The 144,179-nt window shown below is 37.7% G+C and overlaps 1 long non-coding RNA gene and 1 pseudogene across 1 annotated transcript; one reads left to right on the top strand and one right to left on the bottom strand.

Annotated features, from left to right (window-relative positions):
- The first annotated feature begins 65,321 nt into the window (after positions 1-65,321).
- On the top strand, positions 65,322-134,436 carry LOC149263707 (putative methylesterase 11, chloroplastic; annotated as a pseudogene).
- A 7,953-nt stretch (positions 134,437-142,389) lies between these two features.
- LOC149263706 (uncharacterized) lies at positions 142,390-142,989 on the bottom strand. Its single transcript, XR_016249714.1, has 3 exons — positions 142,876-142,989; positions 142,692-142,768; positions 142,390-142,592 (listed from the first exon to the last, which is right to left on the bottom strand). It is a non-coding gene; the product is annotated as an uncharacterized LOC149263706 (long non-coding RNA).
- Between the last annotated feature and the right edge of the window lie 1,190 nt (positions 142,990-144,179).

Raw genomic sequence — 144,179 nt, 5'->3', positions numbered from 1 at the left:
TGTACTTGTAAGTGTGTTATGTGAATCATTTCCTTTCTTTCCTTCTGCACATTAAGCAAATGAAGTGTTAAAGTAGAACTCATGACTGTCATGCTCTGCTTTTAAGTTTGTTTAATTTCAATGTTTTCTACTGTTTAAGGAGAATTCAAAGTTATTGTTTGCTCTCCTTAACTCCTCACCTGTCTTTCTCATCCATTCACCTCAATCTAAGGCATCAATAGTGTCTCCTATCTCGCCCCAAAGAACCCCCTGTAGAAACTGTGTCCAATCCCCGCACCCAAAATTGCCATCTCCTCAATTTGCCACCAAAAACCCTAAAAACCCCAAATCAACCCTTTTGATCAGTTTACTAGCCTAAAATCAGTGTTACCCTATTGTTCATCTCACCAATTGAAGATCTTTACCGAGATAGACCGGAGAGAGCCCTCTCCTGCCCCGTAGGGATAGCTACGAGGCTAAGTGGTTTGATGTTGCCTTGAGGTTTACCTTTCTCAGCCTGAGGTGAAATTTCAAGCGCTAACAGCTGCTTCGGTAATGGCTTGCTTAATATGGGCGAATGCATGATTTTATTTCTTGCCCCAAGTGTACACTGCATCTTTCGTAAGCATGCCCTACATGGGCTTGACTATTTGTGCATAATCTGAGATGAATTTCCAAAGGCAGTTTATCTTGCCCAAGAAGGACTGCGTGGATTTCTTGTTGACTGGGTGAGGAATATGCATGATAGCTTAGACCCGGTCTGGATCCACCTTGATCCGGCTCTTGGAAACAATGTGTCCAAGGAGGTTCCCCTCTAACACAGTGAATACGCTCTTCTTAGGATTCAAGGAAATCCCATATCTTCAGCATCACTCAAAAATTTTCTTAAGATGGCATATGTGGTCTTCTCGTCTTCTTGAGAACAAAGTCACATCATTGAGGTATACCACCACACTTGGCCCAATGAGTCTACAAAATTCTATGTCCATAATCCACTGAAATGTTGTGCCTGCATTTACAAGCCCAAATGACATTCGTCTATATGCCAACGTACCCCACTTCGTATGAAAAGTAGTTTTGAGTCTGTCAAGTTTTGCTACCAGAACTTGAATGTATCGTGAAAAGCAGTCAAGGAGAGAGAACATCTATGCGCTAAATATTGTTTGCAAAATATGGTCCATAGATGGCACGGGGTAGTTGTCTTTGTTCAAGGTGTTGTTAACGTTTTGGAAATCGACACACAAGCGGATTTCCTCGGACTTCCTTCATACAGGCACAAGGTTGGAGACCCACTTGGAATGACGAACTTTATATATGATCCGTGCATCCAACAATTTAGTAAGCTCTTTCTATATGAGGGGTTCAAGTGACGGATGTACTTTTCTCAACTTTTTTTTATATGGCTTGACCCCTTCCTTGATTGGGATGATATGTTGGATGATCCGCGTGTCATAAGTTTTCAGGTCATCATATGTCCACGTGAACATGTCTTAGTAATGTTTGAACAAGCGGATGAAGGTTTTCCATTCTTGTTGTGTACAATATGTACTAAGATTAACAAACTTCAGATCCTTTTCTGTTCCCAGGTTTATCAGTTCGTGCCTCATGGTGAAACTATGGGTCTTGTTGTTCCTTGGCCCATGGAACCACTCTTGCAAGTCATATAGAGTTTCCAGTGATACCACACCTTTTATGATAATGTGACCTTTCATGCCATCAGCTCCTACTTGCAGAGAGTTCTCATGCTCATCATCGTCTATTGTTGCATCCTTGAAAACGTCAGTGTTGGCCATAAAATGTAGTATTTGTTGATCATCATTAAACATGCGTAAGTTATTTAGGTTGTCACGGGATATATGGTTTGTACAAAATTTCAATAGTAAATCTATCCCTAACTTGTGACATTCTTGAAGTTGCGTTTGCTAGTGCATTGGCAGATGCATTACGTGTACATGGCACAACAATGATATTAAATGATTGGAAGTTTGAGATTAGTCACCATACCTCTTCTTGGTAGTTTTTTAGATGTGGTGATAAACAGTGAATGGTGTCACATACCTACCGTACCACTATCTCTGAATCACCTACCACTTTAAGCATGACCACTTTAAGGTTGATGGACTTTTGTAAGACCAACATGAGTGCTTCATATTCTGCTATATTGTTCATGCACTCAAACTCCAAGAAGCTTGACACCAGATGCTTCCTATTGCAAGGGTCAATTAGAACACACCCAGCTCCTGAGTCGTCCTGTGTCTTTGATCCATCGCAGTACAAATTCCACAACTCATATATACATGGACCGCTTCATGTGCTAGTATTGTTGCTACTACTGTCGCTACTACTACTGCTACTATTGGTACAATGTACTGTACAAGTTTCATTACCATCAATTGGGCAAGGAAGGAGTCCCAACTATGTGTCTGGTGGGGTTAGAGTTGGCCATGCAGGCTAACACCCTAGCGTTGTCTTGAGGCAGTTTCCGAACATGAGTTCTACAAGAGCTAATGGTTCATTCTCGCCATTGATTGGAGTGACATTATGCTTCATGTACCACTTAGATTCTATCCGGATTTGGTTGCACTTTCCCTTGTACTGAAGCAACATGTGAGACAAGTCTGTAGTGAAATATCCATGTAGCTTGTTGGACGAGTTTCTTCTGTGTAATATACCATATGCTTCTGCTATGTCCACGAGAACTATGTTTATGCATTGGTGGACTCGAATGTCATGGGATAGTCAGATGTTCACGTCCCGCAGTTCACCAATTACTAGTACCGATGTTCAATCAAGTTAGATGATTTGCGTGGATGTCTCACTCCATTTTACATTGATCTTCTTAGCAATGGAGAGTAGCATGATGTTGGCTGTCATGCTAGAATCAACCAAGAAGTTGTGAACATTGTAGTTAAAAACTTGAAATGAATGTAGGAATGGAGGGCAACCTAAGTTTGCTTCTTCCATCCAGAGCATATTGAGCACTGTGGAAAGTGATCTAGGAGGTTTTCTTGCTCCTTGGGTGGTAAAGGCTACACTGTCTATTGCTGTCTATCCCAAATCGCTCAATAGGATATCTCACCAACTCTAGATCTTAGCCAACTCGAACAAAATGATGTTCGCTCGAGTTTTCTTCATGTCATCAACAATGTTGTGGTCTAGAGGTGGTTGACTCACCGAGGTGTCCGGGGTGGAATGGATGTTCGTGTTGTTTGATGGATTGTTTCACCACTTACTACTCATGGATGTACTCTTATCCGCCGTTGTCTTCCTGGACTTTTTTTGTGTTTTCTGCTTCGGGGCGGCTGGTGGATGGGCCTTCCTTACCAGTAGTCTAATCTTTTCTTGCATCTCCACAAGTTTAGGGGGAGCCCCTTTACTTCTAAGGTTGTGATGGTTAGTTTGCTTCTAGAGATGCTTCTCAGTGTTCATTTGTGAGCACTAATACGCATTCACCTCATACCCAGAGCTTGATGGCTCATCAAGTGCAACCTCTTGATCGTTGTCAATGTCCTCCGACTACTCCTACATATTGCTTTGTGCATTGAGTGTATGACTATAGAAAGCACTTGTGACTCACTTCCAGTCTGAACAAGAGTTCTCGGGTTGATGTTATTCGTGGAAAGAGTAGAACTTAGGATCTGCACATTGTTTGAGCTAGAACACAGGCTTTTGCACACTTTTTAAAATGAATTGGTCGATGCTTGATGAGTTGCTTACCTGTCTCTACCTGGGTGGAGGACTGCTTGCAAAAGTGTCTGTTATACGTTTTTTGATTTTGGACACTTCAGTGGTGAAGCTCTTGACAAGGAAAGTGACAATCTCAATATCGGTTGCTTCCTTATCTCTACCCTTGCTCATCGTTTCTTAGGACTTCCTACTTGCATCCTTGGAGTCCTTCGTCAGTTCATCATCCTTGAAGACTCCAACTACACGCAGGTCTTTCTCAACAATGATAGCCTCTTCACAATTTTCCAATAGTGTTGGTCTCGCATCTTGCTTGACAAACTGCGCAATGCTAGTTGGCAGTGCGGATGTGTAGTAATCAGTGGTGATGGAGTCATGAGGCTTAGTGTCTATTGGGAACTTGTTCAATATACATGTAAAACTCTTATTGAAATATTTCACTTTCTTTTTTCCCTCCATCTCAAGGCTTCCCAACTCTTTAAGTAGCATGGCTGGGGTCTTGTCATCAGTGAACTTCTCAAGGAACATGCATTTGAATATGACCCAGTTGTGTATAGAGTTTAGTGGAAGGCTGTGATACCAAGTAATTGTGCAACTAACCAAGGTACATGGGAACAATCTACATGCGACATCATCATAAAGCACCTCGAGGGTCTGTAGCTATAGGTAGAAGTTTTCTAGGTGGTCTTCCACCTTTACCATGTTGTCAGGATCAAACTTGACGTTCATTCTCTCCACCTGCCTCGTCATCTTGTGTAAGACGACGGGGAGAGCCAATGGTCCCTGAGTCATCCATTCAAGATTTGGGTCATACATCTGTTCGTCTTCTTTGTACTCTTCCTCTCCTTTGGAGTCTAATGTTTCTGACTCTGAGTCTATTGGTTTGCCTCCGCCGCTGCCTCCTCTGCTGCCTTCCCCTCCACCTCCTACACCAAAGTCTGATCCCGAGATCACAAGAGTGCCTTGTTCACTTTACTGGAGGATTGGAGATTTCTTTTTGTCTTTGATAGCTTCTCATAGACCTTCAAGTGTGGAAAGGGTTTCTTCTTCCACTGATGATACAACAACACTTGTGGGAGTGGCCTTTGGCTTCCTCACTATGCGTGGAAGATGTTGTCTGTCTAGGATTAGTTCGACTACTTTCGCGAACTAGTGAGTGATGGTACGAATGGAGCGAAGGTGTTGATCTAAAGTCTCGTGCTCAACATTGGGAGGTGAGGAGTAACCAATCGCTGAGTTGCGTGTAGGTGAGAGAGAGTGCAAGTTACTACCTTGACCAGATGTTTGTTGAATGAGTGTGAGGGGAATTTCAGCCATGTACAATTGGTTGCCCTCCTTCTAGTGCTAGAAATGTTGACGGTGTTGAACCTGCCAACATTTAGGGGATCACCCTGGTATGAAGTCCCAACTAGACCTCGCACCATTTGGTGTGGGAGTCCCATCCTGTATGATGGCCTAGTTGCCGTTGTCTTAAGGATTTGCCTCAACTCTTGCTTGTCAGCACAAGAGAGTGCTTCGCTTTGTCTTTGAAAAGTGAGGTTCGCGTGCCTGGCGAGAGTAAGTGTACTTGTATCAATGGTTCTTTCACGGTGAGGGGAAGAAGGTGAAGGTGTGTTCCAGGTTGAAAGGGATCATTCCCAACTCAGCTAGGACCACACAACACAAAAGGACATACATAGTGTCCAGCGTAGCAGTCCACTCGGATGCGACAATCACAACATAGAAGGTAAGATAACACGTACAACACTCACGAATCAGTCTGAACGAGTGCAATGGTTATTACAGCAAGGTTCATGTGAATGGTTTGCCTGATGTTTGGCAGATCAGTCGACACAAACGAGGTAGCATTAACAACATATATAACACATTGCCATTAATAGACTATGCATTACAACAAATGAATCAATTCAGATGCAGAACACAGGTTAAAGAAACATGAATTACAAGTGTTAAATATCAGTCTTACAACAAATACAATACATGTGTGAAAACGTGATGGCCTATTAACAAGCTTCTGAATTAAGTGAAAGTTCCAAGACACATCTTTACATCGTACATCACTAAACCCATCAGCGGGGCACTGGAGCCACTACTTACTCCTCAAATAAAATATTACAGACTCTCTTGGCTATATGCGAGGAGCTATGGTGAAATGTCCTTTCATGTAGAAATGAGGGGGGTATTTATAGCCAAGGGTGAAACTAACCCTTGTGGCTATTTGACTACCCTCACGAACATTCGACTTCCATGAATTTTTGACATATATGACTCTATGTTCAGCAAGTTGGTCTCATGGACTTCCACGTTACATCACATTGATTGACAGTAAGTCCATAGGGGAGATGTGGGCAACATAACTCATGAATTAACTCGATATGATTTGACATGACAATACTGGTACATCCGTGCTACTGTTGGAGTGCATATCGAGCTACAGTGTTGCTGAGTGATGGATGTCTTCATGGTGTATCATAGCTTCACTCCCGCATGGTGAAGTGCACAAAGTCTATGATGGTCCTTGGTTCGCTTGATGAACCTTTAGCATGTTGTTCCTTGCTTTCATGCTGGAAGACTTGATAGGCTCACTTGTTCGTGAAGGTGCATGTTCATCACATTCATCTAGATCACATGCTTCGTTCATTCATCCATTGGTGAACCTATCCATCTGCATGTGCTCCCTTCGTTCATCCCATTCATTTTCTTGACATGTTTGTCGGCATACATGTACCTACAGTCACTCATGATGAGATGACATCAAATCCAAAAACTCCTAGTCTACAACAACACATGATCATTCGGATGTTGGTGACCAGGAGAGGGAGCAGGGCTGTGATGCAGGATGATGATTCCAAGCAACTACTAATGAAAATTGTGCAAGATTCACTGAGGGATGGAGACAGACAATCTGAGTTGACAGTGACTGCCTGCAAGGTCTGGCTCGGTTGGGAGCAAAAATTACGCAAATTTTGGGAGGTATAGTCCAAGCTGCAGGAGGGCAAGGTAGGCATGCTCTGTGCATTTTCTGGAAGGAATAGTCAGTAGGTGCTAGATAGCCAGATTTGTGCAATTTTCAAGAGAAACGGGTCTGGCTGCATGAAGGGTCAACAGCCAGGGATTGCGCAGTTTTTCTGGGGAACTTCCCGGGAGACTGGCAGCTAGAACTGTTCAATTCCCAGAGGGGACTACCAGTTGGCTACTGGGCCATTGGTAGCCAAAGCTATGCAATTCCCCGAGGGAATTGCCAGTTGGCTGCTGGGGTCACTGGCAACCAAAACTCCGCATTTCCCAAAGGGAACTAGCAGTTGCTCGCTGGGGTCACTAGTAGCGAAAACTGTGCAATTCCCATCGGGAACTAGCAGTTGGTTGCTCAGTGACTGGAAGAAGAAACTACGTAATTCCTAGGGGGAATAGGCAGTCTATTGATCATCTTTGTGCAATTTTTGAGCTGAGCTGACTGATGGGAAGTGGAAGGCCTGCTCATGAGCACTGTGCAATTTTTGAGATGAACATTCGTTCGAATGTCCAGATGAGCGACTAGGAAAAATGCACAATTTTCTAAAGGAGACAGGGATGGGAACTTGGTGTTTGTTCGACCTATTTGTGCAATTTCCTTAGTCATTTGAATGGAGAGATCAATGGCCTCTACGTAATTTTTGAGGGGAGTCAGTCTCGGGGTGACTACTAGGTCTGACTATCTGGGTGGCCAGCATGAGAGTTGATTGAGTTGCTTGTGGGCAACGCATTTTCAAAGGATTAGCTTGTTGCTTCTGCATTGTTCTAGTTCACAATAAATCAAGTTGAAAGTAGGGTGATGGTGCGACTATAAGTGAGGAGTTTGGTCATCAAAACTTTGGCAAAAAAATGACTAAGTGTGTGAACTATCGAAAGATGCATAGGTGATCATACGAACACACAGTCGCATGAATTGATGATGAAACGACCAAACCATCCAGATACGCATGTTCAACATGACTGACCGATAGTGAAAGCGACAAGCGTGAAACTCATGGTTGATCATTCATGATCGAGACGATGCTTGCGCGACAATGAATGTGACTCTATGTGTGAGTGCAACATATGCTTTCATGGTGAACACAACAAACACATACGAAGAAAAGAGTTTGAGCATACCGAGAACACAGTTGCAAGCCTGACTTAGACATCAACATGCAGGGACTTGAATTCAATAAATAAGCAAGGCGAATGTAATGACTCACTCGAGATTACGGAGTGAACTCAAGTGTGTGCAGTCATCAAGTTAAACTCTTCAAGGGAGGCTCCGAAATTGGTGCAGGCCAAAATTTTGGAGGGTGGTTGTAGCTGCTACAACACGATGTTATATTAAGAAGTGAAATTTCTAATCATACAGTACAACCATGACCAACCACTACTCCCGATTATGGAACGTTATAGTCATTTCCGCCTACTCCTCCAAAGAGATGTACTAGCTCTGCACTGTGGAGAAGCCAATGCTCATTACAATACTCTCCAAGCTTTCTCTAAGATACTCCTATTTGAAGCTTAGCTACCCAAAAGCCCTTACAATGAGTTATGAGGTTCTATAAATAGCAACTATTCAACATCCTCGCCATGATCGACGGTGGTGAACTGATGCCAAGCTTTGTCATCTTTGATGGTGACTTCACGTTCAATGGTGTCTGCGCTCTTAACGATTTCTTTGACTGTACTCTCCTAGAATCCATTATACATGTGCTGCTGAGAGGTAGACAAACACCTACGATACGTGGATACATAGAAACACTTATGGCAAGAAATATGTTAATTGAAAACCAAAACAAACTGGAGGACTAACATGCAACATTCCTGTGTGACTGTCTATGAAGATTGCACAATTTTCACCGGGAGGCTGGGAAGCTAACTGCCAAAACTGCACAAGGTATAACCTGGGTTGTTGAGAGGCTAGATGACTAACTATTGTAACTATGCAATGCATAGTCTAGCTTGGGCTGCTGAGGACTGAGATTGTGCAATGCTTAATTTCAGTCAGCAATGACATGTAAACCAGCAAACTGCGTTGCGCGGTTTCTGGGGCGAGCAAGGCATTGCCTCTAAGAATTGTGCAATGCAAGCCTGGACGTCAGTGTTGGGCCAGACTTGCACAATTTTTGGAGGGAGGTAGAGCCTTCGCTTCTAGAAATGCACAATTCTAGCCGGGCAAGGCAAGGTTTGGATCAAGGCAGCCTAGCTTGCCAACGGGCGACTGAAAATATGAGAAGTCTGAATGCATGGTGAAATTGACTGTAGAAAAGTGTGCATGGTCATGCATGCAAACAACAAGTGCAGGGTTCAGAAAACGGGAAAGCATGCATGTTGTGAAGTGGGTTTCCACAACGACAACCATTGGTGCAAAAACAGTGTCATGCATGCGACAACAGAGAGATGAAAATGAAAACTAAAATGGTGCTTCTACACGCTAACATACATTAAAATTATAGCAAGTGCTCATTGAAACCAATCAAACAACACTTAAACAACGCAAAACACAAAAAGCGACAGAAACGCAGTGCAAGACATGAGAAGCAGACTTACCCTAAAATACCTAAGCTAGAAGTGTCGAAGACTCCTCGATGTGATGTGGGATGTCAGAGTTGCAAGATCAATGTGAACAATGAGCTCTACAACATCTGTTTAATAAGTTTTGATAAGATCGAGGTTATGATGCGCATGCCACAAATCTAGGAAAAAGAGACACTTAGCGAGAGGTTTCTAAAATGATCTTTACTTGTAACCTCCAATTGCTAAAAATAGATCCCTCAAATCTAGGGATGCCTTTGCATGCTTCCTTTTGCTATTTTTCTGTAAAAACAACCCATGCATGCAAATCAAGATTGCTCGGTCCCGGAGGGAACCGGTCAACGTGAAGGCCCAAGCATCGGTTTGTGAGCATGGGTTGAAAATTTGCACAATTTCTGGGTTGAGCAGAGCTGGCTATCTCTCAGGAATTACGCAATTTCTATGTTGAATAGGTCACTTCCTCCCAAAATTGCGCAATTTATGGGCTGTGGCCCAGTGTCAGGTTAGATTGTGCATTTTTCTGAAGGAGGACTGCCTAACTATTCTGCGCAATTCTGGAGCCCAGCAAGTTGCCCAACTGATTTGTGCAATTTCTAGAGAGAAGTTTAGTTCCCTCCAGAATTGCACAATTTTCTGGGGGAGTGTCTTTGCCAGCAAATGTTTTAAGTCCAGAATGTCGCCTTGTGGGAGGGAGACAAACAAGATGATATGCACAGGTCGGTAGGCCACTAAAATTCAATTGAAGCCTATGTACTTGACAGTGCAAGACATGCTAGTAAGGGTGGTTGGTAGGGAGGCTCAAAAACGAAGCTAAGGTAAAATTTTGGAGGGTGTTTGTAGCCACTTCAACAAAACCACATTAATATTTTTAATGTGGTTATACTAATTTATTAAATGTTTTATTTTTACAAAATATTTATAGAAAATTACTAAACAAATTTAAAATTATAAAAGTGAAAATAAATCTATGTTATAACAATAATAATGATATGATTTTAATATGTCTTTGTGTAACCATTTAAAAATAATAAACAATTTTGAAATTATTATAAAAGTGAAAAAAACTATATTATAACAATAATAATCACCCAATTTTTGTTTTTGTGTAACAAATTAATAGTCAAAAGTTTAGGTAGAGTGTACATATTCTACTACCATGTGCATTTCAACCTACAACTTTTTAGAAAGTAAAACTTGTTCTCTGCATATGTTTATTATGTAAAACACACGAGACTAGAAACTAAATCAAATATATATTAATCAATCTCAATCAATGATGTACAATGTGTACATATTAATACATACAGGAAACAGTTGAATTAGTTTCCGGGAGTTCTTGGGCTCCAATAACTACCCAAATTAACCCAAGGTTAATCCCGAGGATTAGCTATCTAACATTCCCCCCTTAATCCAAAGGGGTATACCAAAATCCAAGGACGAGAGCTCAAAATGAAAAAATGCATCTCAGCCAAGAGTTGAATATCTCTCAAAAATGGTTTTCAAGGATGACCACAAACCAAGATGGGAGAACTCAAAATCTCAACCAAAACCAACATTGGAACCTTAATAGTGATTCTCATAACAAAAACAAAAGTGTGGTTTTAAGGTGACCACAAACTCAAGAACTATCACAACAGTTCCTCGAACAATTCCGAACATGGAAGTGCTCAATCAATTCAATCAACTCAAATATGACTCAGGCTCACTTGACATCTCGAACTCGAACCTGTAGCAAACCATCAACAATTCCCCCCTTGTTGGATATAGGTTGAGAAGTACTCTTTGTTGGAAATAATACTGAGAGGGGGGGTGAATCAGTATTATTAAGCAATTTACCAAATCTTCCTTATTTGATCTTTTGAATTATTCTTGCATATCAGTACCATAAAATAATGAGCTTGAATAAAGAAAATAGACAGTCACACCAAAGAACACAAGATGTAAGGTGGAAACCCAATGCGGGAGAAAACCACCTGCTGCAATATGTCTCTATCTTCTTTCAAGAAATTCTTTTACAATGATTTTGTACTGGTGCAGTCCTTTACCAGCACGCAGGCTGCAACCTGCAGAGAGCTACAACTCTCTCTCGTTTTCCAGTTTCTCCTGGAAGGGAGCTACAACCCCCTACTTCTTTTCATGAAGAATCAAATGATCAACAAGTATATAACAGATACAGTCCACTACAGATATCAGATCAGTAATTACAGAAATAACCCAGAACACCTTATGAACAGAAATATACAGTCAACAGATCATCTTAAGACAGGGACGCATATTTTCTTTCTGTGGCTTGCGACTGGATGCAGTCTACCCTCCGTTGTTCTGCGTGCAGACGCACTGTTCCTCTATGCTTTGCTGCGACCGGCGCACCCCGAAACACTATCGCGCCGCGTCTTTTGCTTCAGAGACGCACCCAATAACACAGTCGCGCCGCGTCCTTTGCCTCAGAGACGCACCTGAGCCTTTACTGTACTGCGTCCCGGCGCACTTGCCCTTCACTGAACCTGCGTCCCTTCAGATATAAAAGATATGAGGACTTCAGAACCAACCCAAACACTCAGATCCACAGATCTGATCATGCGCCATAGAGATCACAGTCCATTAGAAGATTCGCCCTCATAGATCTGGACTAGATCTCACCAAAAGATATTCAACCAAGATGATGCTTAATCCAAATGAACTCCTTTGCTTTATATAGGCAAGCTTCTCCCCAAAACATGGAACAATACCACGAGCCGACACCATAGAAACACAAAACCGTCGGCTAGATACCACGCAAGAAACCCCCACGTGCTTTTCTCTGCCTTGAAATGTGTGCACTGGGCGGACGCACCTCCTGAACGGCTGGCCGGCGTCCCTGGACGCGGGTTCTGTATGGTATACCTGCGGGGACGCACTTGCTGAACATATTTCCTGCGTCCTTCTTGATTTATCACCTGAATGGGTTTGCCATCAAGGACAACACCTGAATCATAATGCCAACAATCTCCCCCTTTGGACTTGATGGCAACCACATAATCTTCAGCTTCATTCTCCCCCTTTGACATCAAGAGCAAAGGGTATGCTCCCCCTATGCTCATGCATCTCCAGATCTGTAACCAGAAATCCATCATGAAGGAGATAGAGACATATTGCAGCTATTTCCAAGATCTCCTTCTCCATAATGCCAACAATGCATTATGTGCTCCCCCTGAGCCTATACCACCAATAGGAAGATGATCAACAGTAAGATGATGCATCAACAACCCCCAGCTTTTTCCTGAGGTATTCAAAAGTGTCCCTGGGCAATGGTTTGGTGAAAATATCAGCAACTTGTTCCTTAGAAGGAACATACTCCAACTTGACCTTCTGTTCAAGTACTTGTTCCCGGAGAAAATGGTACTTGATTGGTATGTGCTTGGTTTTTGAATGCATAACCGGATTCTTTGAGATGCTGATTGCACTTGTGTTGTCACATAAGATAGAGATTGGAGGTGTACAAGTGATTTGATAATCCTGCAAAGTCTGCATCATCCAAAGGAGTTGGGTGCAACAAGATGCAGCAGCAACATATTCTGCTTCAGCTGTAGACAAGGCAATTGAACTCTGTTTCTTGCTGAACCAAGAGACCAGTCTGGGACCCATAAAGAACGCACCACCACTTGTGCTTTTCCTGTCATCCACGCTTCCGGCCCAATCTGCATCTGTATAGGCATGAAGAGTAAGATCTGTATCTCTAGGATACCATAAGCCATAATTTTGAGTCCCTTGAAGATATTTGAAAATTCTCTTCACTGCTTGAAGATGAGTCTCCTTCGGATTTGCCTGAAATCTTCCAACTATTCCAACTGCATGCATGATGTCTGGTCGGGTACCTGTTAAATATAGTAAACTTCCAATCATAGATCTGTAGGTTGGTTGATGTACTGCTGCAGATTCATCATTTGCACTGAGACTGCATCCTGTGACCATGGGTGTACATACTGGTTTTGCATCTTCCATGCCATATTTCTTCAAAATCTGCTTGAGATACTTGGTTTGAGATAAAAGGATTCCTCCTTCCTTTTGTTGGATTTGCAAACCAAGAAAGTATGTCAGTTCTCCTAGCAAGGACATTTCAAATTCTTTCTGCATGACTGAGGCAAAGCTTTGACTCATAGCTTCTTCATTGCTGCCAAAAATAATGTCATCTACATACACAACAAGTATTAGCAATTTGTCATTTTCAATTTTTATATATAGATTGCTATCTGCTGAACCTTTTGAAAAACCTTGTTGATGAAGATATTTGTCCAACCGGTAGTACCAAGCCCTTGGGGCTTGTTTGAGACCATAGAGAGCCTTTTTCAATCGGCATACAAGATTTGGATCATTTCCAAGAATGAAACCATCTGGCTGTTCAATGTACACTTCTTCTTCCAAGTCTCCATTCAGAAAGGCTGATTTTACGTCCATTTGAAATACTTTGAAATTCTGAGAACTTGAGAGAGCAAGGAACATTCGGATGGCCTCAAGTCTTGCAACAGGAGCAAAAGTTTCTTCAAAGTCTATTCCTTCTTGCTGTGCATATCCTTTACAAACAAGTCTGGCTTTGTTTCTAATTACTTCTCCATTTTCATTCAATTTATTTTTGAAGACCCATTTTGTTCCGATAACATTCTTATCCTTTGGTCTAGGAACCAGCTCCCAAGTGTTGTTCTTTTCGATTTGCTCAAGTTCTTCATCCATTGCTTTCACCCAACATTCATCTTTGCATGCCTCTTTCACATTTTGTGGTTCAGTAGAGGAGAGTAATGCCAAATAATTTGAAGCTTCTGCAACTGTTCTTCTAGTTTGTATACCTGCTTCTTTCTGTCCCATGATCTGAGATTCTGGATGGTTCTTTTGAACATATCTGGATGGAGTCTTTTCTTCTATTCTTGTTCGTTCTTCTGCTTCTTCGTGAGGTTCTTCTTGAGATTCTTCTTGCGGTTCTTCTTCTTCATCATTCTGTCTTTGAGGGTGGCTTTCATCTTCTTCGATGTCTTCACGATGTATTTGCCTAGGAATGTATCCCTTCTCATCAACCACTACATCAATGCTGTCAACAATTTTGCCAAGTCTTTTATTGTAGCATTTGTATGCTTTGCTATGTGGAGAGTAGCCAAGAAGAATACCTTCATCTGCTCTAGGATCAAGTTTACCAAGCTGCTCCTCAGTATTCTTGATATAGCATTTGCTCCCAAAGATTTTGAAGTGCTTTACCGAAGGAGTTTTACCACTCCAGAGCTCATGAGGAGTTTGAGTGCTGTTCACTCGGACATTTGTCTTGTTGAGAATAATAACCGCCGCATGTGCAGCTTCACCCCAGAAGGTTGTAGGGGTTCCTGATTCATCAAGCATAGCACGAGCCATTTGCTGGATTGTTCTGTTCATTCTTTCAACTACTCCATTTTGCTGAGGAGTTCTAGCTGTAGAAAATTCTCTCCTTATCCCATGTTCATCACAGAAATCGAAAAATTCATTTGAAGTAAATTCCCCACCTCTGTCAGATCTGAGGCACTTAATTTTGTGACCTGATTCATTTTCAACCAAGGCTTTGAAGGATTTGAATTTTTCGAATGCTTCATCTTTGTGCTTCATAAGTCCTAACCAAACAAACCTGGAGAAATCATCAATAAATAATATCAAGTATTCCTCTCCTCTAGGTGTTCTTTTTCTGAATGGTCCACATACATCTGTATGTACTAGCTCAAGAGGCATGCTGGCTGATCCTTCTTTCTCTGGAAAGTTAGTTCTGGTTTGTTTTCCAAACTGACATGATCTGCATATGGTGTTGTCAGGAATTTTGATATCTGGAAGATCGCGAACTGCCTGATATTTGCAAGCTTTCCTTATTTGTGAGAAGCTTAGATGTCCCAACCTTCGATGCCATAGCCAGTGCTCTTCATCCTTGCTTAGATAGCATTGTTGTTGTCCTTCATCAAATATGTATAGATTATTTGGAGTTCTTTTTCCTTTGAGAACTGTTTTACCTGTATCAAGATCACGAACAAGGCATCCATTTGATCTGAATATAACCTCGGTTCTTTGATCACACATCTGGCTGACACTTAGTAGATTATGCTTCAATCCATCAACAAACAAAACATTTCCAGCCTTAACATCTTCTTTTAAAGGAGCAATACCTTTTCCTTTTATAGTTGCAGGAGTATCATTTCCAAAAGAGACTTTCTTTCCCTTTTCTAAATTAGAATAAGACTCAAGTTTTTCTTTATCACCTGTCATATGCTTCGAACATCCACTGTCAATGTACCATAGATTTTCTTGTCCTTCTGCATAAAATGCTATCCCACATCTTTCTGTTTGAGGTTCCTTTATTCTCCATGTTTTGGTGCCTGAGGCTTGTTCCTTTTTCTGCTCTTGTACCTTTCTTTCCGGAAACCTGCTTCTGCATTCAAAGTCTTTATGTCCAAAATTATTGCAAATAGAACATTCAACTTCATTTTCAAGAGCTGAAAAGTTGTTATAGGTCCTTTTTGTAATCCCTGTCATACTTCTTTGTTTTTGAGCTTCCCTAGTCATGATTGTTTTATACGCAACACATTGAGCTGCTTTGTGACCAAAGTTATGGCAAGAAAAGCATTGTCCATTGAAGAAGCTTCTGCGATTATTGGATCTACCAGCCAACTGATTGTAATTTCTATTTTCATCTATTCTTGAACCAAATTGAGAAGATTTTACCTGTGGCTGGTTGTGGCTTTTGTTCACCCTTAAGCTGGATTGCCCCTGATAGTTTCTGTTTGACATTTGTCCCTGCTTTACCTGATGATCTTCCTTGTGCTCTTGCTCATTTCTTCTTGCTGCATCAAGATAACTTTTTGAAGTGGATGCTTGAGAAGTTTCTCCATTATAGCCCAAACCTGTCTTATTTAGTGGAGACCGCTGCACACTGATAATCTCATCCAAAGTTTCAGATCCTTTGACAAACTTGAGATTAATAGTTTTTGTTTTCTCAATTTCTTTTCTAAGACCAACAATTTGACCTTCTAATTTTTCAAGATGTTTTTCCTTTTCATCAATTTGGAATTGTAGAGTATCAATAATCATGTTCTTTTCTTCTATGCATCTCTTGAGTCTAGTAATTTCATCATAAAGGTTATCCACATTTACAGCATCCTCATAATCATCATCTTCAAATGCCATTAACAACCTATATTTATTACCTTGTTCATCTTCATCACTGTTTGATAAGCCATCACTATCTTCATGGGTGTAGTAGCTTTTCTTATTTGCGCTTTGTTTCTTGTTCCATCTAACTGGTTCCTTTCCTTTATCCTTATAAGAGCATTTTGCAGCATAATGACCTACTCTTCCACAAGCAAAGCATTTGAAAGGTAGCTTACCTCTGAACCTTCCAGAACTTCTTTGAAGATTTCTGACAAAATTTGATTCTTCTTCCTCTTCTTCTGGATCATGGCTTGCTTCATAGTAATCTTCTTTGCCTGATGCTTTAAAAGCAGACTCCCTTCTGTCTGATGGTCCTCCCTTTCTCATTTCATAAGCAGTTAGAATTCCATGTAGCTGAGACATAGTAAGAACACGGAGATTTTCTTTTTCTTCTATTGCAGATACTTTGGATTCAAACTTGGGGGATAATGATCTTAGAATCTTTTGAACTACTATGGACTCCTTTACTTCTTCACCCAAATTTTTCATACAATTAACAATCTCATCTACCCGAAGAAAATAATTAGCCACACTTTCATCATTATACATCTTGAGAGTCTCATATTGAATCCTGAGAGTTTGAAGTTTAGCTTGTTTTACCTGTTCATCTCCTTCATAGCTTGTGATCATTTTGTCCCATATTTCTTTTGCTGATTTGAAGTGCATTACCTTCATGAATTCTGTTTGGGATATACTTCCTAATAGAGTACTGACTGCTTTTGCATTTGTTTCATACTTCTTTTTCTCAGCTGGATCTGTAGGAGTAGCTGAAGGAAAAGCATAGCCTGTTTCTACAATGTCCCAAACTTCAGTACCAAGAGATTGAAGATATGCAGTAACTCTTACCTTCCAATAATTGAAGTTTGTCCCATCAAAAACTGGTGGCCTCATTGATGCTTCTCTCTCGTAGTTGCTCATGATGAACGATCTACCTTCAAGCGATCAAGCTTTTCTGAAGGACCTGCTCTGATACCAATTGTTGGAAATAATACTGAGAGGGGGGGTGAATCAGTATTATTAAGCAATTTACCAAATCTTCCTTATTTGATCTTTTGAATTATTCTTGCATATCAGTACCATAAAATAATGAGCTTGAATAAAGAAAATAGACAGTCACACCAAAGAACACAAGATGTAAGGTGGAAACCCAATGCGGGAGAAAACCACCTGCTGCAATATGTCTCTATCTTCTTTCAAGAAATTCTTTTACAATGATTTTGTACTGGTGCAGTCCTTTACCAGCACGCAGGCTGCAACCTGCAGAGAGCTACAACTCTCTCTCGTTTTCCAGTTTCTCCTGGAAGGGAGATACAACCCCCTACTTCTTTTCATGAAGAATCAAATGATCAACAAGTATATAACAGATACAGTCCACTACAGATATCAGATCAGTAATTACAGAAATAACCCAGAACACCTTATGAACAGAAATATACAGTCAACAGATCATCTTAAGACAGGGACGCATATTTTCTTTCTGTGGCCTGCGACTGGACGCAGTCTACCCTCCGCTGTTCTGCGTGCAGACGCACTGTTCCTCTATGCTTTGCTGCGACCGGCGCACCCCGAAACACTATCGCGCCGCGTCTTTTGCTTCAGAGACGCACCCAATAACACAGTCGCGCCGCGTCCTTTGCCTCAGAGACGCACCTGAGCCTTTACTGTACTGCGTCCCGGCGCACTTGCCCTTCACTGAACCTGCGTCCCTTCAGATATAAAAGATATGAGGACTTCAGAACCAACCCAAACACTCAGATCCACAGATCTGATCATGCGCCATAGAGATCACAGTCCATTAGAAGATTCGCCCTCATAGATCTGGACTAGATCTCACCAAAAGATATTCAACCAAGATGATGCTTAATCCAAATGAACTCCTTTGCTTTATATAGGCAAGCTTCTCCCCAAAACATGGAACAATACCACGAGCCGACACCATAGAAACACAAAACCGTCGGCTAGATACCACGCAAGAAACCCCCACGTGCTTTTCTCTGCCTTGAAATGTGTGCACTGGGCGGACGCACCTCCTGAACGGCTGGCCGGCGTCCCTGGACGCGGGTTCTGTATGGTATACCTGCGGGGACGCACTTGCTGAACATATTTCCTGCGTCCTTCTTGATTTATCACCTGAATGGGTTTGCCATCAAGGACAACACCTGAATCATAATGCCAACACTCTTCATCAGTGCAATTCTGGTCATCCCTCTAGAAAATGTTCTTTGATATGACCTGTAAATCTTCTTGGTTGTTTTCGTCCAATCCCAAGAAGAAATCCATCTGAAATTTACCTTCTCTCTTGCAGTAGTCTTATTTTTGGAACATCTATTTGTATGATGATTTCGCTTTCCACAACTCTCACACCGCTGAAAATCAAAACATGGATCCTTCACATGTCCAACTCTATTACACTATTGGCATCTATCAAATTCTCTGGAACAACATCGTCCAGAAATCCAACACTTTGAAATTGTATAGGTTTAGCAAAATATGGAAAGTGAAAAGATACATCCATAATATCCTCTTTTTAACCCAAACCAGTTCTATGTTTATTGTGTCTAATCTCTTCCCATGGCCTTATGGAAGTTTTGCGAATAACAGGCTTATCATAAGAACATTCAGTTGCATTTTCTTTTGAAACCACTGCATTACTCTGATCATTTTCTAACTAGCGATCAGGCTCAAACAAACTATTATTCTGAACAAGAACAAGCTCAAAAATCTTGTTTTGCAGTTCTTCTAGCTAAAACTCGCACTGTAGCTCCAAGAATTCAAATTTTCTTTTAGCATTTTACAAACATGACTAAATGTTAGAGTGTGTCCTTGCTGACTTGGACACTATTATGAATACTAGATGACACTAAACTACATAATAACTGCAACAAATCATCGACTTTGACATTTTCTTGAGCAATCAATTTTGAAAAAGTGTGCTACCACCGAAAATGCAACCAATACAAATAAATTGACGATGATTTAACTAGGTGTCGAGTTCAACTGAGAATGCACCCATTTACAATGTAAGATCAACAAGGAAGCTATTGCAAAAATTATTTGCTCTTAACAACTTCAAAAATTATATCCAGAAAGATTTGAACTAATGACCTCTAATACATCATGTAGCTAGATGAGTTGGGATAACCACAATGCCATTTTTCCTTCTTGATTTCATATTCATTAACTCTATAATTTAAACTTAATAAAATTCAAATCAAAGGTTTGGTTTCGTAACTTGTGAGAGACCATGATCATCTTAATAAACTGCGCCCCTCATAAATAATACCATGGAGAGGGAAAAACTACCACTGAACAATCAGCCAACCTTTGCTGGGCATAAATACTCTTGCTACCAGAGTTCAAGAACACCACAACATTATAAGCAAACATAGCCAAAACAACCAAATAACTACTCATTGGTCAAACGAGGAAGAAATCAACTTTTCGGAAGCTGTTTAAGGCACGAACAGTTTTGTTCAGATTTTGCTAAAAGCTGAGTGCAATTTCACTAGAGGCAGTGCTCGATATTCCCTTTGGCATATTGTGCTAACAAATCTGGCACCTGTATGTCGGGATCCACTTCAAACATGGATTCAACAAAAATCCACTTCAAACATGGATTCAAAAAAAATGAAAGTCGAATCAACAGGATATTGAAGGATATTGTAAATAATCCCAAACAATATTCAAGAATTGAAAAAAAAAAAAAAACAAAACAAAAAAACCAGAATAAAACGAAAGAAAAAAAAAAAAACAAAAACAAAAAACACTCATGTAGTTCCTTCGACTCCAACTTCCAGTTACCATTCATTCATCAGTGATAAATACAGTTAATACAGTTACCATCGTGAATTTTCTTTTACTTTTTTCACTCTTTAAATAATCATCACTAATTCCAACACACTAAACATTTTAAAACATGCTTTTAAACTCCAACGTCATATTTCATAGATTTTTTCTTAATTAAATAACTGTGTACCTGTTCTTTCCTCAACAGTGATCTCAGGGTTTTTTTTAAGTTAGCACTGAGCTCTATCACACCAAGCGGGAAAGAGCATAATCGCATCCCATGGAGCCGCTCTCTGGAGTTTGGGTGTTTTACTGTACCGGAATTAAACAGATCATTATTTCATGTCTAGGTCGAAAACCCCAACTCAAAAAAATTTACAGCGGTCATGATGATCCAATTCAGTAAGCCCAACACATCGTCCTTGGTTAAAACACAAAACCCCTGATTCCTTTTAACTTCAACAACGATTCCTAGATGTCACCAATCTGCGCCTTTAAATTCCAATGCTCAATGTCAAAAACAGTCGCATGATACGCATCACTTTAAATTTCAATGCTCAGTGTAAAATGTAGTCGCATGATACGCATCACGTAATCATTACAGCGCTTATACCATTTAATTTCTCCAATCGATTCACAATTAAATTCCAATGCTCGGTGTAAAAAGAAGCCAACCACAGGTAGAGATAACTAACAGAGTGCCGGATACGACCACAGGTAGAGACAACTAACAGAGTGCCGGATACGAATCTTTGTAATATCTTTAGACATGCCACAATAAAATTTATTCCAACAATTGCTCCTAGACTCCAGATTTAAGGTTATGATCACAATAGAAACTAAGACCGTCAAAAAATTTAGGCACAATATACGAATCCATTACTCTACTCACCCGCTCGTCACCTATTCAAGGATCCATGAACACATACAATATTTATTGTTGGAAAATAAAAATACCTGTTAACGCACCTTTTTATAACTGTACCAACCACCGTACACCAAGATTCAATGCTATGGACAGATTTCAAGCAGACGAAGTTCTGGTTTCTTAATGTTCTGCGTCGAGACTTAAAATCGTTTGATGCCTCCACACATTCTTCATTCCCAATTTCTCACTTCTTCATACGTTTACCCGAATTATTTCCCTGGCCCAATGCTTTAAATGACCACAAAACTAGTGGCCCATTCAATTAGCAAAGCGAAATATCCAGCTCTAATACCACTGTAAAACACTTGCTCTAATACCACTGTAAAACACTTGCTCTAATACCACTCTAAAACACTTTAGACTACTAAATCAAATATATATTCATCCAATTCATCCATTTTAGTCAATAACGTACAATGTATACAATGTATACATATTAATACATATAGTTGATTTAGTTTGTGAGAGTGCCTGGACTCATAACTACCCAAACTGACCCAAAATTAATCCCGAGAATTAGCTGTCTAACATATAATATTTACATTTTTCCTTATTTATTTTTTAAATTTTAAAGATATGTTTATAATATTTACATTTTTTCTTCATTATTTTTTAAATTAAAAACATATATTTACATCTTTTCATCTATTTTTTAAATTTAATTAGAAGTTGTTGTTCTTATTTCTTAAATTTGAATTATGCATTTATTTTTTTAGTTTCGTTGAATTGGTGAGAAAAATAGATATTTGAAACCACTTTACAAACGAAAATCTTAATCTATCTAAATATTATTATGTTAATAAAATATTTTATCAACATTTTCTGATGGGCCTAGAATACAAGGTAATAGGGTGTTTTGGTAAGGTATTCCATGATGAAAAGATCACGAGTTCAAAATTTAGTCGGCAAAAATTTAGCTATGCTAAGGGCTAATGTAGCCCAAGTGCACTAGCTGATTTTGACTCGTTGGACATTCATAGATAGTCATTACTCAAACCACCTGTTAGAAGTGGCAGTGATTTCAAGACTCACATTACCTAACAAACAAAAAAAATATTTATTAACATTTATTTCAACATGCTAGAATAAAACACTTGGATATGATTAACTTTTGATTATCAAAATTATTGTTACACTTGGATATAATTAACTCTTAAAAGTTTCATATTTTAATTTCATTTATTAATTTTCCAAATTATATATATATAGAGTGAACCTAATAATACATACTGAGTGGGCTTAATGGGCTTAATGATTATGAGCATGTGCTTCCTCTTAAGAAGTCAAAGGAATAGAGTACGCATACCTTACCTTTAAAAAATGAGTCCTTTATAATATATATATATATATATATATATAATTTAAAATTTATTTTTATAATTATTTTATGTGTGTGTGAGCCTAATACTGAGTAGGCCTAATGATTAAGAGCATGTGTTTCATCTTAAAAGGTCATAGGTTCAAAACCAAAAAAATAGATTATATATATTTTACCCTTAAAAATGAATCTCTTATAATAAAATATATATAATTTAAAAAATAATATTATAATTTTTATTTTTTTTAATGTTTTATTGATTTTATAATTATATTTAATTTATTATTCTTTTAAAATGTAGAAAATTCCATCTTTTCAAAAGTGTCTTGGATTTTCTAAATTTCATTATAGGACACATGATAATTTATTATGGTTGTTATTTTTTTTGTTGATCAAATTAAAAAACGTATGTTTAATTTTATAATATTTTATTATATGGTAATAAAAAATTATTATTATTTTTATAATTTTTTTTCTTTATATTTATTATAAAAATATTCATAATTTTAATGGAAATTTATTAAATTTTTAATAACGAACTTTCTTTTATCTTGTTAATTTTTTAATAATCAATCCTCTTTTATCTTATTAATTTTTTATTCATAAATAAACATTATTTATTCTTAATCTTATTACCAAACTATAATTTTAGTTATTAATTATTATAATGAAAATAGTTATGGTTTATAGCCCACAGGGCTTTCGATTCATGATGAATGCGTGCACTGTTAAAGCACTCCTGGTGATAGGTCACTGGTTCAAATCCCCTGTGGATGCTTACCTACAAAAAAAATAGTTAAGGTTTATTAAAATCACTTTCACTATAATTTGAATTATTAATTATTATAATGAAAATGGTTGAAGTTTATTAAAATCACTTTCATTATATTAATTTAAAAAGAACAAATTGATTTATTTAAACTTTTATTTTTATATTTAAAAAGAATGAAAAAAAGATCCTATTACAAATAACAATAAAAATTAATAATGTAATAATATTTTGAAATTGAGATTTAATATAGACTTCCTCACTACATTATAAAAGAGAATATTTTTAATATTTCATTTTCTTGGTCTCATAAAAATACAAATTAATTTATTTCATAATTTTTTACAAGTTATATAACTCTTTACTTCATTATAAAATCTTATTTATTTATTTTAAAGAGATCATAGAAGCTAAGTAAATTATAATTTTATTTTAATACAACTATTTCACAAATGTCACTAATGGGCTATATCTCCAAAAGCTAACGAAACAACTAGGGAAATAAACTATTCACCATACTGTTGGAGATAAGATCCTTTGACAATTTTATTTTAAATTATTATTATTATTAATTATAAAAATAATTAATATATTAGTTAAGCATATATATATGTGTGTGTGTGTGTGTGTGTGTAGTCTAACTTATAGACGAAATGACATTTTTCGCGACATTTTTTCTGGTTAATTTTAATCAAAATCCAATAGAGATTTTTAAAAACTTGAGTTTAAATTGTTTAATCTGCATAATTTGAGTGTCGAGGTTTTTCAGGGTGTTGAATCCATTTATGCATTCAAAAATGTATTTTAAATACAAAAAAAACTTGAAATTGTATTGTCGGATTTTAGTGAATTCTAGTGAAAAATGTTATTTCGTATATAAGTTAGACTACACACACACACACATATCCCCTTCAAAATCAGCATACATTAGTATTGAGCTCATCATCAAAATTACCAACCCCACTCTGCCATTTCGGAAACCAAAGTTATAGGTCAGTATCAAAGTCACAAAATGTCTACATAGATGACCAGAAACAACGACTAAATAAGAAACCAAAGTACTATAACCTAATGAAACATAACCAAGCCTTAAAGCCAAATCAGACATTAAATGATGATAGAGGATATGAATCCTTCTACTCGAACAAGGTTGCATAGAGGGTTTAAACTCACATTGGATGTGCCTCTCAATGTTCAAGTTAAGCGCACTTCTAATATATACAAATTGTCATGTTTCTTCCACTAATTACGTTGAATTTCATTGAGAAAGGAGATAATGTTGTTCTTGTCTTCATGTTTCTCCTTTAATACTCTCCCAAGTAAGGTCTTTAACTGGCAATGAAGCATGATCGTCTGAAAATATTGATTCCTATGTCCCTTGGTATTGCCACTGCTTGTAAGCCATCGAGACACTTCCTCTAGAAACTCTGAATTTGACTAAGCATGCCACTCGCATGCATCCTAAGACTTCAATCTGTGAATCTATGTTTGGGTGCAATAGGAGGTTGATGAGCAATAATTGGCCATAGTCTCCTATGTTTGTGAATGGGCATGAGATTGAATGGGTTGACCCCTTCCACCTGCCCCGCAGCAACCTCATGTATTATGTCGAGGAATAATTCTTCCCCCAAAATGAATAACCACCTAGAAACCTAACAAGGGACACCTTCAGTTATCAAAAGGACACCTCATCAACCCCTTTCCCATAGCTAATGCAAAATCCAAATCCACACCTGGAACTTTCCCCGTCACCACAGATATCCCCAACCTAACCAACCCAAAATAGTCTAAAAACACCCAATTTTGACAAAACCAGAACCCACCATGAAATCTAGAACTGGAACCAAGAAAAGAATCCCATGAAGCCCTCTATAGAGAACCAAAAGATCCAGAATTACAAATCCTTTGTCCCAATTCCCAACCCTTCCAACTCACATAACTTGGAACAATAGTAGAATGCTAGCCAAACCTTATAGAACTAGAAAACCAAACAGATGACCAACTACACCATCATGGTTATAAATACATGGAAGAAGGAAAATTATTAGCCATTTAAGGCCACCAAGACACACCAATACAATGCCACTATGATAAGTCGAGTCAAACTTATAAATGATCCAACTCTGCTTCCAATCCGGAATACCAATAGGAGAAACCATTGTCAAGTTTAGGCTTGCATGTTTGCATTTTTTGCAACCTTTACCATAACTAAAAGCTCTGAGACTTGTGCATAAAATCAAGTATGGAAAACCACTATGTTCCTTAGCCTTCTCATCATGTTCAATCTTCCAATTAAGGAACAGAAACTCCAAATACCCTGCTCAAATTCTTGGTTGACAAGCACTACAAATATCTCCTAACCAACTATTGCAAGGGACATATAATCCCATCCACACCATTTATTTACCACTCTCAGATTTCATATACCAAGTACCCAACTCATGCTAAATATATTGTGTATCCATGGTGCATCACGCCTAAACACGATGAAATAGTTTCACACACTTCATACTTTGGGGGGCTGGAGCAGGCCATGCCAACCCCCACTTGAATGGCATGCAAAGTCAGTGGGGTGGAGAGCACCCCCCTCCCTCAAACTCTTTTGAAATTGGGCCACTCTCCCACCAAGTAAAACACACACACACACACACATGCACATGTGCGTGCGCACACACACACACACACACACACACACACACACACATGCGCACGCGCACACACACACGCACATATAGCCATTGAGATTCACCTCCACTTTACCACGGAAGTTCTTAATTTTTGAATAGATCTTATTACAATACCATGGGACAATGTTATGACCTATCAAAACCACATGCCTAATATTATGTGTTGATATGACATTTTTTAATTAATTTGAGATAAATTAATTATAAGAGCATAACTAACTTGGAGATAAATCTTAACCCTTGATTTGTGAATACTACTATGAATATTTTAGCTTATTCGATGAAGCTTAAACATATATTGTCCACAAAATAATTATTGAAAATTAAATTAAAATTATGAAATCCATATTCTAAAATAGACACATGTAATAATAGAAATATACACCAATTTTAAGTAGAATATTTATAACTTTTTAAGAGCTTACTTCATTATAAATTTTTATTTGTTTATTCTAGTAAAATTAATATTTTTCTTTACACTAATTACAATAATAATATACTTTCAATCTCTTATATTAATATTAATGACCCCTTTTTGGAATATTTTATCTTTCCGTGACTTGCAAATAACATGATGTTTCTTTTAAGGAGCATTATTGATCCATGGAACTAAATTCTCAAAGCTAAATTATCACATTTTCTAATTAGCCACATGAGCAAGAGTTCAAGGAGGGGAGAAATCCCCTCCTACAAAAATTTGGTGATGGGTTCCAATAAACCCTTGACAGAAGGATCATGTTCAGTAGGAGAGAATGGAGGGAATAAATAAATCGAGTGTTGGGGGCCCAGTGGAAATCTAAGCTAAAAGGTCGTTGCCTCCCTAAGGCAATGTCAAATCCCAAACTGGTCATTCTAAATAACCGACTAGAAAAATAGAGACAATTCATGAAAGATCATGAGTTGATCAATAAATTTATGGGGATTTGGCCTAAGGAACATGATCTAGTAAATTGGATCCAATTGAAGTGGAAGTCGAATGGTTTGATTGAACTAAGATTAAGGGAGAAAGGTTATTTCACTATAATCTTTGTTGATCTAGAATATTGGAAGAAAATATTTGAAAACAATTCTTAATTCATGAACAACGCGAGGTTATTTATGAGATTCTAGGAAGCTTGTTACGATCGAGGGAAGGAGAAGTTTTTAGCAACCCCAATGTGGGTTCGGTTATTCTCACTACTTGAGGACTTTTGAGAACCTAATATCCTTGAAGACATTGGGAACTCCATTGGATAATTTGTGAAATTTTTAGAGATAATGAAGAGGAGGAGGAAAATGTATTACGCCAAAATTTGTATATATATTTATATCTCAAAACCCCTCTGGGAGTCCATTGATATTGAATACCAGAATGAGATCTCGACCCAATAGCTCAATTATGATCATGTTCCCTTGAAGTGTTAAAGATACCACGAGTACAGACACTTGATTAGGGAATTCCCATTGATTATGTAGGGGAACCAGGAAACCAACAATGGAAATAATCAGGAGGTATTTTAGGAGGTGAAAAATAGGAGAAATCGAAACACCCAAAACCAAGATGCAAATTCAATGTCAGAGAAATAGGAGGTTAAGTAAGGCCCAGAGACAAACAACAAGTTCTCAACTCTTTCACAGCTGGAGGATATGGCAGAGGGCGTGATCCCGTAGGTTCATCAGGTCTAATATATGGGGCAATCTCTGGAGGTTGATAGTCAGAGCTAATCCCAAAAGAGATACATATGCGAAAGCAAAAATATTTGGATGAATCATCTAATTTGCTAGATCTCAAGAAATTACTAGCCAATACCAGATCAATATTGGAGGGAAAAGATCAAAACAAAACCCTTAGCCTAGATGAGAAAATCATGGTTGAGTTTTTAAAAACCTTTTCTAGGGCAGAGGCTACCAACATCCCAGCGACACAAATCCAACACTTACAGATTGTACGTTCCATGGTGTCAAAAGCATATCAATCTAGAGGGAGAATCTAAGAATATCATGTTAGCTCGTGAAGGTCCACCACACCCAAGTAAAATAAGAAGTCAACAAATGGGAGAATGAGACCACAAGGGACGAAAAATAATGGGAGAATTAATCAGAGGATCTAGGGAATTTCTCATCAACTCTAGACAAATCAATGAAATCATGGAATACTTTCCCCTCATTGGTATAGATCCACATTCAAAGTGATCTCATGGAACATACGAGGCCTCAATAACAAAGTTAAAGTGAGGTTTTGTTGACAATTCTGGATTTCTCCAACATTGTAAGGGGATAGCCCCGATGTGAAGTTCCAACTATACCTCACACTATTTGGTATAGGAGTCCCATCTGGTCATACGACTCGTCCACCATTGAAAAGTTTTTCCAAGAAGTGCCTTGGTTACAATAGGACATAAGAAACTACAATGCCTCTTTGGGGCAGCAATAATGTGAGCTTTGTGAGATGCTTGATGTATGGTGTATGAGGGAAACATCCATGGCTGGAGAGAGAAATGAACCACTTGTTAGAAAAGTAATATTACTATCCTAAAAGGAGGGGCGAGGATAAAGATAAAGACTTGTTGAGTACCTGTAGATTAGTCCACATAGTAAACAAAAAAATTAAATAGGCCATTACCCTAGCATGTAAATAAATCAACGTACACCGTACACATAACCAAAATAGTCCAACTATATATATGATACATGTATGCAGGAATGTCGACTCTTTGAGCTTCTGATTATAAGTGAGAGAACCCAAGTACATTCTTATATGAGTGAATCACTGCATCCAATAGTGGAACACAAAGCCACAACATTCTTCTTCAAAGAATAATCTATCTCTTACGTAGTACAAGAGAATCCAAGGCTAAGACTCCCAAAAGGCCCCTTTGTTTGAGTTATGAGAAGCTATTTATAACAACAAAATGCATTTTGAGATTCTCGTGAATCTTTGACTTCTATGACTATTCATATTCTAATATGACTCATTACATTCTAATGTGTTTCCTTTCATATTCCACTTGTGTCCCTTGGACTTGATTACATAACATTTATTACATAAGACAATTTACACACGAGATGGTGGCTTAATAAGACAAACTGCTAAAAGACAAAACTCATCAAACGTATATATCATGTGCTTCTTCATGGAGTTCATTTGAGATATAAGTGTTTCATGCTCTAAACTCCTTTAAGATGTCTTTGATCCAATATCGCAAGTCTCGTTTGTAGCGCATCTTCACCTCCAATGCTTTTGATAATATGTTCTTGGAGCTTGACTTTACATTATTCCACAACCATGAAATATTCATGTGCGCTTTGACTGGTGCAAAGGCATACTGCTAAATAATGCCCTTGGTGACCTTCAAGCCTTTCTATTTAGTTGCTTGTTTGATTTTTTCAATGTAATCCATGATCTTCTGAAATATGATCTCCCTACCTCTGATTGCTTCAGGGGTTTCGATGGCAGGAATCCTATGCTTCTATGTTAGAGACTCAAACCCATTATGTATCTGGTTGTATTCAACCATAGTACTCCAAGATGAGAATAATTTTATAGGTGGAGTCTCAACTAAACTATCTCTATCTCGGTAGAGACCTTATCTTTCTCTCCCAAATGTTGTGGAGACCCTGGATATTTTGTAGCCCACTCCTACATCTGATCAACTGATCTATTTTCTACCTTCAGTATTTTCACCACTTCCTATGCATTCTTTTCAATACCAATGAGCGAAGCCATGACCTACTGTATAAGTATCATCTCATCATATATTCGTGCCATGGTATCCTCTATTGGTCAGGGACCATCTATCATGGTTGACTTCCATTCTACAGTATTAGAGTTCTAGTGATAACAGAAACTGATTCTCTATTGCAACATGATCTACCTATTACTTTGTCACAACAAATTCTCTTCTCAAATTGGAATTCTCATTTAGCAAATATTTTGAATTATCATCTGTCGGTGTAGAGAATGCAATATTCACTTTCATAACTACCCTTGTATTTCTTCTAGTGTTGGAGGTGATAAACTTTTATGTCACCACGAAGACTAGGTTCTAAGGATCATTGGGAAAGTACCTATGCCTTTGTTGCATGATCCTATTTTTTAGCTGATAAAATGTTACGTTCCAAACATCTATGAGTTTGTCTAATGGTGTAGGTGTAATCCTCATCTCTTTAAGTGGAAGATGTCCTCCTCTGAGTGGTTGTTCACCTAGAGTGCTAGTCTCATCATCCATGGGTTGGATGGTGTCTTCCTCCTCATATTTCTCCTCCTCCAGTTCATGAGTCAATTGTTCTTCTTCCAGGCTCTACACTGCTTCCTCCTCTTGATATTACCTCTGTTGTCTCCCTCTATCTGTCTCCTCTATTCTTCTTCTACCAATTTCTTCTCAATCAAATCATCCTACTTCCTTCTCTCCTCTTCTTCTTCTCCTTCTCTCCTCTCTGGTTTTCTTTGTGTAGCTTTTGTATTTAAAGGAACGACCTTCCATTTTCAATTTCTCTCGACTTATGAGTACCTAATCCTTTTCTTGGTAGCTAACTTCTTTGCTTGAGGCATTGTTTCCTCATCCTCTTCCTGCTCTTTCTCCTGCAAGTCCTGTGCTGGTGTACTATGAGGTGAATTGGTGTTCATCATTGGACATTGTGTCTTCATTGCAGAATTATACTAGTTCTTTATATTTTCATCCTCTCGTCGGTATATTGATGAATTCCTTCTATTATGCCCAATCCTTTCATAATGTTTTCAAAAAATTCGCGTAGGATCATGTGCATGGAAGTCTTTGGTGGTGAATTGTAGGTGGCTCATCTCTTCAGTTTTGGCTGCCAATGTCATGTGACTCTTTAATTCATATAATCTAATCCTTAATGGGAATATGGGCCTCTTGGTTTCTAATTTTGCCTATTTTTACCCACTTTTGTATCCCTTTCTTGAACTCATTTCATGCCCTTGTTGGTCGATTTGCATTCTAAATAGTGAAGTTACACCTATTGTCATGTCTTTGTGAATTGTTAATCATTTAAATGTAGTCATAGGGGATTATTTTCTAAAGCTATGTGATAACTTAAGTTTTCATGTAGATTTGGAGGAACGATGATCAAAGACATGATTCAGTGTATGGTGATTGTTGAGTTGGTAGCACTATCTGTGGATATCAGCTACAAGCATTGGATCAAACTCTCGCCCAACATAAGTGTTATCTTTGAATTGTGTTGTATCTCAAGAAACCATTGTGTATCTGTAGGAAGAAATTTGTTGTAATCTTATGCACTATCATTTGATTTATGAAATGTATAAATATTGATTACAAGGATGGGAAAGCCACCGCTAGGTGATATATGATATTTTTTATTTGTAACAGAGGACCTCTGTAATGATATATTTTGATTAATGGAATTGATGATCCTTTGAGTATTATATAGATCTTGACCTTGCAACAGGCTTGATCAGGGAATTGGGCACACTCTCCTAACTAGGTGTTGTTGGATTAGATGCACGTGTGTAGGTTTATTTTCCAGCTATATTATCTCTTTGTTGCGTAATGGTTTCATTGTGTTGGTGTGAGTCTTAACATGATGTTACTCTTAACTGTTGTTACACATTGTTATGTTGTGATTGAATGTTCAATGCTTGGTAGGGAACTTTTGTCCTACATATACCTTGCATGATAACCTTGAAATAACTAGTCAAGCCCTGAGTTGACAAGTAATGTGGAATTGGGAGAATTGTATGATTCATATTTGAACACTAAAATTTTGGCGCCACTGCCAAGGAAGCTATCGAAGGCATGAAAGTACAACCAATATTGACCATAGGACCATTCTTTCATCCTAGGGAGGGAAGTTGTTCACCCTACTCTAGGTCTTGAGAATTAGATTGTTGTTTCTTTCATAAGAAACATTCTTTCATCCTAGGAAGGGAAGTTTTCTTTTACCCTATTTCAGTTCCTAAACTTAGAATTTTTTGGTTGGCTTGCTTTCCCTCTTTTGTTTTATTTTTAGAGGCCATTCTCTTGTCCCGGGGAGGGAATTTTTCACCCTACTCCAGGTTCTAAGCTTTCAATTTATTTGAATGTTTTCCTTCTATTTTATGATTTCATGAATAGAGATACAAATAAAAGGGGCAGAGGAAGACCCCAAAAAGAGGAAGGAAAGATCTAGGCAGAAATATCTATATCCAAGAAATCATTTCAAGAGCTGAATCAAGAGCATCATCGCGAGTTTTTGTTAGGGTGAGATCTCATACGAGATCTGGAGGGCAATCAGTTTCACAACTAGAACCTCCCCCAATAACAGAAGCACAATTCAGGGAAGAAGAATTAGTAAGCATAGGATCGGGATAACTGAACACTGTGAGTTTAGAAGAAGAAGAAGACTTGAGGGAATTCACTTCACCATTTGGAGTGTTGTTAAACAGACTCAACCACGCATTATAGAAAAATGAGAACCTATTGAGATTCCAAGTGAATATTGGAAGATATTCATGGCTCCTTCAACTTCTTCGATCGAGTTTCCAATTGGTGATATCAGGGGAGATGCACCTATGAAGCCAATTCCTCTGACAGCATTACCTAACTTTCATGGTATTTCTTCTAAATATCCGGACACCTTTCTCTTTGAATTTTATGTTATCTGTCAAGGGTAAGACTATATTTCTAATGCACAAAAATTGAATATATTCCCTGCCACTTTGAAGGGAACATCTTTGAGATGGTTCATGGGTTTAGGAGGGAAATATATTACTACATGGGATGATATGGAAACGATTTTCCTTGAAAAGTATTAAGACTACTGCAAATATCGAGATGTTAAGGAAGAAATTTTTAAGATTCTGCAGAAAGAGGATGAGAACATGGAGGACTTTGTAGAACGTTTTCAATAAGGTTTGCAGAGATCGGGCCATAGCGAAATGGATAAGGACATCTAGAAAATATTTTTTCTCCGAGCACTAAGGGAGGAATCTTTGGAACTTTTGAATGTAGTAGGAAAGGGAGACATATCAAAGGAATATTTTGATACCATTTATGAATTCTGCATTAAGTGTTCACGTGGAGCTGCGAGACAGAGGTAGGGGATCCGAACCCTCAAGACATCCAGCAGTGGAGTTACAAAAGCAGAAATTTGAAACTTGTTGGACAACTTGAGGAATGATATCTTGAGCACATTATCCTCACAGCTAGATGTTTTACACTCGAAACAGAAGCAGATGGAAGCAGAGAAGGCCATGTCTATTTTCTTCATAGAAAATTTTAGGGGCGAATGTTCGCCCTTTGGCAAAATTAAGGGGTTTTAAATTTTTAGTGGGCGAATATTTTGTATCATAGTACATTTTTACAAATCACCTCAAATAGCCCACCTTATTTTAAGGGAGAGGGTAAAAAAGGTAAATTTAGCCCTTGAAATTAGGAGTTACAACCTTCCATTCACCCATTTTCATGAATAGGTTTTATTTAAGTGAATCCATTCGCCCATTTTCAAGAATAGGTTTTATTTAAGTGAATCCTATGGGCCAAAGGCCCAAATACCATATTTATAAAAGAGGTATGGTAAATTAATAAAAATATAAATAAATGAGAGGTATGGTAAATAAATAAAACATTTTTTATATTTACTCCATAAGTCACCTTATATACATGCAAGGGTGTAAACAAATAAAAATATAAGTGGAGGTATGGTAAATAAATAAAACGTCTTTTTATACTTACTAAAAAGGTATGGTAAATAAAAATATAAATAAACTAGATGCATGGTAAATAAATAAAACCTCTTTTTATATTTAGTCCATAACCCTCGTTCTATTTATGAAGGCTCAAGAAAGAGGTTTTATTTAAGTGAATCCTATGGGCCAAATACCATATTTGTAAAAGAGGTATGGTAAATTAATAAAAATATAAATAAACGAGAGGTATGGTAAACAAATAAAACATTTCTTTATATTTACTCCATAAGTCACCTTATACTTAGGAACACTCAAAAAATGCGTTATATTTAGGTGAAACCTATGGGCAAAATACTATGGGACAAATACCATGGACTAGATTGTTATTAATATCATGGAAAAAAACATTATTAACCCTAATATTAGTATTAATAAAAATAAAAATGGCACATGGTATTGACCCATGGTATTCAGCAAAATGGCACATGGTATTGATCCATGGTATTCACCTGGAATGTAGCCTATTTAAATGGGGGAATTAAACCAGCATAGATCCATCTTTACTCTGGATCTACTAACCCCCGAGAGATCCATCTTTACTCTGGGTCTACTAACCCCCGAGAGATCCATCTTTACTCTGGATCTACTAACCCCCGAGAGGTATCAAATATCGTGATATGCAAACAAGCATAGAGTGAAAAAATATTTGATCCGGTCAAGAGTAAAAATGGATGTTGTAATTTAATGCATGTCAAACATTTTAGCTTGGTTAAAATAAGAAATAAAATAAAAATCAACTATTAATTTTATTAATTTTTATAAATTACTAATAGTAATAATGCATGTTAAACATTTTAGCTTGGTTAAAATAAAAAATAAAATAAAAATCAACTATTAATTTTATTAATTTTTATAAATTACTAATAGTAATTTTTAAGCTCCAAGTTTATGATAACCCATGGTATTGACCCATGGTAATACCATGGTATTCATGTGAGCATAGACTATTTAAAGGGGAAATTCTATCATCTTAGATCCATCTTATTTCTAGGTCTACCAAGTGCTCAAAGGGATAAACAGATTTCATCCCCGTAACAGTGGTAGATGTGGAGTTAAGATGGATATAGGTTGCTTTTATGATAATGAAGATATTAAATAGACTTAGGAAATTATATTGTAAAAACATCTTAAGGTGAATGGTTAAAGCATAGTCATTGGACAAGTATATTTGTATACTTCTGTTTTAAACTGAAACAAATCCAGGGCTAAAAGGAATGGATTGATTGCACTAGTCATCCTTCTATAACTTTCCAACATATGCTGGAGTAAACAGATTGTAATTTGGATAATTTTTCTAATTGCAAACGGGAATTCTAATTGCAAATAGGAACATACTTGTGTATTGGCAGGGTGGTTACGAGGTCCCTAGAAGTGATGAATTTGTATTTTTCTTGGTTTTATATATAGTATTAGGTTTTTTCTCATGCTTTCTGTGAATGGCACGGGTGAATTTTATCCTACACCCACTAGGTTATTGATATGTAATTTTGGTAATTTTGATTTCAAAAGATATTTTAAAGAAATGCAATGATTTCATTTGTGTATTCAATAAACACAAGATTTTATAATTGAGTAAAATATTCGCCATGCCTGGTGAGAGATTCGCCAAAAAATTATATTTACATATCATATTATTGATAAAATCGCCTTCCATTTTTCCTATATACCATGGAGATTCGCCCATTTATTATACATGTAAATTTAGGGGGGGTTCTTAAAATTTTCCCTGATTTTCTTCCTTAGTGCAGAAAGAAGCACCCGCTGAAAGAATTTCCATTGAATACTGTCAAGACCTGTGTAATATGTGAACAGAGCCATTCCACTAACACTTGTCCATCTCTTCCTAGGCTGAAGGTGGTTTTCAGGGAGAAAATGAAGAAGTAGATCAGTTGTACTTCATGGGATCAAGGAAACCATGGCAACCATGGCCACAAAACATGAATCAAGATATGCCTCAAGACCCTTCTCAATATTTTAATAATTTGAATTTTGGGCCTCATTCTGTACCTTTTTCACCTTCATGGTCATAGTCCTATCAATATCCAATGCCATGGCAACCATGGTTCCCTTAGTCTGTTCCAACTCTTTCATGGTCCCAAAACTGACGTGGACCTCCTCCTCCTTTAGGATAATTCTCCTAGCCTATGCCACAACAATAGTTACAATTGTCCTCTAATGCCTCCACCAGTAATCATCCTCTTCATCCACAAATTCTTGTTCAATCCAACCCAAATCCAAACAATATGGTGGCTCAAAAGGTTGAGACACTCAACCTTCCTACATACATTATTGCCACCATGGAGTCTAATGAATTAAATATTCAGTTTGGTCGGGTAGTAAATACTCAGACTTCACCAATAATTGTTGAACATACTGATGATCAAGTCTCAGAACCAGAACCTAAGAATGATGTTGGAATAACTAGGGGTGAGTCAACACAAATTCCTATGGAATAACAACCCCCTTCTCAAACAATTATTACTAGAGGATGTCAGACTAGTCCACCTTATCCTAAGAGACTATCCTTGAGCAAACAGAGTCCTCATCCTGAATTTGACTTTTTAGGGGAATTGAAAAGCATATTTGTCAAAATCCCCTTACTTCAGGCTATGAAGGGTGTATCAATTTATTCCAAAACAATTAAATAATATTTCTCTAAGAAACCTAGAAGAAAACCAAAGGATCCACTCACTATTCATGTTATAGGAAAATTATCAAATATAATGTTGGGGAAATCTATACCTGTTAAGTACGAGGATCTAGGGAACCCGATTCTTACAGTACAGATTAATGGGTTGATATCCCAAATGTGCTGGTAGAATTGGGGGCACCAATTAATGTTATAACTTCTGTAACTAAGATTACATTGGGTCTGCGAAACCTTAAACCAAATCCCACCGTCCTAGAATTGGCACATCGGTCTACTATAAGACTGGTAGGGAAGTTGGAAGATATAACCATTTCACTAGACTCATGGTAGTACCATGTTCATCTTTTAGTGTTACATACCTAATCCCTAGCCGGTGGGCATCCTTTGATTTTAGGAAGACTTTGGCTTGTGACTGCAGACACTTACATTAGGTGTCGGTCGGGAAATATGGTAATATCCAATGTGGAAGTTACAAAGAATCTCATTCTTTATCCCCCTGCAGAACCGAGTTCATCAGATAAACCGGGATTTACCTTAACACAAAAACCTCTACCTGTGAGAGGGCTCGAACCTAAAAAAGAAGAAATTAGATGAATTCTTACTATTGTTGAAGCCCTCTGTTTTAACGATGAAACAGAGGATGATGCCATTAGTTCTTTTATTAGCAGTCCTAATTTCACTTCTGATTCAACCCACCAGCTATTAGAATATGTTATGAGTTGCAATTCTCAAGAAGCTATTGAATCAGAGACTAAAGTTGAAAACATTCCTATAATTGTACCCCGTAACAGTATTCCTATAGAAATTGAACCAGGGAAGACATTGAACATTAATCCTGACCTTTCACCTTCCCAGACTGAATGGTTACTAAACATCCTTCGGGAACAGAAAGAAGCCTTTGCTTGGGAATATACAAACATGAAAGGGATCCCTATTGATTTATGCATTCATCGCATATACATTAAAGAATAATGTCGACATGTTAGTCAACCACAGATAAGAATGAATCATGCTTTAAAGAACATTGTCAAAGACGAATTACAAAAACTATTGGATGTGGGATTTATTTACACAATCTTGGACAGTCAATGGGTATCCCCACTAGTCATTGTTCCAAAAAATAATGGAAAGTGGAAGATTTGTGTTGATTACAAGGAATTAAATAAAGAAACTCAAAAGGATCATTTACCCTTACCTTTTATTGACCAAGTCATTGATACATTAGTCAGAAATACGTTCTTCTCCTTTCTAGACAGATTTAGTGGGTACAACCAGATCCAAATAGCCCCTGAGGATCAAGATAAAACTACCTTTACATGCCCCTGGGGAACCTTTGCATACCGAGTCCTCCCATTTGGTCTCTGTAATGTGCCTGCTACCTTCCAACGGGCAATATTGGGGATTTTTTCTGATCTAGTCAATGATAGAGTTGAAATCTACATGGATGAATTCACCCCATATGGGGATTCCTTTGAAGAAGGTCTAGAAAACTTAGAGAAAGTCCTTAAAATATGTAAGCAAACACATGTTTCTCTTAGTACAATAAAATTCCATATGATGATGAAGGAAGGAATAGTGTTGGGACATCTGCTTTCAGTTGCAAGAATTTGAGTTCATCCTACCAAGGTAGAGGTAATATTAAATTTTCCTACACCTAAGACACCAACACAATTACGTAGTTTCATCGATTATGTTGGCTATTATAGACGTTTTATAGAAAAAATTCTAAGATAGCATTCCCACTTTTTCAATTGTTACCTAAGGATGCATAATTTGTGTGGACAGATGAATGTGAAATAGCCTTTGTGAAAATCAAAGAACTAGTTTGCAAATATTTGATGTTACATGCTCCTGACTGGAAGCTCTCATTTCATATCTCTACAAATGCTTCTCACACAATAGTAGAGGCAGTCTTGGGACAACAGGAGGACAAGAAACTGTATGTGATTTATTATATCAGCAAGAATTTGACTCCTGTTGAACTGAACTATATGGTAACTGAAAAAGAGTTTTTGGTTTTTATTTATGCTATTAATAAGTTTTAGCATTACATTACAAATTATCCCACTTTCATGCACACTGATCATACAACCATCAAGTATCTAATGAATAAACTGATAACTCCTAGTCGTATTACGAGATGGTTATTATTAATTCAAGAATTTGATATTACCATTGTAGATAAGCTAGGGAAAGATAATGTAGTTGCAAATTTCCTATCTAGGTAGGATGCTAGTGATGAAGGTGCACCTATAGAGGATAGTTTTCCAGATGAACATATTTTTGCAATTTCTACTCACACTCGGTGGTATGCAGATATTGCTGACTATCTTTCTACAAGAAAAGTATCTCAACACTTACCATACAAAGAGTAGCAAAGGATTATCCACCATAATTCCTACTATTCGTGGATAGAGGGATACCTCTTTTATACAGGACTTCATTAGAAAATATAGCGCTGCATAGGAGAAGATGACATCTATGATGTCCTGAAAGTTGCTCATGATGGCCCCCTGTGGAGGGAATTTTGTAGATAAGAGGACAGTTCATAAGGTGTTACAAATGGGGTACTATTGGCCCTCTATTTTTCATGATGCAAGGAAATATGTCTAAGGGTGTGATAACTGCCAGCAAATAGGACAACCTGGTCAGTCGGATGAGATGTCGTTACAGCCTCAACTAGTTCTTGAGCCCTTTGAGAAATGGGCTATTGATTTTGTTGGGCCATTCAATCCATCCTCACATCAGAAAATCCACATTCTAGTCTGCACAGATTATTTGACAAAGTGGGTAGAGGCCAAGGCTATTGTGAAAGCAACAAAATAGGTTGTCTTATATTTCTCATTCAAAGAAATTTTCACTCAGTATGGAACTCCTAGAGAGAGTTTCATATGGAGGGGCATAGTTAACATCACATCTGATAGCAGGACTTATGAAGAAGTATGGAATCAAGCACAGGGTGACATATCCATATCATCCTCAATTAAATGGTCAAGTCGAGAGTACAAATAAAGTATTGGAGAATATCCTTACAAATACTGTAGCAAACCATCGCTGAAACTGGGTTGAAAAGCTTCTTGAGGCACTTTGGGGGTATAGAACAACATGGTGGAACACAACAAGATTTTCACCATATGATCTTGTCTATGGGAAATCCCCTTTGTTTCCAATGGAATTTGAAATTAAGATGCTCAGGATAGCCCTTGAAGTAGGTTTGGATATTTCAGAAGCCCAAAAACACCGACTGGAACAATTAAATGAGTTGGATGAAATTTTTTTGGTAGTTATCTAGAACGTTGTTGCAATTTAGTAGTAGCGAACTAAATGGCATCATAAATTTATCGAGAAAAAGGTGTTTCAAAGAGGAGATTGGGTGTTGTTCTATGACTCTTTGTTCAAATATTTTAAAGTGAAACTTTGCTATGGATGGATGGGCCCATATGAAGTGGACACGATGTTTGATAGTAGGATTGTTAGGCTCATAACAATCCATGAGGCACATACTCCTATGATTGTAAATGGACATCACCTCAAATTGCATCATCATCTAGTTTCCAAAGACTCCTTTATTAAACATCTCTCTGATAATTCTTGTTTTGAAATTGTTAGTGCACACAATTCTTCCTCTGCACCTCTTGAGTACATATATATATATATATATATATGTATATATATATATATATATATATATATATATATATATATATGTATATATATATATATATATATATATATATATGTATATATATATATATATACATATATATATATATATATATATATATATATATATATATATATATATATAATAAAATGGTGTTACTACTCTATTATTATTTTTCATGCAGGTACTTTGCTGGTGTTGTTACACCACTGATGTCATTACTCCTCTAGTGCTGATACTCTGCAAATGTTGATTTCGTTTAAGTACTTCACTAGTGTTGTTACTCCTCCAGTGTTGTTACTCCATTCGTCATGATTTCTTCCAAGTACATTGGTGTTGTTACTCCCCCGGTGTTGTTACTCTGTTAAGGTAAGTCACCAAGTACGTCCCCAACTGACTTCATGGATTTGATGACATTTCACCTATGACATGACTAAACATGACCACAAACGGTCATCCCTTAGTTGGGGGTAGGTACTATATTAATGTTAAACATGTTGTATTTAACAGCAATAATGATTCATCATCATTGTCATTGAACCTCACGCCAACTTGTACACTCCACATTAACATTTCAATCTTCAACATATCTCGCGCAATTATCTATATGATTGGAACTTGAACTATGTACGATTGAATTGAATTATGGTCCTTTCCAACAGTGTAATAATTTCCATTATTTACCATAATCCACCATGGATTTTTCCATAATATTCACCGAGATTTCCCTCTCACTGCATCCCTTGCAACTACAATCCTTGTCATCGCAACCTTACGAGCTAACACTCCCCTCAATGGTTTTGTTTCTACTCCCAGTGCTGCTACAGAGAAATTTGCAGAATGGGTGGGCAAGATGTTAGGCATGAACCTGAAGACACAATGTGGGTCCGACGCCATCCAGATGTATGGAAGATTTTTCAGAATGTAGGGTGGCATTACTATTTTGAGAGGTTGTAGGGATTTGATGAAGTTGTTACATTCGAATTTGCGTTGACATTGGATGGTAATTATTGGAGAGTTCGTGGGTTGGACATTCCTGTCACAGGAATTTATTTTGATTGTTAGCAGATTGTTGCAAGGTGGGCAGAAATGGTTTACCTGGAAGTTGCCTCTACCAAAATTTCCAAAATTATTCTTGCAGGCTGGGGAGGCTATGGTTCAAAAGGGAAGGGGATATGATTAGAAGTCTTTGCCACATCGATGGGACAAGGTCGCGTATTTCATGGTGCAGTACATCACTTGCGAAGGGCGGATTGCTACCTTATTCAAATACCATTTCAAACTTCTTGCATGCCTTTGGTTCTGTCGTGTGCATTCTCTAGACATGCCACATTTCTTATGGAATAATCTGCAGTTAATGGCACAGTCTTCTCATCAATCATGACAACCATTGGTAGTCCTCACAAACCATGGGCTTGTCAAGCTACTTCTGGTGCATGCCCTATCACAAACTTTTGTGGCTTGGCCACAATTCACTAAATTGGTAGAAGAACTTGCGCCTATGATGCCAACAATAGAGGAAGAGGGATTAGTGCCAGAAGAAGACGTTGCAGACAACATTGTTACACAAGAACCAGCGTCGGCTATCGAAAAAGTGGAAGTATTTATGACAGAGCAGGGTGCAGTAGAATCACAAATTGAGAAAGGGGTCGAAGATTATGTTGTTACACAAGAAGCAGCCAATGTCACATGGTTCGGGTTTGAGTTTGAGTTTGAATTTTTTGATGAGGTTCACTATTAGGTTCATCTATATATATAAACATATATTAATTTAAAATGAATTATAGGATAAAATAGTAACAAATCAACATCAATAAACATAAAATATGATATCACAAACTTGGAAACTGCAAGGATAAAATACAAGCTTGAGTTGTGACATGAAGTTATGAGTTTTGATTTATGGACTTGGTCATTGGCTATGAGGTTTGACGAGGTTTGTAGAACGTCAAAACATTTTTGAGGTTTGCCAAAATTTGAAACTCAGGTTTAAAGTTCAATGAACCTTGTGACATAAGAAGCATCATCAACTGCTCAACTGGAAGAAGAAGAAATGGAGGTACAAGGGGGTGCAGACAGTGCTGCTACATAGGAACCAGCATTGAATTCTGACCTAGAAATAGGAGTAATGGAAGTGGAAGGAAGTTTAGTCGACGTTGTTACACAAGAACTAGTGTCTACAACTAAGCTGATGGAATAATTGTCGGCAACAGAAGAAATTGTAGGAGGTGTTGTTACACAAGAACCAACATCACCTTCCAAAGTGATGGAGAAACTAGTGGAAGTCATAGTCAACGTTGTTACAAAAGAACCAATGTTGTTTGTCGAATAAACAACCAAACTGGAAAAGCAGATGGAATAAGAAAAGGAGAAGGAAAGTGCAGAAAATCCATGGGAAGGAGAAGGAATTAAAGCAGCAAGTGTAGAAAGAATGGAAATCGAGGAAGGCATCCCTCGTTCTCTGCTTTTTTCTCCCTGCCAAGAGGGGAAGGAAATTTTGCACCCCTAGATGCTTGTTGAAAGAAAATATCTCTCCCTCGATACTGAAATTTGTAGGGACAACTAGAGGCACCATTATCGACATTGTCACACAAGAACCAGTGTCGATTGGTGGGAAAATTGGACAAATCGAAGGACTAGTGGTCGACACTGTTACACAAGAACCAATGTCGACAGAGGGGCAAGATCAAGAAACCATGGCTGGTGTTGTTCGCACAAAGTCGTTAGAAGAAAACATTTCTGTTGGTATAGACCCACAAGGGTCAGAATCATTTTTTGAGAAAATAATTGAAGAAACTATGGCTGGTGTTGTTTGCACAGAGCCATTGGAAGAGAATGTTGTTGTTGGTATTGACCCGCAAGGGCCAGAACTGATTTTTGAGTATATGGAGGAGGATAACTGGAAAAAAATAGCAGTCAAAGAAGCCATAGGAAAAAGGTGTCAAAATTTTTTATCTCCAAGGGCCTACAAAGGCTCCAGAGTCACTCAGAGAAAACATAGAAGTTTCAAGACCTGCGGAGGAAAATGTTGCAGCCACCCCCCGAGTTGAGGAGAAGAGAGGGGAAATAAGGGTGAAGAAGGAACTAGTGGACGAATTTCCTAACATCAACCTACCAAATCTAACACCAGTTGTGAGACCATGGAGGAGGTCATTATCAAGCAAGAATTTATTGAACAGTGTGCAAAACGAAAGACCCCCATCCAAGAAAGGTATTGGTCGCAATTCAAAGAAAATATGTAATTAAAATTGGAGATTATTAAGTTAAGGAAGCAGGTGTTAAGCTTATAGATATGGGTGAAGAAGCACAAGAAGAATGGCGGTCGAGCTACTACGAATCCTGGAGTCGAAACCACTTCAGCAACAATACAGACCAAATGATTGTCGCATATGTTTGAGTTGTGGGAATTCTTGTTCACTGCTGAAATCTAGAAATGGCAGGCTACAACATCTCCTCTTCAATGGGGGTTTATCTCCTTAGAACCCAAGTAGGAAGGAGTGTCAGGGATTCAAGAACAAGTTGTTAAAGTAGTGAACAATTATGTCACTCGGATGGATAAAGCCAAGAAGCAATAACAAAAGAAGAAGAAAATAATTTAGGAACTAGAAGAACAGGTGGAGTTACTGAAGGATGACAAAGGTGAAATGTTCTCTTTAGCGTTGCAAGTAATGGCATGCCAACATCCTGCTCATAGTTATGCTTTGTTTCTCCACAAATAATACTTCTTCTTTGGTTTGGAGAGCATAAATCCAGAGATAAGTCGCGAAATCGGAGATCCGATATAGTTTCTGCGGATCCTAAAGGGACACAATATTTTGAACCAACACTTGATGTGCGAACTCAGCATGCATGATTATTTTCTACGGACTTGTCGATCATTCAACCGAGTTCCATATGTGGAGGATATTCATTTGAGAGCCTTCACCTCCTTCACGCTTAACCGGGTTAAGTGGAAGAAAGCCTTCGACACGTTCGAAGAGAACCAAGTGAATAGGCCACTTGTAGTTTGGGTAGAGCATTGTTAGGCTGTGAATATTTTTAACAAACATCTTACCTTCTTTGGAATAGAAGGACAAAGGGGTTAGATCAAGGTAACGCAAAAGTGGTGTGTTGGCATGTGTACAAAGAAAATTTTTACTTGTCAGGAGGAGGCCTGAGATGACTGTCAGAAATGATGGGTGTTGTCATCAACTGCAGTAAGAATACGTGAACCCTTTGGGGCCCCTAATTTTGTTTAGGATGTGCATAGAGTACCATGGTATATTGCATGCATTTAGAGTTGTGGGACCCAATGGATGGGTCTGAGATTTCGTTTTCCCATTGTTTGGTTTCCAACTAAAGAGTACACACCATCTTACGTGGTACACAAGGATTGGTGGAAGGAATTCCTTCACACAGATAGATACAAGGTTCCTAGAATAGAAATGTGAAGTATGACCTTGCACAGCTCCATGTTGACCACAGTGGCTCTAACATAGATCTGTGCAAGAGACGAGTTGCATGAGGACATGCAGAAAGGCTAGTTGGGCAGAGATGTTGGTTGCTAATTTTTCCTTTTTTTACCACCTTTTTATCTCTTTCTTGAACTCATTTCATGCCCTTGTTGGTCGATTTGCATTCTAAATAGTGAAGGTACACCTATTGTCGTGTCATTGTAAATTATTAATCATTGAAATGTAGTCATAGGGGATTATTGCCTAAAGCGACTTGCTAACTTAAGATTTCATGCAGATTTGGAGGAATGATGGTCAAAGGCATGATTCAGTGTATGATGACTATTGAGTTGGCAACGCTATCTATGGATATCAGCTACAAGCGGTGGATTAGCCTCTCAACCAACACAAGTGTTATCATTGAATTCTGTTGTATCTCAAGAAACCATTGTGTATTTATAGGTAGACAGTTGCCATAATCTTAGGCACTATTAGTTGATTTATGAAATGTATAAGTATTGATTATGGGGCTAGGAAAGCCACCACTAGGAGATATATGATATTTTTGAGCTGTAACAGAAGACCTCTGTAATGATATATTTTGATTAATGCAATTGTTGATCCTTTGAATATTCTATAGATCTTGATCTTGCCAAAGCCATGATCAAGGAGTTGGGCCCACTCTCTTAACCAGAGTTTGTTGGATTAGATGCATGTGTGTAGGTTTATTTTCTACTGTGTTATCTCTTTCCTACGTAATGATTTCAGTGTGTTGTTGTGAGTCTTAACTTGTTGTTACTCTTAATTGTTGTTACAATTATAACTTTTTGTTACACATTGTTATGTTATGATTGAATGTTCAATGCTGGGTAGGGAACTTGTGGCCTGCATATACCTTGCATGATAGCCTTAAAATAAACAGTCAAGCCCTGGGTCGATAATTAATGTGGAATTGGGTGAATTGTATGATTCATATCTAAACACGAATAGGGCCAAGGGGCTTTCTTCCTCCTGTGAAGGGTTCTTGACAGTCCCTTGTCCCACTGATTTTCCACCTCCTACATGACCACCTTGTTTGTCACATATCACGACATAATATGAGGGGTTGTTTGACATCTGAATCATCTGATGTGAGTTCCCTCAGGAGCTGCAAACCAATCTACAATATCTTAAAGTGACTCCTTCACTTGATCTGTCATCCATGGTGGATTGGTGTCGAATATCAGGCGAAATATGGTTGCAAAGAAGTCTTCGACCAATCTGTCATATTTTCCTATGAAACTTCCTTCTAATAACACCCTACAGTGCACATAAACTGGGAACTTCTCTTTAGTATTCTAGTTCCAATACAAATTCAGGAATACATATCGTGGACAGATATCATCCAAGAGATATGCAAACATGTAGAATTTTTTAGGTTGATTTGCTTGCAAATATGCTTTGGCCTGTCCCACCTGTCGCTGCAATTCATATGATAATATATCTAGCTAATTAAAATCTTTACCACAATTCACCACTAGATTGAGCATATATATCCAGTTCTCTTGAAACACCTCAGGGTTCTAATGCCCAAACATCCAACAATACGTAGCTATCAAATACTGATATATGTCTCTTAAGATCTTTGTTAGATAAACTATTGATGGGAGATGGAGGAACTTGGTGGGTTCTCGATACCATTGCTTAATAACATTAGTCGTGTAGAGGTTAACCCTTCTTGTGTATAAAAAATCATTTGCATATTCATTAGGCTTGAGCATCTTATAATACGCCTGCATATCCTCACCATAATAGGTGGCGAGATGTTCACCACTTTCACTTCATAGCACAAGGTGTGAGTCATCCATATGTGTATTTATCCATTCAATAACTTCATCACATGGCATGACTGAGTATATGCACATGACCCTGTGTATCCTAGACTTCTTAATGTTTATATATGTAAACGCATCTTCTAAGTCCTCAAGAAATGTCTCCCACATGAACGTGTTATAGATCTTGCTCTAGGTAACCTTTGTTGTCTTATCAATAAAATGCTGAGTGTCCGCATATATAGGAATATTGGACTTTGTAACTTCAAGTAGCTCATTACTGCTTGCTCCTGAGAGTTCTGTAGAGGCTACTTTGTGCGGTGGTATGTCTCTAACAAATGATGACAAAGTGATAATACTTGTAACACGAGCTCTTATTTGTGGAATCACACTCATAGCGACAAGATCAGCTTAAAACAAATAACTATGCAACAATACTTGTAAATTATGTTCAAAGAATCACCAAGAATGATAAAACAATGAATGAAAACCAAAAACAACTTGCATGGAAGAAAAATACACATGAAAACTAAGAGGTTTCACTTTCAAAGCATGAATGGGACATGCATAGTCATTTGGGGCTTCGTAGTGCACTGATGCCCTTAAGAAAGAGGCTAAAATCAACCAAGGTGCACTGTAGCACCCTGAATATTCAAAGGAATGAGGAAAAGAGGGCTTACTATTGCATGTTGAAGGGTTGAATTATGAGGCTTAATTCCTTTGTAATGTGCCCATGCACCCTAAAACAAAGAAGGAGAATTGTAGCACTCTGAAGGGTCAAAGGGAAAAGCTTCATGCCTTTGTGATGCATCCATGTGCCTAAGAGGAAAATTGGGTTGAACAGGGTGTAGTTTTTGAGACTTAAGGAGCTTCGAGCTCAAGAAGTGCAATTTTCCTGTAAAACGATGAAAAACAAGTTTTAATGATAGGATTCGATGTTAATATGAGGAGAATAATGGTTTGCAAATATTTATTATTGTTGTTGCATGCATGGTGGAAAATGAAGAATTTCAGGAATGTGAAAAGTTTCTTGCATGCGATAGTAAATGAACACTTACAAGATGAAGATCCTGTAAAATGCCAACAAACACATTGCAAAACAAGAAATCGAAAGTAAGCAGAGTTATATTTGACAGTGAAATGATAAAAGGTAGTAAATATTTGAGCATGCAAACTTACTTGTTTCATTGGTTGATGAAGAGCTTGATGACTCTGTGTTTGTGCGCTCAGATGAAATGATTAAATGATTTTATTTAAAGATATCAACATGCAAAACTAACTCATGCATGAGTGCCACTTTTTGTCATATGAAAGGATGAGTTAAGAAGTTAAGGTGATTCCTATTTTCTAGGAGTGCGCCCTAGTAGGGCACACTTTCAAAGCACGAAGAAAGTGCACTCACCTCAAGTGCAATCCTTCGTCAACTCAAAATGTGCTTTTTCTTTTGTGAGAGATTTTCATGCTTTTTCTTTTTTTTCTTCTTTTGTGTGATTTTGAGTGTGTGCATGGTTAGAAGGCAAGTTTCTAAGTCAAGACGAACTTCGAGTTCACCTAACCATAGACTTTCCAAAATCAAACACTTCGAATGGTTAAGTGATGATGCTTGAGACACATTGACTTAGGAGGATGTGACACTAGGCGAAAACACACAAATAAAAAATCAAACCACGTGAAGGCACATCGGGGCTTGAAATGATAGTTAGTGTATGCTCCAAGATTTACATAGGAAACATTTTGGAGGGTTTTTTTCGCAATGACAAGATTGACGAGAAACTGCGAGAATCCCCGCTTCTCTGAAATGGTTTCATTGTAAGTGCAAAGTCTCATTTCTCCAGGAAGTATTGATTCTATCAACGAGTCACCTTGAGCTCCCCGCTCTACCTAGTAAAAGATATAGTCTTCCTTATTCTATTACTCAGTGTAAAACAACATATATATAATATGCTATACCAACATATTGTCTATGTAAGTAAGGGTAATATAGCACGACGAAATAAAACAATCAAAGTGTGAGTTTTACATCTGTAGTATTTCTCCATTGTCCGTAGGCCTAGATAATACCCCAATGGAGTCACTTCAAGAACAAAAATGTTTCTTCGTTTCCAATGAGCCTCAACAGTATCCCGGTGAATTCGCTTGCTTCCCCTCCCTGCGTAGGAAGCCTTTCTCTTCTTTCACCCTTTCATTTTTCTTTTATTTCATAGAACTGTGCATAGGCACTTATTATTTTAAATGGGTGGACGAGGGATCTAGACTTATTGAGAGAAGAAAGGGTTATTCCTTTAAACAAAGGCTTTAGACCTCTCGTTCTTTAATCACTAAAAAAATTTCCCTCATCTTACTCTACAAAGATATATAAGCAAGAACACACATTCACAAAAGGACTAAGTGCGGGAATCAGAATCCTAAAGAGATGTGGACTTCATGGTTTTCTTACAGCTTCCCAATTAAAGGATCATATTTTCCATTGGAAAACCATTGACTTGAAATATATAAACCAAATCAAGGAAGAGGGAGACAGATAATCCAATGGTTGTGTGCTGCTACCACTTTATTTTCACAAAATATTAGCCAAGTCATCTCAAAGCTCAAAAAAGACTAATTCAAGGATAAATCAAAACAAAAGAATAAAACTTAAACATGAAAAGGAAAAGAAAATTCAATGCATATAATTATATGCAACCTAACCTATCCTAAACTAAACAATACAACGTCGGATCATGTAAAGTAGAACTTCCAATGCAGTCATATAAGTTACTCATGACCTTTAGACCAAATGATATAATCATGAAGAATCAAAATAAAAATTAGTGTAGTAAACAATAGAAACTATGCAAGCATCTACACTGACAAAGGAAGATAAGAAGTACAACAACAACAGTGCATTACACTTGACTACTCTACCACATGGGGGACTACACAACATCAATAACCACTAGAATTATGACCATACAAGACTTGAAAAAGCATGTGCAAATAAAAGCCACAAGACATGGGACCAGTTTGAAAGGAATATTCTAATAAATATATAAAGGGATCATGGAAGCAACCTTTAGGGAAAAATATACAAGAGAGATTACAAAAAGGCAGATCCATGTCATATATGACATTCTTAGGTTGACCATGGTCATATAAGTTGTTGTGCATATAAGATTCTTGGATGAATGATGGAAAAGATTCATTGACATTCTTCTTTGTTCCTACATTACAGATTAGATATTTTCTTGAAAAGGGATGAAGTGGTGGAAGTTCAATAATAAAATTAAATCTCCTTCCCTATGGGATGAAAATTTTGATATGAATAAAAGATGCATCCCTCAAGAAGGAATTATCATCCCATGTCCTAACATCAATGAAAAGGTTATGTAGAAAAATAAAAAATCGACTGAAATCACACATACCGCCATGGTGACAGGGACCTAACATAACCATCACCCTTAGATGAAGTGACCTACTCACTTGACTTGATTGAGAAAACATGGTGAACTTATTATCAGAAGAGGATTCAATATTTAAACCATGAGATTCAATAAAAGGTAGATATTCAAGACTACTGCAAAAGGAATCAATGATAAGCATGTCATCTTCTTGATCAAAAGGAGATATATGTGAATGAAAATCTTGAACAATCGCATCAAACACCATTTGTAATTCTTGCAAATCCAAATATACATGTAGGAATAAAGACTCATCCAATTTTTTTTTCTCAATCTGTCTACTCCTATTATTTATACAAAAAAAGTTACAGCAAGGCCATAGCCTTGAAAGTCTTACCATGAAGTTGGCATTTTACAAAAATGATCATGATCTCAGTACACAGTAGACCTCCAACAATATTTTTACTTCCCATAAGACTAGAAACAGTGTTGAACATAAACTAAAACGAAACTTGCACAGCTAGACAATGCTAGACATAAATGAAACATTGACAGACAGAGACCTGAAACATGCATTAACTTCGAGATTCAAAATGGAGTCAAGCTCCTACTTCAGAAACTACAAAGGGCGGAAACCCAGGCGCAATCAGTCATCCTCAGAGGTGTATGGCTCCTCAATGACCCTACACCCGAATTGTAGTGAGTCCTCCGAGTCAGAATGATGAACTGCCGAGCCTATTGGTTCTCCTCGAGATGGCGCACTTGGACCTGCAGGGACAGCCGAATTCACCATCGAGGGACCTCCCATAACCTAGTGCTGATTGTCAATTGGATTCGCCATCCTCTGGTCCACAAGAACTCCAGGATGAGCCACTCCTGAACCCCAGACATCTTCACATTTTTCAATAGTGAATGAGACTATAAAGGTGGAGTTGGCTAAAGAACATGGGATGCGGTAGCGAACAGTGGGGTGGGCCGCATGCTCACAATAAACAGTCCTGACTCGCCCCTGACCCATGCCTCTGCCACTTCTGGTAACAGGGGGATTGCTCTGACCAGGTTGCAGCGCGTCTGAGGAAGAGTAAGAAATGGGGGTGGACCGCTGAGAGGTGGCACGACCACGGGAGCCACCACGTCTGCTCCCCATCCTGGGCCATTCGCACAGCATGGCAATGTACAGAGGTTTGTCAAAAGAGTGAATACACAGAGAGGAGTGCCCAGAGTGAGGCGGAAACGGAACCCCGATTGAACCGTATGAACCTGGAACTAGAGCCCAGCGTTTATGGAACGCTCTTGAGCCTAGAAAGGGAATGACGGGCCTAAGCTCGCTTGTGGAATAGCTCAGAGAGACACACAACGCAGCAATCCATAAGGCCACAGAGGTCTGCGACGAAGCCACGGGAATGATGAGCTTATGGAGCGCCATAGCACAGTAAACCATGAAACGAATGGAGGAAGTAAATGCCTGCATTAATATGCTTGTGCGAGACCAGCTTGCCCGTCCAGTGCAATAATCTGTGGCGTGCTTGGGCTAACACCTATCCATGTGATACGCCATCTTCGTACCCTCTAATCTGTCAAGCACCCGCATCTGGGAAAGACTCATCCAAATTACTTGAATGACCATTACCATATAATTCAAAAAGCATAAAATCATCGGGGTCGTGGTCATCCAAGGATTCATCTTTATTAATGGGTGAAGGATTAATGGGAGGAATGTCAATATTTGTAGATGGTTGATTAATGAGGTCATATGAATCACCATCGGATGAGAGATGTGAAAGAAATATGAGTTCTCCATCCGTAAGATGATCTTTCGATTCAATGATTGGTTTAGGTCCAACATACGGAACATCGAAAGGAGGAGGACATGGGATAAAAATCATACCTGGTTCTTCATTTGAATGTTTAAAATTTTCATGATTAGGAGGGCATGATGAATCTGATTCAAAATATTTTATTGACATATTGACTAAGAATAGGAACTTCTCATCTAATAAGTGTCAGCCTGTGTCCTCATCCAAAAACTAATAACAAAGGTGAAGGAACAGAACATAAAAATGCTCAAGAGATTCATTCAATTCCATTCTTAGTTGATCAATTTCAACAATAACATTCTGATATTCATATTTATCAAAAATGCAATAAAGTTCATTAAACAAGTGATGGAAATATGTGATAGAAGTGATGGGTAAAGAATATCACCATTCCTTTGCATGACCATCTAATGTGAGGGTAAACAATGATGTAATGATTTCTTATGAATCAAAACCATTAAAGAAACAAAATTGAACAAATTCAAAAGCGTAACCAAGGACACTTGTTTTACCCTTTCCATCAAATTTAAATCACGACAAGTCATTTAAAAATTCCACGGGGATTTTAAGATCTAAATATTTTGTGAAACACCTTAGGATTATGATTTGGGATGAAGCCATTGAAAGGTAAGAGATTCAAACAAACTTCAAAGTCTCATCTTGACATCTCGCCCTCCTTCTAGTGCCAGAAATGTTGACGGTGTTGGATTCTGCCAACATTCTCCATGATGTGAAGTCATAATTAGACCTCACACTATTTAGTGTAGGAGTCCTATTTGGTCATATGGCCCAGCCACCATTGAAATGGTTTTCCAAGAAGTGACTTGGTTACAATAGGACATAAGAGAATACAATGCCTCTTTGGGGTAGCAAGAATGTGAGATTTGTGAGACCCTAGATGTAAGGTATATGAGGGAAACTTCCATAGCTGGAGAGAGAAACGGGCCACCAGTTAGAAAATTAATAGTACTATCCTAAAGGGGGACCAAAGAATAAATATAAATACTTGTTCAGTACCTACAGATTAGTCCACATAGTAAACAATAATCGTTAAAGCATAACACCATCCATTCAATAAAAACCACAACTAAGTAATGAAATAGTTCGTTAACCTAGCACGTAAATAAAGAAACATATATTGTACACATAACCAGAATAGTCTAACTATATACACAATATATGTATGAAGGAATGCCGACTCATTGAAATTTTGATAATAAGTGAGAGATCCCAAGTACATTTTTCCATGAGTGAATCATTTCATCCAATACTGTAACATGAAGCCAAAAATTCCTTCTCCAAAGAATAATCTATCTCCTATGTAGTACAAGAGAAGCCAAGGTTGAGCTCCTAGAAAGCCCCTTTGTTTGAGTTATGAGAAGTTATTTATAACAACACAATGACTTTTGAGCTTCTCACGACCCTTTGACTTCTAAGACTATTCATATTCTAATATGACTCATTACATTCCAATGTGTATTCATTCATATTCCATTTGTGTCCCTTGGAATTCATTACATAACATTTATTACATAAGACAATTTACACATGAGATGGAGGCCTAATAAGACAAACTGCTAAAAGACAAAACTCATCAAATGGATAGATCATGTGCTTCTTCATGGAGTTCATTTGTGATATAAGTGTTCCATGCTCTGAACTCCTTTAAGATGTCTTCAATATGATTTGGAAAATCCCAATTGTAGTGCATCTTTGCCTTCAATGATTCTCATAGTATGTTCTTGGAGCTTGATTGTATATTATTCCACAACCATGAAAGCTTCATGTGTGTTTTGAATGGCGCAAAGGCATATGTTTCAATAATATCCTTGGTGACCTCCAAGTCTTACTATTTAGCTACTTGTTTGATTTTTTCAATGTAATCCCTGATCTCCTGAAAGGTTACCTCCTAACCTCTATTACTTCAAGGGTTCTGGTGGCAGGCATCCTGTGCTTCTGAGTTAGAGAGCCAAACCCATTATGTCGTCAGTTGTATGTAGCCATAGTATTAACCGATTGTGCTCCAAGATGAGAATAATTTTAGAGGTGGAGTCTCAACTTAACTCTATCTATCTCGGCATAGACCTTGTCTTTATTTTCCAAATGTTGTGGAGCATATGGATATTTGGCAGCCCACCCCTACATCTGGTCAACTTATTTGTTTTCTACCTTCAGGAGTTTCACCACTTCCCATGAATTATTCTAAATGTCAATGAGAGGAGCCATGACCTGCTATATAAGTATCATCTGATCATATAGTCATGCAATGGTATCCTCCATTGGTCCCAATTCATCTATAATGGTTGACTTCCATTCTATGTTATTGGAGCTCTGTGATAACAACCATTAGTTCTTCGCTGTAAGATGCTCTACTTGTTGCTTCATCATAGAAATTAATCTTCTCATCTTGGCATTCTCATTTAGCAAATATTTTGAGTTATCTTGTTCTGATGTAGCAAATGCAACATTCGCTTCCATAGCTACCCTCATATTTCTTCTAGTGTTGGACGTGATCACCTTTTTTGTCACCACTAAGACTGCATTCTAAGGATCATTGAGAAAGTATCTATGCCTTTGTTGCACGATCCACTTATTTAGCTGATCAAATGTTATGCTACAAACATATGTGACTTTGCTTGATGGTAGAGGTGTAATCCCCATCTCTCTGAATGGAAGATGTACTCCTATGAGTGGTTGTTCACCTAGAGTGTTGGGCTCATCATCCATGGGTTGGATGGTTTCTTATTCCTCACATTGTTATTCCTCCAATTCATGAGTCAATTGTTCTTCTTCCAGCCTCTGCACTGCTTCCTCCTCCTGAGACTACCTCTGTTGTTCTTCCTCTATCTGTCTCCTCTCTTATTCTTCTATGAGTTTCTTCTCATGAAACTTATCATGCTTCCTTCTCACCTATTCTTCTCCCTCTTCTTATTCTCCTTCTCTCCTCTCTAGTATATTTGTGTAGCTCTTGTATTTAAAGGATTGGCTTTCCATTATTTGTTGTTCTCGCCTGATGAGTACCTAATCCTTTTCCTGGGACATAACTTATTTTCTTAAGGCATTATTTCCTCCTCCTCCTCATGTTCCTGCTCCTGCAACTCCTAAGTTGGTGTATTGTGAGGTGAACTGGTGTTCATGGATGGATGTGTCTTCATTGTGGCATTATAACAGTTCTTTATCTTTTGATCCTCTGGTTGGAATATTATTGAATACCTTGTATTATGCCCAATCCTTTCACAATGTTGTACGACAATTCTCCTACGATCATATTCATGGAAGTCTTTTGTGGAAAAGTGTAGGTGGCTCAGCTCTTCTATTTTAGCTGCCAAAGTCTTGTGACTCTTTAATTCATATAATCTGGTCCTTAATGGGAATATGGGCCAAGGGGATTTCTTCCTCCTATGAAGGGTTCCTGACAATCCCTTGTCCAGTTGATTTTCCACCCCAACATGACCACCATGTTTGTCACATATCGCGACATAAGATGAGGGCTTGTTTGACATCTGAAGCATCTAATGTAAGTTCCATCAAAAGTTCTAAACCAGTCTACAATATCTTGACATGACTCCTTCACTTGATTTGTCATGCATGGAAAATCAGTGTCAAATATCAAGAGAAAGATGGCTTCAAAGAATTTTTCGTCCAATCTCTTATATTTGCCTCTGAATCTTCCTTTTGATAACACCCTGCAGTTGACATAAACTAGGAACTTCTCTTTAGGAGTCCAATTCCAATACAACTTCGAGAATGCATATCGTGCAGAGGTATCATCCAAGAGATATGAAAACATGTATAATTATGGAGGTTGATTTGCTTGCGAAGATGCTTTGGCATGTCCCACCTGTCATTTTCATATGATAATATATCTTCCCAATTGAAATATTTACCATGGTTCACCACCAGATTGAGTATATATCCAATTCTCTTGAAACACCTTAGTGTTCTTGTGTCCAAACATCTAACAATATATAGATATCAAATAATTATATACATCGCTTAAGATCTTTGTCAGATAAACTATTGATGGGTGATGGAATAACTTGGGGGGTTCTCGATATCATTACTAGAAAACATCAGTCATGTTGAGGTTAGCCTATGTTGTGTAAAAAAAAATCATTTTCATATTCAATGGGTTTGAGCATATAACAATATATCTGCATATCCTCACCATAATAGGTGGTGACATGTTCGCCACTTTTACTGCATAGCACAAGGTGTGAGTCATCCATATGTGTAATTATTCATTCAATAACTTCAGCACATGGCATGACCAGGTATCTACATGTGATCTTCTATATCGTTTACTTATTGATGTTTATATATGCATGCACATATTCTAAGTCCTCAGGAAATGTCTCCTACATGAATGTGTTGTAGATCTTTCTCTAGGTAACCTTATCGTCTTATCAATAAAACATTGATTGTTTGCATATATAGGAATATTGGAATTTGTAACTTCAATTGGGTCATTGGTGCTTTCTCCTTAGAGTTATTTAGAGGCTACTTTGCGTAGTGGAATGTATCCAATAGATGATGAAAAGTGATAATACTTGTAGCATGAGCACATATTTGTGGAATCACACTCATAGCAACAAGATCAACTTAAAACAACTAACTATGCAGCAATACTTGTAAATCACATTCAAAGAGTCACCAAGAATGATAGATCCAAAAAATAATGAATGGTAGCCAAAAAAAACCTTTCATGCAAGCAAAATACACATGAAAACTAGGAGGGCACACTTTCAAAGCATGAAAGGGACATGCATAGTCATTTAGGGCTTCGTAGTGCTCTCATGCGCTCATGAAAGAGGCTAAAATCAACCAGGATGTACTATAGCACCCTGAAAGGTTGAAATAATGAGAAAATATAGCTTCAGGCCTTCCCTATGTCCCCATGTGCTCTTAGAGACAAGGAGGATGCATTGTCACTCCGAACTGATGAAGGTTGAGGAAAAGAGAGTTGTGGGCCTTCAAAGTGCACCTATGCGCTCAAGACAAAGGAGGGTGAACTATCACATGTTGAAGGGTTGAATTATGAGGCTTTGTGACTTTGTGATGCACCCATGTGCCCTAAAGAAAAGAGGGCGCACTATAGCACTCCGAAGGGTCAAAGGGAAAAATTGTGTGCCTTCATGATGTGTCCATGCGCATAAGAGGAAAACTGGGTTGAACATGGCATATTTTTCGAGACTGAAGGAGATTCAAGCTTAGGAAGTGCACTTTTCCTATAAAAATCTCAAAAACAAGTTTAAATGATAGGATTCAATGTTGAGATGAGGAGAAGAATGGTCTACAAATATTTATCATTCTTGTCGCACGCATGGTGTAAAATGAAGAGTTTCATGAATGTGAGAGGTTCCTTGCATGCAAAAGTAAATGAACACTTACAAGATGAATATCTAGCTAAAACGCAAGAAAAAACACAGCAAAATAGGAAAACGATAGTAAACAAGGAAGAATTTGATAGTGAAATGATAAAAAAATAGTAAATATTTGAGCATGCAAGCTTACTTTTTGCACTGGTTGATGAAGGGATTGATGATTCTCCAGTTATGCGCTCAAATGAAATGATGATGAAGGAATGATTATATGATTTTTTTTAAAGAGATCAACATGCAAAACTAACTCATGCCTGACTGCCACTTTTCATCAAGTGAAAGGATCAATTAAGAAGGTGTTAAGGCAATTCCTATTTTCTAGGAGTGTGACCTCTTGCATAAAGTTGGATCATTCATGCAACTGGATAGGGTGCAAGTCTTCATCACGAAAGAGTGCACCCAAGTAGGGTGCACTTGCTCAACCTGAAGGAGTACGCCCTAGTAGCGTTTAGTTTTAAAGCACGAAGAAAGTATGCTCACCTCAAGTGTAAGTTTTCATCAAATCAAAGTGTGCTTTTTCTTTTGTGAGATATTTTCTTGCTTTTGCTTTGTTTTTTTCACTTTTGTGTGCTTTTTAGTGTGTGCATGGTTAGAAGGAAAATTTATAAGTTAATATGGACCATGAGTTCACCTAGCCATAGACTTTCCCATCTCAAACACTTCTAATGGTTAAGTGACAACGCTTGAGACACATTGACTTAGGAGGATGCGACACTAGGAAAAAACACACAAATAACATATCAATCCACATGGCATCACATGGGGCTTGAAACGATAGTTCACGTAGGCTCTAAAATCGACAAGATAAAAAATTTAGGGTTGTTGTCGCAGCGATAATAGGTTCCTGAAGGATAGAATAGAAAAATAAAAATGAGATATAATCTGCTTGCGAGAAACAAAGGTTTCAAGAGATAAATTAGGTGTAATTTCCAATAAATTTTGGAAGGGATGTGCATCTATGGCTATATACGCTCATGGTAGTGTCAATAGACTAGAAGTGATGTGGAATCCAAGAGTAATATTGTTCCAGGACAAGATAGCCCTTCTAAATGTATTATCAGGTCAATTTTGATGCATAAGAGTGCAAGAGGAGTTATGCCTCTCATTATTCTATGGTCCAACAATTCTTGGGGAAAAGAGGGGCTTTTTGGCGTATTTTTGACATCTAATAAATATTCATTCATTTGAGTACTACATTGTAAGAGGGGATTTTCATATGATTAGTCACTTAGAATAGAATAAGGGGGGTGTCTAAGGTTTAGAAAAATTGACCCAATTGTTCCAAGAGGTTATTCAAGACCCAGGTATAGTGGATATTGATCCCACTAATGGTATCTTTACCTAGAATAATCGATGGGGAGGTCGGCACTAGATAGCCTCATGGCCAAACCGATTTTCCTTTCAGAAGGATTGATGGGGAGGGATTTGTACATGGAAGCATTGGTTCTCTCATATTTGGGCTTTGACAACTAGTATATATGTTTGGAGATAGATATTAAGATGGCTCCATGAAATAGGCCCTCTATATTTGAAAATTTCTAGTTTGAGTGCCTGGACTTCGTTGTTAAGATGGAAGGATGGTGGAGAGAGATTGATGTGCAAGGTGGAACCTTGATGGAAACCTTCCAACTCAAGTAGAAGGCATTGAAGCTGAGAATTAAGCAATGGAATCGAACAGAGTTTGGAAATATTTATTAGGAAAAGTGTGATTTAGAATCAAGGATGGTGCAAATACAACAAGAAATTATTAGAGATGGTTGATTAGATGCTTTTGCTAAGGAGGAGGGACGTAACATCTACGAGTTGGAGCAGTACCAAAAGAAAGAGGAGATTCTATGGAGACAAAAGTTGAGAATCTAGTGGCTAAATATGGGGGAAAGAAATACCAGGTTCTTCCACAAGATCATGATCAATCATTGGTAAAACAACAAAATTTTATCATTGGTGTCAAATGAAGGAAATAGACTCCTACAACATGAGGAAATGGAAAATGATCTAGTATGTTACTTCCAAGATCCACTATCGAAACCAAACTTAGATAGGGAGGAAACAATTGAATGCATCACCTCCTTCATTCCTATAATTTTGGATGTCGAGCAAAAATTAGCCTTGATGAGAGAGATAACATATGAAGAGGTGGAAGAGGTAGTGTGAGAAATTTTGAATAATAAAGCCCTCAATTTTGATGGATTTATAACCGATTTCTTTAAAGTGTGTTGGCAAATATTTAGGGAAGGAAATGCATGCACTAGTGGATGAATCAAGGAGGGTGCAACAGGTCCAGTCTGGTCTCAAAGCCACCTTCTTAACCCTTATACCCAAGTCTGGTAGATCAATTGATCCAAGTGGATTTCACCCCATCACATTGTGCAATGTGATTTACAAAGTTATCTCCTCATTCATAGTAAAATGACTCAGGTGGTTGCTAAAGCACATCATTTCCCAAGAGAAGATAGGGTTTGTGGAGGGGAGACAAATTCTTGACAACATCATTACAACCAATGAGGTGGTTCACTCTCTAAGGAAGGATAAATGATCAGGTATAAGCGTTAAACTTGATTTATCCAAATCTTATTGTATACCTAATTGGAAATATTTTCTTAGGGTGTTGGAAGCATTTTTGTTTTCACCTCAGTGGCTTAGATGGATTAAATCCCTTATATTTGCCCCCTTCTTTTCAATTCTTCTTAATGGTTCCCCCACTCGTACCTTTCGAGGATCACGGGACTTGAGACATGGGACCCCCTCTCCCCATTCCTTTTCATTCTGGTGGCAAAAGGGTTGGGAAGATATATCAAAGCATCATATCTGAAAGGGGAAATCAATGGAATCCATGTAGTGGTACAAGATCTCCTGACCACACATCAATAATTTGTTGATGATAATATTCCCTTTGGGGAATATTCCCTCTGGGAAGCCAAAATATTTTTACTCATTCTATGAGAGTTTCAAGAAGCTTCAGGAACTTAGATCAATGGGAATAAATCTCACATCTTCTTCTTCAACAATGGTCAAAGAGTTCAAGACCATCTAGCTCGAACTATTGTTTTTCAAACAGATAGTCTCCTGGTTAAATATCTAAGAATCTCGTTGGAAATGAAATCTTTAAAAGTATTATGCTAGTAGGATATGCTCAATCATATTAAAAAGCACCTTGCCAATTGGACACTCTATTATTTGAATCTGACAGGATGATTTACCTTACTGAAATTGGTCCTTCAATCCCTCCTAGTGTATTAGATGTCCATACTCCCTGCTCTGAAATTGGTGTACAAAGAGATTGTGGCATGTTTCAGGAAATGTTTGTGTAAGGGAGTGAAGCAAGGAAATAAAAGGCCATTAGTGGCATGGGATAAAGTATGTGTACCAAAATTGGGAGGAGGTATAGGGGTGTGGGATTTAGAAACATGTATTAGGATCAAAATTATGGTGGAGTTGATTGAAAGGGGTATTGGAACTATGGAAGCGGATCTAGTATCGCAAGTATTGTCCAAACATCTCTCAAGAGGAGAAGATCAAAAAATAGCCTTCCTAGTGGCCTCTTCTATTTGGATTCTACCTCATGAGAATAATTTTCTTATTCAAGATCATATGTTCTGGGTAGATTCAACTCCATAGTCTCATTGGAGATAATGGAAATCACAGTTACAGTATCAATCAATGCAAGTGTGGCCATTGTTACTCCCAAGCTAGAAAAAAAGGAAAATACAAATTGCTCCCAATCTAGATAAACTAAGATGGTGTCATAAACCCAAAGGTATGTTCATAGATAAGGAAGGTTATATAATCATGGAAGGACACCAAGAATCTCTTCAGGATCCTCTATGGTGGAGAATATGGACTGGGAAACTATTTCCAAAGGTAGCCCACTTCCTATGGTTAACAGGAATATAGAAACTGCTAACATGGGAATTGCACATAAATAAAGGACATATTGGACCATCCTATTTCCACCTCAATAAGGGATAGGAGGAAACCATTGAGCACTGCTAAATTCCTATAGTTTCATTGGAAATCTATCGAATAAATTTCTCTACCTCTTTAGACATCTTGACTACTCCCCAAACAACCTCAAAGAAACTTTGGAGTCACGGTGCCTATCTCTATTTAAAAATATGTTGGTTAATAGGGAATGGGTACTAACATTAGGGCTCATACTATGGAATGTGTGGAAAGAAGATCACAACAACCCAATCTTCAAGGATCTGAAACCATCCAAGGATCACGTTTGGAAGATTACAATGCAAAATTCAAGAGAACTCATTCTATTGGAAATGTGGGAACTCGATGACTAGAAGGAGAATTAGTTGGAAGAGATAATATTGAGAGACTTACAAATATCCCAGGAGATGGTGATACCACATAGGACTTAGCATCCTTCACAGATAAATCCTTACTCCTTATGTTGTATTCTTCCCCTTGTGGGTCTCATAAAATTGAGCTTTGACAGGGCATCGAAAGGGAATCCTAGACTCGCAATCTTTGGAGGTGTTCTCCAAGATGACCAAGACAAATCAGGAATTTATATGTAGGGTACTATGGCCATACTAGTAACAATGTAGCAAAATTTAATGCATTAGAGAGAGGGCTCTGAATTGTGAGGGAGGAGGGATCCACAAATTATAGTGGAGGCAGCTCAAAAACTCAACACCAATTGTGAAAGTTGTCATTAGTTGGAGGTTGGTGCTATTAATGCCTCAGATCTAGGCAATGTTGTTATCCCTCCCCTACGTAATCACCACACACTCTCACAGATCTGGTAACAAAGTGGGAAATGTTCACCCTATGCTTGTCACCCTATTCCCAATCTTGATGTAACATGAGATGTCTATCAATAGGTGGGTCACAAACATGAACGAATAAGGATACATCCCACTATGCAAAGACAATTAATGGAATTTACAGTAGTTGCATTTTTTTGTACCAAAAGAGTGGATGGTGGTATAGTCAGTGATGATTGAGAACCTAGGAGAATTTAAGTGATACAATGTTGGTTTTGATTTCCTTCATATCGATTAAAATGGGACTCCAAGGAAGCCTTGGTTTCATTAACTAGTTCCCACTAGAGGTTCTGAGTAGACAGAAATTGCGCATTGCATTGAGGAATGAGTGAGACACACTGGATACACTAGGATACATAGCGCATTTTGATGTGCATGGTTTGCTTCCAGAGTTTTTTTGGTTAATTCACATAAGGTATAAGGACTCTTATCACGTACATTCATTTGTGTTGGCCTTTTTTGTGATTATATGTATTTGGAATCTTAGACATGGTGTGATAGGGGACTGGTTTGAAGAAAGGCATACCAGTTTTCCTTCTTAGGTGAAATTAGGGCATGGGAGTGGTATTTTGTTATTATAGAAGGTGTTTAGCCCCTCCCTTGGGTGGCTGACAAGTATAAGAAGGTGGAATATTGATTCTATTGGGGAAATTAACCTCTTATTTTATAAACGGTCTATTTTTTTGTGTTTGCATCCTGCTCAACTTGGCGTTCATTCCAATGTCTAAATTTTCTTGGTTCTATGTAGAGAGGTGGGTGGGATTTTTCTCCTCGAGGATTTATTTTCAGAGCACTGACTGGATCATTGCTTTGCGGCTTGCTGTGTCTAAATTTGTGGAAAACAATGGAAGGCCGAAAAGGAAGTTTTCAATGAGTTGGAAGTCATGGACGGTTGAAGAATTCTACAGGTTGGGGACCTTCCCCTATCCACTTAACATGGCTAGTCAGGGTATTAGCAAGGTGATTTTTTCAGGACAAGAAGCTCTAGGCATAAACATGAACATGAAACCTCAAAGAGGTTGGGCATGCCATGGGATGGATATGTGAGGTCTTCAGTTTCAATAGTAGCAGCAACAACAGGGCCAAGGTGAAACAATGGACCCTCCATTTTCCTCCTTACCTTCAATGAGAAACACTTCCTCAATGGAGGAAAAACTGAATAGCCTTCATCAATTGCATAACTTGTTGGTCCAGCTCAATCTAGATAGAAAAGATGACCATAGTGATATCATTGATTTCATGAACCATATCTATCGTAATATGTGGGAGATGCATGAAAGAATGGCTAGATTTTGGAGAGGACGGCAGTGCATCCATGAGCACATGGATCGGCTGGAAACTAGGTCAACACACATGGGGGGGTCACATGCATTATGAGTTCAAACCCCACCATCCTCTGGTTCAACTCTAGACCACCTTGTTCTGGTAACTTCTGATGATACTTGATGAGTATTGGTTTCTTCTTTATGTTGTAAATATTTTGGAAATGGTCTCTGATTAGTGTATGAAAATCATTATTTTTTTGGAAATATGTTACATATGTGGGCAAGTACCTATTGGCCTAGTAAGATTGAGGCCAACAGGCTTTTGAAAATTGCCATGAAACGATCTAATATTTTGACGTAATGGAAATTGTTGGCATAAAATTTTGATTAGAAGACCATGGGTTCAACCACTGGTTGCCAACAAAGGTTTCCACTGTAATATAGCACATTGTTGGCATTTTCATTCCTCCACGAGGGAGAAATGTCTCACTCGAGGCATGTTGAGACATTCAAAGAGGAAGGGGATCGAAGGATGAAGTCAAGGATCTATTAACGAACAGATCATTCATTACTCTAACAAGTATATAACATTTGTGAAAATATTCAAAACTTTTCATGTAGTTAAGACAAAATCCTCTACATAAATAAATATTGGGAAATCATTAGAACATAATATTAAAATTTTTAAAAGAGGCACATAATTCATAACCATTCAATACACAAACACACAAAACTATCCCCACAACACCATTTTTTATTAGAAGATCATTACATCACAGATATGTGAAAGAGTGCACAATCTTTTAGTAAATAACATGAGTAGGTTATAGTGGAACCAATCTACATTCTAAAAATATACACAATACTTCATCATTTAGTCTAATAGAATTTTAGCACGATCTTCGTCTCTCTCTCTCTTCCTACTCAGTCCTTGTGGCTTTTATATATTTCCCCCAAATCTTACTCCCTTGATTCAGTCCATTTTGATCTATCTCGCTTGATCTGGTCAATTTTGACAAAACCTAGTGCTTTAGTCCATATCTCTTTGATCTTTTCAAAATCCAACACATAAATCCATCTTTCACAAATTCTCCAAGTCCCAAAATAACTGCCTTTAACCTCTTCTTATTGTTCCCCTTTTCTTCTCTCAGCTTCTTGCTTATTTGACCATTTAATCTTCCACTTTTGTTGGTCATTTCTGAAACCCTTTTTCGATCAAAAATGAATGAAAAATTATCCAAAAACAAAGGGCCCCATATAAATTGTTAATTCACAAAGAAAAAAAGAGTAATGACCTATTTAATATTATAAGTATATAAAATACATTTTTGATCTTTTATATTAAAATTTATAACCTCTTTCATACTATGGATATATATTTAAATAGTTCATTTACTTTATTTAAAATATTAATCTATTTTATTTTAATAATTTATATAAATTTGAAATTTATTTATTATTTTTTTTAAATCAAAACTACAAATTTATAAATATTAAGATAAATTAATAATAAATTTATTTTGATAGGGTATAATGGTGTGAGGAGGGATGGAGTCTACACCTAGAAGGACGAGAAGGAAAGTCGACCTAGGTCTTCAGACCGGGTTCTGTAGGATTCTAGACTGTCAAGTATAATAGTGCAAAGCTTTAGATAATGGATTTCACCCAGTCATAGTTTTTCTTCTCGTAAGTCAGTGGCCTCACATTTGTTATCCACGCATTCTTTGTTCTCCCCATAGTTGGAAGATGTGTTGGAAAATTTAGGGTTTCAGCGATCCATGTCGAAGTTGACCTGTGAGACACCAACCTTCAGACCCTCATGAACGATCAAGAACAGGTGGATTTTAAACCTGAGGATGATGCTTACTAGCAAATCTAGGCTAGTACCCTAGATATCACCCATGCTCGGATCGTAAATAGATTAGAAGCCTGGGAAGTGAGCACCCTAGTAACCCTTTTTGAGGGTGAAACCACACATATGATTGAGATGTCATCTGGAGGCTCGAAAACCATAACCCTATCCTCAGTTCCACAAGAGTTGAGTTTACAAGGAACAATAAGTCTAGGCCCAAAGACATGGTGTCAGGGTTTGCAAAATCTCACTTGGGGTTCTCTATAGGTTAATCGCTCTTTATTGTCTCTCTTTCCCCTATCAACCCTAAGTCCTGAGCCAGACTTCTAGAATTACCATACGCAGTTTGGTTTCTCTATAGGTTTCAAACATAGCGGTGGTTTTTTGTTCACAGATACCCTTCTGGTTAGTTTCCTACACCTGGCTCTTTCAGCCTCGCCAACCTCCAGTGGTTTCTTACGGGAATCTGCACCGGCCATGGAAGAAGGTCAATATGAAACAAATAATGAGGTTAGGGCTCTAGGAGAGGAACTCCTCTAACATCTGGGAAAGCCGAAAACTAGGAGGTGGATTGTGAAAAGGTCGGGAAGGGGACAACAGTCACTGCATTAAGAAGTCTCATAGGACATGCCTTTCACAAGTTGTGAAGTGGTTTTATGAGCGACAACATAAAAGATTTTTAAATATAGATAGCGAAGTGGATGTTTAGCTAATAGATTGAAAGAAATGGATTGCAACAACATTACAGGAAGCAGAGTAAACTTTATATTGGTTCATGAAGCTATGCATGGAGCATGGTGCTAGTATAAGATTGTGAAGCTTCTTGAGACAGATGGTCTCAGGGTCTCAACCATCGATCTGATGAGTGCAGGTATAAATATGGTTATCATTGATTCCATCAATTCATTTTAGGAATACAATGAGCCTCTCATTCACTTCCTCCCCAAGCTCCCACAGATAGAAAAGGTCCTCAAATCCTATTGTACATTTATATTTCATGTTTGAATTCATTGAACTTCTTTTAATGATCATTTATTAATTTAGAAGAGATTACTTGAACGTCTTCTTTGGAGTCTTTCAGCAATGAGGTTAAAAATTCCTAGGTTGTCCGGATCAATAGGTAGAGAAATGTGATATCTATTCTTTTAAGGATCAAGGTAATTTTCTTATTTTATTTTCCCTGCAATTCAATGAAAGTTCAAATCTCAACAATTTCCAAGGCACTAAAACAACCTTGCTCTTGACCACCAAAATAGTGAAGTGGTTTGAGAGTGAAAAATCATAGTGTACCCATCTAGATCAATAAATAAAGAAATGTGATTTCTAGCCTTTTAAGGATCAAGGTATTTTTCTCAATTTATTTTCCCTACATTTCAATGAAATTTCAAATCTCAATAAGTTATAAGGCACTAAAACAGCTTGTCTCTTGACCAACAAAAAGTGTAGTGGTTTGTGACTGAAAAGCCATAGGGTACCCATCGAGATCAATAGGTAGAGAAATTTGATTTCTAGCTTTTTTTAAGGATCACTATTTTCTTCTATATTTCTTTCCTATATATTTTTAGAAAGATTTCCAATATCAGCCAGTTCCAAGGCACTAAAACAACCTAGCTCTTGACCACCAAAAGGTGTAGTGGTTTGAGACGAAATCGTCATAGGGTGCCCATCCAAATCAATAGGTGGGAAATATGATTTCTGGATTTCTAAGGATCAAGTTTCTATGTTAAGTTTCTTTCCCATACATTTTTTTAATGAAGTTTCAAATCTCACCAAGTTCCAAGGCACTGAAACAACCTCTTGACCACCAAAAAATGTCCTGGTTTGTGGAATACTATTGTAGATTATGTTTTTTCTTAGAATAGTTTTTTTTATTCATTGTTAGAAACCAAAACCAAGTATGCTTTTTAATATGATCTCTATTACATGTTTAACTAATATATATTTATTTATGTTAATAGAGTTAGAATAGTTTTTTTTATTCATTATTAGAAGCCAAGACCAAGTGTGCTTTTTTATATGATCTCTATTACATGTTTAACTAATATATATCTATTTATGTTAATAGAGTTATATTATTTTATTAAGGCAATTTTGTTTTAACTTTAGATTTATGTTTTTTCTTTGTGGTTCACTGACTCTGGAGATCAATGACCGCTACATCCACTGAATATTTGTAGCAGACAGATCCACCTGAAGGGATCACTTCTTGTGATATCAACCACAGTTGCTAACCCTCAGAGTATCGAGAGAATTGAAACCATGACCTCTCAATAGAAAACGTTCTTTTTAATGAAAGGGACTCAACCAATTGAGCTAACCCTTAGAGATTTTAACTTCGACTTTATCAAATATTAAAAAGGGATTAATTTAATTCTTTTATTAGGTAAATTTTTTTATCATTTAAAAATAATCATTAAAAAAAATGTATATATTAATGTAGTGAAACATTAATATAATGGAGCGAGCTCTGCAAACTTCTGCAACGGTTAAGGTTTCACCCTAGTTGGTCATCCTCTCTCCTACAATAGGAATCTCTGCAGACTCCCACTATGCAAATCTCACAACCCTCTGATCGATGGTTAATTTTCATGATTTAGCACAAAATTCAGTTACTCTTGAAGGAATGGTAGGTGGTTCTACAAATTCTTCCTCTCAGGTAGCTCAAGCCAAGGTTTCTTACAATGCCATGTTGAAATCCAGATTTGATCTTTCACTAGTTCAAAAAGCTCCTACATTTAATGTTCCGTTGGAGGAGGAAGTATTTGGCTATGCAAAATTCTTTTTAGATCAAGGTTTGGCCTGCATATTTAAATTTTTTTTGTTCTCCAATGATCTAAATATTTACCCTCTGCCTTGGGGTTCTCTTATTGTTGTATTTGATAATATTGAGGATAAGAATATTATTTGTGATTATGGGCCCTAGTTCTAGGTTAGTGTTGGTCTCTTCATTTATCCCTAGTCTCCTTTTAATCTAGTTAAAGTGAATGTAATCAAGAATTACCCCAAGAAATTATAGAATAATAAAGTTTTGAAAAATAGTTGGAGGCCCAAATGGTGGGAAAGTGCTTAGATAGAACACTATACTATATACAAGAAAGAAGAAACCCAAAAGAAATCCAGGAAGAATTGCATTTCAAAGAGGATTCACTAGAGGAAGCAAAATATAGTTAGGAAGAAATGCATATCAAATAGGATCCATCAAAATAAGAGAGAGAAGAGGCCCATGCCCATTAAACCCTTTTGAATTCTACATCCTCTATTGAACTCTCATGAAACAAGGCTAGAAAACCAAATTATTGAGCTAATGAGACAAATAGAAGAAGTGACAAAGACAACAAATATCACTCACAAAATGGTGATTCGTTGGATTGAGAAGAAAACCCATTTTTTATCCAAGTTGGGAAAAAAGGAAAAAGGATATTGCCAAGGAAAATGGGAAGTCACTCAAAGTCAAATCAATAAGTAATAAGAAATGGAATTTAAATGTATTTAGATCATTATGTATCAATTTCATTCCCAAAATTCTACGAAAAATATTTGAACCTATGCTCTTTTAAAAAGAAACACATGTTCTCTAGATGTATTTATAATATTTATTTTTTTAATTATTTTTTAAATTCTAAACATGTTTACAATATCTACATTTTTCCCCATTTATCTTTAAAATCAATGAGAACTTCTTGTTTCTATCTTTTAAATTTGATTCATGCATTTATTTTCTTTAGTTCTTTGAATTGGTGAGGAAATTAAAAATATAAAACCACTTTACAAACCCAACTCGAATTTTTCTAATTATTATTATGTCAATAAAATATTTAATAACATTTCTTTCAACATCTTGTTTTTCTTTTTTCTAATTTTTACTTGGAATGAAAGCACAAAAAGAGTACTTCCCCACATTTTGTAGATGGTAAACCCAATTGTCAACCCTAATTATGGGGCCTCACTCCAAGGTAATCAAAGTGATTCAAACAATGATCAGCAACAACTAATAACAATATCAAAGAAATTCATGTCTCCCTCTAGACCACTTAAACTAACCCTTAGAGCTAATTTCAATACATTATCAATTAAAGAGAATAATAAAACACTCAGTTATAATTAGCTATTAATTATCAAAATTCTCATTTCATAATTGTGAATGACTTTACGATTAATTTTTTTCTTAAAAAATTCATATCTTCTTTTAATTTATTATTCTTTTAAATTATTAAAAATTATTTATAATTAATATTTTAGAAATTAATTTATATTCAATTTTAATTTTTTAATCCTTTAAAATTTAAAAAGAATATATATAATTGATTTTTTTTTGTGATTTTATATTTATATTTAATTTATTGTTTTTTTTTTTAAATTATTTTGGGTTTTTTTCTAGATTCTTGATTCATTATAAAACACATAATGTTGTTGTTATTTTCTTGTTTATATATATATATAGTCTCACTAATATATTATTATGTTGCCTTTGCCCATGGAGATTTGAACCATGAATCTTGAATCTCATGATTTACATAATATTTTTTTTAAACATAAATGAGTAGAAATTGTATAAAATTTGTGCCCAATAGCAACAAATACATGAGAGATTCAGTACATTGAATCTTATTTCAAAGGATCCTCCAAGGAGACACTCTCTAAGGTACCAAAAATACTATAATGGAAACACACTACAATAGCAAATCGACATGTATAGATCTTACAAAATTGTTCTAGTAAAAGGGTGCATTTACAAAAGGATGCCATTAATAAACGAGAAGGAAAGCCTTATCTCGAGTCTTGTTTAGATCTAATTGCATAATTCCTTTGGGAGGGCTTGAAGCAGTGATGGTGATATTTTGGTCCACTGGTGCTTGAGGAATTTGTTGTAGGTCCTCTATATGTTGCCAAGGTGCATAAAGCTCATCATTTTGATGATATATCTTGACCTTCACATACTAAATTTCCTTTGTGAGAAATATTAGAGTTGTCAAATGATGAAGTTCCCATTTGATATCCATGTTCCCCCTTTGGAGGGCCTCGATTTGGTGAATGAATTCGTTACAAGCCCTAGTGCTTCCAACATAATGAGGGTTTCCTATCCTAGTCAACATCATTGTAGATGTGGAAGGGGGGCATTAGTCAATAGAGTAGACTAGGCTTGAGGAATACGAATAAGATAAGATAGGGTTGTCAAAGGGAGTGCAAGAGATGTCAGTGGGCACTAAGCCGCCAGAAATTATATAGACTAGAAGGGATACATCAAGGGAGCTTATTTTGAGTTCATAGCATCTACGAGAATTTTCAGGGTTGGGGATTGGCCAAAGTGAGAAAGCTAGAGATAGGGGAGATTAAAAAATGATAAAAGTAACCAACAAACATAACAAATTTCTAGGGGAATAGAAGAATTCACCATAATGAATAAAGGAAATTAGTTGGTAACAAAGCTCTGGAAAATAACACCAACCAAATAATTATTCTCATGGTCTTTGGTGTTTAGAGTACCGATGATGCCACAGATTAGGAAGTTAACCCCTCATTACACGGATAAATGAATCTCGCGAGCCTTTGAGTGGAGGTGGCACCAATCCACCTCATCATGTGGATGGTGTTAAATTTTCACAATGTTATATGTTGTAACAATCACTTAACAATTTGTTCTTTCAGTAGAAATCACTTTTCCAATTTGTTTTCAATCACCCAATAATAGTAAGTAATTATAAATAGAATAGTAAAATATATGCACAATAGATGGCAGCCAAGATCAATGAGACATAGAGGTTTAGGTCAAAGACTAGGGAAAAAAACCCACAATGGGAAAAACCCAACCAGATTCTTCTTCTATTAGATGTTCATCAAATGTTCAACAGGGATATATAGTCCAAATACATTCATAAAGAAGTCAAATGTCAAAGCCTTGACTATCCAAGTCAAAAATCCAATATCCAATCAAATATGAGATAAAAAGTCAAATTTGTTCAAAGTGCCAGTTCTGCAATTTTCAGCCCTATCAAATTCGAGTCAATAGCAGTCAACAACAACCCTAACCCGTCAAAGTCAATCACCCAAAGTGCTCAGAACAACTTGGTCAACTAGTCAAAGAACTTGACCTCTTCTCCTCAATCAAACCTAGTCAAAACAAATCTAAAATTCCTCTAGCCATTTGGTCAAAGTCAATAGTCAATCTATGGTCAGCCCTAGATTCAAATTCTCATTCAAAGATTGTCAAAGTGCATAGAAAACTTTGGTCAATATCTCAGTCAAATCGACCTTCCAAAACATATCAGATTCCATTTAAACTGAGTAAAAGTCACCCCAAGTCAACATCGGTCAAAGGAGGCCAAAAAATGAAGTCAACAGAGCCAAAGTAAAACTACTTCTCTTCCTTTCACGCATGTGAATTTGGACCTACAATTTTCAAAGGAGATTTAACAAAATTAAGAAGATGTGATTGTGATGTGATGCCTCCAAGTGATGTCAAGTTAGGTCTATTTATATGTGATCTTGGTGCTTAAATTTCTCTCTCTAATCTGACTTATTCCTTTTAATTTGACTTGGACCAACATTAAAATAATATCTTTCTATGTGAAATTTTGATTTTTCCAAGTGCAAGAGGGGTCTCCATAGGATTTTATAGGCTTCTTCAAGGAGTGAATTTCTCCCCCAACTGCCATTTTTCAACACTCCCTCTCAAGTAGGGAGTAATTATTACTGCATCATAAGTCTAATGTTAGATGTACATATCTCATCGTTATCAATGCATCATCTCATCTCATCTATGCTCATATGTTGAAAAATGAATTTATAAGGTTTGGATCACTACTAGTAAGGATTAGATCATCAAAATAAAGGAAAAGAATGATAAGAGACTTACCCATTTTCTTGGTGTAGATAGTACTATCAGAATGACACCTAGAAAAGCCAATATCTAAAAGAAAGTTATCCATTTTTGCATACCAAGCCCGAGGGGCTTCCTTGAGACCATAAAGGGAATTCTTAAGATGACATACAAGGTTGGAGTCTGTTTTTATAAAGCTACGAGGTTGTTCCATATAGATTTCATCATGCAATTTCCCATGCAAGAAGGAAGATTTATCATCCATCTGATGGACTTCCCATTTGAAAGAGGCAGCAAGGTAAAGAAAAAGGCAGATAGAGTTCATTTTGGAAACAGGAGAGAATGTTTTAGTATAGTCAATGCCTTCAACTTGTGAAAAACCCTTAGCAACAAGACGAGCTTTATGTTTATCAATTTTTCCATCTGCTCCAAACTTGGTTCTATAAACCCATTTTTATCTAACAAGTTTTCATCCCTTTGGAAGAGGAACAAGATCCCATGTATCATTTGCCAATAATGAATGATATTCTTCATTCATAGTTGCGTCCCAATCTGGATGGCCTGAAGCTTTTGCAAAGGTGTCAAGATCATAATTCGTTGAAGCTTGACCTAGTAAAGAAGAGGTTCTATCAAATTGAGAACGTGTACATCATTGATCTATAGGATCACTTGCAAGAGAACCTGTTGCATCCCGAGTAGCACAGACCCATTTAGGAATATGAGGAGCTAAAGGAGGATCCTGAGAAGGTGGGGGAGGATTTTCATCCTCGATGTCATCGTCTGAAGTAGAAATATTTTCAGAAGTAAAAGGGATAGAGAGAGGTGGCACATCCGCCAAACTAGGCTCATAGGCTAATATATTTTTAGAAAAAATTTACATCTCTTCTAATGATAACTTTTTTGGACTTAATTGGAATAAGTCTATATCCTTTGAAATCTTCAGAATATCCAACAAAAATATATTTTTCACTCTTAGGTTCTAAGGCTTTATGTTTCTCATCTGGAATATGAGCCCATGCTTCACTTCCAAAAACACGAAAGTGACTTACATCTAGTTTAATTGAGCTCCATGCTTCTTCTGGATTGATATTATTTAAAAACTTAGTAGGAGTTTGATTTACTATGTAATTTTCAAAGTTGATTACTTCTGCCCAAAAACTAAGACTAAGTCCTTTAGATTGAAGCATACAATTAGACATTTCCTTTAAGGTGCAATTCTTCCTTTCAGCTACTCCATTTTGTTGTGAAGTATATGGAATAATATGTTGCATTTGAATTCCATGCTCAGTGAAAATTTTTATGAATTTGTTGTTAACATATTATCCTCCATTATCAGATCTTAGCTTAAGAATTTGATGTCCAGATTATTTCTCAACAAAGGCCAAGAACATGTTAAATACTTCACTCTTTATTTTTAAGAAGTATACCCAAGTGCGTCTGGAGAAATCATGAATGTAAGTTAAGAAATAGTTGTAGCCAGAGAATGAAACAACTGGAAGTGGACCACATAAATCACTATGCACAAACTGTAAAGGGGCTGAGGCGTGTGAAGAGGCATGTTTTTCAAAACTATCCCGATGACGTTTTCCAAGTACACATCCGTAACAAACACCATCTCTGCAAGGTACCATAGGAAGACTTGTCACCATATTTTATTTACATAGATTTTGAAAGGAGCGATAGTTTTTAAGTGACCAAATCGCTCATGCCAAAGTTTTCTCACTTCACCATTATGAGCAAAAAATACCGAGGGAAGAGTTGATGACCCAAATTTGTTAAACTTATACAACCTTGTAGAATCATCAAAAATTCTAGTAGCTAAAATCTGTCTAGGATCTCTTAGGTCCTTAATTACAACATCATGAGGTGAAAATTCAACGATTTTACCGTCACCTGAATGAGTTATCTGATATATAGATAGAAGGTTGCATGATAAGCTTGGAACACATAATACATCATTAAATTGACCATTGTCGAGATGAACAGTTCTAGTCCCTACAACACTAAGAGATCTATCATCACCAACATATATTTTTACTGTTACAATCATTTAAAGAAGAAAACATGGCTTTGTTTTTGGCCATGTGATAAGAAGCTCCAGAATCATTGAGCCACTCATGAGAATGAGAAGAAGAAGATACATTTAGTGCATAACCAGACCAAGATGCTTGACAACAATATGTAGAAAGTGTAATTCTTGAAGATGAAGTTGAAGTTAAAGAGTGCTCCAAATGGATGTTATGCTTCTTCATTGCTGCTTCCAAGCCTTCCATCTTCTTAAAGCATTTAGATTCTAAGTGGCCATCTTGATTACAAAAGTTGCAATGTCTATCAGTCTTCTTCCCTTTGTTTTTATTTGCCTTATCATTTGGTTGAATTGATTTTTAATTTTGAGACACAAATTGCTTAGGACCCTTGTTTGGTTTAAGACCATTCCTTTTAGGATAATGTTTCGTACGATTCTTTAAATTTGGTTATTGTTGGGTGGCTAAGGCTTTCGTAGAAGAGTTTCCAAGATTAAGAAGACGAAGATGTAAGATTTTTTCTTGTTCTCTTATTAAAGAATCATAAAAGGCATCAAAAGAGGGGGACTTGTAGTCTTGTCCTTGAGAAATAAAGGTTTCTCTAATAGAATGGAAAGTGGAAACAAACACAGAGTAAGTTGGTCCCAACTTAGTAAGATTGGAATAGATAAGGCTACCATCTTCTTTCTTAACCTTAAAACCTTCCAAGAGAATTCTAAGGGTCTTGAACTTGGACAAAAAATCTTTAATAGAAGAAAATTTAATGGGATCCAACGTAAGCTGCTCATTTTCAAGTTGATGGGCTCTAATTTCACTTTTAATTCCAAAAACTTTAGTGAGTTGTTTCATTGCTTCATTAGGGGTATCAAGTTCTACGATGTGGAATCTAAGGTTTGGAGAAATAGACATCCCTATCAACCCACATGCTTGATCTTTCCTATTTCCCCATTTGGCTACCTTATCTTCATCTTTAGTTTTAGTTTCTTGGCCCAAGGCTATTTGGTAAAGACCTTTAGTTCTAAGTAAATCCACAATGTAGGACCACTATTGGAAGTAGATGGTCTTGTCAAGAGTAACTTGGAATGGACTTTCCATTTTAACAGAAATCGAAGTTGTAAATGCTAAAAATAAGTGTTCTAGTGGAAGGATCTCGAAAAATTAGGCCGATTAAAAAATAAAGGCTCTGAGAATGGCTTCCAGATGAAGAAGTTATGGCTTTTTGAAGAAATGTTGTTGAAGATGCCAACGAAGTGCGTGAATGTGTGGAAGTGAATGATAATGTTATATTTAAAAAAAAATCCCCCACCACAACCCCCTCCCCATTACAAACTTAATCTAATTAGCTCACTTTAGAAATATTTATGTGACCCATTTTTATAAATAAGTGAAAGTTACTTTTACAATGGTCTTTTATGAGCTACTCACTAAATTGTAACTTAAATAAAAGATAAAGAGACTTTAGAATTATAAGTGACTCACTTTTAGTAATGGGCGAGAACACTTTTACATAAAGTAACTTAAAAACATAAGTTACATGTGCTTTTTGAAAAGGTAACTCAAAAAAAAGAAAGAATTGAACCCAAGACCTTTATTCTCATAAAGTAACTTTGGACCAAGTGAGCTAGTTTAAAAGGTTAGTAATTTTTGGAAAAGAAGAAGGGTTTTTTTTTTTTTTAAGTCACTGAAGCTTTGGGGTGCATGCTCAGTTGAAAAAAGTCTTTTTTCTCCTACAAAACAAGAAACCACACAACCCAGCATAGACAGGTAAAAAACAAAAACAAAAAAACACCTTATGCCTTGAAGTTAGATTTCGTTGGAAACTAAATATTTTCCTTAGTGTTTCTGATTTTTTGAGATCACACTAAGGCGCAGCGGAAAAGAGCATACGCATGAAAAAATTCCTTCCTTTATGTTTCTGATTTGCCCAAATCGCACAGAGTCACAGGGCAAAGAGCATACGCAGAAATGAAAGGTATAGATCTGGTAGTAAAAAATAGAGACCGAAATAAACAAAGAGATGAATAATTAAAACTGCAAATAAAGATTATATACCTCCAGATCTTAAAAATGAAGTAGCTAGGGCTACTGTAAACCTTTTCACATGAAACAAAAGAGGTTCCTCACTCAAACAGATGCTCCTAACACAATAGAGTAGTCCTCTCGATCTGAAAGCAGTCAGAAACAGTACATCTAGGAAATGACAGTCGGATACAATTCTATCGGCTTCAGATTTGGATAACCAATGGATGCAGCCCTCAAATAGCTCTGATACCATGTAAGAATTTACAGGGTAAGTTCCTTAGATAGAACACCAAAGGACACCTCCCACAAATAGGTCACAGGTCAATACACCAATATTCTTGATGTGGTTAAAACCCTCAAAGAGGGAAATAGTCCACGGCCTGAGCCAACACAACCACTTCAGGCAATCTATTAATAAAAGAAATAAAATTTACATAAGCTTCTCTCATGAACGAGCACCCTACAAATGACCCTTCATGCTCTTCAAATGGAGATCATGGACCAATTGGGTGTTAAGCCACGGATCAAGTGTCGGTAAAACCAAGGAGAGAATGAATCATCAGATCACTTCATGTATAGAACATATCTTGACCATCAGATTTGATCCAGATTTAAACAGGAACACAACAAATCACAGAGATAACCATATACACAAAGATGCAGCAGAAATAATACTTCATTTCATTAATGGAAAATACTGAAATATGCTTACAACCAGAAATGGAAATAAACCAGCTAGGGCGATGGTAGCTTATCTCTGAGAAGAGATGTGATGGCTACATGCCTCTGAACTGTGTTACAATGAGGCTCGAAGGCCTATTTATTGTTGAGAAACAATGGAAAACCCTTAACATTCCAAAACCTAACCCTAGGAGATGAAATGCCAAACTGTGGGCCCCGTTTGGGGGTAAATTGGTACATCAACTTCCCAGGGTCGTAACTTTGGCATATGATCTCCGTTTGACACGTACAATAGCTCATTAGAAAGATCTATCCGAGCACTATCATTGTTGGAACGGTCAACATCGGACCCATGTTGCCCCTGGATTCCCCAAAAAACGTCGTTTAGGGCCTCAAAACGGCTCCGGAAGTTCAGGACCCGAAAAACTGCTAAAAATAGTAAGTTGTGCTGCAATTAAGGAAACTGAAAATGCTGAGAAAGACAATGGTGGGGGTCTAGGTGGACTTGGCAGGTGGCCACTAATATCCACCTGGATCAAGATTGTAAGTTACAAATGTACATAGTAAAGAAACACACTTTACCTAACTCTACAATAGACCAAGTTATACTTAACTATTTCCTATGTGTCGAAATATCCTAACATCCCCCCTTAAGAAAAATTTGGGATAGGATTGAAGGATGTACAAATATAACACAATAGGAGAACGAAGGAGGCATTAAAGCCTATCCCCCCTTAGTGACAACTTCCTGAACTCCAACCATGAATTGAAGTTTAGTAAACTTCGTCTCTTTGAGAGCCTTTGTAAAGATGTCTACAACTTGACCATCGGTTGAACAATATTTCACTTCAAGAACATGAGCATGAATGAGCTTTCTGATGAAGTGCATGTATAGTTCAATGTGCTTGATGCGTTGATGTTGGACTAGATATTGTATAGTTGAATGGCACTTTGATTATCACACCAAAGTGTAATTGGATGCTGTTGTTGAAAGCCAAACTCTAACAGGACCTGACGAAGCCACAGGGCTTCCTTACTAGCTTCTATAGTGCCACAATACTCTGCTTCTACTGAAGAACGTGAAATTCCAAGTGCTTTGTTTCTTACAAGGCCATGTAATAGGTCCAGAACTAAGAGAGAAGACATAATCTACAATAGACTTTTGATCATCAGGGTCACCAACCCAATCGAAATCAATGAAACTAACCAATAGAGGAGATGCTTCTTCACTGTAATGAATCCCAAACTGAACTGTACCTTGAACATAATGAAGTATTCTTTTAGCTTCTTTCTAATGAATTTCATGTCAGTTTTGCAGAAACCAAGCAATAAGGCCAACAACAAAGGAAAGGTTAGGATGGGTATTGGTCAGATAGAAAAGTTTTCCTACAAGGTGACAGTATAAGGTAGCATCAACTTCAGGGGAGGTACAAGAGACTGAAAGTTTGGCTCCATAATAAAAGGGAGAAGGGGATGGCTTACAGTCTTCCATGTGAAAGTGTCGTACAAGATCACAAGCATACTTGGACTAGGAAAGGGAAATACCTTCCTTAGTTTGCAAAACTTGAAGACCAAGAAAATAATGCAAGTGTCCTAAGTCTGTCATTTCGAACTTCTTTTTAGGGTTGGACTTCACATGGATTATAAGGTTGGGATCACTACTAGTAAGGATAAGATCATCAACATAAAGAACAAGAATGATAAGATACTTACCCACTTTCTTGGTGTAGCCAGTATTGTCAGAATGACACCTAGAAAAGCCAGTATCTAAAAGAAAGCTATCCATTTTGGCATACCAAGCCCGAGGGGCTTGCTTGATACCATAAAGGGATTTCTTAAGCTGACATACAAGGCTGGAGTCTATTTTTATAAATCCAGGAGGTTGTTCCATATAGATTTCTTCATGTAAGTCCCCATGCAAGAAGGAAGATTTATCCTCCATCTGATGGACTTCCCATTTGAAAGAGGCAGTAAGGGAAAGAACAAGCTGGATAGAGTTCATTTTGGCAATAGGGGAGAATGTTTCAGTATGGTTAATGTCTTCAACTTGTGAAAAAACCTTAGCAACAAGATGAGCTTTATGTTTATCAATTTTTCCATTTGGTCCAAAATTGGTTCTGTAAACCCATTTTCATCTAACGAGTTTTCATCCTTTTGGAAGAGGAACAAGATCCCATGTATCATTTGCCAATAATGAATGATATTCTTCATTCATAGCTGCTTCCCAATCTGGATGGTCTGAAGCTTCTGCAAAGGTGTCAGTAGTTGAAGCTTGAACCAATAAAGAAGAGGCTCTATCGAACTGAGAACATGTACGTCGTTGGTCTATAGGATCACCTGCAAAAGCACCTCTTGCATCTCGAGTAGCACTGTTTTGGAGAATTTGGTATCTACGAATAGATACTAATTCCATAGATAATTAGGCATATCTAGAACAACAATTTAAAGAACTTTATCCTTTTCCTATAAGAAATAGATAAGACAAAGAGAATGAGAAGACCTACTTGTAGTTCCGCTTTCCTCTTGTCTCCTTTGTATCAGTCCCATTACTCCTTCCCATACTTAACACGCTTGAGAAGTACGTGTAAACATCAACATAAGACAAAGATCCAATAAAATCCAAAGATCTATTGATTACAAGTAATGGAATCAGATACATTCACACATATAAGCATCATATAACAAGATAAGAATATGGAAAAAGGTTCAAATAATTTATTGAATAGAAGAAGGAATTACAACCATCAAGTCTGATTGGAAGTCACTCCTCCAGCTTTGATCCCATCCACATCACATCAAAAGCATGACAAACTTGTAGCATAACAATACTTGTCTCAAATTCAATTCTCATAGCAACATTATCTCTTTACAATTCAACATAGTCCAGCCCCTTGATCACTTACATGAGTGCTCAATTTATAGGAATATGGAGGAGGTTATGTCATAAATGGGGGTATTGAATTGCCTTCCATACTTAGAATTAGTTCCATGGAGGAAGGGATGAGAGGATAGGATGCATCTTAACTCATTCCTCAACCATTTTTGAGCTCATATGAGTTGATAAGTGAGGGAAACTTCTAGAAGAATCCAAGAGATAACAATATTCATCAAACCCTATGTGAATTTTGCTCAATCTCACCCAGCGCAGGTGAAATAGGACCTACGTGCTTTGCAGAGCACCCTAGCATGGACTCAACTTCTCTACAGCGCACCCTCACATGGGGCAACCTACACTGGTCCCATTAGAGATCATTTCAAGATGTCTTCAAGTCATGAGATTGTCTAGGAAGGAATAATTCAAAAGGTTGACTTGTTTAGGGCATATAGCAACCAAAATTAGGGTTTGATGAGCCTTAAAACATTGAACTAGATGATGGGAGTGATATGCCCAAATGGATCTGCAACAAGCATAGACCCATTTAGGAAGATGAGGAGTTAAAGGAGTATCCTGAGAAGGTGGGGAGGATTGTCATCCTCGGTGTCATCATCTGAAGAAGAAATATTTTTAAAATTAGAAGGGATAGAGAGAGGTGGCACATCCACCAAACTAAGATCATAGGCCGATATATTTTCAGAAAACTTTACATCTCTTCTAATGATAACATTTTTGGACTTAAGTAGAATAAGTCTATATCCTTTGACATCTTGAGAATATCCAACAAAAATAATTTTTTCACTCTTAGGTTCTAAGGCTTTATGTTTCTCATCTGGAATATGGGCCCATCCTTCACTTACAAAAACATCAAAGAGACTTACATCTGGTTTAATCGAGCTCCATGCTTCTTCTAGAGTGATATTCTTTAAAACCTTAGTAGGAGTGCGATTTACTATGTAATTTTCACAGTTAATTGCTTCTGCCCAAAAACTAATACTAAGTCATTTAGATTGAAGCATACAATTAGTCATTTCCTTTAAGATGTGATTCTTACTTTCAGCTACAACATTTTGTTGTGGAGTATATGGAACAGTTTGTTGCATTTGAATCCCATGCATAGTGCAAAAATTGATGAATTTTTTGTTAACATATTCTCCTTCATTATCAGATCTTAGCTTAAGAATTTGATGTTCGCATTCTTTTTCAACAAAGAGCTTAAAGGCAGAGAGGAAGCTAAATACTTCACTCTTGAGTTTTAAGAAGTATACCCTAGTGCATCTAGAGAAATCATCAATGAAAGTTAAGAAATAGTTGTAGCCATAGAATGAAACAAATGGAAGTGGACAAAATAAATCACTATGCACAAGCTGTAAAGGGGCTGAGGCATGCCGAAAGGCATGTTTTTCAAAACTATCCTGATGATTTTTTCTAAGTACACATCTGGAACAAACACCATCTCCGTAAGATACCATAGGAAGACCTGTCACCATATTTTCTTTACATAGGTTTTGAATGGAGCGATAGTTCAAGTGACCAAATCGCTCATGCCAAAGTTGGCTCACTTCATAATTATGAGCAACAAATACTGAGGGAAGAGTTGATGACCAAAATTTGTTAAACTTATACAACCTTGTAAAATCATCAGCAATTCTAGTAGCTAAAATCTTTCTAGTATCTCTAAGGTCCTTAATTACAACATCGTGAGGTGAAAATTCAATGATTTTACAGTCACCTGAATGAGTTATCTTATATATAGATAGAAGGTTGTAGGATAAGGTTGGAACACATAATACATCATTAAATTGACCATTGTCTAGATGAGCAGTTCCAGTCCCTACAATAATAAGAGATCTATCATCACTAACATATATATTGTTACTATTACAATCATTTAAAGAAGAAAACAAGGCTTCGTTCTTGTCCATGTGATCAGAAGCTCCAGAATCAATGAGCCACTCATGAGAATGAGAAGAAGAAGATACATTTAGTGCATAACTAGACCAAGATGCCTGACAACCACATGTAGAAAGTGTAATTCCTGAAGATGAAGTTGAAGTTGAAGATTGCTCCAAATGGATGTTATGCTTCTTCATTACTTCTTCCAAGGCTTCCATCTTCTTAAAGAATTTAGATTCCAAGTCACCATCTCGATTACAAAAGTTGCGATGTCTATCAGTCTTCTCCCCTCTGTTTTTATTTGCCTTATCATCTTGTTGAATTGATTTTTCATTTTGAGACTCAAATTTCTTAGGACCCTTGTTTGGTTTAGGACCATTCCCTTTAGGATATTGCTTCTTAGGATTCCTTGAATTTGGTTGTTGTTGGGTGGCTAAGTCTTTCGTAGAATAGTTTCCAAGATTAAGAAGACCAAGATGTAAGAGTTTTTCTTGTTCTCTTATTAAAGAATCACAAAAGGCATCAAAAGAGAGGGACTTGTAGTCTTGTCCTTGAGAAATAGAGGCTTCTCTAGTAGAATGGAAGGTGGAAACAAACACAGAGTAGGTTTGTCCCAACTTAGTAAGAATGGAATAGATAAGGCTACCATATTCTTTCTTAACCTTAACACCTTCCAAGAGATTTCTAAGGGTCTTGAACTTGGACAAAAAATATTTAATGGAAGAAAAATTAGTGAGGTTCAAGGTAAACAACTTATTTCCAAGTTGATGGGCTCTAATTTCATTTTTAATTCCAAAAACTTTGGTGACTTGTTTCATTGCTTCATTAGGGGTATCATGTTCTGTGATGTGGAATCTAAGGCCTGGAGAAATATACATCCCTGTCAACCCACATGCTTGATCTTGCATATTTTCCCATTTGGTTGTCTTATCTTCATCTTTAGGTTTAGTTTCTTGGCCTAAGGCTATTCGGTAAAGACCTTTACCTCTAAGTAAATCCACAATGTAGGACCACCATTGGAAGTAGTTGGTGTTGTCAAGAATAACTTGGCATGGACTTTCCATTTTAACATAAACTAAAGTTGTAGATGGTGAAACTAAGTGTTCCAATGGAAAGATCTTGAAAAACTAGGCCGATTAAAAAAAATGGCTCTAAAAATGGCTTTCGGATGAAGAAGTTATGGCTTTTTGAAGAAACGTTATTGAATATGCCGACGAAGTGCATGAATGTGCGGAAGTGAATGATAATGTTATATTTAAAAAAAATCCATCCCCACCCCACCATTCCAAACTTAATCTAATTAGCTCACTTTAGAAAGATTTTATGTGACTCAATTTTAAAAATAAGTGAAAGTCTCTTTTATAATGGTACTTTATAAGCTACCAATTAAATTGTAACTTAAATAAGAGATAAAGAGACTTTAGAATTGTAAGTGACTCATTTTTTATAATGGGTGAGAACACTTTTACATAAAGTAACTTTAAAACATAAGTTACATGTGATTTTTGAAAAAGTAACTCAACAAAAGGAAATACTTGAACCCAAGACCTCTATTCTCATAAAGTAACTTTGGACCAAGTGAGCTAGTTTAAAAGGCTAGTAATTTTTGGAAAAGAGGAAGGTTTTTTTTTAGTCACTAAAGCTTTGGGCTGTGTGCTTACTTGAAAAAGCTCTTTTTTCCCTACAAAACAAAATACCAGACAACCCAACACAAACATGCAAATAAAAAAAACCTTATGCCTTGAAGTTAGCTTTCGTCCGAAAATAAAATTTTCCTCAATGTTTTTGATTTTCTGAGATCACACTAAGGTGTGGTGGAAAAGACCATATGCATGAAAAAAAATCCTTCCTTTATGTTTCTGATTTGCCCAAATCACACAGAGTCGTGGGGCAAAGAGAATACGCAGAAATGAAAGGTATAGATCAGCTAAAAAAAATAGAGACCTAAATAAACTGAAATAAATAGAGAGATGAATAATTAAAACTACAAATAGAGATTGTGTACCTCCAGATCTTCAAAATGACATAGTTAGGGCTATTGGAAACCTTTTCGCATGAAACAAAAGGGTTGCTCACTCAAACAGATGCTCCTAACACAATAGAGCAATCCTCTTGGCCTGAAAGCAGACAGAAAGAGTAGATCTAGGAAATGTCAATCAGATGCAGTTCTACAGGCTTTGGATTTGGATCCCTAACAAATGCGACCCTCAAATAGCTCTAATACCATGTAGGAATTTATAGGGTAAGTTCCTGAGATAGAACACCAAAGGACACCACTCACAAACATATCACAGGTCAATACACCAGTATTATTGACATGGTTAAAACCCTCAAAGAGGGAAACAGTCCACGGCATGAGCCAACGTGGCCACTTCAAGCAATTTATTAATAAAATAAATAAAATTTACATAAGCTTCTCTCATGAATAGTCACCCTACAGATGATCCTCCATGCTCTTTAAATAGAGATCATGAACCAATCAGGTGTTAAGCCACAGATCAAGTTTCGGTAATACCGAGGAGAGAATGAACTGTCAAATCACTTCATGTCTAGAACATATCATGACCGTCGGATTGTAAGCTACAAATGTACATAGTAAAGAGACACACTTTACCTAACTTTACACTAGACCAACTTATACTTAACTATTTCCTATGTGTCGGAATATCCTAACATGGTTTACCATAAATGACAAAGATATTCCAACCCCATGTCCAACCATCTAATAAAAACTCCATCCAGATAATAAGGGAGATTTAATTTTCCACTAAAGTAAAGATCTCCCAACCCTATATCTTCAACAATAGGGGAGATACGATTTTCCATAAATGACAAATATCTTCCAACCCTATGTCACCCAACTTAATCCTTAGTGATCAAGTGGTTGAACATCATGCATCCCAGACTTAGGGAGATAAATTTACCATACATGTCTGCCATAGGTAAATATCTTCCAACCTGAGTCTCCTCACTCATTGGTCATATGAGTGGCAATCCAAACAAGCCTTGCATATGGGTAGGATGCATGTTGGGGTATGTACTTTTTCATGTCCTAGACTTGAATAGGAGAGACCAAAATTGTCAAAATGATAAGGATCTTCCAACCCTATAGCTCCAAGGAGTACCTCATGCCCCTAGGAGCTCCCATAGCTCAGTTTTCATGATAAATGGTGACCCCTTTCTAGAAGGATCACATCCACTAGTCCAAGCTACTCTCGAAAGACCAAGAACTCCCCTTTCAATAGAGGCTTGGTAATAATGTTTTCTACCTTCTCATTAATTGAAATATTATGGAGCCTTAGACCTCCTATCTGCACCATATCCCGGATATAGTGAGATCTAATCTGAATGTTCTTGGACCTATTGTGGAATATGGGATTCTCTAAAGACATTCCTCAACCATACCACCTCCAAGCTATCCAAGCTAGTAACAATGTAATTAGCCTCATCCTTGCTAAGAGAAACATACTTCTGCTTCCTGCTCATCCAAGATATCATTGTAGACCCCAAGCTAAAACAACACCTTGATGTGCTCTTCCTTTCACCAAAATTTCCAGCCTAATTAGAATCAGTGTATACATGAAGTATCATGTATCTGGTAGTGTATCTCAATCCATGATTGATAGTCTCATGTAGGTATCTCAGCACATTCTTAGCAACAACCTAGTGTTCATGTAGTGTCTCCACCATAAATTGACTTAGAGTGTTGACAGTAAAATATATGTTTGATCTAGTATTCACTAAGAAAATCAATGCCCCAATCAACTATCGGTACTCAGAAGGATTTTCTGGATTAGGTCCATCATCTTCACCACATAGTTTCTTGAATTTTATTTCCATTGGAGTGGCCATATATTTTCACTCTGCCATCCCAAATCTTTCCAAAAACTTGACAACATAATTCCCTTGAGAAAGGAAAATATGACCAAGTCTCTACCACACCTATAAACCCAATAATTAGTTCATCACACCAAGGTATTTCATCTCAAATTTAGAGGCCATGTACCTCTTAAATTGAAGGATAATAGGTTCTCCACCTGTCAATAATAAATAATCAACATATAACACCATAAACAAAGGCATACCTTGGACTACTTTGAAATAGAGATTTGGATCAATATTTCTTGTAGTAAATCTAAGCTTCATCAGGGAGTTATCAATGAGGGCATAGTAATCCCTTAGGAATTTCTTCAATCCATAAAGAAATTTCTTCAGCCTGCACATATGTCTTCCTATCATGCTCCCGAAAGCCCCGTGGTTGCTAAAAGTACACCTGTTCCATGAGAATCCCATGTATAAAATCAATCTCCACATCCATCTAATGAAGTGTTGATCCTTGGCTAGTAGCAAGAGAAGAGATAGATTAGATGGTAGTGTATAAGGAAAAATGTGCAAAAATATCATCATATTCCTCTCCCTCTTTCTGGGAGAAACCTCTAGCCACAAATCTCGCCTTGTACTTCTTGATACTTCCATCCACACCATGCTTAATTTTTTATATCCATTTAAAGTCACAACATGGTTCCCTTCGGGCCTCAGAACCACTTCCCACACCTCATTCTTCATGTTGGATTCATATTATTTTTCCATGTCATTCTTCCACGCATGTTCTTTCACTCCTTCTTCAAAGGTGCATGGTTCAACATGTATGATGTTACTTTCCCTAAAGGTTCGTCTTGTAGCAACATGTCTCTTAGCATCCTGTAAAGTGTCATGAAGCCATAATGGTATCCTTCTAGTAGCAGGAGGATCACATAGAGTGGGATCCAAGGGATCCATGGGTTCCATGGGATCATTGGCAAGATTGAGCTCAGGCTTAGGAATAAGAGGCTCTTCTTGTAAATCTAACATAATCCTTTCACTCAACATTGGAAGGGGGAGGAGTGTCCCTTGCTTTTCTGAAATAAAAATATTCATCAAATGTTACATCATTTCTAAACTCTATACTCATTTGACCATGTAAATATATTCTATAAGCCTTATAATTATAACAATAACAAAAAAAATAACTTTCTTTCCTAAAGCTTCTAGCTTGGTCTCCTTTTGCTTCTGCACATGAAAGTAGATGGGGAAGCCAAATATCCTCAAGTTTCCAACCTCGGGCTTTACACTTGTGAAATATTCTTTAGGAGTCTTTTCACCCAAGACTTGTTGAGGAGTTCTATTTTTAACATAGACAACAGTGTTAGAAACTTCTCCCCATAAAAACCTTGGCAGCTTCTGATCATGAAACATGGCTCTAGATGCTTCCATGATAGTCATGTTATTCCTTTCAACTACAACATTTTGTTCAGGGTTATAAGGTATGATGGTCTCCTTCTTGATTCCAACTTTCTTGCAAAACTCAATGAATTCATTTGAAGTGAATTCTCCTCAAATGTTAGTCCTCAATATTTTGATCTTCTTTCTGGTTTGATTTTCCACTATAGCCTTGAAGTCCCTACACATGTCAAATGCTTGGTCCTTGTTCTTCAAGAAGAAAATCCATGTATTGCAGGAGAAGTCATCCACAAAGATTATATAGTATAGACAACCACCAAGAGAGGTCACATGCATAGGTCCACACAGATCAGAATGTATGAGTTGAAGTATTCCATTGGTCGTGCTTCTACTTGAAGAGAATGGTCCCTTCACATTCTTTCCACTTGCACATCCTTGACAAATTCCATCATGATCTACTCGAATCTCAAGAATTCTAGAAGACATATTTCTCACCTTAGGAAAGGCCTCATAGTGAAGGTGAGAAAGGATTCAGTGCCACATCTCCTAATGATGACAAACACCATGAACTAAGGCTCACATAGGGTTATATATGCCTTCATTTATAGTCCCAAGTGTGAATGCATCTCTCATACTAGTTTTCCTTGGCTAAGCATGGGCATTCCCATTAATGAATGCAAACTTCAAACCCTTGTCTTCCATGGAAAAAATTGACACAAGGTTCTTCTTCAATCCCAACACATATAAGACATCATGTAGATGTATAGTTTCACCACAATTCAAATGAAAAGAAATATATATGAACCCATTCAGAGGATATGTAGAATTGTCTCCAAGTATTATCTTCAAATAATACTCCCTCTCAATCAGATTTCAGAGGAATTATCTTTACCTAATGAAATGTCTAGAAGCCCTACTCTCTACTAACCAGCTATCATAATCTGAAGGAGAGGAACTAGAAAGAGCAGAAACAAGAAAGTATTCAAATTGAGTTTCAGCTACATTATTATCATACCTTGAATTCCTTGATCTCTTGGGAGGATGACAAGTCTCTTCTTGGGTAGGGGGTCCTCCTCTCTTCATTCTTTAATTGTTCCTTGGAGAATTTCTTTCTTTCAGACAATATTGGTCATATTGACCATGCCTATGAAAATTGTATCATTGGATGTTGGACATGCCCTTCTTGAATCCTATATTGTTTTTTTTGAATCCTAGATTGTTGTTCTTGAATCCTTGACCTTTCTTTCTTGAATTTTAATTTGAGGGCCTTCCCTTCTCTTTCTTCTTCTTACCTTGAGCAGCAAATGTAGTAGGTTCTCCTTCTTCATGCTTTTGAGTTCTTCCTCTAGAGATCATCTTGGTTTCTTCTTGAGTGCACTTGCTTAATATCTCATCAAATGTGGGAAACTTGCCATTGTTGCTAATGGTTGTGATAAATGTATCCCAAATCATAGGAAGACCTCCAAGGGTGATCAACACTAGCTCTCTATTAGATACAATTTCACCAGCAGTCAAAAGTTGATCTTTGAGTTGAGATATTCGCATGAAGTATTCTTGAATGGTCTCACTTGTTCATCTTCATGTCCTTGAGTTGATTCTTGAAAGCAAGAATTTGGCTCAAGTTGTTGACTTCATATATCCCAATCATCTTATCATACATTTCCTTGGATTTATTTATCTTGTACACATATGTAATCAAATGAGCTCTCAAATAATCAATAATAATTTTCTTAGCTTTGATCTCACCTTTCTTATATTTGGACTTGGCAGCAGCAGTTGCATTTTTTGGAGGCTCGGGCACTTTTCTTTCAACATACTCCTTAAAATCATTTTCTCCCAAAGTCAAAGCCAATATATCCCTCCATGGAGAAAATTTGGAGGAGTCATTTAGCTTCTCCTCAATCTTGAAGTATGAGGTAGACATCTTGACCAAGAAAATTGGACTTCAACAGTATATAAGATTTATTCACAGGGATTATTTCTCTTGTCTCCTTGGGATTTTCTTCACCTCAACACTGATACCATGTCAATTTTTCACAATGTTATATGTTGTAACAATCACTTAACAATTTCTTCTTTTAGTAGCAATCACTTTTCCAATTTATTTTCAATCACCCAATAACAGTAAGTAATTGTAGATAGAACAATAAACAAATTTCATAATAGAAGATAGGCAATATCAATGAGACATAGAGATTTAGGTCAAAGACCAGTAAAAAAACCCCACAAGGGGGAAAACCCAACCAAATTATTCTTCTATTAGATGTTCATCAAATTTTTAGTAGAGATACATAGTCCAAGTACATTCATCAATAAGTCAAAGGTCAAAGCCTTGACTATCCAAGTCAACAATCCAATATCCAATCAAAGATGAGACAAACAATCAAATATTGTCAAAGTACCAGTTCTGCAATTTTTAGGCCTGTCAAAGTGCAGTCAACAACAGTCAATGGTAACCTTAACTAGCCAAATTCATTGGTCCAAAGTGCTCAGAAAAATTTGGTCAACCAATAAAATAATGTGACCTTTTCTTCTTAGTCAAATTGAGTTAAAACAGATCCAAAATTCCTCCAACAATTTGGCCAAAGTAAACAGTTAACCTATGGTGAACCCCAACTTCATATATGTGGTAAAATATGGTTGTTCAACATCTTAGTCAAATGTGGTAAAAAAACTCCTCTTCCTTTCGCGTGTGTGAGATTGGACCTGTAGGTTTCAGAGGAGATTGAACCAAATGAAGAAGATTTCATGTGTTATGTGATGCCTCCAAGTGATGTCAAGTTAGGTATATTTATATGTGATCTTTGGGGTCAAATTTATCTCTCTAGGCTGACATGTACCTTTTAAGTTGATTTGGACCAACATTAAAAATAATATGTTTCCATGTGCATATTCGATTTTTCCAAGTGCAAGTGGGGTCTCCTTAAGGTTTGTTGGGCTTCTCCAAGGAGGGAATTGCATCCTCAACTACAAATTTTCAATAGATGGGAGATCCAAACACATAACCCATTGTCACACATTGAAAAATCTTCCACAAAGAGCCAAATACATAGCGCATTGTCTCCATGAGTAGCAACCCAAACAATGCTTTCAAGAATGGAATGACACATAAGGTGCTTGGTGGTGATTTGGAATATGCTTCCATTGTAATTGCACCCTAACACTTATATAAGGGAACCAAACACAATCCATAGATTTATTACAAGATCCCTTTGCCTCACATGGATAATCCATTGAATCACCATTAATATTCATGATGCTTAGTTTCATAAAACTCATCATAGAATGAAGTGCCTAGTCAGGTCGAGGCAGGAAATTTTGTATGAACATCAAGGATGTAGCATGTGGATTTAATGGTGTGGCCTCCCATGCATAACCACCCCTCCCATATCTACCTAGTTTCACTAGCCTGTCGGGTTAAACATGATAGGAGGAGTTACTATGACATGACCTGACCTCCTAGGTCTCATTAAGGAAATGGGGTCAATTTTGGAAGACAAACTGGCAACTCAACACATCGTATAGGGGCTGCATGACCCACAAGAGCTAAAAAACCACTCCAAGTGCCCATTCACTTGCATAACAAGGCAAGCCAATGGTTGTGACCCTCTAGTCACATGGATAAGCCTACCTCTCAGCAACTGCAATCTAGACTTCCTAGTTTTAAGCATATGACCTCGGAATCTGAGCCACTTTTCAGCGCGAATATCCAGAAACCTACCAAAAACTTGATAAAACTTTCTAGAATGATGAGTGACACAAAGAAAAATCCATTAATGCAAAAATTAGTCAAGAACTTGACCTAACTAGGCCTATCCATGACATACATTTCGTCAAACACATGGCGAACATGTAATTTATAGGTCATGAATGCATATTTAAACATAGGGGTATGATAGTTATCTGAGAATCACCAAGAAGGATTGATTCCCTCTCATAATAGTTACCATAACATTAGTTATTCCATGCATTCATCAACCATTCATATATTCATCAAAACATGTCAACAACCATAAGTAATATACATCACATAACCAACATATAACCAGCATAGAAGCCATGGCAACGCAACCATAAAATAACCATCAGAATCAACACATATGCACATAGATCACAATAGAAAATACCTCTTATTAACATATGAAAATTATAGCCAAGTCAGGGAATTCCACATACCACCTGACCATAGATTGGACTGAACCAAATCTCTCTTTTAGCCAATCACACCCATGCCATATTCCAAGCATGAATGTGGGATCTCATGGAATAAACCAAACAAACCAAACCAGGGCTTCTAGATGCCAAAGCACCTCAACCCTCAACTAGTGATTCCAATTCACGATTAGACATCACTAACACCAACAAGATCGGTCTTTACCCAAGCTGTCCAGGACTCCAGATTGTTTTTTCCAACCCGGCTCCAGGACTAGTAACTCAACCCACAGCTGTCATAGGGTTCTATAGCATTTTTCCAACCAAGGCTCCAGTACTAGTAACTCAACCCACCAAGGGCTCTAGAGTGTTTGTCCAACCAAGGCTCTAGGACTAGTAACTCAACCCAAGTTGTTCAGGGCTTCAAGATCGTTTGTCCAACCAAGGCTCCAGGAACTAGTAACTCAACCCATAGCCATAAGGAACATGAGCACCAATTAGAAAACAAATGGTGAAAACCACGACACAATGGCTATCTAGGAAATTACAAGGCTAGGCAAAACCACTGTCAATCTAGGCAATCCTCCATGCCAATGACATATTATAACCAAATAATTGCATGCATATACCATGCATGTCAAAACTATCAAGGAAACCATACATGCAAGTCGATACCTACAAAGAAATCCAACTGCAATTGTTGATCCCATTATTCCCTTGTGCTTTTCCACTTTTTTTTCCTTCTTTCTCCAAATCCAATTTGCTCCAAGAATGCACCAAGAAAACTCTAAGTGTGCAAGATTATGAGAGAGTGAGAGAATAGATTGAGAGCTTTACCATAGAACTTACAAAATCCATGAACTGATCCTCAAAATCATTTTATCATTGAGGCCTCTATATTCTTCATTTTCCTCTATTTTTCCTTCAATTTCCTCCTCATGCAAATCTATGACCTTTCACCTTCCTTTTCTCCTATTTTCCATTATTTTCATAAATAAATGCCAACTACTGCCTCTTTTCCTTTGCCAATTCCTTTTCCAATTTCCATAGCCATTAATTAACTGAAATTAACACCCACTAGAATGTTTTTCCAACCATTCAGCTTGGAATACATGTCCCATAACCTTGGTATTATTTTTCCTTTATTAACTTTATTACATGTATTTTTAATTGGGGTTGTTATAGAACCCTCCCCCTTGGGGGAACACCATCCTTGATGTTCAATGACACTTATAAACTAGGAACTGTTGAAATCAATAACATACTTCCTATGGAGCTTTATAATGCAACTCATTGAAGTATTTACAATGACATCTACTGAAAACATGACAATCATATTGTTTACTGGAGCTTTATAACACAAGTTATTATGGTATTTACAATAACAACCACATATACTTATGCACATTTGCTTCAACCAATAAATAAACATATTGTCCATGGAGCTTTATAAATCCAGTTGGATACAATATTTACAATAATATACACATATACATATGCATGTTTGCTCTAACCAACAAATAAAAAGATATGATGTCTGCATCCGCAACAAGGAATCTAGATGATCACACCACCATTGATCCCAATTGGATCATTATATTGTTTTTCATCCATCTTGATGCATTTGGAGTGGAAAAAGTCTAGGAATCATCTCACTAGACCATTTTTACTGGTAGGACCCAGTTTGGCGAAACAGGGTCCGAAACCTTACGGAAGCATTTTGAGGCATCAAACGACATTTTTTGGGGGTAAAAATTTGTTGTGTTAGTGTAGCAATTTTTCATTTTGTGAACTATTCTACACATCGAGAGCTTTCCAATGTTGTAAGAATTGCGTCAATCAGAGTCTGTATGCAAACATTATGCCACTCAGAAGTTGACCTTCCTGTTTTCACACCTATAGTTCGGGAGGATGTCATGTCAGCACCCACTATTCATGGAAAAGGGGCTAGCCACATGTTTGTGATGTAAACGTCTCTAGAAGAGTCTATTTTATAACTCTAGTTAAGATTTGATGTAGTCAAACTTTACCACTAGTAGGCTATCGGGTTGTGTTATAACCAGGCCACTAGGAGGAAGAGGCATTCCATTCTTTCGAGATCATTTTGTTCCATAGTTGAGCAAAGATAGCCAGGAGAGATAGGAGGTAGAGAACACAGAGAGGATATGTGCACTGTAGTAGCCCATGGGCCAAAGAAATTACTTCTTTGTATTTGCAGCCATATTTCTAGACACAGAAAGAGAGCGAAGCGGCTTCAACTTCTAGTTGGAATCTCTCCCAAAAGGGTTTCCTAGAGAGCATATCTTGTGTATTATATGTGTGTGTAAGATTATTTTATCATTCTCTACTTTTCTTCTTGATTTATTTTTACATGCATGCACTAATTAAAGTTAATTTTACAGATCTATAAATTAAATAAAATTGTAATAGTGTATAATCTCAAATTTTTAATACAATATTATCATATATGTTGTGACAAACTGTCCAGTGGAATATCCACAGAAGTTTACAAATCATTTGGTATCGGAGCAGGTTTCTTTAGGTATTTTGTGGATATTGCAGGGATCTAGATCGGTGAGGCTGAAAATTGTAAAACCCTGATCCTGGGCGAAGAATCTGTAAACAAACCTCGTGATCCTGCAAAGGTGAGGTTTTCGGGGCTCAAGGAACACGTCACAGATATAAACCTGTTGTAGTGGCTATAACCATGCTCCAAAATTTTGGCCTGCATCAATTTCGTAGCCTCCCTTGGAGAGTTTCACTTGATGACTGTACATACTCGGGTTCACTTCATGAGCTTGTGTGAGTCTTTACATTCGCCTTGCTTGTTTATTGCACTCAAGTCTCTGCATGTTGATGTTTAAGTCATGCTTGCGATCGTGTTCTGGTTATGCTCAAAGTCTTTGCTTCATATGCATTTGTTGTGTTTGCCATGAAGACATCTGTCGCACTCACACATGGAGTCAAATTCACTGTCACGCAAGTGTCATCTCAATCATGAATGATCAATCACAAGTGTCGTGCTTGTCACTTGCACATTCTATTAGTCATGTTGAACATCTGTGTCTAGATGGTTTGTTCATTTCGTTGCCGAGTCATGCGAGTGTGTGTCTATATGATCACTTATGCATCTTTCGATTATTCGCACACTTAGTAAATTTTGCTGAAGTTTTGATGGTCAAACTCCTCAATAACAACTGGACCATCACCCTGCTTTCAACCCAATCGTCTATCAACCAGAATAGTGCAGAAGCACCAAGCTAGTTCTTACAAGTTGTTCTACTTGCAAGCAATTCAATCAGCACTCATGCTAGCAACCTAGATAGTCGACTAGTTGTTCATCTCAGAAATTGCGCAGCGCTCATGAGCATGCCTCCCGCTGCCCATTAGTCAGCTCAGCTCATAAATTTCACAGAGATGATCAGCAAGACAACCTCCCGGCCTTAATGTGATTTTCCCAGCTAGTAGCTCCCAACAACAGACTGCCTGTTCCCTCTAGGAATTGTGCAGTTTCTACTACCAGTGACTGAGTAGCAAACTGGAAGTTCCCTCTGGGAATTACGTAGATCTGGCTGCCAGTGACCCCAGTAGTCAACTGGTAGTTCCCTTTGGGAATTACACAAGTCTGGCTACCAGTGACCCCAGCAGCCGACTGGCAGTTCCCTCTAGGAATTACACAATTCTAGCTGCCAGTGAACCCAACAGTCAACTGGCAGTTCCCTCTAGGAATTGTGTAGCTCTGGCTGCCAGTCTCCTGGGAAGTTACCTAAAAAAATTTCACAATCCCTACTTGTTGACCCCTCATGTACCGTAGCTTGTTCCTCTGGAAAATTGCTAAAATTTGATTGTCCAGCCCTAGCTGACTGTCCATTCTTGAAAATGCACAGAGTATGCCTGCCCTGCCCTCCTGCAGCCTGGACTGTCCCTCCTAAAATTTGTGCAATTTTTCCTCCCAGCCAAGCCAAACCTTGCAGATAGTCATTGTCGACTCAGATCATCTGTCTCCATCCCTCAATGACTCTTGCACAACTTACATCAACAATTTCATGGAGCCATCATCCTGCATCACAACCCTACTACCTCTCCCGGTCACCCACATCTGAATGATCATGTGTCATGGTAGACTAGGAGCTTTTGGATCTGATGTCATCTCGTCATGAGTGACTACAGTACAAGTACACCCACAAATATGTCAAGATGACAAATGGGGTGAAAAAAGGGAGCACATGCAGATGGACAAGTTTGCCAATGGATGAATGATGGAGCATGTGAAGCAATGAGCAAAAAAAGCATGTGAAATGGATGAATGCAGCGAACATGCACCCTCGCTAACAAGTGAGCCTTTCTAGCCCTCCAACGTGAAAGCAAGGAACAACATGATAGAGATTCATCAAGCAAACCAAGGACCATCAAAGACTCTACGCACTTCACCATGCGGAGGTGAAGCTATGATACATCATGAAGACATTCATCACTCAGCAACAATAGCTCGACATGCACCCTAGTAGCAGCACGAATGTACCAGCATTGTCATGTCAAGTCAGGTTGCCCACATATGGGCTTGTTTTCAAGCAACGTGATGTAATGTGGAAGTCCAAGAGACTAACTTGTTGAACATAGAGTCATGTAAGTAAAAAATTCATGGAAGTCGAATAGTCATGAGGGTAGTCGAACAGCCACAAGGGTCAGTTTCACCCTTGGTTATAAATACCCCGCTCATTTGTACATGAAAGGAATTTTCACCTCAGTTCCTCCCACATAGCTAAGAGAGTCTGTAATCTTTTCTTTGAGGAGTAAGTAGTGGCTCCAATTCCCCATTGATGGGGTTAGTGATGTATGGTGTAACGATGTGTCTTGGAACTTTCGCTTAATTTAGAAGCTTGTCAATAGGCCAACATGTTTTCACACATGTATTGTATTTGTTGTAAGACTGATCTTTAGCACTTGTAATGCATGTTGATTTAACCATGTTTTTGCATCTGAACTGATTCATTTGTTGTAATGCATAATCTATTAATGGAAATGTGTTGTATATGTTGTTAATGTTGTCCCTTCCATGTCGATTTCTCTGTCGGACATTAGACAGACCTTACATAAGAACCTTGTTGTAACAGATGTTGCACTCATCTCGAACTGATCCGTGAGTGTTGTACATGTTATCTTACCTTGTATGTTGTGACTGCCACATCTGAGTGGACTGCTCTGGCAGAAGTTGTGTATGTCCTTTGTGTTATGTGTTCCTAGTTGATTTGGGACTGATCCCTTTCAACCTGGAACTCACCTTCACCTTTTCCCCCTCACAGTGAAAGAACCATTGACACAAGTACACTTAGACTCACCAGGCATGCGAAACTCACTTCTCAAAGACAAAGTGAACCACTCTCATGTGCTGACAAGCAAGAGTTGAGGCAAATCCTTAAGATAATGGCAACCGGGCCATCATAATAGATGGGACTCCCACACTAAACGGTGTGAGGTCTAGTTGGGACTTCATACCAGGGTGATCCCCTGAATGTTGGCGGGTCTAGCACCATCAACAAAACCACAATGTCAACCTCCTCATGGCAGACCCAATTAATAAGATGGGGATATTTGGATAATAATTGGGTTCGAATGTAGAGGACAAACCAGAAGGGGGATTGCGAGATCGGGAAGATGCAAATAACCATCCAAGCAAAGAACCCAAAAAAGATCAACCGAGTTTTAGTGTCATGAATCAATCCATATTTAAAGTGGAAGAAAAATTTGATATCAATCCATGTAGTGGCAAAATTGATGATTTGAAGTTGAACCACTAGTTACAACAACTGGAATTTTATTTTAGTGTCCATCAAATCGGGGAAGGGCAGAGGATCCCATTCGCACAACTGAAGTTGGAGGGCCATGCACTAACTTGGTGGAAGAGTCACATGAAAACCTTGAGGTTGGAGGGAGAACCTTTAGTGAGTATGTGGGAGGATTTCAAAACCATCATAAAGTCACAGTTTTATCCCATTGAGTACATCGAGGACAAGTGGATCCGAAGGCATTACTTCAGGGAAAAGTCGTGCCAAAGCATACAAGAGTACACCATAGAATTCAAGAAGATGGCTATAATGTTGGGTATCTCTCCAAAGAACCCATATGTACCCCTCAAGTATTTGGGGGGTCTGCATTGCCATTTGCATGAGAAAGTGATGTTGTTCAAGCCCAAAACAGTGGATTAGGCGTGTGTACAAGCACAATACCTGGAGAACATAGGCCTAAAAAGAGTGCAATCAAGTGGATCAAAGAAAAAGGAGAAACAAGACGCTTCTAAGGATGGGAAGACGAAGAAGAAATGAGGAAAAGATAAAAAAATAGCATCCACAATACATCAGTGCAAAGATCCTGGCAACCACTGCAACATTCAATGGACATACAAAGGAGAAGTGTTGGAAGTTGCATCTAGAGCTAAACTTGAAGAACAAGAAGAAATATAATAAGAAGAAGAATCCCATGGCCACTGATTCGTGAAACCAAGTTGAAAATAACTCAAATCTAAATGAGAAGATCATTTGTACATTAGTGCAGAAGGAGGTGAATTTCAGTAGCCTTCAACAATAGGAAGAGAAAGAAATGACCAAACTCTTCCATGTAAAGATACAGGTCGATAAGATGAAGATTAATGCTCTGTTTGAATCAGGATCGCCAGAAATCTCATTACAACAGATCTGGTCAAGAAGTTGGGGATGGAATTTCACGATCAACTAAACCCATATCTAGTAGGATGTGTACTTAAGGATGTAGAGCTGAAGGTAATAACACAGTGTAAAATTACATTTTTTTATCTGTGTTGATTTTATTGATGAAGTAGATCTGGATGTGGTTCCCCTTGATGTATCTGGAGTAGCTTTTGGGAGTCCATACATGTACATGCATAATGAAATATTCATGAGGAAAGCTAACTAGTATCATCTCATAAAGGATGGAAAATAATTCATCATCAACATGCACAAAGGCAAGTAAAAAATTTCACTAGTAAGTGCTAACGAAGCCAAAAAATGATTAGTTGCAGTAAGAAGTATGTTTTATTTTTTTTTAAGGTAAAATCATTTTGTAGAGGAGTCAATAAGAGGTAGGGCATCCCTAAAGAGGTGTGCTAAGAAACAAAAACAACAATTGGAGGAGTTGTTACAAGCATACAAGGACGTGTTCTGAGAGCCTAAAGGGCTACCCCCTAAGAGAGAAGTGGAGCACGACATTTAGTTATTGCCAAAATCCCCATTTCCAAATATTGGGTTGTATAGGCAGTCTGTTATAGAATCAAGTGAGGTGAAGAAATAGTTGCAACAACTACTGTAATAGGGTGTCATTCCACCGATTACATCACCATGTGGGTCACCCATCATTATTGTGCCAAAGAAGTATGGGACTTGGCAGATGTGTATAGATTATAGGGCATTGAAGAAAATCACGCTCAAGAACAGATACCCCCTACCCAGGATAGATGATCTACTAGATCAGTTGTAGCAAGCAAATTATTTCACCAAGCTAGACTTGAAGTCTAGATATCACCAAGTTCGAGTCAAAGAAGAAGATACATGGAAGACCGCCTTCAAAACTAGGAAAGGTTTGTATGAGTGGTTAGTTATGCCATTTGGCCTATGTAATGCACCAGCTACATTTATGAGATTAATGAATGATGTACTACACCCTTATATAGATTCATTTTTTATATTCTATTTGGATGATATACTGGTCTATAGTGCTACGTGGGAGGAGCATATTTTACGTTTGATGTAGGTGCTGGAAACATTAAAGAAGCACCAACTACTAGCAAATCTCAAGAAGTGTGAGTTTGCACAACAGTCCTTGGTGTATTTGGGATATGTGATTGGTGGAGGAGAATTGAAGATAGATCCTTTCAAGATGGAGGCCATCATGAAATGGTCGGTGCCTACTAATGTTACTGAGGTTAGGAGTTTCATTGGAAAAACACAGTACCTGAGGAAATTCATAGCCTCATTTTGAGCGGTAGTAGTACTGCTCCATGCCATAAAAACAAGTGACAAGAGTTTTCAGTGGGGAAAAGGGAAGCATAAGGCTTTCGATGAGTTAAAGAAGAAGTTTACTGAAGCACTAATTATGACATTTCCGAACTTGCGACAACCCTTTGAAGTGGAGGCAGATGTGAGTGGGTATGCTATGGGAGCTATCTTGATGCAAGGAAGAAGGCCTATTCGCTACCTTTCTGAAGTATTTCATGGGGCAGTTCTTAACTACTCTACCTATGACAAGGAGCTCTATGCCATGGTGCAAGATGTGAAGAAGTGGAAGCACTATCTAATGGGAAAAGAGACAATAATCAACATAGATCGCCAGTTGTTACAGTAACTACAGGCCCATAATAAGCTGTAGCATAGAAGGCATTACAAGTGGATGGGGTTTTTACAATAGTTTCATTTGGTGATCAAGTATAAGAAGGGAAGCACAAACAAGTTGGCCGATATGATTTTAGGGCCACACACATCAAATATTACAGCTTTGGGGACTCTTATGCACATGGCACCCATGATGCATACAAAGAGGCATATTCAGAAGACGAGGACTTCAACAAGGTGTGTCAGCAGTTACAGAGTCAGAGTCATGTGCATGATGGTGACAACACGATTTACTACCATCTTCAAGATGGTTTACTCCACATGCTAGAATGTGTTCCTAAAGGTAGCATTTACGAATGATAAGAGACGCTCAAACCTCTGAGGTTGCAGGTAACTTTGCATTAGGAAAGATCGTGGCTAACTTGCAGAGGTATGTGTATTGGCCCATGATGCAATAACAAGTAGCTAGGTTCATAAGAGGATGCATGCTTTGTTGTACTAACAAGCCTAGCAATAGGAAATGGGGTTTGTATCATCCCTTACCTATAGTTATTTATCCTTAGAAAATAATTTGCATGGACTTTGTGGGAGGATTACCGACAACCAAGAAGGGACATGACTACCCATTTGTGGTAGTTGACAGGTTCAGTAAGATATGTGCTCTAATGACATGTAAAAATTCCATCAGTGGATAGGAAGTAACGAACTTGTTCTTTGGACAGGTTTTCTATACACTTTTAGATACCGAGGAGCATCATTTCAAATAGGGATACAACATTTCTTAGTGCATTCTGGACTACATTGTGGGAGGATTTGGGCACGAAGTTGAAGAGATCTACAACATTCTATCCACAGATAGATGGGCAGACATAAGTAGTTAACGGGACTTTGGTGCAACTTCCAAGGGGTTACAACCAAAAGCATCCAAAGACCTGGGATGAAAATATGGTATATATACATCATTATTATAAAAAAGCAGTCCATGCTTCTACAGGAAAGTCCCCATTTGAAAATTGTTTTGGATATTTTCAACCATCACCTTTCAATAGTTCATATGGGTAGTAAGGAGTGAAGGAAGACATTACAAGAGACGATTTTAGGGCTAAAAAAATTATAGAGAAGATCAGGAAGATCCATCTACAGGTACAAGAAACACTGTAGAAGTCATAGGTGAAGTATGAGGCCAAGCATGATCAACACAAAATAGAGAAATCATTCAAGGTGGGTGACAAAGTATGGCTACAATTGAACAAGGAAAGGCTAGAGGGGCCTGGAAAGAAAATAAAGGCTTTAAGGTATGGTCCCTTTGAGATACTCAAAAAGGTGGGTGATAATGCATATCGACTTAGTTTACCACCATATATGCACATTTAATTAGCTGTAAATGTAGATAATTTGAAACTCTATGAGCCTTCCATGCTAGATGAGGAAGAGGAATAGGTCCTAACGTCTATGGAGTATTTGACACCAAACACTCAGGCAGAGTTGACAGAAGATACATTTTTGTAGAAGAGGACCATAACTACAAGACCAGGGCAACAAGACCTTTGGCAGATTGGGTTGAAGGGACAAATTCCAGGCAAAGCTAAATGGTACACTAGAGAGAAGGTGGAGGAAAAAATTTCTCACCTCATTCAGTAAAATCTTTTTGGGACCAAAAGCCTCCCAAAATGGGGAGGTGTGATATGAATTAGATCATTATATTGTTTTTCAACCATCTCTATGCAAATGGAGTGGAAAATGTGGAGGAATCAACTCACAGGACCATTTTTACCGGCGGGACCCAGTTTGTTGAAATAGGGTCTGAAACCTTTCGAGAGCATTTCGAGGCATCAAACGATGTTTTTTTGGGATAAAACTTTGTCGCTTTAGTGTGACACCTTTTCATGTTGTTCTACACATAGAGAATTCCAACGGCACAAGAATCATGTCAATCAGATTCCGTATGCAAAATTTATGCCACTCAGACATTGACCTCCTGTTTTCACATCTATAATTCGAGATGATGCCGCATTAGCCCCCATTATTCATAAAAGAGGGGTTGGCCACATTTTTGTGATGCAAAAGAATCTAGAATATTTTCTTTTGTAACTCTAGTTAAGAGTTGATATAGTCAAACTTGACCACTTGTGGGCTATCGAGTTGTGTTATAATTGGGCCACTAGGAGGAAGAGGGATTTCATTCTTTCGAGAGAATTTTGTTCTAAAGTTGAGAAAAGACAGCTAGGAGAGATGGGTGGTAGGGCATACAGAGAGAATTTGTGCACTATAGTAGCCCATGGGCTAGAATCATTACCTCTTTGTATCTGCAGGCATATTTCGAGACAGAGAAAGAGAGCAAAGCTACCTCACCTTCTAGCTGGGTTTTCTGTCAAAATGGTTTCCTAGAGAGCATATCTTGCGTATTATGTGCATGTGAGCTTATTTTTTCATTCTCTACTTTTCTTGTTGATTTACTTTTACATGCATGTAGTAATTACAGTTAATTTTACAGATCTAGAAATTAAATGAAACTATAATAGCATAGAATATTAGATTTTTAATATAATATTATCAGATCTGTTGGGACAAACTATCCAGTGGAATATCCACGACATCTTACAAATCATCTACCATAAAATTGATACTAGGATTCACCTCCTTCCCATTAAGTCCAGAATCCACTACTAAAGTCAACTTGCATCGAATTTCTAGTGCTATGACCCTTGCGCTACCAGTCCCCTTAGTGAACACTTACTAACTCACTTCTCCATGGCACACTCCCATTGTGCTTTTGATCCCATATGGCAATGCTAATGACCAAAATAAATTCATTCATCGACCTTCCCTTCTCTGCTACATAGTCCCTCGGGCAATCTAATCACCCCCTTCTATGCAGCCACTCACCTTCCAAGTTTCCCAGCATCCCCTTTCTCGAGCCATCCATCCCTTGGAAATTTTTCCTCACATTAGAAGGTATAAAAAACAAGGCATATCCCTGCCTAAAAACCATCGTAGCATTCATAGCATGCTCGTGGAAATTAATGGACAATATTGGGTACCAGTGTCCCATAATGGCCCTACTCTTGAATTTCTTTACCAACATACTATTGCATGTCCCAATTCCTTTTGTTTTTCCTGCTAATTCTTGCAGTCAATTTCAACCACCTAAATCGAGCATTCCCCACCACCCAAACTAGGAATTTCCATGATTTCTTATACCAACACATAATTCCCATTAGATTGAAAATAAATTGAAATAATTCAAATCATACCTCATTGGTAGCTCACCAATAGGTATCCTACAATTGTGTTTACTTCCAGTCACAACAAGTCAAAGTAACGATTTGAAAAAATCATCATGCATAAAGATATCACATCTGGTTAGCTCAAAACATAACCATCATGAACTAGAATCATAAATCACATGCAACCATCATAGACCAAAATTATAGATCACATGTAACCATCATAAATCAAAGTCAATGGTCACATGCATAATAAAACTAAAATAAAATATTGATAATTATCATTTAATTGGTTCTTTGCTTCTATATTTTTTTTTGTCCTTTTTGTACACACACTGGATTGGTTGTCACACCCGACAAACACCCATTTTCTTATCTTCTCTTCAATCAGATACACATACACAATTTACATCACAATACATACATCCACACACGGTGTACAACACTGCAAAATACATACACCTATATTTGGTATACATCATGACACATAAACCTACACCTAGTGTACAACACAACAAAATACACTTACACCTTGCATACAACACAACACATACACCTACACTGGGTGTACAACACCACACAATACATATACATACACAGAGTACAACACAATGAATATACATGTCACTATACAACAATTAAACAATGCACGTAACACAGTACCCCATGTATGCAACATAGCATTTATGACATGTACACAATACCACATGTACACAACACAACATGTATGACATTCACACAATACTACATGTACAACATGTACACAATACCATTTGTACAGAACACCTCCTACAGAACGTGTACACAAAACCACAAGACACAATTAAGATCGCAAGTCAAGCACAAACAAATCACAAAATACCAAAATACAAAAATAGAAATAAACACCATGACTCAACCCCATGGGTTCCAAATGCTTCCAGAGGAAAGCTTAACTTGATTCTTCTTCAACATTTCATGGAAATATCATTGCCATGAAATCCCTTGCACCATACTGCCATGAACACATAATTGTCAGTGCATAAATAAGCATAAGAGTATACAAGTTATCTGACCTTGTTGTGTCAAGCATGTTTCCTTGTAACTGAACACATCCATGCCATCTCTCAAGGGACTCTAATTACCTTAACGGATCCATATATAACTAGAAACCAATTGGTATACCTGTTAAATACATGTTCATGAAACTAGCACATCCACATAATGTTAGACAAAATCAAGGTTAAGAAGACTTCATGTACTGATGCAAGTGCTCATTCATTTGGAACTATGGTTTCCAAACATTCCCAAAGGAATTCTTACCCAATTCCTTCCTTTTTCCTTTTACTTTGTTTCAATCGAGTCCTACAATATATTGTGACATCACACAAATGTTAGTTATATAAACAAATCAACTATTACCTTGTCATACTAATACCATGCATGTTCCTTGCAATTGTTCACACATGTCAGCCACATGTTCCAAAAGTCAAGACATCATTTCTATTAATTTGAAAACATCCTTTACCAATACTAATAATCATATCATAATCAACAGTCAACTCATAGTCATTAGTCATAATACTACAACTAGCACCTACTTACACTCTTGTGCATATCAGTGATCTCAACACATATTATATTAGTACAATCGTCTTGAACAATATCATTCCTTCATGCTATCTTATAGACACATACTCATATCAATAAGACATTCAAACCACCTGTGAACATACCATGTTAAATAAACTAAATAGAGAACATAATCAAACTCATACCTCAATGTATCTAAGGGGAGGTTATCGCATTAACACAAGTCAGTCCAGATTAGTATGACACAATATCACAAATACATCGACTCATACCTAAATATAATAACCATAATTTCTTCATGAGCCATTCCAAATTAGCATGATACATATAACATTAAGAACTTAAATAAAATGATCATATTCATCATGTGTATGACTACAATGCGTATACAACAAGTTAAATACCATACATGACTATCTAATTCATATGCATATGATTGCACTGATTAACTATCATATATCATGCACATAACCACAACAATGAAAGAATGATAGGAATATACATAACTATAATTAATATAACAAATATTAGCCAATCATACTTGTATACCCAAACATACAAACCTATATGATGATCTGATCTCACCATGAAGTCCAGTGCTACAGCCTCGCTATGATGATTTGCATCTCTTAGTCCATCTAAGCCAACATATCAGCATCAAGATGACACAAACTACAAAAATGACTATCACAATGCATGCATAACAACACATAGACATCTAACATGTAGGCATAACAAACACATTTCGCCCATCTAGTCCAAGTGTTTGAACTAGGGATCTCTTATACCACTCTGTAACCTCCCCTCCCATATCTACCCAGTTTCACCGACCTAATAGGGTAAACATGAAATGAGGAGCTAGCATGACATGACCCGACATCCTAGGTCCCATTAAGGAAGTGGGTTTGACTACAGAAGATAAACTAACAACTCACCACATCCTAGAGGGGCTACAGGAGCTAAAAAACCACTCCAAGTACCCAAACCATGAGCTAACTTGTCTTTTTAGTGGTAGGGACTCCTAGCCACTTGCATAACAAGGCAAGCCAGTGCTTATGACCCTCTAGTCACATTAAAAACTATGTCTCCTAGAGACTGTAATCTATATTTCCTAGTTCTAAGCATGCGACCCTAAAATATAAGCCACGTTTTTAGGGCTAGTATCCATACCTCTACCGATAATTTGATAAAACTTTCCAAAATGATGAATGACACAAGGAAAAACCCATTAATGTAAAACTTAGTCAAGAACTTGACCTAACCAGGCCAATCCATGACAAACATTTCGTCAAACACATGGAAAGCATGTAATATATAAGTCATGAATGCATATTTAAACATAAGGATCTGATACTTCTCTACGGATCACAGAGAAGGATTGGTGCCCTCTCATAATATTTTCCATAACATTATCTAGTTCATGAATTCCTCATAGATCACAATAGGAAATAACTCTTATTAACATATGAAAATGTCAACCAAGTTAGGGGCTTCCATGCACCAAACAACCATAGATTGGGCTGAACCAAATATCTCTTTCAGCCAATCACCCCCATGCCATATTCTAGGCCTGAATGTGGGATATCATGGAATAAACCATACAAATCAAATCAAGGCTTCCATAGGCCAAACCACCTCAACCCCCAACCATTGATTCCATCTCACTGTCGAACATCACTAACACTAGCTAGATTGGTCTCTACCCAAGCTATCCGGGGCTCCATAGCATTTCTTCCAGCTCAAATCCAGGACTAGTAACTCAACCCATAATTTTCGCAGGGCTCTAGATCATTTCTCCATCCAAGGCTCCAAGACTAGTAATTCAACCCATCAAGGGCTCCAAAGAATTTTCCCAACCAAGGCTCATGGACTAGTAACTCAACCCAAGTTGTTCTAAGGCTTCCAAAGTGTTTTTCAACCAAGGCTCTAGGAACTAGTAACTCCACCCACATCCATAAGGAACATGAGAACCAATCAGAAAACAAATGGGGAAACCCACAACACCATGGCTATCTAGGAAATGGAAAGGCTAGGCAAAACCATTGTCAATTCAGGTAATCCTCCTTGCCAATGACAAATCATAATCAACTAACTACATGCATATACAATGCATGTCAAAACTAGCAAGGAAACCATCCACACAACTTGATACCTGCAAAGAAATCCAATTGTAGTTGTTGATCTCGCTATTCCCTTACGCTTTCTTGCTTTCCTTTTCCTTCTTTCTCCAAATCCAATATACTCCCAAAAAACTCCAAGTGTGCAAGAGTATGAGAGAGTGAAAGAATAGATTGAGAGCTCCACCAAAGAATGGACAAAATATTTAACTAGAAAAATCCATGAATATATCATGAGAATCCTTTGATCATTGAGGCCTCTATTGTATTCATTTTCTCTACTTTTCCTTCAATTTTCTCCTCATGCAAATATGTCGCCTTTCATCTTCCTTTTCTCTTATTTTCCATTATTTTCATAAATAAATGTTAATTATTGCCTCTTTTCCTTTGTCAGTTCCTTTGACAATTTCCATAGCCATTAATTAACCAAAATGAACATCCACTACGATGCTTTTCCACCATTCAACTTGGAATATGTGTCCCATGGCCTTGGTCTTAGTTTTCCTTTATTAACTTTATTACATGGATTTTTAATCATGGTTTTTACATCATGCATAGTCCGCTCACTTAGCAGGAGCCACGACATCCAAATAGAAATGTCTCTTCATATGTTTATCCAACCTTAAAATTTCTTGCATATTGTCACCTTGTATGAGCTGTGGTGAGCTTGTGATATATTATTGTACATAATTCTTGTATCTAGGGTATAGTTCTTCATCCTTTGGATCGATTTATTTCCATTCGACCCACATTGAGAAGGAAGGCTATATTTTCTTGACTCTCTACTTCTATATGTTTCCCTCTTATAATATGATAAATAGAGTTCTAAAAGTGTTGCAAGGCACATTCAATTCCTTGGCGGAGGAGCTTAAGGTGGTTCTCTTTAGGAGATGAGTCATTGTTCAAATGTTGTATAGCGGTAAATGACTTTCCCAGGATTACAGTTTCGGGGATTCCCATATATTGAGCCAATAATATGCCTAATAATAGACACTACATTTCCACTTGGTTGTTGGTTTTCTTTCCGAGCCTTGGGAGCAATTAATGGCTAAGTTTCCTTCAAGGCTAATTATAAGCCCTCCTCCTCCTGCCAACCCTATGATTTACATAATACTTAATAACATAACAATCACCAATTGCATTGCACCTAGTTCTTTAGCTTGATTATATTTATTATAAATATATTCATAACTTAATTTTCCAAAAATATTAGACTTTATTAAAAAAAATTATAATAAACGATTTTTTATCTTATTAATTCTTTAACAATAAACCAACAATATTGAGATGAGAGGCCCATTCCACAATCTAGTATGAGGTCCAGTATGAAGGACATGTGTAAGTATGTCAAGTCCTAAAAAATTAATTAAATTAACAAAAAAAAAAAAATAGACAATTAAAAATCATTAAGACAACAATTAACTTGATATTTCACTTACATTCTACTTGGTTGGTTGATATTTCACTTTCACTCTTTGAGTAATAAATAAAATATTTTTATATATATGTTCAATAATATAACTTTATAGAGATAAAGTAATTAAAAAAATATATATTTCTCTTATAAATATCTCAATATAAAACTTAAATAAATTGTATTAACTAATATATTTTAGTATGAACTCTCTATATATATACAAAAAGTGTGTGTGTGTGTGTGTATTGCGTGTTAATGTTTACCTGAACAAAATATTTCAATATTTGACACGAAAAAGTAATTAAAGGTAAATAATGTAGTTATTTCCTAATAAGAGGAAAATGTGTAACTCATTTAATTTTTTAACATAAAACAATAAATACAAAGAACTAAAAGAGATTAAATCTCTTGACATGTAAATGATTTTTCAGGTTTTTCATTCTAAAAAAAATATTTACATAAAATGAGATTTGGTCCCTCTCACTTGTTGGTATGGTTACAATAGTTTTATTCTTAATTTCATTATCAAAATAGAATTTTAATTTAAAATTAATTATTATAATACTAAAAGTTAAAGTTTATTAAAATCACCCTTCACTATATTAAGAGAGAGATTACTTTATTCATTTAGATTTTATTTCTATATTTGAAAAGATTAAAAAAAAAGACTTGTTATAAATAAAAATTAATAGTGTAATAATATTTTGCAACTCACATTTAATATAGACTTTGTCACTACATTATAAAAGAGAATATTTTTTTATCTTTCATTTTTTGTCGTATCACAAGGATAACCAATTAATTCATTTGATATTTATTTTTCTTATAATCAAGGTTCTATTCATTCATCAAAAAGGAAGTACATATGTATCAAAATGTAGGGAGTCTCACCCCAGCTAGGTTTGTTGACTACCGCTAGCAAAATATAGAAAATAAACATAAGTATGACTATAGACAGTCCACAACTTAGTAGACCAGAAGCACCAAAAGACAAATAAAACAAGTAGAACACCTATAAACATCTACAATCATTAGAGGTAATAGGGACAATATTATCCGGTCCAATCCCTGGAGGAGGAGGGGTGCGGTAAGTGCATTGGAAGTGATGCCTGAAATGAGCCATCTATGTCTCCAACATTTCCACCTTTTTAGATAGCAAATTTTGACCACGCCATACCACCACGATCCTCTCCATGGAAAATTTTAGGGGCTAATATTCACCCATGGGCTAATTTTCTATACTTTTTCCAAAAAAAAGATTTGCTAATTTCCATTTTTTTGTAAAAACGATTCGCCCAAATTTTATAGAATGAAATTATTTTACCGTAAAAATCACCAAAACATTATATAGAGACTATATAAAAATATTATAAATTTGATATTTTTACAAAAATATCTTCAAACATTTTGTAGATTTCATATTATGGACTAGAGGTATTCGCCAAGGTTTCTAAACATTGAGATAAATTTATGTCCTTAAAATTTTCCCTGATCCTCTCCCAGACATGGCATTGAAAGTAATGCAACTAATTGAGTGTAGAAATGACAACTTCATGTCTTCCTTCCTAGCCTTATCATGAATTTCTAATTGACCCAGAAGAGACTCGACCAGGTCCTGAAAATCCTCAGAGGAATGGTGTCAACTAGCAACCCCTGCATGCCCTTACCAATGCATCCTACCTCATCCACCAGCTCCACCCCGACACATCACGCTCCCCAACTTCTCAATCCTCATTACTCACCCACCTCAAGCTTCTCTCAATCCACCCTTACCACCACGGTCCCCCGAGACCACCCGACCCATGCGACCAACTATTCTTTCTCCCCACCTTGAACTCTCAGGCACCTAGTCCACCACCACCACCTTCAAATGCTTACAGTGTTCCCTATGGCTGGCCAAAATTCCCTTCGACTGGGGCTTGGAGTGTGACTTACACGGCATGGGTCACATTATGAAAGCCCAGGAAAACTCTTCATAGATAAGAACACCAACAAAAAATTTCACCATGCAACGCACCAAAATATGCAACAAAGAAACATACAACCCTAAATTAGCCATAATACTTCGACCACAAGGAACTTCCAACCCATTATCTCCACCTCTGAGAATTAAAAATGAGACCATAGCTAGGAAACACAACAAGCAGACCAAAATATTGCCAACACCTCTATTAGAGGAAGAATTAAGAAACAAATATGTAGATCAGGTGATGGGACATCCAACCACCAACCCACTAGGCATGAAGCCCCATTGATAACCAGCTGTCGTAGACACCTTAAGACGATCCTACACCCCTCGCCAACCCCAATGACTGTTCACCTAGTTTTTGGTAGTGAGAGGTGATAGAAAGGCTATGAAAATAGGAGAACTAAGAATAATACCAGTTGACAAGATACACAGACACCACTACAAACACAAAATATCTCCAGGAAGAGAATTGACTCACACCACGTGGAAGGGCTCGAGGGTCGACTTGATAACCAGAAACAGTTCACATAAAACTCTGAAAAAAGAAGGAAACCACACACAAGAAAGGGAACTTATTGTTTTTATAACCCAGAGGGTGAGGAGGAGATGACGGCTACGAAATTTCCACCATTCCCAAGTAAGCCACCAACTAGAGAAACATGCAAAACCACTAGAGCCCAATCCTTGAACAACTAACCACCAAATTGTCAGAGCATAATACCAAACTTGGAGATCAAAAATTCCCATATACCAATGACACTCACCCACTCTCAAACTCGAAGAGACTGATTGAAAACTCGCACATCGCACCGTTAATTCCCCTATACTGCTAATGCAATGCGAGGATTAGGTGACCGAACTCCACACCATTTTCCATATGTTCATCATCATAACCCATGCATCTAGGTATCCTCGATGTTCATAACCCCCATCATGGATGCCTATTTTGAAGCCAATATCCTACTGAACTTCTCAAGGTGGGAATTTTGGGAATTTAAATGTTAGTCATTGAGAAATTTATGACCTTAGTGATCATTTCCCCAATTAACTAACATATCAGCCACCTTATTCCCTTCGTGACCCATGTGCTCCATGACTACATAGTCAAAGGAGGAAATCCAAGAGTGTATATGTTCTCTAATAAGCTGAAGTCTCCATATTTTCATCACCTTATCTAGGGGAGACCCATTAATAAACTTTTGCAACATAGAAATTGCATTTTGGGAATCCCCAGAGACTTGCAATTTAGCCAATACTATTTCTGTTGTAATTTCAATCCCTTTCTCCAACACGAGGAATTTAGAAACATTATTGGTAGATATTCTGCACAAGGCCACAAAAAAATCACAACTTTCCCCTTATCATTATGAGTTAAACCACCAAGGGCAGCTGGACAAAGGTTTCCTTTAGAAGCACCAACGATGTTTAGCTCAAAAAGCCCAAGCGGGGGGTAAAGAAAGGTATCAGGTGAGCAGACCCTAGTGCAAGATAATCTGGGCTACGAGCCAAGACATTTCAAATGTCATTCTCCCTACCCTCAATTTTCCAATCCTCCTCCGACTAATGGGAAATAGAGATGGATTTGTTGATGTTATGTTCTATTACTTTGGAAACATCATCAACCCTGATGATCTACGAGTGGAACATTGCTTTGTTTCTCGCTTTCCAAAGATTCCAAAGGAAAAATCCTTGTGAAGACACCACACTCTATTCACTATGGGATTCTTGAAGAGCATCCAATGCCATGACTCCAGTGATTCTATTAGAATATTTTTAGATCGATCCATAGCTCTGAAAAGTGTGGCAATTCGGTCCCATATATCCACTGCCACCGAACAAAATTTAAGGAGATGGTACGTTATTTCCTTCGTGCTATAACAAAGAGGACACTGAGAAGTACCAAAAATACCCTTTTTTCCTAATAGTTTCACAAGTACATGAATTTTTCCAACTAGAGAAAGAACAAAAATTTTAGCCATAGCCTAGAATACCAAATTCTTTTCCCTAAAGGATTTGGATTCAGATCTGCAGAAGAAGAAAGAATAGAATATGCTTCAATGAGAGAAAACATACCTCTCTGAATATGACCCCATCTGATTTTATTTGGTTCTCCATTGTTTAATATAGGTTATTGATGGAGGATCAAGACTAGGGCCTCCCAGTCCAAAAGGGGATTATGATCTATCCAGTGCATTGGGGATCTCCAAACTCTCCATTTTGATGACCTATTGGTATCTTTCAAGAATTCCTTGACCTGCATGACTCCTAGTTGAGAGGTGGATGTTTGGATATCCCATAAGTTCCCTTCTTGGTTTATCCTGGGGTATTGCATCCAAGCCTCCTCCCAAAATCTAGCTGTACATCTATTCCTGACTTCCCAAAATTGATTATCCTTTATAATATCTTGATTCACTTTTAAATTAATATTACAGATAGAGGAGCCATTCGAAAAATTTTGGTGATTAGACAAAGGGTAATGGCTACTAGCTAATCCATTTGAATGACCAGAGGGTCTTCCATATCTCCTGTCCACCAAGCTACCACCGCTACCAAATTTTTTCACCGTTAGATTTTGATAAGAGCTTGTGATATTTTAGGTTGCGACCACCGTGGATCTTTGGTTTGTATAATTTATCCCAGACCACCTGAGCCCACTTACGCCTGATCTGTGACCCCGACCAAAGATATATCTAAAACATGGTTATTAATTCCTTGTAAATACTATGAGGGGATGGGAGGATTGAAAATTTATAGATCATTATAGCTTGCAGGACTACTCTTAAAAGAAATAATAGACCAATAGAGTTCAAAACCTTGAAGGTCCAACTAGAAATATTTTTATAAATACAGCTCAACTATTCTTTCCAACATGTCATTCTTAGAGAATTAGAGACCAAGGGGACTCCCAAATAATTACTAGGAAACAAACTAATTCAAAAGACAACGGTCTGGGCGAATTGACTTTGCACCCTTGGGTGGGCATTAAAAATGAAAATATCATATTTTCTCTCATTGATAATTTTGCCCGAAACCTGCTAAAATTCCTCAAGGATGAAGCCAATTTTCTTAGCTTCTTTTAAATTTGGATTCGAATATAACATGTTTTTGTCAATAAACTTATGATGCATTATAGGAGGGGACTCCAGAGAAAGCCCTAAGCCCTGAAGATGATGGAAATCAGATGAATATTTAGTGAGACATCCCAGACCCTCTACTGTAATAATAAAAAGAAAGGGGGAGAGGGAATACCCTCGTCTGAAAACCCTAGAACCTTGAAAAGTGCGAGATGGTGAACCATTGATAAGGATGGTGCGTTCGGCGGTGATATATTTTCAACAGTGATATGTTTTCGACGTTCGATGGTGATCTGCAGCTTTAGCCCTTCTCTGTTTTCGCTTAAGCGGGATTCTATTTTCGCAGGCATGTGAAACTTCCACCCGATGTTGCGCGGCTACTTCCGAGGGATCGCCTTCTGAGTGAGGGATAGCTGCGGCTTTCAGATCTGCGGTGAAGATTTTTGATGCGGTGATCTGTGGCTTTAAGATCTGCGGGCATTCTTCATTGGTGGATATTATATTACGCGCTCTCTTCGAAGATATGTGGTGATCTGCGGCTTTCAGATCTGCGGGGATCTACGGCTTTCAGATCTGCCATGATATGATCTGCGGCTTTGTGGCACATTTAATATACATTCCCGGTCTTGCTTCCCTCGCCTGCTAAGGAGAACAAGATGGCTCCCAGCTTCGTGAAAATAGCTGCTGGTTCAGTTCCGTCCACCTCTAGGGGGCCAGCTCCTGCCCATATCATCAGTGAAGCCCCAGCTCCCACTATCCAGGTGGTCCAAGCTTCACTCGATGAGGCTTTGAAGTTCTCTGAAAGTGCCCTAATATGTCGATTCAATGGTTTTTGGCCACGGCTAACAGCTCTCCACAGTTGGATTTCAGAGGTATGGAAGCCTCTAATTCCTGATGCAATTAATATCTACCCTTGTGCTAGGGGTTTCTTTATAGTAGATTTTGAAAACCATGAAAGCAGACAATGTATTCTAGATTCTGGCCCTTGGTTTTGGGATAAATCAGGGCTATTTATGAGGCCATGGAACCCATCATTCGATCCCTCAACAACAGTCATAACCTCAGCACCAGTTTGGGTGAGATTTCCAAACCTACCCTTGCATCTCTGGAATTTCTCTTCGCTAGAAGCCATTGGAAATGCAATTGGGAAATTTTACTGCAGGTCCCCAGAAACATAGGAATATGCCAGAACCACGTATGCACGCATCTGTGTGGAAATGGACTTCAACATCGGATTCCCAGCTGAAATACACCTAACAAGTAAAGACTATGTGTGGAACCAGTGTTGGGTATACGACCAAAGTCCCACATTGACTAGAAGTGGGGAGGATCATGGGTATATAAGGATGGACTAATATCTCCATTGGTATGAGGCCTTTTGGGGTAAAGCCCAAAAACAAATCCATGAGGTTGTAGGCCCAAAGTGGACAATATCATACCATTGTGGAGATATGTGGTGTCCAGAGTCATAACAAGTGGTATCGGAGCCATGCCCCGAAGTTAGCCAATTGGATGAATCCTCGGAATGCCGAACGAAGGTGGTGGGCCCCGGTAATATCACGATGGGATCCGTGGATGAGCTCGGTTAGACAAGGGGTGTGCTCCGGATTCTTCATGGACGTGTCTTGGTCCCAACACGGTGAAGAGGAGTTGACCTGGGATAGAGCAAGCTCTCGAGATAGGTGGTGTTCCATGTAAGGCGTGTGCTTCCAACACATTGGAGCAGAGAATCCTGGTTGGTAGAGAGTGGACGGATGGATAATCGTTTGAGGGGAGGCTCGATGGTCCTTTGTTCGAGGGGAGGATTGTTGGGTATACGACCAAAGTCCCACATTGACTAGAAGTGGGGAGGATCATGGGTATATAAGGATGGTCAAATATCTCCATTGGTATGAGGCCTTTTGGGGTAAAGCCCAAAAACAAATCCATGAGGGTGTAGGCCCAAAGTGGACAATATCATACCATTGTGGAGATATGTGGTGTCCAGAGTCATAAAAACCAAAAACTCGATTATGAAAATGTCCTCTTCAGATGTCGATCCTGCTTTGAGACAGGCCACTTAGCCAAAAATTGCCCAAAATCCTCCCAGAAAATTTCTTCTAGAAAAAATCACCACACATCTACATGGTGGGAGGAAGCACAAAAAGAACACTACACTCTCATCCAAGAAGAATACTCTCGAGAAAACTCTGAATTACAAGAAATCGGGCAAGATAGAAACAACTCTCAAGACAAGCAAGGGGAAAGCCCCACCCAACAACAAAAGAGTGAACTCAATAACCCCTTAAGCATCAACAGTTATGAGGTTTCGAATAACGTGCAAAATAAATCTTCATTTAATAGTAAAGCAGATCTCCTAGAACAAACTTCTTCTCCGACTATCTCCAAAAGGATGAACACAATAGATCGCGAAGCTAAGACACCAATGTCCCAAGAACTAGAAGATATGAAGGAGATGCAAGATAAAGAAAGTTGGAAGACTGTAGAGAAGAAAAAGAAATCTGCATCACCAATCTCACCAAGAAAGACGAGGATCCAGACAATTAGAAATTAAGAAATTATAGGTCCAATAGGCAAATTTGGTCTCAGTGGAGGTTAACCACCACCATCATCACCATCATCAGAATGGAGTCTCGATCATATATTTAAACTAAGCGATCCATGAATGAGAGAAACCAAAATCATCTAGAATAGACAAGAGATAATTCCAATTCAGACAGTTGTAAGCTTTAGAGAGGTCAAGTTTAATAAGCATACCTGGAGATGTGGATGAATATAAAGAATTGACTACCTCATGAGCTACTAGGATACCATCCATAATTTTTCGACCTTCCATGAAGCCTGATTACTTAGGCCCAATAATAATTTTCAGTAAAGGTTTGAGATTCCTCACTAAAATGTCTGAAATAATTTTGTAAATAATTTTACATAGGGAAATTGGTCTCAACCCATTAGGATCCAATGTGACACATTTCTTTGGGATGAGGGTGATAAATGTAGCATTCATACATGACCATATTCTTTGGGAATGGTGGGATTCCTCGACCAATTCATGGATTTCTAATGCAAGAAAGTGTCAAGCATCTTTAAAGAACATTGAGGTAAATCCATCAGGGCCCAGAGCTTTATTTGCGGGGAGCGCATGAACATCCTATTCAACTTTTATGTATGAGATCTCCCTCTTAAGAGCCTCATTCTGATCTTTTCAAATTAGTTGGGGAATGCATTGCCTGATTCTACAGATGGCCCCACTTCAATCTACCCTTGGTTCCATGAACAAGGTCTGGAAGTGGGTGATAAGCTCTTCTAAAATCTCCTCATGTTGAAAAATGCATTAACCTCCCGATCCATGAGAGAAAAGATCATGTTAAAATGTCAGTGCTTTAACATAGTCCTATAAAAGAATTTTTTGTTTCGCTCACCTTCTTTCAGCCATTGGATCCTTGAACTTTTCCTCCATAAAATTTCCTCTTGCTTTCTACTTTCCTGCAGATCATTTAGGACCTGACCCACCTGTGCAGCAAGAGTTTTAGTTCGACCTTCGAGGATGATCCATTGTTAGATTGACCACATTGCCTCCTCCAAACGCCTCCCTTTGTCATGAATATTTCTGAATTTAGAATTATTCCAAGCTTTAATCCCAGGCTTTAAGTTATTTCAATTTCATTTAGAAATTTTCCATATGATTTTGCCCCATCACGTTGATGTCCTTCCACCATTCCTCTAACTTTGCAATGAATTCATCTCTTTATAGCTAAAGATTCGAAGTGGAAAGATTTATTCCTCAGGGCCATCCTCAAGTCAATTTCCCGACAGATAGGCCAATGATCTAATCCCATGCATGGAAGGATTTAAGCTTAAAAATATAGGTCCTGCTGGAGGATATCATCTGAGGTAAGGAAGTGATCTAGACATGAGGCAATATGGTGTTTTCCCCCTCGTCGATTATTCCACGTGAAAGAGCCATTAATGAAATCAATGTCTTCTACTCTGATATCTTGAATAGTATCTCGAAAGGAGAGAGAGATAGGATCCAATTGTCGAACTCCTCTTTTCTTTTCACCCAAATCCTTGATTAGATTGAAATATCCTACAAGAATCTAGTTGTCCACACCTAGAATCTCCTTTAGCTATCGTAAACTACTAAGAAAAGTTGGCTTCATCGATGGAAGAGTAGGACCATAAACCCCTGCTAACCAAACCATCTATGAGGAGCATATACATTCAAATTGGCCTAAAAGAGTGTTAGGGAAACCTATCTAGGCCCCGAAGGAGATAGATCTGGAGTCTCATAGGATTCCCAGCCCTCCTGCACTACCCTTGGGATCCAATGCCATAAATTATTTCGTGGGCGAGATTCTTCTCATGATTTCAATTAGTTTCTTCTACATTACCTTAGTTTCTTGCAAGACTACGATATCTGGGATATTTTGTTGAATTCTATCTCTCAAGTACCTCAAATTTCCCTTTGAGTTAAGGCCCCTTATGTTCCAGGAAACCACCTTCATTGAGGAGGAGTTAGAGATCATTGGTAGTATTTTGTGATGCCATTAGTTTGTCCTAAGTTAACTAAGATTGACCCTGCTTCTCTAATCACTTCGCTGGTGGGTTTTCTTCCCTTCTTCCTAGACCTCAACCTGGATTTAGCACACTTACTAGGTGTTTCCTCATTACGGAAAGCCAAGATCAGGTGTGGGGGGGGGGGGGATTCCGTAGGAGCTTGACACTGTTCCCATTATTTATAGATCCAATGGAATTGATCTAGTTGTTTTTTAGGAATGTCTTTCAATCTAGGTTTGCCCTGGTTCCGTAGGAAAGCTATCATAAGCTGCTCATCGGAATTGAGATGATCCATTTTGATTTCATGCTCTAAGCCTTTCTAGGCTTGGGTGAGGATTCGTTGAATCTTTGTACTAGTTAATAGCTCTTCCAATGATTTTATTTTGCTTAGTTATTTGTTCTTAGGGTTTTCTAGACCCGCTTCCACCTGCATTGTTGCTGGAGATTGAGACACAACTTCATGTGCCTTTGGCTGATCATTTTCACCAGAATCCGCTGGAAGAGAAAAGTAATTACCATATGAGCGATTAAGGACCTCTGAAGGAGGGAGCGGCATAGAATTAGTGGGAGGACCTTTAATGGTTGAAGGGCATCGTTCTGGAACTTCCTGAAAATTGTTTGGGGGCGGATTAGCTGAAGGAGAGGGTATTTCTTGCTGTCGTTGAGGGAAATCATGGAATAGGTACCCATACTCATGAAAAAATATACATTTCAAGGGGAAATGTTCATAGTCCAATGGTTGGGACCAAACTTCATCCTGATACTCAATGTCAACTGATTCTGTAAGGGGTTGTGATATTTTCATGTGAACACAGATTCTCGCATAGGATGAGAACCGTTAGCAGTTGGTGATCTCCAAGACATGCAAAAAATTCCAATGGAATTACCAACTGATTCGAGGTTGTCCATCTCCCAAAAATCCTCTAGCAAAGAGTAAATTCAAACCCAAATAAGCACTGCCAAGAACTCTTCCTTCTTCAGGTTGTAGCTAGGTGTGCAATGCCTCATGAATAACCCTGCATTATTCATGAAGTAAGACCTGGTGTCCAAAATTCTCTTTCGGTCTTCCAAATCCTCAAAGATCATTGTGAAGAAACCCTTTACTTGGAGGCGAAGACCAAATGGATCTTTTGGTTTCCATTTGAGTTGGATCCATCTAAGAATATTTGACTCCTTGGGCCAGATGCCCATAAATTTACAGACTATCACATGATATTGCATAAATTGTAGGCATTGTTCCATGTAGTGGTTGGGGATCACTACTCGTAGGTTTTTAGCTTCCTTTGGGAGGTAGTGGCCCCACATTTTGGACTGTAATTGAGCTCCTTGAGCTGGTGAGTCTACTTGCTTACCCTTTCACTGCCATGTGCTGGACGACGAACCATTGGAGGGGTGATGAGCATCGATTACCATAGATTTGAAGGAGAAGGCAGACCCCCTCCCCCAGGAGGGCTTGACATGTTCCCAATCAGTCGTAGAGTGGCATCAAGGTTGTCTGTCAGTTGCATAAGCAGGAAAATGTAGTTTTAGCGGTGGTGATTCCAAAACCTTGAAACTATAGCACATCATAAACCCTATATGAAAAACAAATTTAAATAGTATTTCATAATATAATTCATTTCATGTTTTTTTTAAAGTTATCAACTCTTTGTTTTATTATAAAACCTTATTTATATATTTTAACTAAGTTGTTTTTTTTCATTTATACCAGATCATTTATTCTTTGTGGCTCGTTTGATCTTTATGTGGGCATATCTCTATAGCTCATTATATATATATATCTATATATATATATATATATATATATATATAATCTCTACGTGGGTATATCACTACAGGGTAATTGATCTCTATCGCTTGTAATCTTTTCGGTGCCTATGGGTTTACGCGCTGGGATAGTTAAAACAATGAATAGCTTTTAATTATTGGATAGCTTTGATATAGTGTTTTTTACACTAAATAAATATCTTTATATTTTATTTCTCAAGCTCGTATACAATATTTTTTTTTCCAAGGGGAAAAGACTCATAATTTTTTTAATTTTTTTGAACCAAGGAAAAAAATTACATTCTTCATATGTTGTAAAACATCCCATAAGATAAGCCTCTCAATTTATGAGCTAAAGAGAAAAAAACTTAAAAACACAAATTACATATGAAACATTGAAGTTAAGTGTGATAATAATCACTTAACTTCTCTTTATTGTCTTTCTTTTTTGTTCTTTCTACCATCCCCTTGAGTTCAGACCAACTTGAACCAATGCTTCTTTGCATCATGTTTTCTTTGGTACGGTTCTTTGTTTGAGTCCAAGCTCTCAAAAACATGAGCTCTCCTTGTACCTCACATCCTATTTTATGTATGTGCCTTGTTTTTTGTTGCTCTAATGCCTAGATCTCTTGTGATTCAATGTCATTATGCATCTAGGATTCAGAACCATGTTGGACCTATGCATCCGTTACTGCTTGATTCAGATGGTTTTCCATGGTTTCTTCTTAATCTTCATCTAACAAGTGAGGATCAAATGGTTTCCACCCTTTTGATTTATGGGCCTGTTGCTTTTTCTTTTTTGGAAGCTCTTTTGCCTAAGGGCATATGTTCTACAAGTGTTCTGTTTGGAAACATATTGGGCATATGAATGTCATGTTATCATAGTATAATATTTAAATCCAATGAAAGTTTTAATGTTTTAGTTGAATGTGATTAGGTAGACCTTTGTTCTGGTCTATCTCTACATATTTTGACGAAGGTAAATAGACCTTTCTCTCTTCTTTTGAGGTCCATCTTTTTGAATTTTCATAGAATGTTTCCAATTTCTTCTAGAATCTTGAGGTTCCAGAAAGAGGGGGAGATTTGATAATCTTACCCATACAGGAATTGTTGAGACCACCATTTTTGTGGCATCAAAATCTGGGAACCGTGGGGTGATGAAGAGCCCAACCCTTCTCCAAAACCAAGGCCTATCATTTAAAACTTTCTCCAAATCTTCCTTTGTGTCAAATTGGACAATAAAAACACCTTTGGAACATAAAAAAATCTCACATTAGTATATATAGGATGAAAGGACCCACTAGTGTAAGGCATCATATCTAGGCCAAAATCCATTGAACATGCATACTACAACCTTGGATTGGAGAGCAAAAAAGAGGGAGTGATTAACCTCCATGGTTGGTACTTGTTGCATTTGTTCTACAATGTAGGGTCCAAGGATGAATTGAAGTTCATCTACTAAGTTGAATGCATTTCCTTGTACCACATCCTTGATAGAGGCAAAAGCGTTAGGTTTTTTGGGTCATGGAGTACCTCCACTCAACCTCAAGTTCAAGAAAATGGTAGATTTCTTAGATATGTGGTATTCCTTCATCTAAGTAGGATCTTAAAGAATATTCCCTTCAAAAAATAGACACCGATTATTCACACAAATGCCCAACCTATTCTCAATAGGTTGCTTCAAATTTTCCACCAAGTCCAAATCCCTGATCCACAGTGGGGAAGACTCTCCATTAATATTTTTTATAAATATCTCATAGGTTTCTTCGACTTTCTCTTCTTCCTCAACACACTCAAATTGCACAAAGAGCTTCATTTTCTCCTCACCGTGCCTGTTCTCTGCAAATCCTAAAAATGTTACATTCCACGAGACCATATTCAACTCAGGCATTTCCTTAAAAAAATTTAAGGATCTGTCAATGAGCCCATTCTATGCAAATTATACCCAAAACATAGTCCAAGATATCACTTCCCTATGAGGTATCTTTCAAAAGAGGCTATGGGCCATATCCACAAGCCCATTTTGTGAGAACCCCACAAACTTCTTATCCCACTAGATCATGAGCACCATAAAAGAGCCCTAGACCTTAAAATTGTTGATATAATAGTGCAAAATAATGAAGGCACAATAGAAATAGTAGGAAAACAACTACAAACTAAGTAAGAAATTCAAACAACTTATCTAACACAAGCTAAAATGGTGGGAAAGATACTCAAGCACACACATAAATTGATTCTTCTTAAGGTAAGTTGTAATGACCATAAATTATATATACTTAGTAAATCTCCAAGCCTAAAAGGGTTGGGAATCTTTATAAATGAGGATATTATTCTGTAAGACCAAGTTGAACTAAGGAAATAGGTTCAAAAGGTAAGAAAGAAAGGAAAAATGGGCAATCATGAGGACTAGAAAATCTATTATTAGAGATAGACACCAAAATAAGAGTGATAAATACAAATTGGGAACACTGTAGGTCTTCTTCTAGAACTATCATGGTTTTCCATGGCATAGAGGTCCTATGTTAAGTCAGATCCCAAGTGATTTTGATCTTATCTTCTTAGTTGAAACTTTGGAGCATGATGAATGTAAGGTCCCCCACATCGATGAATTCATTCTTTGGTCGGCCTAGAACAAGAAATCCTCTCGTAGAGTTTTTTGTGGAATAGCTTGTTATATATAAAAACAAATTATTTCTCCTCACATTCGACTTCATAAGATCAATCCCCTCAACCAATACATCTGGATCAATATTTTGACTCTAACACCAATAGGATTTATCTCACAATTTTTTATTTTCCTCCTATCAACTCTACCTCCTATAAGAAGGAAAACCTATATAAGAAATTCCTCTTTAATACCTTATAATAGGATATTCATAGTCTAAGGAATGAAGGTAATATCCTCTTGCTATGGTACTTTACACTAGAACCACTACTAACCAAGCTACTCTCCTAAGTAATAAATTTCACCCTAATCCTCTATCGCTACATGAGGACTCTGAAGTAGCTAGTATATTCAAAAGGAATTCTAAAGACATAACCGAGAAACTATTGTGTATCAAGCTAATCAAGTTCTGTAGCTCCCAACACCTGATAATTTGTAATAGAATTAATAAGTGGCCAACCTCTGACCAAATTACTTGTATTCATGGGCTCGATAGTAGTGTTGTGGATTATGTGATATTTGATACTCATGTTATCAAATGTATTGTAAATATTGATCTCCTAACCAATCGTGAGCCTAATTCTGACTACAAATCCCTAACCTTAACTCTAAACCTTTACATGCACACCAACCACATGCAACATAATTATGGGATTCAAAGGCACATTTCTTTTGACAAAAGAAAAATTGATCTCTTCTTAAAAGACATAAAAAGGGATTTGGCTTTCTTAACATATAATGATAACATTGATCACATCTACCACATTTTTACTACAATCATTTCCACTACCATTAACAAATTCTCTACTTAGGTGTCTTATAAAAAGAATAATAGAACTTCCAACGCTTTGTATGAGAATGATTGTAAAATTTCTAGGAAAGCAATCAAATATTCTCCTAACACAATTGTAAAGATTGAAAAAATTAATATGTACAAAGCTATTATCTAAAGGAAGAAATGATACTGTATAAATAGGATTTTAAGAGCATCTTGTTCACCTTTCTAAAGTTGAGCCTAAGAAGTTTTAGAGGCAAATTTGTATTCTTAAAATGAAAGAAAATAATTTGATCTCTTTAAAGAACTAGATATATATCTTAAGAATCTTTATAATTCCCCTGACACCATGGGTGCCATCTTGACAACTCCTATAGAGGAGGATACTTTTTTGGAAGACATGGAGTTTGAGATTAAGAAAATTGCTAATGGGAAATCTACGGATATTGAAATCTTCCTAGGAATGGGACGCAAAGTCTTATTATGCCTATCTTTAAAAGTGGGGAAAAAACGTTCCCTCTAGTTACAAGACCATTATGATTAGCCACATTTTATCAAACTATATGGGCTCATTTTTGAAAATAAGATTTCATGAGACATCACTCAACTATAGATCATATTGTTACTCTTATGATCATTGTAGAGGAATGCCGTCATAATAAAATTGATCCCTTCTCTTGTTTTGTTGACTTCAGAAAATATTTTGACATAGTTTCTTGCGACAAGCTATTGAAGAGGCTAGAAGAGATAACGGTTCACATTGAGTTGAGGGTCGTTGTGACTAGACTATACGAGAATGTTATTTCCAAACTTAGGACCAATGAGATTTGGTCATAAGCAACTAAATAAAATATCGAAGTTAAGCAAGGGCATCCCAATCCCCTACCCTTTTTGGCATTTACATCGATAAATTAGAAGAGTGTTTGGAAGCTACAAGTTGTGATGGCTCCAAGCTCACAGGTATGGTCATTGCTCTTCTCCTTTATGTTGACGATATTTTTCTTCTAGCCAAGAGCCTTGATGATCTCAACAAGCATCTTAGAATCCTCCCAAGATTTCTACTTCAAGATGGGTATGATTGTTAATACCAACAAAACTAAAGTAATGAAAATCAAATCCAAAAAGACCAACTATTATAATTTTATTTATGATAATAACTAGTTTTAGAATGTTTCTTCATACAAATATCTAGGAATGACATTCATCATCAACTCAATTGGAATTATAACATTGAGAAAAGGATAATTAGAGGTTGGAAAGCTTATTATGGCTTGAAAATAATTGTAATCGACAAATATTTGGGTATGAAGTAAAAAAAATTCCTCTTTGAAACTCTCGTCACCTTTGTTATTTTATATATATGTGAGTTTCAGAGTTTCAATATATGTAGATAATTGAGGAGGAAAATTGAGTTGATCCAAAAGAAATTTATAACCTACAACCTCAAGATTAAAGGAAATACTCCCTACCCTATCCTCTTGATTGAAGCTATATTTTTCCCCATTGAAAGCATGGCTATAATTAGATGTCTCATGTATAAGAAGAAGTTATACAAAATGGAAGCTAAGAGGTTCCCCAAAATTGCTTCTAACTCTACCCAAAAACATGACCACTAGCTCAAGAGAGGTTGGCATAAGGATGCCTAGTCTTGACTAGCCCACTCGACGATAAAGGAGGACACCATCTTGGATAATAAGGATAATATTAGAGATATTATTACTTCCAAATTTAAGGATAAGTTGTGGGATGATAAGAAGTTAGAGGGAAAAATGAAGCTAAGTATTATAAGGAGGTGATCAGCCCCAACCTTGATAACAAGAATTATCTTTTTGTCTTGACTAGTGCTAAGAAGAAAATTAACATTGTCATGATAAGAACTAATTCTCATGAGTTTCAAAGTGAAACTGAGGATTGTCCAATTCCCAAAACACCTTGGGATGAAAGAGTCTATCACATTTGTGATAATAAGATGGTTGAAGATGAAAAGCACTTTCTCTTGGATTCCCTAGCTTTTACTCACATATTTTCTAATTTTCAAAATCTTTGTCACACTACCAACCTTCTTGACTTGTTAAGTAAGCATAATTATTGCAATCTGGGAATGCTTCTCTCCCATATTTTGATCATAAAAATAAAGACTTAAAGAATTTTTACTAATCTCTTATTTTCTTAAGGTCTTAATAATCTTAGTAGAGGTTAATCATCATCATACTCTTCATCATCATAATAAAAATATACACCAATTATAATTAGAATATTTATAACTTTTGAAAAATAATTAAATCTTTATTTCATTATAGATTTTTATTTCATAAAGTTGATTTTTTATTTTTCCTATGCATTGTTTACCATATAAATATATTTTTCATCTATTATATTAAGATTAATGACCTTTTAATATTATATTATAGATATATAAAAGATATTTTTTATCTTTTATATTAATATTAATAACCTCTTTTTTAACTATGGATATATAGTTAAATGTCGTTTTATTTGCTTTATTTTAATTATTAATCTCTTCTATTTAATCATTTATATAAATTTGGAACTTTTTATAATTTTCTATAATTATAAATACAAGTTTAGAAATATTGAGATAAAGTAATAATATATTTTTAATAACGAAGATCATAATTAATTTATTTATTTTAAATATTTTTATTTGTGTGTGTATATATATATACAAAATAATTTATTCAAGAGGGTGTAGTTAGAGTGGCAAGGAGTATCTATTATCTTCTTCATAGGGGTTCTATCTCACGTAGATTAAAATATTTGCTTTTTAAAAATAATTAGAGCAAACAATATCCTAAAACTTAACAATTGTAACCAATATTTCCAAAAAAAATTATGAACCTCATTTTCTCAAAATAATACTAAAATTTCCATTATTTTTCAACTAAAATTATAATTTCATTAAACTACAACCACTTAATATATTAGTAAAAATTATTTCCTTCGTAATTAACCTATATACCTTTACTAAAAAAAAATATTCTTAAAATTTCAAGGAGAAGATGGAAACCAACCTTTCAAATAACTCAAAATCCCAACTACTTCACACTAGTGATGGGAGGAGGGTGATACAGAAATTGGCATATTAATGACTCAAAACCAAACATAATAATTGATTATTATATATATACTAAATACTTAATAATGGATTATTTTATCTATATATATATATATATATATATATATATATATATATATATATATATAGATATAGATATATATATATATTAGATTTTACATATTTCTGATTAAATTTAAAGTAGTTTTTTTTCATTAGAGTGGGATATAAAATCTGTACGGTTTTTACATGCCTACTCAACATCTCAGGCTATAGCTGCAAGAGAGGTGTTTATTAATTACACAAACTCGATGACGTGGGAATATTTAGTGTTTTCCGCGGTTGATGTTAATATTTGTTCTGTCTTGTTTTCAAGTGCCCAAAATTCCGATTTTGTGCATATTTTTTTTTTGTAAACTAAGGAGGGAGCATTCATTTTCCATTACTTCGAGTTGAAACCATTACATTTTCATGGTGGCCTCTACCCGCCCCATGGGGAAACCGAGTCTCTTGGCCACCTTAAGTTTTTTACAGCCATCCAGAAACAAAAAATACTAATTCTTCTTGTCCATGCTATGTAAACTATACATTCAAAAAGATTACTACTGTCTCTTTTTTTCATTCTAAATTAAAAATAGAAACTAGACTAATCAACCATTTTCACAACAAAAAAACTTCAGACAGTCTACATATCTTTCAGCATTAGTCCACCATGGCTTCCTGCTGCTCCTCTTCCTTCTTTATGCCCGGGTTGGTTTCCTTGATCAGCTGCTGAATCTCCTCCAGTTTTTTATCCTGCATTATCAAAGTGACCTGCATGTTTTGCAATTCTTTCTTCAAGTTTGGGATTCCCTGTGATAGCTCAGCCATCTCCATGGCCACTTGCTCCATCGCCTTCGCCAATAGCCTTTTCATGACCCAGTAAACATGCAAGACCTATTTATACAAGGTCATGCGGCCTCTCGTATTCCCTCGATCTGGGAGGAGGTATTCCCAGTCTTCCATTTTAGACCCTGATTGCCCCTGTGTTGCCTCTTCCTCCAGATGCTGGATTATCCTTCTGATATCTTTATTGGTGTTCTCACAGTAAGCTTCCTCCGCGAACTGAATTCTCTTCTTTAATGTTTTCCTGTATTTTCTTGCTGGTGTAGGTTCATTCTCTGCCCGACTCCCTGCCGGTCCTCCTCTTCCTCTGCTTCGATGCCCCCATCCCCGTCCTGCTCTTCCTCTGCTCCTGTAATTTCCCCTGCCTCCCCGACTCTTCGTGCCTGAGGTGCTCCCGAATTCCCCTCTCTCCTCTCGCCATTTGTTACTCCTGTCTTCCTGCTCCCTGTTCTCCTGTCTTTTATCCCTTGCTGACCCCGCATTCTTCCATATCTTCGCACGCGGTTGTTCCTTTCTATCCTAGTCCGAGTCGAACATTTCTATTTCTTCTTCTGTGTCGTCTTGGATCATCTGGTACTCCTCTGCCGCTTTTCCTTCGTCGATTTCTTTCCCCTTCTTTCCCTGGCTTCTCCGTTCTCTGCTGTCTTCGCCCTCATCGCTCCTCGTTCTCCTCCTTGTCGCCATTCGATAACTCTTATCAGCGTTGTCCGCTTGTCTTCTCCGCCTTCCCTGCCTTGCTATTACACTGCTCAGAGCTTTCACTGCTCTATCTCTTTGCTGATCCTTGGCACCTTTGTTTAACGTTCTCCTCTACTTATCTCGCCTTCCTTTATGATGTCTTCTCTGACGGTTCTCCTCGTCTCTCGTTGCTCGCTTTCCCTGCCACCTGCCTATTTCATCACCTCCCACCTCCTTTCGTACTTCACCTGTGCAGTCATTCCCACGTCCGAGCTCTGCCGCATTACCTCCACAGGTTTCTTTCCTCATTGCCTTAGCGCCGTCCCTTCTCGATATGATATCTGTGTTGGTAATCCCTCTATCCTCCTTCATCATTACCTGACTATCCTCTGCCTCGTCACCCACTCTTACCTGATCCGTATTAATTACACTGATCGCCGCCGATATCACCCCTATCGGGGGTCTCTGGGTGTCTATTTTATTGATTTGCGGATTCATTATGGTCTTGAGTGATTATAGTGTTGAGTTCATGCCATCCCGGTTTATTCCTTATCGTTGGCCAGTTGTTTTCGATCTTATCCTCTTGTTCTTTACTCCCCCAGTTTGCAAGGTAGTCTGCAGCCTTGTTTCCTTTTCTCCTGACGTGATTGATGATTTTGTAGTCTATTCTCTTTAATAATTCCACCAGGTCTTCGACAATCCCCGCCGTCCTCCAGCTTCTGGCTACTTGCTCCCATTCTTTCCCATTATTGAGTTTACGTAACATTTCTACAACTATCTGGGAATCACCTTCTATTTCGAGATTTGTGTAGCCATTCCTTACTGCTATCCTTAAACCTTGATAGACGGCCCACAATTCCGCTTCATTGTTGGTCATTTCTCCTCCCCCTTCCGCGTATACCCATCTTGTGCATTTCTCACTGTCCCTAAAGATGCCCCCAAAGCCTGTTGGTCCTGGGTTCCCTTTGGAAGCCCCGTCAAAATTCAACTTAATGAAATTTTCCCCGGGGTATCTGAACTGATCTGGGCTCTGGGTTTGAGCTCGTTGCTGCATTTCCTTTCTAGGATATACCATGCCAAAAACCATGTTTAGTTTTTTTAATATTCTTTCTTCTTCCGGATTCTCCTTCCAATCTTCCTCTTCCCAGGTTTCGGCTAACACAGTTTCTCTAATTGCCTTTTGAATTCCTTTCCATATCCTTTCTGGATTATTGGCCTTATCTACAAAAATTCTTCGGTTTCGTTCTTTCCACAGAAACCATATCATAAATCTCACCGTTAAATTCCAACTTCTCCTTACCACCTTGGATGAAAATTGTCCCTCACGCCATTGAAAGATAGTCTTTTTTATGTTGCTGGGGTCTCTATCTACTTTTCCAAAGAGGCTCCTAACCTCCTCCCACTGATGCTAGGCGAATGGACAGGAATTCAGAATGTTTTCCTGGGTTTCGGTCCCCGTTTTGCAGAGGCTACATTTTGAGGGTCCAAAAAATCCTTTCTTCTGGATCTTATCCCATGTTAGGATTCTTTCTCTTCCAACTAGCCACGCAAATATGGTTATCTTCGGCCACCATTTACTATTCCAAATAACTTTCCATTCTGCGTTCTCTTCCTCACTCTCCTGCTGATTTGTCAAATAATATGCTTACTTGACTGTGAAGGTCCCTTTAGCAGATTTTCCCCATCTGAGAATATCCAATCCTGGTCTGGCTTTAATTTTCCTTGATTCTAATTCTTTTATATATATTCCTTGCTGCTCTTGGTTTATGTTTTCATCCCATTCTTCTGGCCTTCTCCAGGTTCTCCATATCCCATTTAGCTCCCCTTCTTTCCAGTAGTCTCTCACATATTCTCGTCCTTCCCCTATCGCTTTTTGCTGAATACTTTGCAAGGCTTGTATGCTGGCCAGTCTGTTTCTTTGTTGCCACTCCTCATCCCAAAATCTAGCATTACCTCCTCCTCTTATTTCCCAGAAGGCATAATTGTTTACTATATGTCTACTCTGGCTTGCTAAATCCCAGATTGCGGAGCCTTTGGGTGTTTCTTCAGCTCTAAGGATGCCTGCCGTTGTTGTGGGCATGTTATATTTCTGGGTCCATATTCTCTTCCATAAGTCATTTCCTCCTCTCATCCACCTCCACCACAATTTTGCTCCTAGCACTTTGTTCAACATTTCTGGATCTCTAAGGCCTAGACCCCCTTCTTCTTTTCTTTTAGTCAAGCTTTTCCACGAAACCAGTGCCCATTTCCTCTGCTGCTTTGGCCCTCCCCATATAAATTTGCTAAAGATTTCTTTCATTCTCATGCATGCCCCTTTGGGGGCAGCCATTATAGATAGAGGGTAAATAGGTATCGCTTGTAAGACTGATTTCAATAACACGAGTCTGCCTGCTATGTTCAGCGATCTAAACGACCAATTTGCAAGCCTATTCTTGATTTTCTCTATAATTTGTAGCCAGTTTGCCATTCTTGTGGGGTTTGTGTCTAGCTGATTCCCCAGGTACTTTGTTGGAAGTTCTCCAAGTCTGAACCCTAACGTTCTAGTTAGATGGGCCTTAATAGTGTCTGGAGTGTTAAAGATGAAGGTACATGATTTCTCTTTATTTATCTCCATACCAGATGCCTCCATAAACAGATCCAGAATTGTTTTCACGCCCCTTACCTCCTTTATTGAGACTTCACAGAAGAGCATGACATCGTCTACAAACTGCTCATGTGTAATGGGCAGATTGTTACCCCATAGTCTTAAGCCTTTAATTTTCCTTTCCCTCAACTCTTTTTTGAAATATCTTCCCAACCCCTCCGCCGCCATTATGAACAAAAAGGGAGATATAGGGTCCCCCTGTCTTATTCCTCTAGTTGCACTGAAAGTTGACGATATAACCCCATTTAGCAGGACTGAGAAGATAGGCGTTGATATCATACTATATAACCATTCTATCCATCTACTACTAAATTCAAAGGCCCTAAGGATTGCCCTGAGATATTTCCAATTTAAGCGATCGTAGGCTTTTGACAGAGCAAGATTTATCATCATTCCTTTCTGTTTCTTCTGTTTTAGAGAATGGATTGTTTCCTGAGTCACTACTAGTCCATCGAGAATTTTCCTTCCCTCCACAAATCCTGTTTGCTCATGTGAAATTATACTAGGGAGAATAGGTTTTAATCTCTTTGCTATCAGGGTGGCAATTATTTTGTATATTACATTACACAAGGCAATGGGTCTAAAACCCTGGGTTGTTTCAGAATTAGCATTTTTAGGAATCAAAGTAAGGAAAGTCGAATTCAGGCCTGGCCATACCTTTTGCTTCATGCGGGATTCCTCTACTGCCTCCGAGATCTCCTATCCGAGAAAATACCATCCTGCTTGATAAAACTCCACGGTGTAACCATCTGGTCCAGGTGCTTTTTTTTTTTTCATACCCTTCACAATTTCCTCCACCTCCTCTAATGTGACTACCCTCATCAATGCCTTATTCTATTCTTCTGTAATTACTCTAGGAATCTCTTTGCAAATGAGGTTTGTACCTGCTTCTCTATCTACTTGCGGTTCTGTTAGGATGTCTTTATGTTATCCCACCAATACTTGCTCAATTATTTCTTGATCGATTATCCTTTCTCCTTCTTTGTTTTTAATGGAAAAGATCATGTTCCTTTGCCTATGCTGAATCATAGCTTGGTGGAAAAACTTGGTGTTTTTTTCTCCTTCTTGCAGCCAGTTAATCCTGGATTTTTGTCTCCATAAAATCTCCTCCTGTTTCCTTCACTCTTCTAGTTGGCTTATTATAATTCCTTCCTCTTTACTGCTTTCCTCATTCCTGCCCTCTGTAATTATTTTTTGTTGTATCTCTTCCATTTCTTTCTCTAGCTTCTGTTTCTCCTCCATTATATTCCCAAACTCATCCTTGTTCAATTTTTTGATTTTCCCTTTGAGTTCTTTGAGTTTTAACTGAAAAGTATGCATCTTCCCTCTTCCTTTTTGTGTACTTTGAGTCCACCATTCCTCTACTTTAGATAGGAACTGAGGGTTCCTAAGCCAGAAGGCCTCAAACCTGAAGGGTTTTTTGCAGGAGTTTTTCTTAATATCTATTTCCAGCCTGATCGGCCAATGGTCCGAACCCATCGCCGGCATAATTTTAGCTTCAACAAATACATCCCGGTTCATTATCTATTCTGATATAAGGAATCGATCTAATCTAGAAGCTATTTGATTTCTTCCTCCCCTTCGGTTATTCCAAGTATGGGTGCCGTTGATTGTTGGGATGTCTACTAGTCGCTGCTCTGTGATGATTTCGTTAAAATCCTCCATAATTTGCTATCGTCTTCTTATGTCGCCTTTCCTTTCTTCTATCGTTCTAATCATATTAAAGTCGCCCCCTCCTATCCACGGTATTCCAGGGAGGATCCTTCTAGTTGCTTGCAGGTCCTTAAGGAAATTTTTATGATCTCTTAGTATGTGTGGTCCATAAACTTCGGAGATGAGGATCCATTCTGCTGATCCTGTCATTCTGAATAAGCCTGTAAGGATTCTAGGAGAGCTTACCCAGTTTTCAAACAATACCTCCTCCGGGTTCCAAAGGATTGCAATACCCCCTGCTATTCCATTTGCATCTTGGCCCATTACCTCATATTGTATTTTTTGTTTTTTAATTATTCCTTCTAATTCTTGGAAACTAATCTTCGTCTCTTGGATTATCATTATGCTAGGCTTATCTTTCTTTATCCTCTCCTTTAGATACCTCTGATTTCCTTTGCTGTTGAGTCCCCTGATGTTCCAACTTGTGACGATCATTTTATAACTTTTTGGATGGTTTTTAAAATACCTCTGAAAGAGGTATAACCCTGCCTGAATTGACCAATATTTCTCCAACCGCTTGTATATTTTCATTTAATGTCCGTCTACCTCTTTTCCTGCCTCCTTTGCCAGTACTATCCATTCCAAGGCTTTGGTTTCCTTGCGTTTCTGTTTGATCTATTTGATTTTCTAAAGTGCTGCTTTCTCCTTGTATTTTTGAAATGTTTCTTTACATAATTGTTTTTGGGCTTCCGGTATGAATCTCTCATCAAGGTTATTCCAGTCCTCTAACAATCTTCTCATGATTCTTTCCTCCTCATTCGCACTATCCTTCTGGGTATCTGTCCCTATCTGGGTTTGTTCTGTTGTCATTTCCATGCTCTCCCCCGCTACTCCTTCTATCTTATTCTTTTGGTTTAGATCTGATTCTTTTGTCTCTTTTATAATTTCCATTGGTTCCTCCTCGTTGTCTTCTTCTCCATTTTCCTCCTCTTCTTCTTGTAAAGCCTGAAATTTATTTTGGTTTTTTATTATTACTGGTTTGCCAGTCATTGTATCCTTGTTGCTTCCTTACCTGACCTTTTTTTCCTCTGGATTTCCTGGAATCCTGTTTCCCCTTCCTCTGTCCTCTCTGTCCTCCTCTGTTCTCCTTCCTATTTTCTTTGTGTTTCCTCTTCTTTACTCATTAGGCATTGTTTGAAAAGGTGTCCATATTCGTGACACCTTCTACACCTGAAGGGTATATGCTCATAGTCTATTAGTTGCTGCCATATTTCATCATGGTATTCTAGCTCTATATACTCTGGCAATGGCTCTGCTATATTCATATAGACGCATATCCTTGCATAGGATGTATACTTACCTCTTTTTGTTGACTCTGCTACCTTGACAAAAGTCCCAACTGTATTACCTATGCCTTCCAAGATATCGGGGTCCCAAAACTCCATTGGTAGACCAAATAGTCTGACCCAGATGGGTGCTGCTAACATCTTTTCGTGGTCCGGGTTATATCTATCCTCCCAATGTCTCATAAATAGTCCAACATTATTCATGAAATATGGCCCTTCTTCAAAGGTTCTTTCTTTATCTTCCAAGTTTGCAAATATCACTGTAAAGAAGCCCTTTGCTCCTAGTTTTAGGTCTATGTGCCCTTTCGGCCTCCATCTTTGTTGTATCCACTTTTCTAGGTCCCTTTCTGATGGCCAATAACCCATAAACTTGCATACCAAAGCATGGTCCCTCATATAACATCTGTATTTTTCAAGTTTGTTGTTGGGTATTACGTACCTTGGTTTCTTCTGTGCCCTCGGTAGACATCTGCCCCCAAGCTTTATTTGCCATCGATTCCCCATTACTGGCACATCTCTGCTATTCTCCTTTGAGTTTTTCTGTATTCCGCTCCCGCTTGATTCGCCTACCGTGATATTTTTATAGGAGGGGATCTCTCCCCTCCCCTGCTTTCCTTCCATTGCTTCTATCAGTCCTGATTGGCTTGCTATCCCGTCTCTTCGAGTTATGTCTTCGTTGGTTTGAATGCGAACTGAGTATTTACCCTTCTGCCTTGTCTCTGACTATGTTCCGCTTCCACCTCTGTCTCTGCAAACCCTAAGTTTCAAAACCCTAGCTCACCCATCCTCACTCGGGGCTTCCTCATCCTCCCCCTTGAATATTATCGAGTTTGTGCATATTTAAATAGGGATTAAAAAAAATATTTTTAGTGATTTTTTTTTTGAGTTTTTGGTGTTAGAATCAGGTGGAAGATATTGTGATGAAATTTGTTAAGGCATTTTTATTGTGCGGTTATTTATCAGATTTGTGATTTCAATAAATTTTTACTGAATTTTACAATTTTCAAACTTTTTCTGTCTGACGGACCTTTATAATTTCTATGGAGACACAGATAGTGTTAGTGGGACACAGCTTGGGAGGCATTAGCGTAGCCAGTGGATCTGAAGATTTCCCGCATCTCATTGCGGTAGCAGTGTATCTCTGCGCTTTTATGTTTCGGGGTGGAGAATCCATGCAGCGAATAAAGGAAATTGTAAGGATTTTAGCTTTTACAAACATATAATTAATGAAATAAAACCATAGATACAGTTGTGAGTAAGAGAAATTTTATGGTTTTTTTGTGAAATAAAAATATAGATATAGTTATGAGTAAGAGAAATCTTAGGTTTTTTTTTTAAATATTTGTTAATTTGTTTTAAAATTGGTTTATTTTTAAATATATAGTATTAAATGGATGATATTAATTTAATTTAAATAGATGATATCATTTAAAAAAAATTAAAGTGTTTGATTTTTCAAACTAAAATAGTGACCTACAATACTAAGAAAAAATATGAAATCTTTAAACAATATCCTGTTAATTGTCTTTGCATTTGCAGATGCAACGGGACAGAGATATTGCTAGGAAACGTGAATATAACTTTGGTAATGGCAGGGAAGAACCTCCCACATCTGTACTAGTGCCTAAAAAGTTTCAGAAGGATTTATTCTACGGTACGACCTCCACATTGGTAAGTGAAGGATTTATTCTACGGTACGACCTCCACATTGGTAAGTGTATTTTTTCTTTATTGGTTGATTATAATAATTTGGTACTAGCTGGGTCTACTAATAACATTTTTTCCACTGTAACCTCCATATTGATAAGTATATTCTTTTGCTTTTAATTAGTTATACTAATAACATTTTTTCTACTGTAACCTCCATATTGATAAGTATATTCTTTTACTTTTAATTAGTTATATCAATATTCTTTTACTTTTAATTAGTTAATTATATTAATCTAGTACTCGCTAAATCTACTAACAACATTTTACCGGAAAAAAAAAAAATTCAAAAAACGTCATCATATATTATTATTATGTTGAAAGGAGTGGTACTAAATATAATTCGACGTTGACAGGATGCAACTTTGGCTGCTCTGTTGCTCCGACCATGTCCAACCAGAGCACGGATAAACCTGAGCCTGGAGACCACAGATGAGCGGTATGGGGTTGTTCCAAGAGTTTATATCAAAACTATTAAAGATAACGCGCTCTCTCTTGCCGAGCAAGAAGAGTTCATTGCCAATTCGCCACCAAAGAAGGTTTACAGCCTCGACACAGACCATAGTCCATTCTTCTCTGCACCGGAGAAGCTGCATAGTCTGCTATTGGAGATCGCCAACACATACTGCTTATGATTGCAATTAGCCTCTTTTACATCGAACGAAAAAACTTCGGAGGCTTGCCTTTATCAGAAATTTAGTATTTAATTAAATAAAATTTAAATATATAAATAAGATAATAAATGTCACTCTCACTCTGTTTCGTTGTTTGGGAGAAAAGTTTGGCTTGGTTCTCAAATCTAAATTTTGTTATTTTCATTTCTTTTAATTGCGAATCTGAGTGAGAAAAGGTAGTCTTTTCTAGGCAAGTAAATCTTCATTTTCAGAAAAAATAAAAATATAGACATATTTTAAATAAAAATCTAGGTTTTTAAATTGTTATTGTTATTTTGTATTAGTTGGGCTTAGCATTAGAATTTGGATTTTTCTTTAATTTTTTTTATGTTTTAGGGTTTTATGTTTCCTAACGTTATATTTAAAAATTAAATTTTTCTTTTAAAAAAGATGTTTTCATAACAAATTAACCCTTTATCAATAAAATCTTTATTAAAAAACTACTCTTCAATTACATAATTTTGTTAAAAAAATTAACAAAGAAAAAAATATTTTTTCACATTTTTATTTTAATTGTAATATTATTATTATTTTTATTATTAATTTAATTTATTTTAATTTGTTCTTCATTAATCATTATTAAAAAAAATCTTTATATGATTTACCAATGTAATGTTTAATGTTCTTCCAATTTTTATCAATATTAATTTAAACTTTACTATTTTACATATTTTAACCACAAAGATGGAATGGTTAAATATAATAAAGTTGAAAATGAAATGCCCTCTTATTTTTGAATGGATAGATTAAAGAATAACTAAAGTGAATGGACCTATTAGTCATGAGAAGGAGAAATTTGTTTTCCAATTGTAATGACCCCGGTAACTTGTAATTCTAGATAATTACTGTGGTAAAAACAATATGAGTGATAACTTGTTATTATTAAAAGACATTGTTATTTTTTTTGGAAGTGAATATAATGGACTATTTTGCACATGTGTATTGATGAAATGCTGGCAGCCTCCAAAAGGAGGATTTTCTATTAAAAGAAAATAAATCAGTTATGGAACTGAAAAACAACTGCCTTCCTGGGAGGAAAACCTCTGGGCTGTTGATGAACAGGCAGAGGAAAGATTCCAGAGAGAGAGAGCAGAGTCACATAGGTTATCAAACATCGGTATTGCAGAAGCTTAATTGAGTAATGGTTAATTTATATATATAGCCGCTATATGAATTCACCAGATTTTAAGTCAATTATTATATGCTTACGACTATTACATGCTTAAGGGAATTATGTGGTGAGAGTTGTGGCGGATTACACATAAGTTTAGGAGTATAGTAGTTTAGGGTGTGGGTAATGGGAAATTACCATACCATATATATATAAAAAAAAAAAAAAATTATTACTGTTGTTTCTTGAATCATAATGAGATCGTGACAATGTTGTATCAGAGCAGAGGTTTCGAAACTGTGGCCTCTGGAACAGTAAAGATCATCTTAAATGTATATATAGTAACAATGCAACTAATTGCCTTTCTTGTGTACCACCAGGAGAACCATACAGAGACAGCTACCTGCGAACAGTTAATAGTAAGATGGAGGAAATGCCGGGAGCTGGCGGCATCCCTCAAGAAAATGCAGGGCTGTGGGTACAGCTTGGTGTTGAGACACGCAGTACCAATCAGGCAATACTGCAAACTGTTCAGGAGCTGAAAGGTGAGATGGCGCGTCTACGAGAGGACAATGCGCGATTAACAATGGAACAAGAAAGAATACTGAAAAGCTTGTCAGATAAACAAAATCCACCCTTAGCCAGCCCTAGTGCAGAACAGCAAAGGGGCACTGAGGAGCGGAATTACGCACCTGAGCTTTCAGAAGAACAGGAAGACCATTCTGATAATGTGCAAGAGCAGCAAACCCCCAAGCGTCAGAAAATGGAATTACAGGGAGAATTTCGAAAAATTAAACCTCCACTTTTCGATGGAGAGCAGGAAGAAGCAGCAGAAGCCTGGTTGATTAATATTAATAAATATTTCCAACTTTATGAATATGATCAAAATCTGAAGGCGCGGCTGGCTATTTTTCAGTTGCAAGGCAAAGCCACCTTGTGGTGGGAAGAGATTAAAATTGTGAAGGGAGTAAGTGAGCAAAGCATAACTTGGGAAAAATTTCAGAAATATTTTAAGGAGAGGTATTTAACTGAGCGCTTTTATGATGAGAAGGCGCGAGAATTCCATGACTTACGGCTAGGACAGCAGTCCATGGACGAATTCATAAATCGCTTCACTTCTCTGCTTCGTTATGTGCCATACATAAAAGAGGAGAAGGCCAAGGTGCAGAGGTTCGTGAGTAGCCTACCAGCTTATATAAGGGAACGGATTGAGTTTGACAATCCCCGAACTATGGATGAGGCAATTCGGAAGGCTAGAATTTGCTACCAGCAGAACAAACAAAAGGGAGAAATTCCAAACAGGAAATGGAATGAAAGAAAAGGTAGCAGAATGGCTGGAAACAACAAAGGCAGCCGCGGAAATGGTGGTAAAGGAGCTGGAAAGGGGCAGTTTAACAGAAGCACAAACAAGGGTACCTTCCGGCCTAAGCCAAGCGAGAGCAGGATTAGTGAACCCCCTGCTAAATCGGAGGGTGAGGGGACCAGACCTCCAGTTCAGTGCTGGGTGTGTGAAGGACCGCACTACGCTAGAAATTGTCCACAGCGTAAAAGAACTGATCAAATATCTCAAGTCCATGAAGCTTCAACTGTTGGGGATGTGGCGCGCAGCGTACCAAGGATCAATGCAGCATTAGAGGACCGGCAGGCGGAATACCAACCTTCCATGGTGGAATTCGAAGGTAAGATTTCAAACCTTTCTGTAGCTGTACTTATTGATCCAGGAGCTACTTTAAGTTATGTTAGTCCAAAAGTAGTGGAACACTGTAAGCTACCACCAGAAAAGTTCAAAAACCCATGGTTGGTCCAGTTAGCTACGGGAGCCAAAAGGCGGGTTTTAGCTAAAGTTAATAACTGTTCTTTCAGTATAGCTGGACAGCCCGTAACAGCAGACCTGAATGTACTTCCGTTAGGCTCCTATGACATTCTTATTGGTATGGATTGGCTGGAAAAGCACTGGTCGTTGGTGAATTGCAAAACCAAGACCATATACTACAAAGATGATTTGGGGCAGCAGCAGGAATTGCAGGGAATTAAACATCCTGTCCAGATTCGACCTATCACTGCAACTCAGTTAGCTAAATGTATTAGAAAGAAATGTCAGATCTATGCCATACAAGTTGGCTATGCGAATCAGAAAGATAAGATGTCTGCATTAGACGATATTCCAGTGGTACAGGAATTTACAGATGTCTTTCCTGAAGAGGTACCGGGTTTGCCTCCAAGAAGGGACATAGACTTCACTATAGAGTTAATACCGGGGGCAGCACCAGTATCGCGGGCACTGTACCGGATGAGCATACCAGAGTTAACGGAATTGAAAATGCAGCTCCAAGAGCTGTTGGAGAAACAGTACATTCGACCCAGTGTGTCACCCTGCGGAGCTCCAGTATTGTTCGTGAAGAAGAAGGATGGGACCCTTCGCATGTGCATAGATTACCGGCAGCTGAATAAGCTCACGGTCAAAAACAAGTACCCTCTACCCAGAATAGATGAACTCTTTGATCAAGTGAAAGGGGCAAAAGTGTTTTCCAAAATTGATCTGCGATCTGGTTATCATCAAATCAGGATTAAGGATGAGGACATTGCCAAAACTGCTTTCCGGACATGCTATGGGCACTACGAATTTGTAGTGCTACCTTTTGGTTTGACCAATGCACCTGCTACTTTTATGTGCATGATGAATAGCGTGTTTCACAGATTTTTGGACAAGTTTGTACTGATATTCATTGATGACATATTGATATATTCTCGTTCCCAACAGGAACATGAGGAGCACCTTAGATTGGTGTTACAAACTCTTTGGGAGCATCAGTTATATGCTAAGTTTAGCAAATGCGATTTCTTCAAAGAGGAAATTCAGTATTTGGGCCACGTGATTACGAAAGAGGGAATTGCAGTTGACCCCGAGAAGATAAAATCTATTATGGAATGGCCTATACCCAAAGACGTTGCTGATATCAGATCCTTTATGGGGTTAGCTGGCTATTACCGGAGGTTTGTGGAAGGCTTTTCTAGGATAGCCTATCCTATCACCTCATTGCAAAAGAAAGGAAAGATATTCAGATGGACAGCAGAGTGTCAACAGAGTTTTGACCGCTTGAAGCACCTCCTCACCACTGCACCCATCCTGAGGATCGCTGATCCTAATAAGGATTATGTGGTGTGCACCGATGCAAGCAAGGAGGGCGTGGGAGGAGTACTAATGCAGGAAGGAAAAGTAATAGCATATGAATCAAGGAAACTAAAAGAGCATGAGCAGAGATACTCTGCTTACGATTTAGAGTTAACTGCTGTGATTCACGCACTAAAGATGTGGCGACATTACCTTCTTGGGAAGAAATTTCTGTTGTTAACAGATCATCACAGTTTGACGCATTATTTCAGCCAACCTACCTTGAATGCGAGGCAAGGCCGTTGGGCAGATTTTCTAAGTGGGTTTGACTTTGAAATAAAGCATTTAAAGGGCAAAGAAAATCGGGTGGCAGATGCCTTAAGTCGAAAGGTTCATTGCTTATGTGAACTTTCAGCCAGCAGGTGGCGGAGTTCGCTGGTTGAACAAATAAAAACAGCAGCCAGTGACGACTCTGAATATCAGCATTTAAAACAGCAGGTACAGCAATCTGATAATGGAAAGTTACAGCAAGGGTACACATTAGATAATGCTGGATTGTTGTATTTTAATAAAAAAATGTATGTACCTGATTCAAATGACCTTAAGAAGTTGATTTTAGATGAGTTCCACATCAGCCACTACACTGGCCACCCAGGGTACCAAAAGATGGTCACGGCACTCAAGAAAGAGTATTACTGGCCAGGAATGAAGAAGCAGATAGGGGAATACTTGGCAAGGTGTTTGGAATGCCAGCAAATTAAGGCTGAACATCAACACCCAGCGGGACTGTTGCAGCCTTTGCCTATTCCGGAATGGAAATGGGAAACCATTTCCATGGATTTTGTAACCGGGTTACCACGAACAAAGAAGGGCAATGATTCTATTATGGTCGTGGTTGATAAATTGAGTAAAGCAGTGCACTTCATACCGGTGCAGTCTACTTACAAGGCGGTACAAATTGCGCATCTCTTTATGCAAAATGTGTTCCGTTTGCATGGAATGCCAAAGGTAATCATATCAGACCGTGATGTGAAATTCACTTCCACCTTTTGGAGAACATTGTTTGCCGAGTTGGGCACTCGGTTGAATTTTAGCACAGCTTATCACCCACAGACCGATGGCCAAACTGAGCGAGTCAATCAGGTATTGGAAGACATGTTGAGGGCGAATGTAATGCTAAAGCCTAGTCAATGGGAAGAGTATTTGCATCTGGTCGAATTTGCCTACAATAATGGGTATCATATTTCAACCCAGCTAAGTCCCTTTGAGGTCCTGTATGGGCGAAAGTGCCGCACACCCTCAAGTTGGAGTGGACTGGAGGATAAGCTGAGTTTGGGTCCGGAAATGTTAAAAGACATGGAAGATATGGTGAAGAGAGTGCAAGCAAATTTAAAGGCTGCACAAGACAGACAGAAAAGTTTCGTAGACAGGAAAAGAAGATTCACAGAGTACAATGTTGGTGACCATGTGTTTGTAAGGATTCAAACCAGAAGGAGCACACTGCAGTGGAGTGGGTGCGCCAAGCTGGCTCCTCGATACTTTGGACCGTTTCAGATTTTAGCTAGAGTGGGGCCTGTGGCCTACCAACTTGCTTTGCCCAGTCATATTAAGATTCACAATGTGTTCCATGTTTCTGTCCTAAAGAAATATGTGTATGACCCTAAACATGTTATTCAATGGCAAGATGTGCGGGTAAGAATTGATCCGGTTGTTTCGATTATGCAGCTATATTCAATAGGAAATTGATTATGTGCTGGTTGTCTGCAGGTCGAACCGGAAGGCGAGGTCCTGGTCGAACCACAGAGCATTCTCGACCGGAGAGAAGTGCGGCTGCGGAAACGGGTTATTACCCAAATTAAGGTGCTGTGGCAGCACTATGGTCCTGAGGAGGCTACGTGGGAAGACGAGGAACCTTTCAGAAAGGCCTACCCGAATTTATTTAACGAGAATGAACATCGGGACGATGTCCAATCCCAGGGGGGGAAGATGTAATGACCCCGGTAACTTGTAATTCTAGATAATTACTGTGGTAAAAACAATATGAGTGATAACTTGTTATTATTAAAAGACATTGTTATTTTTTTTGGAAGTGAATATAATGGACTATTTTGCACATGTGTATTGATGAAATGCTGGCAGCCTACAAAAGGAGGATTTTCTATTAATAGAAAATAAATCAGTTATGGAACTGAAAAACAACTGCCTCTCACCCAAGGAAAAGTCCTGGGAGGAAAACCTCTGGGCTGTTGATGAACAGGCAGAGGAAAGATTCCAGAGAGAGAGAGCAAAGTGGAAAAAGTGGGTTAAGTCTGGTTGTGATCAGATAACCCAGCACAGTGGTGCATGAGTCTTGTTGAGGGCTGCAGGCCTGCAAGACGGCTCGGGGGGAGAATCCAGTGCAGTGGATCTCAAGGTTGGGAGGTTAAGAGCAAAAACACTGCAGGTGACTTCTGAAAGTAAGGACTTCAGTAGCAGGAACAACCAGGTACGCTTCCTCTAGTTTGGTTAAAGAAATGAACAGGTATTAAAGGGTACAAGTAGATACAGAAATTGTATTATTTCCTTTAAGTTATTGTGATATGTTAGCTAGGATAAAACTACAATTCTTCTTCTCCAAGAAACTGTGATGGAAGGTGTGACTGTGGTCACATCTGTAAAACATACTCACTTGAGCTCGCACAGTTACAATGTGCTCAGCAGGAAGTCAACTGAGAACTGCGGAAATGGCATGAGGAAACGGTACCAAACGACAGTAAGGGAAATCAGGGTATTAATCTAAACTGAAAACCTTAGTAATGCATAGATCTAGAATGTAAAGATCTGAGAAACCGGGAAAAGCCGAGCTGGCTATAAACAGGATACTGACACAGAATCTGAGTTTGCATGTAAACGGTATCAATACATAAGTCAAGATATAGTTACAAATTTAACTGCATGCAACTGTTCTTTAAATTAATGCTGTGTACGCCAAAACGAGGTAATGTAAATGAACTGTTTATACAAGAACGTTACAGTATTAACTAGTGCCGAGTGCACAAGAAATATCATATAGAACCAACAACCCAGAAACTATCATTCCAACCAACAGCTGTATAGTGAAATATTAATAAGGAAACAGTGCGGTAAGGAGAAGCGTCGTATAATTTTATAAACAATAAAGCCCGTCAAACCCTAACATCAGGCTTGGAAAACGGTTACATTCATAGGTAACAAGCCACAGTATTTGAGTGTACTGTGCAGGAATTAAGTATAGCATCGAACTAACAATACCAAGTAAGCATACAGTCGAATAATAGCCATTTAACCTGCTATTTGAAATTACGGCAAAGATTATGCGCGGAAGGAGTAAACCCTACATTCACAACACGAATGCAGGATTAACCCTTGTCGCTAAACATATGCGTTTAAAGAATATGAACCGAACTGTAGACATTAAATACAAGTGAAACCCTCTGAAATTAAATCAGAGTAACCCTATGCAGTGGAAATATCATAGCTGAAAACACCATCGAGTATTAGAAAGGAGTAACAACGAGGAATCCAAATATCAAACATTTATATGCACCAATAACGAAGAATCGATGGTTTATTAACAGACATTGAAAGCTATATATTCCTGAAACAGAGTTCGTTAAGAAAACTGTGAAACATATTACAATAGCCATGAAGAAACCCGAACCGAGACAACAGCGGTAAGCCGCAGGTGTTAAATATTACAACTGTGTATAAATTTATACATATCCCTACAAATCTGTCAATAGCTCGAAAGAGCTTCCACACAAACAGGCAATGACAAACGAGTCTGAGACCTTAGCTGTTTACATATATAAAGGTATAAGTGAGGCGTGAAAGCCATGACCCTAGGGTCTCTAGCTGGGCAGACCGCCATAATGAGGCCGCCAAATTAATCGCATAAGGGTTTGGAACCCTGTATCGAACCTGAGACATTAGGCAAGACACAAGCCCTGTCTCAGCTGTAAACCCCCTCAACTTTGCAATAATACATTACCAAAGATTCCGTAAGTGAAACAAGCATACCTTTAAGTGCCATGGCAGCCAAACCCTCCGGCACACTGAGGAAGCAAGCTGGGGTCAGCGTCGGACTGGTACCCAATCTGTAAAACAAACCATGAACACAGTCAGGTATAAGAAGATCGCATGAACATCAACAACCTGAAAAGCTAACCGTGAATGTAACCTGTAAGGAAAACGCGGATCGAACCTGAGCCTGGTAGGAGGAGATGAACCAGGGAGAGTGCAGAGTGTTCTGTCGAAGAGCTCAGCTGTTGCTAAGGGAGCAAATGAACCCATTGACGAATCCGATGAACATATATGTGCAATGTCAAACCCTAAAATGAGCTGGGCCGTCCGATGAGGGAGAGCAATCTCCATCGTTGGATTAGGCGGGAGGCCTGGCGCCAAACCCCAGAGCAGGTCAACTCACCACCAGTCACATGGGCAGCACGTGAAGTTGGGCCATCTGGCCACGGAGGGTTGTGAGCTGGCTCCGTCGTGCTGCCATTTGGCATCATACATTTATATCGGATAGCAAAGAAATCAAAGCCAACATAATGTCACATAGGTTATCAAACATCGGTATTGCAGAAGCTTAATTGAGTAATGGTTAATTTATATATATAGCCGCTATATGAATTCACCAGATTTTAAGTCAACTATTATATGCTTACGACTATTACATGCTTAAGGGAATTATGTGGTGAGAGTTGTGGCGGATTACACATAAGTTTAGGAGTATAGTAGTTTAGGGTGTGGGTAATGGGAAATTACCATACCATATATATATAAAAAAAAAAAAAAATTATTACTGTTGTTTCTTGAATCATAATGAGATCGTGACAATGTGGTATCAGAGCAGAGGTTTCAAAACTGTGGCCTCTGGAACAGCAAAGATCATCTTAAATGTATATATAGTAACAATGCAACTAATTGCCTTTCTTGTGTACCACCAGAAGAACCATACAGAGACAGCCACCTGCTAACAGTTAATAGTAAGATGGAGGAAATGCCGGGAGCTGGCGGCATCCCTCAAGAAAATGCAGGGTTGTGGGTACAGCTTGGTGCTGAGACACGCAGTACCAATCAGGCAATACTGCAAACTGTTCAGGAGCTGAAAGGTGAGATGGCGCGTCTACGAGAGGACAATGCGCGATTAACAATGGAACAAGAAAGAATACTGAAAAGCTTGTCAGATAAACAAAATCCACCCTTAGCCAGCCCTAGTGCAGAACAGCAAAGGGGCACTGAGGAGCGGAATTACGCACCTGAGCTTTCAGAAGAACAGGAAGACCATTCTGATAATGTGCAAGAGCAGCAAACCCCCAAGCGTCAGAAAATGGAATTACAGGGAGAATTTCGAAAAATTAAACCTCCACTTTTCGATGGAGAGCAGGAAGAAGCAGCAGAAGCCTGGTTGATTAATATTAATAAATATTTCCAACTTTATGAATATGATCAAAATCTGAAGGTGCGGCTGGCTATTTTTCAGTTGCAAGGCAAAGCCACCTT

This window comes from Pinus tabuliformis, chromosome 6 (assembly GCF_031772625.1).
Source record: "Pinus tabuliformis cultivar Carrire ecotype Pingquan chromosome 6, CPIR1, whole genome shotgun sequence".
Taxonomy (NCBI): Eukaryota; Viridiplantae; Streptophyta; class Pinopsida; order Pinales; family Pinaceae; genus Pinus; species Pinus tabuliformis.
This window is presented reverse-complemented; position numbering and strand designations above follow the sequence as displayed.